General features: G+C 41.4%; 6 protein-coding genes and 2 pseudogenes across 6 annotated transcripts; 2 read left to right on the forward strand and 6 right to left on the reverse strand.

The window, feature by feature from the left end:
• Positions 1–4,709: 4,709 nt before the first annotated feature.
• On the reverse strand, positions 4,710–9,801 carry LOC4333394 (uncharacterized). Its single transcript, XM_015773119.3, has 3 exons — positions 9,474–9,801; positions 8,998–9,261; positions 4,710–5,130 (listed from the first exon to the last, which is right to left on the reverse strand). The coding sequence occupies exons 1-3, from the start codon at positions 9,508–9,510 to the stop codon at positions 4,916–4,918; spliced, it is 516 nt and encodes a 171-aa protein (XP_015628605.1). The 5' UTR covers positions 9,511–9,801; the 3' UTR covers positions 4,710–4,915.
• A 3,111-nt stretch (positions 9,802–12,912) lies between these two features.
• On the reverse strand, positions 12,913–16,050 carry LOC107278253 (glucan endo-1,3-beta-glucosidase GI-like; annotated as a pseudogene).
• A 9,288-nt stretch (positions 16,051–25,338) lies between these two features.
• LOC107276521 (putative F-box protein At4g17565) lies at positions 25,339–32,676 on the reverse strand. Its single transcript, XM_015774094.2, has 5 exons — positions 32,155–32,676; positions 31,937–31,997; positions 31,063–31,209; positions 30,109–30,295; positions 25,339–27,194 (listed from the first exon to the last, which is right to left on the reverse strand). Exons 2-5 carry the CDS (start codon positions 31,937–31,939, stop codon positions 25,972–25,974), a joined length of 1,560 nt encoding a protein of 519 aa, XP_015629580.2. The 5' UTR covers positions 31,940–31,997; positions 32,155–32,676; the 3' UTR covers positions 25,339–25,971.
• Positions 32,677–35,679: 3,003 nt separating this feature from the next.
• Positions 35,680–39,111, forward strand: LOC107280230 (eIF-2-alpha kinase GCN2-like). The gene is made up of 10 exons (XM_015773289.3): positions 35,680–35,878; positions 36,793–36,929; positions 37,062–37,118; positions 37,197–37,269; positions 37,346–37,448; positions 37,527–37,581; positions 37,663–37,757; positions 38,128–38,419; positions 38,507–38,710; positions 38,798–39,111. The coding sequence occupies exons 2-10, from the start codon at positions 36,927–36,929 to the stop codon at positions 38,828–38,830; spliced, it is 915 nt and encodes a 304-aa protein (XP_015628775.1). The 5' UTR covers positions 35,680–35,878; positions 36,793–36,926; the 3' UTR covers positions 38,831–39,111.
• Positions 39,112–42,708: 3,597 nt separating this feature from the next.
• Positions 42,709–44,163, reverse strand: LOC4333397 (putative F-box protein At4g17565). The gene is given in 2 exon segments (XM_015772324.3): positions 42,709–44,094; positions 44,096–44,163. Coding segments are annotated over 2 exon segments (1,242 nt in total). The 5' UTR covers positions 44,149–44,163; the 3' UTR covers positions 42,709–42,905.
• Positions 44,164–53,403: 9,240 nt separating this feature from the next.
• LOC107280321 (uncharacterized) lies at positions 53,404–53,856 on the reverse strand. The gene has a single exon (XM_015774095.1). It carries the CDS (start codon positions 53,854–53,856, stop codon positions 53,404–53,406), a length of 453 nt encoding a protein of 150 aa, XP_015629581.1.
• A 1,706-nt stretch (positions 53,857–55,562) lies between these two features.
• On the forward strand, positions 55,563–61,103 carry LOC4333398 (uncharacterized). The gene is made up of 3 exons (XM_015773824.3): positions 55,563–55,718; positions 60,312–60,400; positions 60,765–61,103. Exons 1-3 carry the CDS (start codon positions 55,695–55,697, stop codon positions 60,940–60,942), a joined length of 291 nt encoding a protein of 96 aa, XP_015629310.1. The 5' UTR covers positions 55,563–55,694; the 3' UTR covers positions 60,943–61,103.
• Positions 61,104–92,475: 31,372 nt separating this feature from the next.
• On the reverse strand, positions 92,476–95,839 carry LOC136355858 (uncharacterized; annotated as a pseudogene).
• Positions 95,840–125,710: the final 29,871 nt, after the last annotated feature.

A 125,710-nucleotide genomic window follows, 5' to 3' on the forward strand; every position in this document is an offset into this window, starting at 1 on the left:
TGGTTATGTTATTTGTTGTTGCTCTGGCAAGATATGCAACATACTTATCATGCTACAGGACGAGAACAGGTAATACGAAATGGATATATAATATCATATATGGACTCACAAAATTCTTAATTGAGTTAAACCGTTTAGGATGCCAGATTTTTGTGGGGATCTAGTCTCTACTCCACATTTTCAAATTTGTTTGGTGATCTAGTCTCTACTACACATTTTCACATGTCAACATCAGTAGCGACTTGAATATTCTTTGATCTTGTACTCGCTCTCGATGTAATTAGGAGTCTAAGGCCGATCTTCTACCCGCTAAATGTAACTAGGAGGCTAAGGCCCCTATCCCGATAGGTGTAAATTGACGGGGGGCCAAGGCCCCCTAGTCCCAATCAAAATTAATGTTCAGTGACTCACGGTAATTGTATTTAAATTGATTATACACTGTAGCATAAATATTAAGTCTATTCAGAATTACTGGTGAGTTGTATCTTGTTACATATATAAAAGGGAAAATTGTAAAAACCACCCTAAATGTCACTATGAGTTTGAGATGCCTCCCCAAAAGAAGATTTGTTGCAAATCCCCACCTCCTAATTCATCTTGTTGGTTTGATTTAGGCACCTTCTCTCCACACGTGTGTGATTCCTGAAGAATCTCATGGCGAAATCAATCAAGCCCCACTCGACGGGAGCAAGAGATTGTGTTGTTTGTTCTGTATAAGACGATCATTTCGTTGGGTTCTCATGGCCATTTCATAGTGTTTTTCATGGTATACTAGCTATATATTTCAAACTGATTCATGTGTACTGAACAATATATTCGTTTTTTTTTTCAGGGACGTAATGAGTATATAGAAACATTTGAACATGAAGCAGTAATCATATAGCCAGATTATAACTGTATAACTTCATCTGTTGCAATTGGTCAGATGGCCCAAAATAGCAGATTTCAGTACAGTTTAATCAAAAATTAAGGCCACACAATCTAATGCAAAAGGAACTTGTTGACAAATCATCACGATGAGCGGGACTTAGCTAATTTCACCACGAGATGCTCTAGGAATCACGCAGTGCAGAGGGAAGGTGCCTAAATCAAACCAAAGTGAATTAGGAGGTGGGGATTTGCAACAAATCTTCTTATAGGGGGGCATCCCAAACTTGAAGTGATATTTGGGGTGGTTTTTATAATTTTCCCTATATAAAAAGGCGCAACATATTTGGCCTATACAATGCTTGGAACATGACAACTAAACAATATGAAAGTGCATTAAGGACTTGTTGATTTCACTGAGTTGAGATAATAAAATTGATATAAAATTAAATTCAAGAAAAATTATTTTCCCAAGATACGATTTCCTTCCAACAAAACGGTGTTTAGGTTAAATGCACAGGTAGCCAGTGGACAATTATAAAAATTTAAAAATATATTTTAAGAGTTCGAGAATTTAGGTGATATATATAACAAGTAAATTTAGAAACTGTCCATTCACTTAACTAAAAAGAGTACCTTCCCACAATCGACAGAAAGAATAAACCATTGCGAAATATTTTACCTTACGATAGCTTGTCGGTCGAACAATTTCAGTTTTTCTCGTTAATTATTTGCTCTACTCGTACCGATAATTGCCAGACACGTTTTCCTATTTTCTGTGATTGGTTTCGGTCTCGACGTATCACTACAGTGTAATTAGGTATATGCATTAGATGTGTCCTCCTCCATCGTGTACGTCCATGATCCACTATGGTGTGGTCTTGACAATTTGATTAGTTATTAAGCGTGTGCACATGTGCATGCTGAAACTGAAGAGCTTTGCACTGTTCACTTCGATCGTACATTTCTTTTTCGTGCCAAGACAAGCATGCTAGTTAAGCTGGACAATCCACAACACGCATTATATGTGCATATATGTCTGTACAAAAACGGAATTAATTAAGAGCAATCTTGATTCTTGAAACACAAATCATATGAGATCTACCTAAGCTCTCAATGATTAACCACACCTCCCCCTTGCGATGGACAGATATGATGGTTTTGGTCTCTCACACTCACAGGTCATAGCACGTGCCTGCATGACCCTTTCCGTCGAGGCCACGAGCTAAATTACACTGACATGTTACTTCCATTAATCAACCAGCTGTTAGTTAATCAGTGACTAGCTTAGGTAGGTGCTTTGCTACTTTCTCTTTTTTCTCTTTCTTTCGCTTTTCCAGCCATGAGATGTAAAATTAATCCAGCTAGATAGTTAATTAATCTAAGCTGCGTGGATCGATGCATGGATGGATGGATCGATTCATCATCCATGGGAATAATCGCAGCTGCAGCTAGCTAGCTAGTTTAGCAGTTGCCATCACATATCGGGATCTGATGCCCAGCTGCCTGAGCTGATGAATCTTTTTGCAGCGGTGTAGCAGCTGAACATGATTGATGGGTAGGTTGCTCGATGCCCACCGACACTGACGACCATCTCGTTTTATATTAACCGACAGCTTGATTAACTCAGCTGATGGGGAGGCTGCATGGAGCCTGTGTAAAGCATAGATCCCCAAATTGTTGTGGCCTGCCTGCTTCACTAGATAGTGCCTGCATAAATATCTAATTAAATATCCCATTTTCTTTTGTTTCCTGCATAAAAGAGTCTCTTGGCATGAGTTTTCTGGAGATTATAATTGATTAGAAGGTACAAATAAATTGTTTCTAAAACAAAGAAGGTACAACAAATAAATTCTACAGGGAAAATTTGATCTCCCATGCATGTGAGTGTGTAGCACCGGCACAATTTTGGTCTGCTTAATCAATTTGATCTGCATCAAGTTGTAGTTGACTCGGAGGATATATAAACCTGCTTACTAGGAGGTTGCTCTAAATGTGCACACGCTTTGTTGGTTCTGAATCTCTCTGTTACAGGATGCCTTGGACCATTGGGTTAATGTCTCACTATGCAAACCTATTGAAGCATTAGTCAACAGGGTTCGGCTATGAATTATTAATTAGTTAGAATTAAATAATATCTGAATGACAATAATAAAGAAGAAAAAAAATAGAAATGACAACACAACAAAATCAGTGATCACAGCTAAAAAGCTTTAGAAAAAATACTTTAATTTTACACTAGTTAGATATTAAGTATTCTATGAAAAGGTGAAGCAAGTTGAAATATGGTTCCCAATTGTACTGTTTTAGAAAATGTCCTGGCGAAAATTTCATAGAAAATAAATCGTTTTCTTTTAATGTACTTATTTGTTGCATTCAATTGTATTTTTATCATTAGTTTTTGCCATTGAAAATACTTTTATGGTATTATAATTGTATTTGTCAGGGTTATGGATACCACATACCTAATAGTAGTTGACTAAATCTCGGCAGGACCCACTACATACCATGTCCTATACGGAAGCAACCTTCGGATATAAGAGGAGTTCCGGATAAGGAAAGACAACCAGAGTTCTACGTGGAAACGACAAAGACTACTCGGATTGTATTCATATTGGTTTCCCTAGTTCTACTTGGACAAGAGGACACCTATGGGTATAAATACAAGCCCCCCTAGGAGGAGAGGGAAGGGGATCAACACCCAACACAATCGATATAGAAGCCACAACATAGAATCCTACATACGCCAAGACACGCCGCCGGATATCGACTTCAGGGATAAGCACGGCTAGTACCCTACGGTGTCTCCGGATACTGTCAGGAGAGACGAAAGCGCTATCTCTGATCTCGCCGGGCACGGATTCGAGGAGGAAGGCTACCCTGTTGTCGACTACGAGTCAGATCGTCAGACCGCCATGTCGACAACAGTTAGATAGGCTACCCCAAATATTGTACTGGTGTGATTATCATGAATAAGAGCTATACCGGCTTCGGCCAACAGGATGTAGGATTATTACCTGACAATTTAGGGGCCCGAACCTGTATAAAAATCCATGTCTCCGTCTCTTTTACCTCAATTTCGCGTATACTCTAGTACCAACGATCCCCATACTATGCAAATACCGGAATCGCGACATCAAACATCGACAGTATTATTATAAAAAAAATAGAAATGCAATGATGATCAAAGCTGAGTATCAATAACCATAAATCGCGTTTTTAGGGTAAATCTTCAAGTAGTAAAAATAAAAACAGAGTCACTACTAGTTTATACCTTAACGGTTCATTAAATATCTTTGTGTGAATTATTGTTCTGAACGAAGAAGCACCTACCAGTAGTGCTGCTAGTAGTTGAATCCAATGTCCCTTTTTTTTTTTTGAAAAAATTAATGTTCCATGATGCGAGCGTGCAGGAAGATGGGATCTATGTTGGCCGAGCATCAAACGACTACTGGTCCTCCAATCTGATGAGGTCCAGACTACTACTCTTGTTTTTGAGATGTCATGATAACAAGTGTACTACCGATCAATACATATTTTTCACTTAAATGGTAATAAGATGGTATGCGGCCCTTTATGCAACTGGTACTGTGGTAGAAATGAATCTACACTTGCCCAGTTTTTTCTTTTCTTTTCTTTTTTCTGAATGGGTGTATGGGTAATCTAATTTTATGATAATCTTTGAAGGTACAGACGGATGAATTAACTAGTATTTGATTTAGCGACAGGTATAAGGCGACGGTGGAAGTTTCGGTGACTTGTAAAGTTGCAAGAGAAACTATCAAATACATGTACAGAGAATAAGACGACATGCAAATCACCTGTGAATGTGACAGTACAGCTAAACACAAATCAATTTTTCATAGCCCCAAAATCCATGTTACTAGTGGTACACAGGCAGTATGAACAGAAAGCTCCAACTTAACAACTAGCTTAGCAAGTCCGCAGAGAATAGCATGTTAGTTGCACCGACGGATTTAGAATAGCATGCATTTGACAAATGGACATGCCTGCAGTACTACCTGTTCTAACATTAATACACAAGGATTTAAGAGCTCTGTTTCAAGGCCTGAGCTTCTGCTGCAGCCATGGGGTCTGCATTGGTATCAGTCTCCTCTTCTTTCTCCCCTTCTTTTTCTGCAGCCAATTTCTCCCTGTGCAGCTTCTCTGCTGCCTGCATCGCTGCACGCTGCTCTGCCTGAAGGCGTTGCATTTCTTCTTCCTGCTGCTGCCTCTCGAACCAAGTATCTGCATCAGCCCAAACTGAAAAGAGACAAACAAACTTGTCAGCATTTTACCATTAATCAATGTTTAGAAGCAGTACTAACAAAAGCACAAGCAACAAAGGGATGCTCGACATACAGTACGAATCAATCACATTATCAAATTCGTAATTTGTTCAGATGTATCTAGTGTCCTGATGGCTCATATATAGTAGAGTTTATATAGATGATATTGCGACAAAATGCTATCTTTGATTTCAGCTAAGGCGAATCGTGCTGCAGGCATAGAGGGTTTACTAGTATATAAGCAAACAGTTATACTTAAAACATGTATAAAATACCTTGACATCATTTTTACCCTCTGATCCAGATCAGAAAGTATACCTGGTAGAATCATCTATGAAAACATAGTAATATGGTAGAAGTTCTTAGCAGTTAGCAGTGTTCCACAATACATAATTTATCAGCTGCTTTCTGCTACAATCATTTTAAGCCTTAGAAAAAACAAATGGTATAGGCATAATGCTTTCAGGGACTTAAGGGTTTCAGTGGCAAAACCAGGCACACCATTATATGGTAAGAAAATAATTTTCCCAACTTTTGGCAAAGTAAGTGTTTTCACCCCTCTATTAGTGAGGACTAACGTGGTAAAAACTAAAAAGCTTGTATGCTACCATGAATATAGGTGGTAGGAGCTGAATAATTCCACACAACCATTGGTATTTCAATTTCCAAAAATAATGTCTTGATTTGAAAAAAATACAAAAAGCTTGAACAAGAAATTATGGAAGGCACAAGCATTGGAAGTACACCAGAAGATCTATCAGAGTCTGTGCAGTAGTTCCCTAAATATGAGCTGAGCACTTGTAATGTGCATGGTAGGGATAAGGGGCTACTAAGCCTAATTAAGGTGTTGCTTGACCAGGCAACCCAGGTGCACCGTCTGGGCAGCCCCACTACAAGGGCAAGGAAGAGGAGGGAGATACCAAAGACTTTTATTTACTTCTTGGTTAATGAAAAGAGATACAAACCTCATCCTTACATCAAGGAATTTGACCTATAAGAAAATTCTCTCTAAAATTAAGGAAATACCTGACAGCTCAACATTATCTTATCTCTAAACAACTATGATGCACAAACACTTCAGAAAAGTTGAGCATTGGTGTCTAATGACATGTGCAGCTCTGATACGCTTAGGATGCTTATCGACCAAATGTCGGATGATTATACAGAAAAAATAACTTCTTTTATTCTCCGAGACAAGGTCGACTCATCCCCGAATCATATGTGACAACCCAACCCACTTGGCCAGGACACTAAACCCTAACCCCATCTCAATCCTTCAGCTCCCCTCATCTCTGGTTAATAGAATTCTAGAACATATAGACATCTACTGAAATTGAATTCTAGGAGTTAAGGATCCTATTTGAGGTACATTTTCCTTGCTTAAAGCTCGCAATACATTATTTCAGTGGCAAACGATTGAGGATGTGAAAATAATGCATATATACTACTTTTTTATTAGAACGTGTAGTGGTGTCACCATATCAGTGTCATGCACGTGGAACAGAAAAAGGGCCCTAGAGTGTAGTGATTCCTTCTACTATATGAGTCTATTGGGTGATACATGACAGCAATTATGCAATAACGAAAATCAAGATGAAATGAATATATTGCAAAAAAAAATGAAATAAACAAAAAAGATTTCAGTGCAGGTAAGTGGTATGTACAGCTAGGACTCAAGGAAAACATCATTGAGAAAGATATAGAAGACCTACAAGATTGCAACACAACATTAGACTTGATGGTTGCTCAGATTATTTAGCTAAATATTTAAAATGATGTAAGTGTTTGTGGAACAAAGAATTTCTCTTGAACATTCAAATACACAAAGGACAGTTCCGCACAAGTGATGCTTTGATCATTAAGTAACTATGGCTGGATTAAATCATTAGATGCATGGCAATACTACTCTGTGGCAAGATAATACTACTTTTTTTGTGAACGCCGATGCAGTGATTCAGGAACACCGCTAATACAAATTGTAGTATGTACAATAAATTATATAGTGTGGTCATTCTTGTTCTTTTCATTCTCATAAAAAAATTTCTAAGTTCATTTCTATTCTTGAAATATAGCAGTCTTGTAATAAACTGATGGTTAAGGAAGTCTTCACTCTCATCGGATGTTGGCGCTTCCTAAAACATTATCCTTCATTTTAAAAGGGGCCTAAAATTGAATGATATTTTCAGACGATGAGAAATGGAGAATCACCAAAATGATTACCATGACCTAAAAAGGACTTCATTAACATTGCATTATTTGTTTGTTCATATTATCAATACAAGTCTCTAAGAATAGCAGTCTCCAGTGCATTGTGAAGGGTTGCAAGTCCTGGAGGAAGAACATCAAGTTCTATATTATGGGAATAGTTCATTACTAATAGTATCGACGTGCTTTCACTACACAGGGATCACAAAGTTTAGCCTTCTACATTCCTGTATAATCTGCTAATCATGTATTCACTTTCCTCAAAGTATACATCAACTTATGAAATAATTTAAATGCCCAGTAAAACAAATCGAGCACATTACCAGGCTAATTAATGAAATTATAATACTGACATAGTTAGCAGACTGCATTGGACAGAGAACAGTTAATAACCTAATATAGGTTATCGAATAGAGTGATGAAACAGTAGCCAGGGCTAAGTAGCCATTCTTGACTGGCATTTCAAACTTCCAGATTTTAGGAACAGCAAGTGCATGCAAATGCAGTACGCACCTTTGGTGCTACTAGTGTTACACGTTTTTCTCAGAAGAATCCCAAGCTAGCATGTCAATAGAGTCCGTCAAAGATTGTTAGAAAACACTTACGGCATCCAATATTAATAGGAATAATTTCGCATCATTGGCTCCATCTATTAGCACAAGGCTCATGATCTACTACGATATACAGTTTTGTAATTTGTACAGACTGAAGACACAAGGGTCATGATCTTATATAAGTTAAGCTTGCTCTTTCCTACAGCAGTTGCTTATTGCCACCATTACAACTGAATCAAATTGAAACATTTGGAGTGCTACAGATTATAATTGGGACTTTTAGCACTGTGATTTCGACCTAACCTAGCAAACGCTGATGTTTAAATATCCAAATGCCCTATTAGAAAAATATAAGGCTCCAGAATTTCAAGAAGCACCTAAAACACACTCATTCATCAACTACTACCAATTGTAAAGTAATCATTGCAAGCCTCAATAGAGGTCTAAATTCTGCAAATTCAAATAATGTTAAGAACTAAAATTTTCTGTGGACTACAAGAGCTGAATTTTATCACATGAGATAGTTCTACTTCCATAACAGAAAATCAAATTTTGTAGGGCATGCTACTCATTGAGTTCAATGATACGCCACTCTCATGTCTCACTGACTAATGGCCCCAGGACCCAAATGCTAAAGATAATGTTGAAGAAACAAGGATCTTCAACATTTTAAACTTTTCATTGTTCACATTGATAACCCCAATTTGTTACAAGCAAATAAAAATGAATGGAAGAAAATTCATGGCAGTGAAAACCTAAAGACAAATCATGATAAAATACAAGTCATGACAAAAGACAAATCATGATAAACTTTTGCCATTGTTTACTCTTACTAGATCAGGCAAAACACAAGTCCTACAATCAAAATTCTTTGCGACTCCTCACCCTCTACGATCTGGGGTCTGGACCACGCATTTGGCATTTGCACCACATTGCAAATAAAAATTTAAGCCAAAACGAGGTAGTCAAAACCAGCAGTTCTAGAGTTCTAGCCCTAAGTCAGGAAACTAAGCAGGTATAAGCGATGAGCAATGGAGACGATTGGACAAGCAATAAGAAGGAAGGAAGGAAGCTGGACATACTTGGCTGTGCTGCCCACCCCTGCTCTCCTCCCTTGATGCGCTCAGGGAAGGCGTAGTTGACGGTGAGGACGCGGCCGAAGAGCTCGGCGCCGTCCATGTTGTCCATGGCGGCGGCGGCGTCCTCCCGCTCGAGGAAGGTGACGAAGCCGAAGGAGCGGTGCTTCTGCGTGGCCTGGTCGAGCGGCGTCTTGACGTCCTTGATCTCCCCGAAGGGCACGAACGCCGCGTGCAGGATCTTCTCGTCCACCTCCTCCGCCAGCCCACCTGCGGCACCACAAAAACCAAGAAACGAGGCACGGGTTCAGCTCAGCTCACTACCACACTGCTACTCCGCCGGCGGCCAGGAAAAAAGATAACCCCGTGAAGGAGGAATTTCGTCGAGCAGGTGGCAGGCGTGGAAAAGAAAAACAGAAGAGAAAGAAGAAGACGGGTGAGGAGAGCTCTAGCTTGGAGCTCGTGGCACGACTGGCACGTACCTACATAGAGCGTGTTCTTCTGCACCGGCTGGTTCATATCTCCGTCAGCGGCGGCGGCGGCGGCGGCGGCGACGGCGGGATGGAGATCAGCGCAGGCGGCTGGCGGACTCTCGTGGAGACGGGAGCCGAAGCCCGGGGGGAGGGGGGGACAAGGAGTCAGAGAGGAGAGTGTGCGGCGGAAGCAGCAGAGGAGGCCGGCAGCGGTGCTCGCCGGGATGGAGATCGGCGCAGGCGGCGCGGCGCGGGCGAAGGAGACAGGACAGGAGAAGGGGAAGGAGAAGGCGAGCCCGTTCCGCCGCGATGTTGTTCGCGATATGGGCTTTTCCGTACCCCCAGTCTCGTTTCGGCTTACGCTTTGGGCTTCTCTGGACCAAAAACAGCATTACTCCCCGGAGTAGTACTCCGTATCAGAACTTCCTTTTTTAAAGACTGACAGAATGTTACTTTGAACTTTTGTTTTTTTTTTACTTTGTTACAGAATTAAAAGAAACATCAAATGCTGAAAAAATTGTATTTCTTATCATTGTAATTTTTAGGTTTTATTTAAATATATATTATATAAGTATCCTATCTTACTATAAAGTTATAACCCACTAACTCCTTAAACTTAACATGCAAAAATACCACATCATCATCCATTAACAAGATGTCACATCATCATCCACTAACAATAATCACATTTAAACATTATGCAAACATGCTATATTATCTACTCCCTCCGTTTCTAAATAATTAACGCCGTTGACTTTTTTAAATATGTTTCACCGTTCGTCTTATTAAAAAAGAATTAAATATGTGAATTAATTCTTTTTCTATCATTTGATTCATTGTTAAATATACTTATATGCATACATATAGTTTTACATATTTCACAAAAGTTTTTGAATAAGACGAACGGTCAAACATGTGCTAAAAAGTCAACGGCGTCAAATATTTAGAAACATAGTGAGTATAATTTTATAGTTTTTATAATTTAAGAGCTTTTAAAATATAAGCATTTTAAATTATCATCCTAGATAATTCACATAATATTTCAATGTATATTTTTATTATGTTTTATGATATCCTATATACTTATATAGTTTATCCTCACTTAGTTAGTGCTTAAATGATTAATCTATGGTCCAAATTATCTTTCTCTTTTTTTCTCTAATTAAGTCATATCACCTCAATTGTTTTTAGCCTTTAGATGATTAATCTACGGTCCAAACTATCTCCCAACTTTTCTTCTTCCATAAAGTCATACCACCTTACTTTTTACGTTTGAATCACCATTCTACATACTATTTAAATTTAAATTATCATAAACCACATTAACTTACTTAATCTGATGTTATCTAGTTATCTTACACGTTATTTTTTTATTGTTATCATACTAAATTCCCGCAGCAATGCGCTGGGTTTCACCTAGTTAATTAGATGTGCATGCTGTAAAAGATAATCACTGTGACTTCATCGTGGGTTGCGACCACTTTTTATTTCAGAGTAAATTTTATAAAACCACAACTATTATGGTTAAATTTGCACAAAACAACAGAAATTTTGGCAAGCGACATATAACCCAGATATTATGGTTATGAAGTTTCACAAAACCACATTGTTAGCCATTTTGACATACTCCTATATCAAAATTTTGAAAAGTAACATCTATATTATGGATAAAATCCTCGTAAAATCTGAGATATGATTGTAAAACTCAAAGTATGATAGATCAAAGTTAAAATGATCAATAGTGTGGTTTAGTGAAACTTTAGAACCATAATACCTGTGGTTATATGTTACATGCAAAAATCTTCATGGTCTCGTGAATTTGTACATAATAGGTAGTGTTTTACGGAATTTACTCTTTTATTTTATCATACTCATCCACTCCAAAGGCCCAAGTCCATCTTTGCTACCATTGAATAAAAAAAAGATCAGTCTATCAACTATAGTTGAAAAGTAACTCTCTAACAAGGGGGATTTATAATTATGACACTGCAAACATAAACCTTTGCTATAATGACCCTGGACCCACATTTCATAGACATAGATGGGCCCATTTGTCATCCACTCGAAGTGTCAAAACAATGAAGCCCCAATGTTTGCAGTCCCAATATTGCAAAATTAGCTTAAGGGTGTGTTCAGATGCCCCTCTTCCCAACCCCTCTCCCTCGTTTTCCACGCGCACGCTTTTCAAACTACTAAATGATGTGTTTTTTTAAAAGTTTATATACAAAAGTTGCTTAAAAAATTCAAATTAATCCTTTTTGAAAAAAAATTAGCAAATATTTAATTAATCACGTGCTAATGGACCGCTCCGTTTGCCGTGCGCAACTGTGCACGTTCCCATCCCATCTACTCTCTATTTCTCAGCTACCGTGAGGCAAGAAATAAAGTTTGATGACTTTGCTATGTTTAATTTAGATTATAAAGCAGACCATTGTTATAGATTATCTATTGGATTATAGATATAAATTAAACATTTCAAAAATTCGATGAATAACTTGAAAAAATCAGAGCCTTTTTAATGCATTACTACAATATATCATATTAGCCACTTCCTGATCAAACCATTATACTTCCTCCGTTTTATATTAAAAGACTTTTTAGTATTGTACATATTCATATATATGTTAATAAATCTAGACACGGCAATGCTATAAAGTCTTTTAACCTATAACGGAGGAAGTATTATTTACTTCAATCCAAGATCAGTCTAACCTGATCTCGCTCCGTCAACAGTGCCACCCTTGCACCCACACTCAATGGCCAGGTGCCCATAGTTTCTTCATTATGTGTTTGATTGATCTGATCCTACCGCTTCCGCTGTGCGGTTTCGATCTCACGAGTTGCTGGTAGAAGAACTTGTTCTGGGAGGAGGTTGGGGGGGAAAGGGGGGGGGGGGGGGGGATCGATAGATGCAGAGTCGGGAGGAGTGGGGGGCTCAAGTCGTGCGGCCGAAGGCGCGTCCTTGTGAAGATGGATGAATTTTTAGAACAGAAGCGATGTCATGCAAGGCAAGCGCGTGCAGGGAAACAAAGTCGAACGAAAAGCTAGCTCAGAGTAGAAGTTTTCTTCCAGAGCAACAGATGTAATAACAGACGATGAGTACAAAGTTATCTTTAATTTTTATAATATAGGTAATGATAATAAAATTATTTTTGGTGGCCTTTTGTTTCGAAAGAATTACAATCAATCTTCCGGATATTGCAGGTCGAATTACTGCGAATTGAATAAAAACGACTTAGATTACTAGTCTAAAAGCAAAGATACAACCTCCATTTATATATAATTGGCAAAAAAAAACTGCTAAATATTTCATCTGCTTGAATGTTGGATGTAGTCCTTGCCTTGCTTAAATGAGGATACAAAATATCCAAAAACAATATCCGATTATTATGCCGATTAAATTTTGCTCAGATCACCACTAATGAGAGTACATATGCGCTGGATTGTTTCACTTGCCACCGCCCCTAACAACTAAACCGGCCAAGTTAGTAAGTTTCAAACTAAGGCCCACGATCATTAGAGCGTAGAAGGCCGGACGGTTAGCCCAACCCATACTTGGTTGGGGTTGGAGGCCGGAGTCCGAAGTGCCGGAGAAATTAATGGAGTAAACCGGTGACTTGTCCGGGTTGAAGAGCCCGAAGTGCTTCTCGATGGGGAATAAGTTCACTTTGAGACCCTCAAAAGTGATCGAAATCTAATCCGTAACCCTAAACCACAAAACCGGATATCTTGACCCCTTAACTCTTAAAAGCGGTGCAATTTAACTCCTTCGGTGGTTTTGGAGGACGGTTTCGCTGATGTGGCGCATACGTGGCTTTCTACTCATCAAATAAGTTAAAAAAAATAAAGTGAGGCCCACCTGTCAGTGAGTCCTCTCCTACGTTCTCTCTTTCTTCATTGCCAGCAGCGGCGGGAGGACGGGGTGAGCAGCGGCGGCTGGTGGCATCGGGGCGCAGCGCAGTCGGCGGCTAGGACGGCGGCGGCTCGGCCGCGGAGGCTCGCGATAGTGGGAGGACGAGGGAAACGGCGGCGGCGGCGGCCCAATATGCTGCTCGTCATCCTCGCCCTTGCGGTTACCGGCGCGGTCTCCGACGGCTCGCGAGTCGCTGGACCACATCTCCATCAACTGCATCGGTGTCGGGGGACATGTCCGGCTGCCGCTCCATCCACTCGCGCCCGTTCAGCACCGACGAGGAGGGCGAGGCTCCTCGTCCCCGCTCAGCCGCGGCTCTTCTTGGATAGTCCCGACTGGAGGCAGTCGGCGGCGGGGAGGGAGTGGGAACGGGAGCGGGACGATGGCGACGACAGAAGAGGAAGCTGGCTCGCGTCGGGATCTTGGTGGTTCGTCGGCGATGATGCCGTGTGCGCTGATGGATATTTTGCAATCTTGAGCTTTTTAATTTCTGTTTTGCATGCATATAGTGGCTGGCTGAAGTCTGGCTTGTTCTTTCCAGTTATGCATGTAACGAACTGCTGATGGAGATGAATAAATAGAGAAGAAAACAGAGAAGCTGCGGTGACTGGTGAGACTTAAGCAGCACAAAAACCACTCTGATCTTCGGTTTTTCAGTTTACTGTTCACAGTCTTACAATCTTCAGAGTTTCAAAGATTCAGTGAGGTTGAGCGTGTGAGTTGTGAGCGAATTGCAAGTTTCCTGACGATGGTGGTGGTCTCCCCCTCTCCCCCGCCGTAGGCGACGACGCGATGGTGGAGAGCGCGTCCAGCGCGCCGTTCCCGAGCGACAGGAGCGTCACGCTGGTGATCGTCGGGAGAGGCGGAGCAGCCACGAGAGGCCCTTGAGGCTAGAGCAGAAGTACACCGCCGCCGTGTCACCGAGCAGGTAGAACAGCACGGCGAGCCAAGCCGCCATCACGCCGTAGCCAAGAACCCGCCGCTCCACACCGAACACGCAGTCGAACAGGTACAGGTAGTCGACGTAGTCACGCGGGAATCGCCGGCGATCATGGCCATCCTCCTCGGCGACGTGCTCGCACCTCTCCCCATAGCTCTCAACCTGGAATACACCGCCGCCATCGCGACGCCCCCGGATCCCGCCCTCCTTGGACGACGATACCACCTCCGGCGGTGTGCCGCCGCGCGGCAAGATGATGAAGAAGAAGACGAGCAGGAGCAAGAAGGCCACGGTGACGCTGGCACCGATCAGCACCCTTGTCGCCGGCTAGTGCGAAGAACAGACGCCGACCCCATCTCGCCGAGAGCTGGCCTCGCCATCGTCGACTCCTCCACTGTGGGGACCGCTTCAGCTCCCGCCGGGCGGCGCCACACCGCAGCCCATGCCCTGCCGCCGGCCAAAGGGGAAGAAGGGGAGAGAAAAAGAGAGAGAAGGGAGAGAGGGAGGAGGACTGACATGTGGGTCCCACAGTTAGTGGGCCCCACATTTTTCTGTGTGTGAATGACAAACGGGTCCCACGTAAATTTTTTAATTTTAATGCCACGTAAGTGCCACGTCAAACGCCACGTGGATCAAAGGCTCGGTCAATATTGCCACGTAGGTGCCACGTGGCGTCACGTCAGCAAAACCGCTCTCTAAAACCACCAAGGGAGTCAAATTGCACTGGTTTTAAGAGTTTGGGGGGTCGAGATATCTGGTTTTGTGGTTTATGGTCACGGATTAGATTTCGATCACTCTTAACGGTCATGAAGTGAACTTATTCCTCTCGATGGCATCTCCCTTCTTCTGGTTCTCGTCAAACATGGCGAATATGTAAGTCTCCAATGCCACGGGCCTCTTGGGCGTGCCCTTTCCGACATGGTTGATCAAGTTCTGGTTGTACACCCTGGCGTTGTCCTTGCTCGCGCCACGACCGTCAGCCGATGGCCACCCGGTCTCGGAAATGACGACGGGCACATCTGACCCTCCCTCCTTCTCCATTGCCGAGTATATGCTGTCAACCATGGCATCGAAGAGGTTGGTGTAGGTGTGTCCGTTGTCATCTATCGTCGTCGAGCTTGGCCGGAAGAGCGCGAAGTTGAGGTCGACGCCGTTGTCGTTCTTGTAGGCGTAGTAGGGGTATACGTTGGCCAGCAGCGGCGATCCGTTTGCTCGCCAAGAACTTGACGATGGGACCCATGATGGAGGGGGGGTCGGCGAACGCGCTTCCGGAAGGCAGCGGCGAGCCGGCGACCAAGCTCATTTCAACGGCAGTGGACACCTTGATGTGGCCGCCGAGGCCGGCCGCGGAGAGCGCGTCTCTGATGTTGTTCATGGCCGGGAGGATCTTGGGCTTGTCGGCGCCGTCTTTCACCTCGTTGCCGACGGCGATGTACTTGATGTTGACGTCCGGGTAGTACGGCCGGACGTTGGCCTGGACCCAGGCTTGCGCGGCGGAGGACGACGCGTTGGTGGCGTCGTTGGAGGCGAGAGAGCGGACGTCGGGGGCGTCGAGGACGACGGCGATTCTGGTGCCGCGGAGGGCGTGCAGGATGGTGTCGTTGGGGAGGTAGATGCGCATGGCGTCGATGTGGTTGGACTGGTAAAGCTGCACCACGTCGCCCGGCCGGCGCCGGCAGGTTGTCTCCGTTGGTGCCGTAGCACACGCCGATGGCCAAATCTCCTTCGACCATGTACGACCTCCGACGTAGTTTGAGAGAGCCAAATGCAAATGTGTGTCGGCGTGGAGCGTCACATAGGAGGTCGTGCACGGTTAAAAGAGGTTTAGACCTGTGATACATTAAGCCACTACTAAAAACTGATTTTCCTGTGCAATGAGCTCTTTAGATTGCAGACGAACCATAATTGGTCGCGTCTGCAAAAATCGTCCCATCATTTTTGCGTGCGGATGCTTAAGAGGACCGACACGTGAAAATCAAATTTCGCAGGCGGACCTCTCCGTACGCGAAAATCGATTTCCGCGTGCGGTCCTCTTAAAGGCCCGCCTACAAGTTTATTCTCCCTCACTCTCTTCCCTCTCATCAATTTCAAAAATCTAAAGTCCCATCTCCCCACAGCTTTATCTCCTTTCTCTCTCTCCCCACAGCCTTATCTCCTCCTCTCTCACCTCCTCCCGACGGCGACGGTGACAGGGACGGCTCAGGAGATGGAGAGACGCGGTGGGGGGGCGTGGGACACCACAGAGACGGGAGCGGCAGCGAGCGGCTCGGCAGCTGGCAGAGACCGGCGGGTGCGTGGCGGCTCGCAACGATGACGACCGCGCGTGGAAGGCGGTAAGAGGCAACAGTGACCGGCCCCCGCCTGGATCTTGGCGGCGGTGGCTTCGGGCTTGCAGGCGCGGCGGGCTGGCTCCACGGCGACGAGGAGGTGGCCGGATCCGCACACACGCCCCTACCGACGAGGAGGAGGAGGAGCGGTGGTGGCTTCAGGCAGGTGGGCTCGGCGGCGAGGAAGAGGTGGCCGGATCCGCCCGCACGCCCCCACCGACGACGAGGAGGAGGAAGAGGCGGCCGGTGTGGCGGTGGCTTCGGGCGGACGGGTTTGGCGGCGAGGAGGAGGTGGCTGGATCAGCGTGCACGCCCCCACCGAGGACGAAGAGGCAGCTGGCGCCGGTGGCTTCGCATGGGCGGGCCCAACGGACGGCATGGATTTGGCCTCCCCTCGCTCGATCTCCTCCGTGCACGGTGGCCCCCTCCAGCGACAGATCCGGCAGTGAGGAGGCATGGGGGTGGCGGATCAGGCGACGGCGCTGGCGACGACGAGGACAACGGCGACCACGAGGGCGGCGTATAGGGTTAGGGTTTCGGATTTTATTTTATTTTTCGGTTTTTAATTTTTGTGTGCGGACAACATAAGCACCCGCACGCGAAAATCATATTTTGGCGAGCGCCACTCGCACGCAAAAATTCCATTTTTGCAGACCCTTTCGCCCGTGCGGTTAGCTCTACCACATGTGAAAACCCCTCTAGAACCGCACGGAAAAACCTGTTTTGTAGTAGTGAGCCAAAATTATAAATTTAAATATGTATCTTACAAGATTTTGAACATAAATGACACCACCTTACAACTTTAAACACATGGCATGTATTTGACTGATGAGGAAACTACTTCGTTCGGTGTTTCTGATAGCCACCAAAGCTTTGAGATTTGTGTGAGGGGATAGAGATACAGGTCCATTGGTTCAATCGCTGTTTTTTAAATTTTAAGAATTCATTTATAAACAACAAACATGTTCCAGCAGCATCATTAATCGAGCTTCAGTGTTATACTCCCTTTGTTTCTTTTTAGTGATGTCGGTTATTTGTTTTGAACTAATCAACATCATACATTTTAACATGAGGGGATCATCGTTTATGTTGTCATATGGACTTGCCATTATGTATACTTTCTTCGTTTTCAAATATGGTTCATTTTAGGATCTTGTATCTGATACGACCATGGATACTGTTGATACAACCGTCGCTCACATCAATATTAAGTTGACCAAGTTTTAGAATCCAATTCGGCCACCTGCTATAGTACTGACTTCAAACGGCCGCCAAATATACGTACGGGCTCCATTTTGGGTCCATGAGTACTTCATGGAAAGCCCTCGAAGTACTCTTTCCAACGAAACCAGCCTCATCTCCAAATTCCTTCTTAGTTGGTTGCAATCGCAAAAACACCTATATTGGACCGATGGGCTTGTAACTTTGTTTGGGACCATGACCCAAGTGAGGCCAATGTAGGGTGCACCCCAACCAGGCGGAGCATGAGCCTAGGGACCCCTTGGTCGTCCTCTCACCTTCATAAATAGCTAGATACCCGTTCAGGGTTTTGTTTAGATTAAGGCAAATTTTGCTATAAGACATCGTGGCTTCGTGGTTTTAGCTATAGGACACCACGCGAAGTGACTTTTGGGGAAAGACACTCGCAAAAGTTGGATATTTGCTGGTGGACACCACACCATTAAAATAATCATGTGAAAGAGAAGAGAGAAATCACGTGAAAGTTCTAAAATGCCCTTGGGCCCACATGTCAGATCTGCAACTCTCTATATATATCTCTTTCTCAAGCACATGGGGCCCGCATGCAAACCTCTAGCATCGTTTTCCCTTTCTTCTTCTTCTTCTTCTTCTTCTTCTTCTTCTTCTTCTTCTTCCTCCTCCTCCTCCTCCTCCTCTTCCTCCTCCTCTGCTCACAGGAGGAACAGGTAACGTGAGGCGTGGCAAGCTTGATGGCGGCTTTCCATGGGCGGTGGCGACAGAGGAAGGAGATGCATAGGCCGGCAGTGGGCGAGCAGCGTAGTCGCAGGAAAGACAGCCGGCGGTGAAGCCGGTGTCGACGAGGTCCGCGGGGAAGGAGGTGGATCCAAGAGGAGACAGCCGGAAGAGGCGAGTGACGCCGCACAGAGGTGGTGGCCGGCGCCGATGCGGGCCATGCGGCTGGAGGAGTCCAGACGGGGTTGAGGACGATAGGGCTAGTGGCGCAGTGACAGAGGGGAGGGCACCCGGTGTTCCAGGCAAAGAAGCTGGCGGGGAGCTTGGGGACACGGAGGACGACGACGGTAGCGAAGGAGATTCGGTGGTCAGCGGTGGAGGTCCCTAGGCGGTCGAGGGCAGGAGGTGAGGTGACCATCCTCTAGGTGTGATGAGGACACAACTAGCTCAGATATAACCATGACTACCTTATGTATTAATCAACTAAAGGTGCAGATGTTTTACATTAGATTTACATGTTATATATTTGAACAAACGTTGCTACACAATGAGTTTCCTATGTTTTTGTTTGCATAGGTACTTGCTTGGGCGAAGGAAAAGAGACCAAGCGTAACAAATTCATGGATGATCAAAGAAGTTGATTGGGGACCATATCAAGACCTTCTCCAAGTACACTTCCATCTCATCACGTCACTTTTGGTCCATAGAAGATAAGAGATAAAGTTCTACACGTTTTGGATTCGAATTCGGCCCTCCTGACAGCATCAACTTCAAACGGACCTAGGCACTGATCTAGAAGGAATTTCGGGGCCCATGAGTACTTGTTGGAAAGCTTATGGAGTCTGCTTTCAGATGGTTTTGGTCCCATATCAAAACTCCTACCGAGCTGCCGAGAATCTGCAAAACAAGCCACGCACCTTATCCAGTCCGAATCTGATTTTGAGTTTTGGCCTTGTAATTGTGTCGTGGGCTTAGCCCAAGGGGGTGTGCGCCCTAGGGCAACCCTAGGACGTCCCTAATCATATTAATTCAGTAGCCGTCATCGTTTAGAGTTAGGTTTTGCTTAGATTACTCTGTCAAGAATAGTTTTGCCGCTAGATCGGTTTGTGGAACCCCAAATTCGTGTGCTTAATCATTCATATGCAATTTGGTTGCAATCTATCTTGTTCTTGCTTGTGTTCTTCGATTCGCATGCAGGGATTAGCCTTCTCGGCGAGGTCAACCGGGTTTCAGCACGGTTGATAACCAGAGAAGACGTGGTGCTGCGATTGCGGGGCTCGGTAGCGTGTTTGTTCAGAAGCCGGATCGAGTTGTGTCGCGACTCCGCTCAAATCGATTGTTTATCAATACCTATCGGAAGATCGGGACCTAACACCCCTTATCAGTTGGTATCAGAGCGCGGTTGCCCGTTAGGTAATTTATCTTCCCATAACCAGAAAATTGCAACACAAAAATATTTACTCTTTACCTAGACAATTTGAGCCGTTGCATTGTTCTATTAGATTTTGCTTTGTTAAATTCTAGATTGTATCATCGTGTCGAGTGCTGGTTTAGTTTTAGATTTAACTTTTAGTTTTGAGTATTGCATCTGTTCATCACCTAGATCTAGGGTTCATCACTCAAGTGTGAGAGTTGTACGTCAGTTTTGGGTTCAGTTTTTCATCTCGTCGATTGTTGCAGGGACCTTGAAAAATTGAATCGTCTCGTCGTCGGGTTTCCGTTTTTGTGATTTGGAGAAATTTTTATCGAGTGGTTAGAGAGTTGCTTGATTTCTAGGGTTCCTGTGTTGCCGTGTGTTCCCGAGCTTATGTGTGCCATGAGAAATAAATTAAAAAAAACGCACGAGGTTGGTTGATATGGGTTGGATCTGTTAGATATAAAAAAAATATTAGTGGGGCCACCCTTATCCTGTGGAGGCCGGGGCCGAAACCCCCACCCCCACGTCCGCAACTACCACCTCCCCTCACGGCCGACCACCTCCACCTCACGGCAATTTCTCCCGTGCCGCTTCCTCGATTATCACATTGTTTGGTATTTTGGTGGTTGTAGATTTGAGATATTTTTATAAAAACGGAACCTACATGATGTGAGCATTCCATTTTTGAGGTGATCTAATTTTAGTTTTACACTTTGTATTTGAGTCCCTGTAATATTCATATTTACATTTGAGTCTTTCTTTGAGGTCAGTGGTTCAGTTCTTGTTGAAAAAAAAAGTAAAAAAATAAAAAAGAAAGAAAAGGCAGAAAGGTGCAAAGAAAAAGAAAGAAAAAAAAAGCCGCACCTAAAAAAAGGAAAAAAAAGGCAGAAATGTGCTTAAAAAAGCCGCATTAAGAAAGAAAAAAAAACCATTCATCCTTGGAGTATGTTTTCAGAGTGCAGAGTTGTGCATTGATTCATATCTAGTCCTTAGTGTTGTCGGGTGCTTGCTTGAGCTAGAGTTGAGTCTAGACTAGGCCAGCACATTGACTAGTAATTTGAACTATTATTCAACTTTGCATTTTCTGATTAGTACAATTGTGTTCCTTTGCTACTATATATTGTGCCTCCCAAGTTCCACATATATTCTTCTGGTCAGCACTGCTTTGATCCTTGCAATCGCCACATCACGTCCTTCAAGGTGTCACGAACCAGCCACTGGTTGTACCGTCCTTAGCATTGCTGGTAAGACACTTGTAAGAGCTTAGTAGGACGCTTCCATTTGCTTGTCTCCACTACAATCCATGTTCTATAGTTAATAGTTCTCTCTTTTCTATTGACAATGGCATGTGCACGTGATGAAAGTACTCTGGTGCAACAAGTGCTAAGTTCTCAAATGGAGAAAGCGGAGCAATGGCAGTACCACGAATTATTTGAAACAAAGTTTGTGGTTAAGGATAGAGCATGTCATGCTATAATTGATAGTGAAAGTTGCAACAACTCTGTGAGTTCAGATTTGGTTGACAAACTTGAGTTGCCTACACAACCGCATCCTCATCCATATTACATCGAATGGTTCAACTCTTGTGGTAAGTTCAAGGTAAATAGAATTGTGAGAATAAACTTTTCGATTGGAAATTACCATGACACTGCCAATTTTGATCTTGTCCCTATGCAAGCATGTTCTTTGTTGTTTGGTCAACCATAGGTATGTGATAATAATGGATCGCATGATTTTGTTGCTAATACATACACATTTAGACATAATGGTCGGGAAATGAAATTGGTACCCATGAGTTTTACTGAAATTTTCGAAGATAATCTTGAAAGGATGAAGAATGGAATCGAGGAAATTTTCAAAGATAGTATTGAAAGGACGAAAAATAGAATCGATGAGATTTTCAGACATACCAGGAAAGATACTAATATTGCGATGCCTTCAACTAAGTCTGAGTTATTACAAAACGAACGTATTGTTGTGCCTATTGCTTTGGATATTAATATGTTGCAGGCATCTGAGAACAACCAAGGTAATGAGGAGGAAGAGAAGAAAGACGAAGAGCAAAAAGATCTATCCATAGCTCCATGCATGCTTGAGGAATGTTTAATTGATCAAGCGCCTACAATTTCAGAAGATGAGAAAAAAGGTAAAGATAATGGTGCTACAACTGCTCAAGGTATGCATAGTTATGATGTGCCAATTATGTCCACTACTTATACTACGTTAGAGAAACCCATAGTGGAAACAATTGTTGAAATACCTTTGTCACAAGACAAATTGCTTGATGTCTCTTGTGATAAAGAAGAGTTGTGCGATGCTTCACTTATATCCATGCCACAACTAGTGAATGAACATGTTAGTTCTGTAGTAGAGCCACCCAGCATTGAGTTTAAACATGTTATTCACATTGATAGCGAGAATGAAGAGCTTAAATTGCTATATTCTTTAAATACTTGGGGTTATATTCAATTTAATGATTTTTGTCCACTCAACTGTTTAGAGAAAAAAATTATTTGCTAGATTTGAATTGCCATGCCGTTCTGATGTGATTTTTCATATTATTGGCAATTATGATAGTAAAGGAGAATATAATGTGCATCGAGTATATATTTGTTCTAATTTGACTATCATAAAATGTATTGTCTAGAGTACCGCATGCATATAAGTAATTCTCTATCTATGGCCATCAAGAAATGTTCCTCACCGGATGTTGTGATACATAAAGATAAGTTCAATACGCTCTATGACAAGGTGAAACCGAGGACGGTTTCTAATCAAGAAGGGGAGGATGATGAGGACACAACTAGCTCGGATATAACCATGACTACCTTATGTATTAATCAACCAAAGGTGCAGATGTTTTACATTAGATTTACATGTTATAAATTTGAACAAACGTTGCTACACAATGAGTTTCTTGTGTTTTTGTTTGCATAGGTACTTGCTTGGGCGAAAGAAAAGAGACCGAGCGTAATGAATTCATGAATGATCAAAGAAGTTGATTGGGACCATATCAAGACCTTCTCCAAGTACACTTCCATCTCATCACGTCACTTTTGGTCTATAGAAGACAAGAGATAAAGTTCTACACGTTTTGGATTCGGATTCGGGCCTCCTGACAGCATCAACTTCAAACAGACCTAGCCACTGATCTAGAAGGAATTTCGGGGCCCATGAGTACTTGTTGGAAAGCTTATGTAGTCTACTTTCAGATGGTTTTGGTCCCACATCAAAACTCCTACCGAGCTGCCGAGAATCTGCAAAACAAGCCACGCACCTCATCCAGTCCGAATCTGATTTTGAGTTTTGGCATTGTAATTGTGTCATGGGCTTAGCCCAAGGGGGTGTGCGCCCTAGGGCAACCCTAGGATGTCACTAATCATATTAATTCGGTAGCCGTCATCGTTTAGAGTTGTGTTTTGCTTAGATTATTCTGTCAAGAACAGTTTCGCCGCTAGATCGGTTTGTGGAACCCCAAATTCGTGTGCTTAATCATTCATATGCAATTTGATTGCAATCTATCTTGTTCTTGCCTGTATTCTTCGATTCGCATGCAGGGATTAGCCTTCTCGGCGAGGTCAACTGGGTTTCAGCACGGTTGATAACCAGAGGAGACGTGGTGCTGCGATTGCGGGGCTCAGTAGCGTGTTTGTTCAGAAGCCGAATCGAGTTGTGTCGCGACTCCGCCCAAATCGATTGTTTATCAATACCTATCGGAAGATCGGGACCTAACACCCTCATCAAGGTGGGTCAACCGAGGCGGCGGCGATGAGCCGAAGGGCGTTGACCATGGCAATGTGGAAGGGAGATTGTAGATCTGACATGTGATCTGACATGTGGGCCCAAGGGCATTTTAGAACTGTCACGCGATTTCTCTCTCATCTTTAACCAGAAATTATTATTTTAATAGATGCAATGTTTACTAGCAAATATCCAACTTTTGAGAGTTTCTTCCCGAAAAGTTACTTCACGCGGTGTCCTACAACTAAAATTTTGAAGTCACGATGTCCTTTTGCCGTGTAATCCCGTGATCGGTTAGATCACCGGTTTGCTCGTTATGGAACCCCAACATATCAATTGTATTCAATTCCTATTTGCAATTCAGATTGATTTTATCTTATTCTTGCTTCTTTCTTCGATTTGCTTGTAGGAATAAGGTTGATCTGCACCGACAAGATTAACTACCCACAGAGAGGTGTATCGATCGCTAAGACACAACACAACAACGTCTCGTACGATTGTAGTCGGGTCGGCAACGTTTCTCCCAAATCGTAGTTATCTTCAACTCACCGAAAAAGCAGGCCAATAATAGTCGTGGGTGCATTGAGTGGAGCTCAGGGTTCATCATAGTCGGTCAAACCTTTTTAACTAACTTAGCATATGAAGTATTAACTAATATATAAATGCTATGTAGCTACATTGATGACTTTATGTGCAGTTATTAGATTATCATGGAGAATACTTTCATCATATAACTTTATCTACTTATATAATACTTTCTTTTAAGAAACTGCAAGTAAAAATTATCATATTGGAGACCGATGTCAATGCTTGGAATCATAGTGAATATGTGATGGCATGAAAATGTATGCATGCTATGTACTACTTCCCTTTTATATTATAAAACAATTTGATTTTTTTCCTAATTAAACCTTTTTAAGTGTGACGAAGTTTATAAAAAATGTTAGCAATATCTAAAACGTAAATTTAGTTTATCAAATCTAATATTGAATATATTTTCATAATATGTTAATATTATGTTAGAAATATTGCTATGTTTTTTATAAAGTTACTAAAGCTTAAAAGTTTGATTAAAAAAATCAAAGCGTTTTATAGTATGAAAAAGAGTGTAACCGACTCTATAGTTCATGGCTCATGAAATCATCTCCAGCCTTACAGGTCTAGATTTTGATCGTCGCAACAATGTGGCTTAGGAAATGATTTCTGGCATCCTACAATCGATACTGGCTTAGAACTATGAATTTGGTGATTTGGCACGATTTTGAACTATGAACTGTGAATCGATACCGGCATTTCTGGCAGTTTCTCTCCCCAAGGTCGATAGCAGATCATGAATTTGGTGATTGTTTCCCATTGCGACACGTTTTGTGCCGTCCTTATAAGTTAACACCAGTAAGCCAAACTATGAAAATCCCCAATGCCACACTCCCAAATGCCATATTCCCAAAAAAACTTGAATAAATTGCCATTGGTACACCTACATTAGTTGATTTCCTGCCATTTTGGTCCATTCTTAACGCCACATCAACAGCCACCTCATGACACCATCAAGAAAATGACATTGATACCCCTGCCCTTTCAGTCCAATTTTTTTTTCGGGGACTTTCAGTCCAAATTTAACACAGCCCACATCAAATAAAACACAACCGACAGATGCACAATAATTTCACAAGCAAACACAGCTTGGAACATACAAATAGAATTTGCAAACGCTAGACAGATCAATCTACCAAAAAAAGAATATCAGGGAAAAATCCGATGCCAAACCAAAAGGAGGGAAAAACGAATGATCTATTGCTCTTTTACCTGGGCCACCGCCGGCAGAGTCGCTGGAGAACGGAGCGACGCGAAGTCGGACGAGGAGTAGGGACGCAAAGCCTAGAGCAGGGGGCAATGCAAATATCAGAGTTTTTCTCCTACTCCCAGTGTGCAAGGGCAAAACAGGGATTTCACCCCATCCAAAGCTGATGTGGCATAAAAGAAAAGAAATAAAATGGCTGGGAATCAACTAATATATGGATCTAGTGACAATTTATCTAAACATTTTGGGATGATGGCATTTGGGAGTGTGGCATTGGGGAAGATAGCAAATAGTAAAAAAAAATCCTGTCTTACCTTAGGTTCATACGAGCATAGAACTGATTGTGATACCCACCTTTCAAAAGTATCCTTCATACCTACCGTTAAAAATGTCTATGAACAAGCTTCTAAACTGATGGACACTTTTTTGCACACCATTACAAATTCTGAGTGATCCAGACCTCAGACGGGAATAACCCGTAGATCTGTTCTTTAACATCACAAAAGGGAACAGTACGCTCAAATTTTCCTGTTTTCACGTCGTACGTCCTTACACCTCCCCAAACACGCAGTCCAAGAAGCCAATCGAATGCATGTATGATCACGGGGGCAGAGAAATATATACAGTGAGGCCGTATCCCGGGCAAATTCTGGGTGGGTAAGCATGCGGAGTGATTCAATCTGAGGAATAGCGCATGATCCATCAAAACATTCCCCTGCACCACCCCCTTGCATCCATCCGGATCAACCTTGCAGATTTGGAACGCGATGCCATCCGGGTAGTGACGCGCGAGAATCACACGAACCTGCAGGAGATCACCCCATGGCGTCGACACTAGATGCCGAGTGAGGATACATCCTAATCCTCCGTAGGGCCTTGCGGCATAAATCACCTCCCTTGTTGGTCCGTTGCTCGCTCCATCAAGATCCCACTTCTCCACCATCCTGTGCAATGTCACGGCGTGGAACCTCCCCTTGTGGTACGCACAGTCGAGATATCTGTCTCCCCCGCTTAGAGTTGAAGCCACCTGCCACCTGCTCTGGCCTGCCTTGGCAAAAGAAAGCCGCTCGCCGTTGTTGTGGATGATCATCACGACGTAGTCGCCGCCTCTGGATGGACTGCAAGACAGCACTGCCTTTTGGTAGAACCATATCCCTAACCGATACGCTTCGAACCTGCTGTTTGTTTCCAAAAGGTAGTTCTCCAAGTTCCCTCCTTCGCTGCCATAGACCGCCTCCACGCAGGCGAAATCGGTAATCGGTGGGAGGGGGATCATGGCCAGTGTGACAGGGTTGTGGAGCACGAGATTGGAGAGGTCATTTGCCAAAACCAGCCAGCCGTGAGAGGCCCCGTAGCACGCAACAAAGGAGCCCTTTGGAAAACTGACTCTGTAGATCTTGTCAACTGCATCACCAGGGTGGTAGAGGTTGCAGGTCACCGCCGAGCGGCGCCTTTCGTCCAGCCTTTTGTCAACGTGGTTGCCCCATGACATGATCCATGGAGTGCGAGAACGCGGGACACCGGCAGCCGTGGCGGCGGAACTCCATGTGGTGCAGACTGCGGCGAAGGCAAGTGCATGAGGAAGCTCCAGTCGTTCCAGGATGATTAGGAGGAGATCAATAGGGAGGTCGGACAAGCTGGGGCTTGCACAAGGTCCTGCTGCAGCAAACATTGGTATATTGCGAATTAATATTCAGCACAAATAAAACACTCTGCATGCAAACATATTTGTTACTAGTAAGAGCGAACAAATAAATTCCATCTATAGTTCGGACAACAGCCCCTCCTGGTAAGCAGGGCTTATCGAATTGGAAAGGAACATTGAATCCAATTCGGACACGAAGAAACCAATACAAAAGAATCGAACACAACGATTTTGCAATTGGGGCTATCAGAATTAGAACCGGACTCCCACTCTTCTGGAAAACGATCTACGTACGCAACTCATGATAGGAACGAATTGGACGCCTAATATATAGCAAAAAAGAATTTAAAAGGAAAGCTACCCGTGAGATTGTAAAATTAATAACAATTTAATAAGAAGCAGATATAAAATTAATAGTTTTTCCATGTATAACAAGATAACAAGTGTTTGTCATCTCGCTAACGTTCTCTTTCAAGATTTACATGACCCGAATACTAAAAGGATATCTGTACTGAAATTTGTTGATGGCAAAAGTACATGTTTAGAAAGACGACAAAAGTACATGTTTAGAAAGACGTGTTAACATATAGCCATGTTATCAACCTGGTGTAAACTGAAGCATGTATCACGGTATGGTATGGAGAACATAATTACACGAATGGTGACGTCGTGTTGTACAAAGTAAGTGGACATTGGTGAGTAACATTCGGATCATCAATTTACTATCTTCTAGATTATGTTTTCGAATTAATTTTGATCATGAGAACCTACCTTTGCTCACCAGTCGGGAACGTCTTTATACACGATATTTTATTGCCAGGTCCCATAACCAACACTACAATCTTTAAGCAAAACTAATTCCGACACACTGGGAGAGATGAGAAATTGAGGAATTTTATGGACTGATGCATTTGTTGCTATTAATTATTATACTTGCCCATGATTTTTTTCATTAAAGTATGCGTCTGTTTTTCATTAGTATCATAAGGTCATTACATCACAACTGTTATATTACGTGTCGACTGTACCATGTAATAAATAGTGTTCCCATAGACCCTTTGTCTCATAAGATCTACACTCCCCTAAATATGTTAGCTATAGCATGTGACAATCCAATTATTGTGGACTGTGTAAGTTTATTTTGGTCATAGATTCAGAAAATAAAATGAGTTTGAATGAATATTATTTACTTAAATTGCTCCTAAGTTGGTTCAACAGTCTCCAAAAAGATGTGAGGCAATGACTGCAGTTAGTTAGTTCTGTATACAGAGTGTATTTGCCAGTTGCCACCCTTGCAATTATTTGAGGGGCAATACTTTTATGAAGCTTAAAAAATGAATTTCAATACATCTGCCCTGGCTTGAAAGTAAACATGATTTTATTTTTAAGATTGCATTTTAGTTTACAGGAGATGTACAGTGTAGCTAGGTCTGTCATTTTTATTTGTAAAACTCAATAGGTGTAACCGCTGCTATTTTAATGCATATTTCAAAACCATGTATACCACAACTGGTACTGTTAAGCAGTTCTGCATCAACACTGGTTATTATTTGGTTTTTATACAATACCACTATGTTAATTAGTGTGGAATCACTTACCCATGTCCTCTTAATAATTTATCCTCTGATTGCACTAATAAAATTAGGGTGCTATATGGCATAAGTTATGCACGCAATACACTACACTAAAATTCTGAATGTCTTGTAATAAAATTGTTATGCACGCAATACTTCTTATCAAGATATTCTAAAGTAAAACGTCTCAAATGCATTTACAAACAAGTTGACAAGCGGGCATATTACATCCACACAACATTGTATTGTTTCAGGTCCCTAGAAATATACCTAATGCTACGAGAGCTATTCATTCCCAATTTAGATGGTGAAACTTTCTTGAAAACAAGAATTAATCATTCCATATGTGCTTACCTTTTACTTTGGAGCAATTAGGCACGGGCAAGGTGATTCTTTCTGTTCCCTCAAGGCATTCTGTTTATACCCCTTGGAATTGGTTGGGCTTGAATCCAAAAATCCAGAGCATAAAACAATATATAAATAAACTCCCAATGAAATGTTTCAAAACTCCCGATCACAATAGATTCATTGGTCTACTTTACAATATCTTCCTCCTTGCCCTCTACTACATGCAAATGTAGTAGGACCAGCCCAGTTGAAACAAAAACGAAATTAGGAACTACATGAACCATCTATTTAAATCCATGGTTGTGGAAGTACCGTAGGTTAGGCTCGTATAAAAGGGTTAACTCAAATACATCACTCTTCAGTTATTCGCCATATGGGTGGCATGCTAACGCTACATACACCACAATTTAGTAAAGCAGTATCCTTTTAAAAATTGACAGCATCTTTTTAGAGTAAATGTGACACACATGCAGAAATAGATCATGTGTGAAACATAGATGTATACAATTGAGTAACCGGAGTATCTCTAGAGTAACTTTGATAGCTTGAATAACTGGAGTGTGGAGTGAAGTAGTCAACAGCAGAGCAGATTTTTCCTGATTCATGCAAAACTGTAAACGTCGGATACAAGGAAGTGGACATAAACTATTTTCATAAGATAAGATGCATAGATTATTTTCAGTTTTATTGGCTTGATCTCTTGCAGTTAAGTGCCATATATATATTAGTATTTGACATGTGGAACTATAGCCACGAATCCGTTTACTGACAGATCAAATCCTCCAAGCATAATTGACTATAATAAAGAACACATTGGATTTGAATCCAAGGAAACATATCACACATGCACGCCATCAATCACGGGTGCATGTACTCCAAATATACAAGGGTCTAAATATACATTTCACTGATATAGTACACAATAAATTATATTTGTAAATATACATGTGTCAATCAATTGGACAATATCAAATATGTTTATTTTTTGGGAGCATGTATATTGTACCTGATTGGAGCCGGCCTATGTAACCTGACGAATGAGTTTGAACCGGCAACGGCGCTTCCAATGGAAGGGGAGGTTGGCCACGACGAGGCTGTGTCCCTGACCGGACGGCGATAAGGCTTTGCTTGATACCGTGACAGGAATCAGGGAATGCGGCGGCGGCTGAAAGGCCGGATGAGAGTGATGGCACCTATAGAACCATCTTCTCAATAGAGTAACATAACAATGCATAGTAGTCAATAAAATCAGTTTAGGCCATACATCAGTGCTTGCACATAACCAATGCAGCACATTTTACATATTCAGGTGTCATTATTTGAAAAGCAATATTATGGCGTAACTCATCGAATCCACTGCCACACGGATAATAGACCCACCCTGGATATTTCTTTAAACAAATAGACAAAAGCATTATGGAATTTTCAGAAAGTACATAGTTTAGCTCATGTAAATTTTATATGTGGCTGGAATTAGCTCAAGGAAAGAACGAATCCCATCATCATGACATCATACCATCTCATTGTCATGTTACATTTTCAAGGGAAAAAATTATCACTGCAGAAAGCAGAACTTGGATATAACCTAAAAGTACCAGAAGCCACTTTGAAACTTGGATTAATTCCATTGTTGCAGCAGTTGAACGATATAATACTTGAAGGTTGTATATGCACGCTACTAATTAAAGCACTTCATCTGAATTTACAGACATAAACATCCTGATCATAAGAGAAATTAAATCATTTGCATTATATAAAAAGTTGCAGATGCTAATCAAATTGTTTAAAACAGGACGTCGTCATTGATAATTTAGTGTGATATGTGCACACACATCAGAAACATAGCACTGTCAATCCGCAAGTAAATGAATTGCCATTGCTTATTAAATTTTGGACCAATCGAGGAAAAATCAAGAAGAGGAAAGAGCAAATGAAATAAGAGAAAAGGATCTCCATGTACCAGGCAGAGAGGGCCATTGACACTGATCAGGTAGACCACTGGTGAATCGGGTAGATGATGGACACGACCTGGCGGCAGTGAATCGGCGACGGGGCTACGGCCGAGTCGGCGCTTTGTGTGGTGGCGGCGGTGACAGCGTGAGTCAATCTGGAGGCAGGAATCGAATGAGAAACACATGCAGATAATAACTTTTTGTGTCACACATGCACATAATAATTTGATTTCAATTATCTCACTGGTGTATTCTATAGTGGGAGGGAGGAAAATTAAACAGCAAGTACAAATTCATTTGTATTCACTATTTTATCTCTATTTCAGTAACTTTGAACAGATGCATAATAGCCATTGATAATTTAATATTAGGATGATTCATAGTAGAACGGAGCCGCTCCCTAATGATGAAGCTCACCACGTTGATCCAATGCAAAAAAAAAAAAGAACTAAACAATCAGGCCTGAAATGTTCAGACTGTTCATGCTTATGCTCTACCAATTGCTATACAATTAAAGAAGAAGATCCAAGAATACATATGCGTAAAATATGAGTTTCCACCTCACAGCAAGTTTCTTCTCTGACAAATAAAATGATCTAAACTCACATCACAGTAATAAAAATACCACAACCAATATCAAAACTTAAATACTACAGGACCTAAACCTAACTTATATCTGGATTGGATCGTAACTGCTGAAGGCAATACTACTCAACACAACGGTAGAAAATGTGCATTATCGTTAAAATACCTGCTCATGATAGTGTAACCTATAAAGAGATGGGGATTTCAGTGCATTCGCGTTTGGGAGGGGAGGAACCGGAATATAGATTTGGATTTTGCAGTGAATAAAGATGTACTAATTATCTGACGGGGAATTACCATCGATCCATCCAATCTGCAAGGTGCTCTCTACTATTGTGACCTTCTCGCTCCCGCTGTCCTGCACACACACGCAAATAACAAAGAAAAAAAATCAGAGAAGGGGGATTGGAGTCAAGGAATGGAGATAAAAAAAAAGGAAGGACCAGGAAGTCTGGGCCTCTCCGTTAAAATTCAAAGAGTTAGGGATAGGAATTTAGGAGATCGGGGATGGAGACCTTCAAGTGTACGATGCAGGCAAGGAGGCGGTCTTCGTGGTGGGACGGGCGTAGAGGAGGCGGCCGACAGCGACAGGGTTGGCGCGACGGAGTCTTGGCGGCATGGACCTCGGTGACTCATGTGTAGGGTATGGCGACGGGGACGGAGATCCTGACCAGCGAAGGAGAACGTGCGGAGCGGATGAGGGTTGCAGCGACGGCGGCGTCGGCGTGGATCGTGGGTGGCTGGGTGCGGCGGCGGTTGAGGGGGAGCGGCTGAGAAAGAGGCGTTGGACGATCGGCGGAGGCGGCGGTGGCAGAACGGCTGAGGCGCGATGGGAGAGAGGGGAGCGATCCCGCAAAGAGATGGGAGTGAGGGGAAATTGCGAAATCACGGATGAGGAGATCACGCGAGGGGAGAGGGGGGAGGTGGGAGCCACGGGATGGTGAGGGGATCGCGATTGGCGTGAGGCAGCGTAGTGGTTGGCGTGGTGGCAGGGCGGCGTCCGTTTTTTGCGCGGCGGTGTGGCGGCGGCGGCGTCGTGCAGTGTGCGAGAGAGAAGGGAGAGGGTTGCGCGCAGGTTGGGGGCGGCGAATCAGAGAGGGGCTGCGCAATCACGCGATTGATGGAGGGTGATTGATGGAGGTGGGAGGCGGGGATAGATCTATACCGTTCAATTTTACACAGAGATGATCCGGACCGTTCTATGAGGAATGAAAAAAATGAGTGATGAATGAATGAGTGAAACCATTTGTTGAACTATAGGGTAGACTATAGGGTAGATACACAGAACCCATAAATTTATGCACCGAAAATGCAGATTGTTTTTTTTCGCAAAATCTAAACCGAGTGCGCTCTCGATTTTGTGTTAAAGAGCGATGCACTCATTCGTGAGAGAAGGTCCAGTGCTTCTAGCACGTGAGAGAAGGTCCTGTGCTGCTAGTACAGCTACGTGAGAAAAGGTACAGTTGTTATTAGTGCACACAATGCATGCCTATTTTTTCTTTTTATAGAATTTTCTCTCAAATTACTTATCCGATCTACAATCTGATTACACCATTACGTTCGTTGCAATTAAATCTTTACAACAAGATCTTACATGATTATATTACGATGAAAAAATATTTCTATTTATAAATTACTTTTATTATATACGTAAGTTACTTTTATCATATATATAAGTTACTTTTAGATTTGACTAAATTACTTCTATACATTCATAATGCTCTAAGTTGATTATTTTTATTATTGTTTTTAGTTAATTCTTTATTTTGTGGACTTTATAAATCTTATCTACACTTTACTTGTGAATTTACTTTACATAGTTTTTTATTTCAGCTCACTCACAATATAATTATTTCTACTACAGAGAGTTACTCCCCCCGTTTCATAATGTAAGTCATTTTAGCATTGCCCATATTAATATAGATGTTAATGAATCTAGATATAATTTTAAATTAAAGTTACTTTCTTTTCTTTTCGTTATAAGTTACTTCTATAATATATGTAAATTACTTTTAAGCTTTACTGAATTTACTTTTATATGTCTAAAAAAATAACTTAGTGAAATCTAGAAGTAATTTAGACATATCATAAAAGTAATTTATGGTTTTTCATCAAAATATAATCATGTGAGATCTTGTTGTAAAGATTTAATTGTTACAAACACAACAGTGTAATCGGATTATAAATCAGATGAGTAATTTAAGAGAAACTTCTCTAAGAAGAAAAAAATACATAGATATTGAGTGTACTAGTAGCTTTTTTTTTTTGGAAAGAAGGGTGTCTCTCTTTAGTACTATCCAGCTAGCACTCTCGGTATAGTTGTGTTCTTCTTCTTCTTCTTCTTTTTTTCGTCCAAGGCCACTTGTGAGTTGTGGCTACCTGCAAGCACAAACCATCTGTGGGCAAGTGGAGCCGAGAGGACCTGAGAGCAAGTTTAATAGTATAGCTAACTGCTAGCTCCAATTTATTTATAGCCAATGTAATAGCCAATTCATATAATAACTGCTTACTATACTATTAATACTTGTTCCTACCTATCATACACATATTACGTCTTAGAGTCCGTGCTACAGCTGGCTACAGATCTGTAGCCCGCTGCTCTTCTCTCTCTTTTTTTATCTCTTTAAAATATGTTTATAGCTGACTTATCCTGCAACTGTACCTGCTCTGACACGACCATTCCAAACATATCGAAATAGCAAAACCCTTGTGTCGCCTTCCCTCCCCGGCAAACCCCTCCCGCCGACCCCCTCGTCTCGCAAGTCTCGCAATCCACCTAACCTAACCTAGGGTTTGGATTTCCTCTCGCCTCCGCCGCTCCCGAATTCCCCACCGCGCCACCGCCTCGGCCCCATCACCTCGTCGCCGGCCGGCTTCAACGCCACGATCCACCTCCCCTGCTCCCGGATCCCCCGCCGTCACGCCCGGGGTCTCTCCTCCTGATTCGGCACCACGATCCACCTCCGGGATTGCCGCCGCGCCACCTCCTCCGGCTCCATCAGCTCGTCACGACCGGCGTCTCTCCCTCCTGCTTGCTTCGACGACGCCACGATCCGCATCCCCATCCGCGATCGCCGCCTCCTGGACCCGGGTCTTCACCGCCTCTCGACTTCGTCTCCCAGTACGCATATGCAGCTGCCATGCCGACTGCTACAGGTGGGGAAGCGCCGGCTTCGGCGCAGGAGTGCACTTCCGTGGGTTTGGGGGCTAGATTGGTCCGCCTTGATGGCAACGCCATTACCACAGTGGCCGACCTTCAGTTGTCCGGTCCAATTCCTTCTCCACCTCCCCAAGACATTGATACAGCCACCATCATCTATGGAGAGGATATCAGGCCGGGTACCTACCTGGTTATTCATGCAGGAGTTGATATCCTTGACATTGCCAGACTCACTTTCCTTGAGGAACTACCGGTGGCTGCCAGGAAAGGGTATCCCACGGAAGCGGAAGAGGAGAAGGACGCCAAAGCTGTGGCACTGGCAGGCAGGAAGGGGACTCCCACTGAAATGGGAGAGGAGGAGAAAGGGGTGGTGGCAACGCCCCATCAAGAGAAAAACATGGAGAAACTGGAAGAAAAGAATAAAGAAGCTGAGAGGTTGGGAATGGAGGAAAGAGAGGAAGAAGAGGGGAACGAAAGATTGCGGGAGGAAAAACCATGGCACAACCAACTGTGGGGCGAAACAGTGCGGGAAGAAAAGAATTGGCACAATCAATTGTGGGGTGAATCAGTTGAGGAGGAAGACCATTGGCACAATCAATTGTGGGGCAAAACAGTGCGGGAAGGAAAGCATTGGCACAATCAATTGTGGGGCAAATCACTGCAGGAGGAAGAGCATTGGCACAGTCAATTGCGGGGCAAATCACTGCGGGAGGAAGAGCATTGGCACAGTCAATTGCGGGGCTGATCACTGCAGGAGGAAGAGCATTGGCACAGTCAATTGCGGGGCAGATCACTGCGGGAGGAAGAGCATTGGCACAGTCAATTGCGGGGCAAATCACTGCGGGAGGAAGAGCATTGGCACAGTCAATTGCGGGGCTGATCACTGCAGGAGGAAGAGCATTGGCACAGTCAATTGCGGGGCAGATCACTGCGGGAGGAAGAGCATTGGCACAGTCAATTGCGGGGCAAATCACTGCGGGAGGAAGAGCATTGGCACAATCAATTGTGGGGTGAAAGATTGCCAAAGAAAAAACATTGCCACCACCAATTGTCTTTGAGACTGTGGCCTGGATTTTCTCGTGCGGTTCTTGTTTTACACTGTTAAGTTTACCCCCTATAAGTTTTTCTTAAGGAAAGCTGTAGAAGTTTCTGCCGTTAATATATTAGGAAGAAGATAGCAAAGGGACCAGGCAGTTAGAAAAACAATTAAGTTCTTGTTTCTTGTCTGAGAAGATACTGCAATACATGTAGGTGTGTGTAGGAGTTGGATGTAGGTCTTTCTTCTTTGGGTGCTTTTGCTTTGAGGTGAAAGGACTTAAGAGTTTTCATCTGTATGCTTAATCCAGGTTATCCTAGAACGTTGCCCAATTGTTATCTTATTGAGGACGGTTAGTGTCCAAACACTTTTGATTTTTTTTAAAGAACTGCTGAATCTTCTTCTTCAGTTGTTAAGAACTTACGACTATCTTCCTGGGCTGCATCAAGTTGGAAAATGATCTCATCATGACTGTTGCCAACTGTAAACGAATGTTGCCCACATTGTCTGTTCCATCTTATCAGATCTTTTGCCAGCTGACCTAACTTTAGATGCAGCTTTAGGTAGGGATTGCATGTTACGACTGGTTTTTCCCAAGATCTCTTCACATCATATAAAACATGTGCCCACCTCTTACATTACTTCCCACCAAGAGAAGTGGGGAATGGTCTGAACAATTTGTCGAGAAGGTGTGCCATGGACGCTGTTGAGAACATTAAATCCCATTCAGTTGAACAGACTGCTCTATCATTTTTTTTTTGTCTGAGTTGTGTTGTTAGTTTCGTTTGTCCAAGTTAAGCGACGCCCATTAAGTGGAAATTCCTTTATGTGTAATCATGCCCTTAAAATGGTTATCATTCCCAAATTCAAGCGATTGTTATTTTTGTCTGTGGCCCTCCTGTAAGTTTTACTCCTGTGCAATTTATCTCATAATAGTAACTTGCTTTTCCTTCGTAGGCCAAGGTTCATGGAAAGCAACAAAATCATATAGCTTACAGTGGCTGAGATATGACAACAAAGAAGCACTTTTCGGATTCATAAATAAGGAACAAAACAGAAATATCAAAGATGCTGAGATTTTGTTAAGCACCATGGTAACAGTCATCTTTTATACTTGTCATTGTAGGGAAAAATTCCATTTGATTCTCGCAAACTATTTTGTGTCGCTTAAAATGAACATTTCTTCATTATTCTTTATTGTCTTATAACATTTAATTCTGTTGCAGACCTTCAATCACTGGAAAACAGGTTTGATGTGCAAGCTAGAATTTGAAGGACACCTGGTACATAAATAACAACTTTCTGATATAAGATGTTTGATACCTTTTCTGTTATTTATCGCATTTCATCTTACTCTATAGCCCAATCTCTGTGACAGTATGGGTATGGGATTAAATCCCAGCATGGATAACTTCAAAATCAATAAACTGTTAGGTAAGAAACCTATATATATTTGCATGCATTAAAGTGTTGCAATGACAATCAATCTTGTCAATGAAATCTTTAACAGGTAAAGGTCGATATGGGGAAGTGTATGAATGCACTTATTCTAATGGTCAATATGCAGTAAAAACGATTGATGTAACCAATTATTTTGACCACACTGAACCAAGGTTTGTGAGTGTTATCCTTCTCTAAGGTTTATATTCTTAAATATGCCATTTTCTAAGTTGTAAATTTCTTTATTTCAGAGAAGTCAGCATTATGTCTTGCCTTCAAGACGCAAACATTGTTACCTTTTACCAGGTACTCTTAAGTCCCTAACAAAAAGGTCTTTACACTTCTAACTGCAACTGTTAATTATGTTTCTGAATTTGAATTTATTAGGCGTGGTGTGAAAACAAGAAAGAGGAAAACAAATTTCATGGTTTTGGTGTACATGAGCCGAAATATATTTATATTCATATGGAGGCCTGTGCCAGGTACAAACACATTTTCTGTATGCTTGTTATCAATTACACTTCCCTTCAGGCCACATGAGAAACTACAGGCAGCTAAAAAAAATCCTTTTAAAACAAGCCGATTCTCTTGTTGTGGTTGACATGATTATATCTATAGAATAATGTTAAGGATGCTTCCAGAAACATGCAAAACTGTAGAAACGAATTTGAGAAGTAGCGAATTGGTTGAAGCATTATAATTCAATAGGAGCTTGTATTGAATAAGAGTCGATATATTCTTGGAATAAGAGGCCACTACGCCATTGCACTGTCCCAAGCGATTAGAATGACGGCTGTTAATCAACTTTTACAGCTTATAGACTTCTCCTGAAATTTTATATATCACATGCAGGACCCTTTATGATTTTCTGTGTGGAAATAATGAAGGAACAATTCAGGACAGGTGGTCTCTTTTTGAGAGAATCGTAAAAGGTGTAAGATGCATCCATGCTACTGGGATAATCCACCGTGACCTCAAGCCATGGAATATTTTCCTTGGACCTTGTGGCGCTGTTAGAATTGGTGATTTAGGACATGGTTGCTGGTCTAAATCTTACTGTGATGGTCGACGTGGTTCACCTGATTGTGGAACCATGTTGTATTCGGCACCAGAGCTCAGGAATGGGCTGTTGGTTACTGATAAGGTATTCCTTATCACAGTTTCACTTTTCAAACGTTTTCAACTATCAGTTAATAGTTTCACATATAATTTATTCTTGCTGTTATCGTAGGTTGATGTGTACAGTTTAGGAGTGATATATCTTGAGATCTTCATGCCTGCTGCTGTTAGTGTTAACAACAGAGTTGATGCATTGATCGATTTGATGGAAAGACGATACAAACCAGAATGGACAGCTTGGTCCATCGATATGGAATTCTTGAAGGACCTAACTGCTTTAAACCCATGTGACCGTCCATCTGTGGGTACAATTTTGGTACGTACTTACGACTAGCAATAAACATTAAACTGCTTGCATATAGCATTAATTTGATCATTTTTTCTGTTTTTATTTTTATTACAGGAATATATCGCCGAACACGCAAGTGACTGTTGAGTGCTAATGTCAGATGTGCAAAGATGATGATAATATCGTTAGTACGTTGTTCCAAAGAATAATCAGACCAAGCATTTAGTACTTAGTATTTTGCATCAGCAGACGTATTATTGATTGTATGATCAATCATTGTAGCTATGTAGTACCTAGCTTTGGTACTCGATGTAGATTTCCATTGAGATGAACTCTCATAATCTGAACTAGAAATTTCTGTCAATCCTCAATGTGTATTGTCCTATGATGAACTCTCACATCAGAAATACTCTCTCTGTTGTCCCAAATTAGATGTTTTAACTTTTTACTTGCAATGTTTGATCATTCGTCTTATTTAAAATATAGTGTAAAAATAAAAGAATGATAAGTCGTAGCAGTGATACACCCGCAGCGCTCGAAATAGTAAGTCAAGCGCCACACGCCGATCTCCCTTTTTTTTCCCTTTTTTCTCAACCTCCCTCCCTTCGATTTTTCCTCCCACTCTGTTTCCTGATTTTCCGTTTCTCTCAACCTCTCCCTTCTGAATTTTCCTCTCACTCCGTCCGATCAAAATAAATAGAGTAGGTCTGGCTCGTAACAGCGAGAGTAACAAAATTACTGCTTACGAGAAAACACCGAGAGTAATAAAAATAGAATCATGCTATACGTACGACCCATCCATCCAACCAGCTTACGACCCAAACGGTGTAGCAACACATTGCGAGACGGTGTGAGGATTCGTGCTGCATGCTGCTGACGGCGCGTACATCGACGTTGTAGTCGTCTGACAGAGTCGGATGTGTGGGTCGTGTGTGTAGCATTTTCCATAAAAATACTAATCTCGGTTTCTCTGTTCCACACATCCCTCCTATTCCTTCCTGGTTGTAATATAAGATAAGTGAGACCATGTAAATGAATAAATGATTTTGGTTTTCGCACATCCCTCTCGTTCCTTGCCGGTCCTAATACCAATCCTATTTTACTATAAAGTTATAACCCACTAACTCCTAAAGCTTAACATATAAAGATGTCACATCATCATCATCCACTGACAATCAATACATTTAATATCATGCAAACATGTTATATTATCTATAATTTAAAATTTATTACATTTTAGAGCTTTTAAAATAAAAAGCATGTTAAATCATCATCCCGCATAATTCACATAATATTTTAATATTGTTGATATAAAAACACGAGGCCTGAGAGATCTGCTTAACTCCAGTGCAGGTCAAAAACTTGCCTTTGGGTGTGTGAGCATGCCAGTTGATTTGATCCTGCAATTAACAAGAAATAAAGACAAAGAAACCATGATTAAATCCATAAACGATAGCCAATCGGCTAGGTGCCGATGACATATAATTTATTTTTGAGCCGATGTCATATATGCATCGATCGGCAGTCATTAATAAGTAAGAAAGAACTAAATCTACTCGATCGGCTGTAGATATTAGCAATATATAATCCTTATGTTGATATATACTTAAATCAAGTGATTGAGATAGATCAGTCGCCATGCCGAGACAGTATAAATCACTTAGATCGAAATAAATATTAACATCGAGAATATATATGTTCATAGCATAGCCGATCAGATAGATCTAGCATGAATCGGCTAATACTCCGATACCACTCTATATTAAAATATTAAAGCAAATAGAATATACCAAACAGAAGCCTAATATACTTAAATGCAACAAGATCTTAACATAAAGGGCAGATTTAACATGTCAACTAAGCACATAAGATAAATATCGTCAAAGGGCAGATTTAACATGTCAACTAAGCACATAAGATAAATATCATCAAATCAGGTAGGATCGGCTGAAACCCTGATGCTACCCTAATCGGCAACCAAAGGCAGGCTAGAGATTGAGATTCTAATCACGACTCATAAGATCAAACTCAACTGATGCAGCTATAAGTATGAAAAGAAGGACAATATCTAGATAATCAAACCGTTGGATGTGTCATAGAGTGGTGGATATCCTATATAATCTAAGTCAACATCGGTATTTAACCTAATCGGCTGCCTTCTACTGACAGATGTTAGCCGATTATAGGTTAGATAGCGATATTGCCGAAGATTATATAAGATATATGATAACTCGACGAATTAAATAAATAAGATTAGAGTGTCATGAAGATGGAAGCACTAATCCCGAGAACACAAGCCGCCATAACAAGTTTTACCTCTTGTTGAAGATCAGAACAGATGCAGCTCAACCCGAAAGCAAGAACTCGTCGAGACAAAACGAAAGTAAAAAAGGGTGGTGATGCGCCGAGATTGTATTGAACGTGTGTTAGTTTGATTATATGGGGCTCGGGGTCTATTTATACCCAAGATTACAAAATATGTCCATATCGGACACGACTCTTATCTCTAACAAACTCTAAGATACCATAAGTCTTTGCGGCAGACTTTTGTCCAAGCAAATCTCTAAGGAAATTACATAAAATATCCTAATTAAAAGATATAATTGCCTTCTCAGGACTCTATATCCATGCGTGGCAATCCTCATGAAGCACATCAACCCAACCCGACCACGTACGCCTTGTCATATTGTCGGATTCGGCTTAGTCGATTAACCCTGTCCAACTCAAACTCTATCGATCCTGGTCGCAGCCGATTCGGACTCCAGCTGATCTTTACTCTGTTTCCGGGACGATCTCCATCTCGAACTCCGTCCCGATTCCTTCTTCATCTCCGATCCTTGGATTACCAAATTTGGTCGTTAACAAATATATATATCTTCATTATTGTTTATAATATCTTATGTACCTATGTAAGTTCATCATCACTTGGTTAATGTTATTTCTCTCTTATCTAATTAAGCCATATCGATATCGCATCAATTGATTTTAGTGCTTATGTAAATTTATGTTGTTTAGCTATCTTACACATTATTTTTACTTATTGTTATCATACTGAAGTCTCGCAGCAACACGTGGAGTTTGACCTGGTTACTAAAATGATTATTACCAGCCTCTCCCATGTTGATACTACCTAGGCGTAACCGCCTAAGTAAAAAAAATAATATACAAGGTAAAAAATATAAACACTTTAGACGGTGCCCACAGTTTAAAAACATTACCAGCCCCGTTGATAAAAAAGGGATTTGCTATACCACAGCTTGCTGGTCCATTTATCCATTGAACCCATTCACAAGTATACTCCAATGGATCCAAAATTCTAAAGGGGCTAAATGGTTCGAACCCTAGAAAACTGAGAACATACTAATCGATCCAGACTCCTCTCGTTGCTAGACACCAAAAATCAATGGCCTATAACAATCTCAAGATATCGTCTCCATTAAGCATTCTCACGGACTGCGAGATCCATCATGTATTTATAAACATTCATTTTGATGAAATCATGATTAATAGGGTTTCCTATTTCCGTGTGTACATTGTTTTGTTTTCATCAAATACATGGTTTTGATCTTCAGTATATTTAACATCATTTATATTGTATGATCACAGCCTCCGTTATGTCCTTACGTTAGACGCCACTGACTTTTCGGTATATGTTTGCGTATTCTTCTTGTAAAAAAATATATATAACCATTATTTAATTTTTATGATTTATTTTATGTAAGTATAGCTTAAATTTTAAATAAACCAATGTTCAAACATACGCAGAAAAAATCAACGGCATTAAAAAAAAAGAAAAAACTGAAGGTAGGACAAATTTTTTTCTACCGTTGCAAACGCATTGGCGCTAACTGGTAGAAGGGAAAATCGCTCCAACAGTTCATCTACAAGCACCAGAAGTTTGCGGCCAGTACATTTTGAGTTCCCACAAGAGAATGCATTTGCAAACCTATAAAAATTCCAGCCATTAGAGTACATCCTGCCATCACAAAAGCAATCACCAGCAATCTCCCACCACAAAACAAATCTGACATCACTGCCACAACAAATACAATCAGAAACAGATTTGTACACCGCCATCAACACATGAATATCGATCTCAATGTTCCGAATCTTGAAGTAGGGTACCATAAAAATGATCGATACAAGCTTAAAACTGATAGTGAGTACCTAACTATAATGTCCATAGACATGCTTCTAAACAGATAACAATCTTGTTTTCTAATTATTGCAAATTCTGAGTGATCCAAACCTCAGATGGAAATAACCCGTAGATCTGTTCTTTAACATCACAAAAGGGAACTGCACGCTCGAATTTTCCTGTTTCCAGGTCGTACGTCCTTACACCTCCCCAAACACGTAGTCCAAGAAGCCAATCGAATGCATGTATTATCACGGGAGAAGAGAAATATATACAGTGAGGTCGTATCCCGGGCAAATTCTGGGTGGGTAAGCATGCGGAGTGATTCAATCCAAGGAATAGTGCATGATCCATCAAAACATTCTCCTGCACCACCCCCTTGCATCCATCCGGATCAACTTTGCAGATTTGGAATGCTATACCATCTGGGTAGTGATGCGCGAGAATCGCACGAACTTGCAGGAGATCACCCCATGGCGTCGACACTAGATGCCGAGTGAGGATTAATCCTAATCCTCCGTAGGGCCTTGCGGCATAAAAAACCTCCCTTGTTGGTCCATTGCTCGCTCCATCAAGATCCCACTTCTCCACCATCCCGTGCAATGTCACGGCGTGGAACCTCCCTTTGTGGTACGCGCAGTCGAGATATCTGTCTCCCCCACTTAGAGTTGAAGCCACCTGCCACTTGCTCTGTCCTGCCTTGACGAAAGAAAGCCACTCGCCGTTGTTGTGGATGATCATCACGACGTAGTCACCGCCTCTGGATGGACTGCAAGACAGCACTGCCTTTTGGTAGAACCATATCCCTAACCGATATGCTTCAAACCTGCTGTTTGTTTCCAAAAGGTAGTGTTCCAAGTTCCCTTCTTCGCTGCCATAGACCGCCTCCACGCAAGCGAAATCGGTGATCGGTGGGAGGGGGATCATGGCCAGTGTGACAGGGTTGTGAAGCACGAGATTGGAGAGATCATTCGCCAAAACCAGCCAGCCGTGAGAGGCCCCGTAGCACGCAACAAAGGAGCCCTTTGGAAAACTGACACTATAGATCTTGTCGACTGCATCATCAGGGTGGTAGAGGTTGCAGGTCACCGCCGAGCGGCGCCTTTCGTCCAGCCTTTTATCAACGTGGTTACCCCAAGACATGATCCATGGAGTGCGAGAACGTGGGACACCGGCAGCCGTGGCGGCGGAACTCCATGTAGTGCAGACTGCGGCGAAGGCAAGTGCATGAGGAAGCTCCAGTCGTTCCAGGATGATTAGGAGGAGATCAATAGAGGTCGGACCAGCTGGGGCTTGCACAAGGTCCTGCTGCAGCAAACATTTGCATATTGTGAATTATATTCAATACAAATAAGATAATCTACATGCGAACTGTATTTGTTACTAGTTCATATATAAGAACGAACAAATCAAATTCATCCATAGTTCGGACAAGGAATCCCTTCTGGTAAGCAGGGTCTCCCAAATTGGAAAGGGACATCGGATCCAATTCGGACACGAAGAACACAACGATTTTGCACAAAGATTGGGGCAGTCAGAATTAGAATCAGACTACCAGTCTTCTGGAAAACGATCCGCATCACACAACTCATGATTTGGACGGATTAAACGCCTAAAGATAGCAGTTTTTTTTTCTACCCGTGAGATTGTACAAAATTTGTTGCATTCTTGAGAAGGTACATGCGAAATTTACGAAACAAAATTGCTTTTTTTTAGAAGCTATATGTGAGATTTTAGGGGGAAAAATTGCATCTTTATCACAGAAAGGAGACAACAAACACTCATTTTGGAAGGATTGAGAAATCCGATATAGTCGCTGTGTATCGTAGTGTGATTTGATTGCAAGGTTAAATAAAAGCAGGCTTATTATTACTCACCCAAGGGCGACATGGCAGGGAGAAATCGGATCCGTTTGGAGGGATTCCTCCAATTATTTTACTGAATGAATCGGATCCAGTCACCGGGAATCCACGTTGGCCCAAGAGGGGAGGGCGACGAGCTCACCCTTGGCCTGAAGATGCGCCGGATCTGGCCGGTGGATCCCCGTCCAAGCAGAGGGGATGAAGGGGGAAGCACGGCCACCGATGAAGTTGATGCCGACCTCGTCTAGACTAGACCTCGCCGCGAAGCTTGTGGAGGTCGATCTGCCCACGGATGAAGTCGCCGCCGACGATACACCTCTCGGACGGGTCGTGGCTCGTTCAATTTGGAGCTAGGACGAGATTAGGGGTCTGTTTGGTTACTACCTGAACCTGAAGCAGTATTTATTTAGGTCTCAACTAACGCATAATAAGCCTGAAACTTTTGCTACTTTGTTTGGTTCAAGCCTGAGAAGGCGCTGGACGCAGGGCAAGTCGACTCAGGCTCAGGCGTAGTCTGTATCGAATATATATATATATATATATATATATATATATATATATATATATATATATATATATGTATAGTCGGTTACAATTTATAATTTAGAGTTGTAATAGGTATTAGAACTAGAGTATGAGTCAAACTTGTCACCTAGCAACTATGGCATCCCTGTTGGATTCGAGACACGTGGCCACGCACAAATCTTGGAACAACTTCATCTTCTACCTTCCCTTCCTCTAATCACCCGGCAAAGAATCAGGTTTCGAACGCTTCTCCTAATTACCCCGCATGGAACCGCTCATCCATCTCTTCTTCTTATCTAATTAATGATCTAATCCACCGGCACAAAATCGAGGGAACGCGTTGCTCTCGTCCTACAACTACAACACAGGCGATACTAGTAGTCCATCGCCGCAGATCATGAACCTGTTACCTGTCCAGCCGGCCTCATTCATCAAAAACAGATTGTTTCTCCATTACTTCCAATGAACTACGAAAATACATGTGACCAAAACGCTAGGTAATTAGTTTAATCACCCGAACTTAATATACTATTCAAAGCTAGTCATTTAATCTCCGATTAATCAAGTAACGGTGTAAATATGAACTCTATTGTTGATCTGCAAAAGAAAGTTCTGATAATTCACTTCGTATATGTGTAAGGTGATTTAATTTGGTGCAAATGAAAGTTCTGATAATTCTTCGTGCAAGAAGAGACAAGGTATAACTCACTTCATCGTTGTATGGTAGATTAATAGATTTCACGGTAGGGGATGAAGATGAAGATGAGATGGTTTCGAGATTCGTATAGCCACGTGTCTTAAATCCAACAGGGGTGCCATAGTTGCTAGGTGGCACCCGGTGCCATATAACTTTTTTTCCCAGACGCTATCCTAGGATCTCTCATAAATAGATAGACGTGTCTATTGTAACTGTATGGCGACTTAGCATAGCGAGAGGGAGTGGCTGCCGGCGGCGACTGACCATGAGTCGTTGTAACTCTGATATGCTGTAATATGCTGGATCGAGGAGGAGCGCCCGTAATCAGTGCCCCGGAGATGTAGGCTACAGGTGAACTCCGTTACCAAATATCGTGCCTCGGTGTCGTCATCGTGTTTGGATCTCCTATGGCGTTTTCTTCCGCGGTTTGGTTTCCGATGTGATTTCGGGGCTGGTTTTATAACACAGATTTGGTGGCCTCTCACTCAAGCAGCTATGTTAAAAAAAATTGATTACGTTGGGTTATGATATTCTGACTATTCCCTTCCTCCAGAGAAAACCTAATCTAGCTAGGAATGAAACACTATTCTCACTACTTAAAAAATACGTAGTGGTGATGGTGAAGCCAGCGCAGACACGCGATCCAACATAGAAACGTACATCAACACGTTCAGAGCGAAAAAATAGTGCACACTCCTCCTCCGAAACGAAAAAAAAAATAATCCGACCCACGCCCCGTGCAGCCCTCAACCGCCGACACGGGAGCAGGAGGTCGACGCGTGATAGACTCCAAGGGGACGCCACGGCATTCTCCCTCTCCCGCGTGGTCCTTCTCATCACCGCTGAGGTGCTGCCTCCTCGCCGCCATCGCTGCGACCCGCGCCGCCCTCGACCGCCGACGCGGGAGCAGGAGGTCACGCCGCGCCATCACCGCCGAGGCGCCGCCTCCTTGCTGCCATCGTTGCGACCCGCGCCGCCCTCGACCGCCGACATGGGAGCAGGAGTCACGCTGTGGCCTTCTCCCTCTCCCACGTGGTCCTTCCCATCATCGCCAAGGCGCTGTAGTCGCTGCCACGGGACCAAGGAGGTCTCCGCGCGACGGACTCCGGGGACACCGCGGCCTTCTCCCTCTCCCGCGCAGTCCTTCCCGTCACCGCCGAATCACCGCCTCCACGCCGCTCGTACACTGATCTCGATCTCCGCCATCCAGGCCGCCACCACCTCCACCGGTCACGATTGCCACGGAGGTCGATCCGTCGCCTCCGCCTCCGCCTCCCTCCTCGACGCCACCGTCTCCCTCTATAGGTACAGGTCCCCTCCTGCCTCACCCCAACCCTCCCCCTTCTTACTCTACCCTATCTATTGGCTTCACCATCACCCTATCTGTTGATGCAATTTTCGATTGGATGATATTGAATATGCCCCATGATTTCTTAGCTGCTGGGCTGTACTCCTGCTCACTAACTCAGCTGAGTATTTCTTCGCAGTTATAATGGCATTGCTCACTATATGGTTTGTCATGTCATGCTACTGCACAAGTAGCTTTAACTATAAGTGGGCATAGGGCCTCATACATCAGGAAAAGAGCAACTTTCATATACAAACAAATGGAATCATTTTTTTTTGCCCCATCAGGAAATGGAAAACACAAGTTGCTTTGATTTGTGATTGTTCAATGACTATGATTCTGAACGTTTAATCAAATGGTACGTTTTATTTTTCCTAAAGGGTTTCAGTAATCCATATTATTATCCATTTACTGTCAGTGCCACTAATCATGGTTGCTGCTCTTTCAAATATGACGTTGTGCAGCATGGAAATAAAAATGGTTTCTCTTTCATGTTAAAATAAGCTATGAACCATCCTGATATTAAATTGTCAATGGCTATTATGCATATGTTCAATAGTGACTGGATCAGTTATCTGATCTACATCAGTGATATAATTAAAATCAAATTATTTATGTGCATGTGTGACAAAAAGAAGTTATTATCTGCATTTGTTTCTCAAATTTAGATAGCAGGCCTAATCTTTTATCGAGCTAGGAGAAACCCTGAGTTCCCTGGTTAGGAACAACCTGGAGCTATGGATGATGAATCATGAATAAAGAGTTTTTCAGTGTTATGTTGTAGCGGCCAGAATGGAAAATGCCTGACCATAGCTCTGAAGATGAGTACATCTTTTGCAAATCTTGATCTGTGCACCTCTTCAGCTGACTGTCAGCATGAAAAAAATATGATTATGATCAGGCTTTTTGCAAGTCTTGGATTTGTGCACCTTTTTAGGGATGGATAGCAATATGCCAATATGATTGCCGTAGCTTGAGGCTTTGAGGTAGATGAAGAGTTAACTAGTTTCAGTGCTTCTTCCTAACTTTTTTTTTTCTAAATAGTTTGCGCAAAAGTGACTCATGCACCATCTGTGGTGAATAGGTCGGTGCCCTAGTATCTCCTTCTTGATGGAATTCAATATGCCAGTGTGCCTATTAGATATTATGCACACTTCTCTATTCAGCCCAATCAGACGTTGTCTCACTATGTCAATGAACCACTCCTAGTTGGACGTGTTCTCACTCTCTACCAGGGCAAACGCCAAAAGAACAAGGTGTAACCATGTATCAATCCCTATTACTGTGAGCAATGTGCCTCTGAATTTACCGGTCAAGAAGGTCCCATCAATTGCTAACACTGGCCTCAAATGCTTGAATGCCTCCACTGACTGCCAAAATATCCATGAAGCACGACCAAATACATGCCTAGGGACTCCATCCACCATTCTTGATTTCTCCCCTTGAGGTTGATGAGAACACAACTAGTTCGGATATAACCATGACTTCCATTTGTATTAATCAACCAAAGGTGCATATGTTCTATATTAGATTTACTTATTATATATTTAAACAAACGTTGCTACATAATGAGTTTGGTGTGTTTTCGTTTGCAGATGTACTTGCTTGGGCGAAAGAAAAGAGACCGAGCGCAAGGAATGCATGGATGATTAAAGAAGTTGATTGGGGACCAAACCAAGACCTTCTTCAAGTCCACTTCTACCTCACCACGTCATGTTTGGTCCATAGAAGACAAGAAATAAAGTTCTACATGTTTTGGATTCGGATTCGGGCCTCCTGATAGCATCAACTTCAAACCGATCTAGTGGCGAAACTGTTCTGTCATTCAACAAGGAAATGCATACTTGGGTTCTTACTTTTGATAGCATTCGGTAGCATAGGCAAGCGAAGGTATGCCTCGTCCCAATCTCCCCATATGACCTTCATAGCAACTCGCTTAGCATGCCAAGCTTTGTCGTACGTAGGCCAATAGTGCCATATGTGCTCAACTGCCTCTACAATAGCTACAGGAGACAATGTAGGTTCAGCACTAACAAATGTCTGTAATCTATTACCTATAAACCTCGAAGTTAGCTGCAAATGTTTGCCAGATGCTTCCGCATTAGAGCATGTGTGGTGTTTGCCTACACTAGTTATCCTCCACCTATCACCCGCCCTCTTTCTTGTACGAATCTGCCATTCACAATAACAATCAAGGCATGCCACCATGTACTTAACAGATGCATTGAACTCGTTACCATGGAATGGGCGGTGCACCCAGATAGAGTAGCTCTGCAACCATATTTTTAGCTCATCCATGGATCGAAACTCCAATCCCTTCCTCGGTTCCTCCCCCATTGCATCGAAGGCTCTATCGTATTGTGGATCACCGTCTGCAACAGCAAGCCTGCCATTGCTAAGGCCCTCGAATTGAGTTATTTTTGGATTTCAACCAATGATTTTCTCAAACACGGTCCTCTCCTCCTCCGACATCCTGCTGTCACATCCTGATTTTCATCTTAGGATTTATAAATTATTTAATAAATTATTATTAGAATTTATATGAAATGTTCATTAATTTACAAGTGAAGCTAAATGTGGGAAATAAAATTTCCTAAACATAAAGCATGGCTGGATTTAATTTTATTAAATTATCCATGGTTAATTATACTCTCTGAAATTTTCTCGGATTTTTCGGAGCTCAATTCTTAATTTTAATAATACAAAGAGCAGTTCAGCAATTATTTAAATAATAAATTAATCATTAAATGGTCTGATTATAACCTTGTTAAGTACTTTGAGTGTCCAATTATTTTCAGGATTGTTCTTGAAATTATTTGAGAATTGGAAGTATTTTTAACAATTCAAAGATCATTTCAGTGATTAATTTAATTGGAAAAGTAAATTGAATCCTCTTTTCCTTTTCGGGCCGAAACAGGAAATGTCCTCTCTCCTTCTCGGCCCATTCTCCCTTCCTTTCAGCTGGCTTTATTCCTCCTCTGAAGTCCATTTCTTGTCCCTCCAATCGGGCTGGAGAAAAAGAAGCCCAGTCAAGTCTAATTCGCTTCCCTGCTACAGTGTCGTCTTCAAGCTTGGACAGAGCCCGTTTGGAGGGTTATGTCCAAGTTTGAAGATGAATTTGTAGGTGAAACTTTTATAAATGTGTTCTTGGTGACTTAAAAGCCAATGTTGAAAAAGAAACTATATTGAAAATATCTCAAAAGCAATCTCAAAATTAAGCTTGAAAATTCAAATTTTGACTTTTTCTTTAACTGATTAGGCCATCCGATGGGAGCCTGAATTTGTAACCACGCACAGAATTCGACGCGAATTTGGATTCGTTTTCGAGTTTATCTCTTCACCAAACCCTAGGTTTTCCCGGCGCGATTCCTCGCGTTCTAAGCCCGATCTCTCTCTCCCATGGCTATAAATAGAGTCCCCTCCCTCTCCTCTTTCGGCCGCCACCTCTCCCTCTCTCTGCCGTCGCTTGTAGCGCCGTCGCCACGTTCGTCTTCTCTGTCCACCGCCGGCAGCCGCTCCAGCTGCCCCTAGCAGCCGCCTCGGCCATCGACGACCTGCGCCATCGCCTCTCTCGGCCCTGCAAGGTCAAGCTCCACCCCGTCCACCCCTTACCCGAGGCCGAATCCCGCCGGAAGCTTGCCGTCACCATGAACCAGTGGGTTGTTGCCACGGTTTGGTCTCCAGCCGCGTCGTTCGTCATCGTCCGTCGTCGCCTTCGGTCACTGTCACTTCCTTTGGATTCGCAGCTGTGAGGAGAAGCCCATCCATCCCTCTGTTGCCGCCGAAGATCACCGGAACATCGCTGTCGTTGTCGATCAGTACCTTGCCGCCCTTTGGAACTCGTCACCGGCCATCTCCTTTGCTGTCCGTCGTCGTGTAAGTGTTGGTAAGGATCGTCGCGTTCTCCTCTTCCTCCCTGTGCTCATGGTTTCCGCTGTCGTGCTGCCGTCCACCGGTGTAGGTTTTTCCCTAGGGTCTTAATCCAATCTAACCTAATCCGTTGTTTGTCTAGTGTTGTTGTCGTCTCTGTGTGTTGCCGCTGGATCGTCATCGTTGTCTCTCCCTCTCCGATCGTTTTGGTTCGGTGAGACTTCTATCCGTGTTCCCTCGGTTAGGTTTTAATCTCTAGTTTGTGTTGTCGAGTAGCCGCCGTCGTGTCGCGCTTAGCTGCTGCCCTAGCGTCACCGCTGCGCTAGTCGCCTAGCCGCCGTTGTGCTGCTCTCTGCTATAGCCATGCTGATGCTGCTGTGCGAGGCCGCTTGCCGGATCAATCCAAGCCATCCGGTCTTGGTCGACCCGGTCAAGGTTAATCTCAGCCATCCAAAATCAATATAAATCTTGTTATCCCTTTTCAATGGCATATTAGTTCTTTTTACTGTATATCGTCTACTAAATTCGTTCCAATAATTTCCGGAGGATGTTTTAGTCTTATATCTCAGTCATAAATTATTTATAAATTGTTTAATTAAATTGGAATAGTCTTTTCTTTAATAGTCTTTAATTGGAATTAATCTTGTAAAACATAACTAATTCATATGAAGTTGGAATTAAGTGGTTCAAGTCTCTAAATTCATCTAAAATCTTGATCTACATATTTGTTTATTTTTATGTACTATTTATTTGGTTTTTATTAGTCTTTTTATTCGTTTTGCGTGTTAGCTTGTCGTTTCTGTCGTTGCGAAGATTTGTGAATGCGTCGGAAGTGTTCAAAAAGATTAATTGAAGACCGATTATTGCAAGGCAAGTCACACAGATCCCAAACACAATCCTTTGAGCATGTTGATCCTATATTTAAATTCTCTATTTATTTCAACTGTGCATTTATTTTCGAATGTCACCGGGTCGTGTGAACCTATTCCTTTGTTTATGGCCAATTTGCATTGATTACCCTATTCCTTGATACCTTGGGTAATAAATTGATTAGCTTGAACCTTATATATTGGTTTGGTTCAGCTAAATGCCATATATATATAATTGCTTAGCCATGCTTAGAAACATTAGTTCATTAATGGGATGAATCATACTACATTATTATTTATGATTATGTTTAATGGTAGCTCACGATGGTTAATCGTATTATGATAATTAATTGATAATTAAAAATTGACAATGGTGGGTTGTGAGCACATGGTTTTGAAGGCCGTGCTCATGACAATTAAGGATCGGTTCACGAGCTACTGTTGTGAGACATTAACCGTGCCAACCACAAGCCAGCGTGGGCAACGGCTTTACCTTTTGTATAACATGGTTCATTACGGGGCACCAGACTGAGAAGCGGTGAGAAGTCCGTGGGGGTCGCTGGGGAGTCCATGCCTCTTGTTATATTTATAGAGGGGGTGATTATGATCCAGGATTGATGCACTGTGGTGAGTTGTGTTGTGTGAGGGGTACTGTCACAGTTCCTTTCCGAGGTACCGTGGTGGTATTGAGGTGCATGGTGACATGTCGTGGAGCTGTATCTTGTGGGTATAGTGGTACACCTCTGGCCAGAGTAAAACTATTCGAATAGCTGTGCCCGCGGTCATGGGCGGGTTGAGCAGTGTTTTTCGTGATTAGTCTCACACCTCTCACAATAATTATGGATGCTATAACTGGTAATAATTTGCTTAGCTCCTGGTTTGGAGTTAGATCTGTACAGCCGGGTATGGTTGTTCAGTATGGTTGGGCCTGAGCAGCATGGGTGTGCTGTTCAGTGTTGATTAAAATTGATGATTAAATTACTCTATTGTTTTACTGTTCTTAAATGTTTGCTATATGCTGCTTTTGCAAATGAGCCTATATTATGCCATCCTTTGGTATCCTTGTGCACTTGCATATTTGCTGTGTGGCTTGTTGAGTATGTTATATACTCACCTTGCAATAATCAATCAACCTCAATTGAAGAAAAAGGATCCAGAAGGAGAAGAAGTTGCTTATACCCCAGTTGAGCTGCCTGTGGGAGTGGAGCTGAAGCCATCGCTAGACCGTTAATTCCGCTGCTGTTTTTTTTTTCTTTTGTAGTATGTAACGATGTTATTATGATGGATTTGTATATTAAATTGTCAGTTTGTGTACCTCGGCTGATTCCTGGACGAGGATTTTATGCACAAATTAGTTCGGAAATTATTAGTGAATTTCCGGGCGTGACACCTGCCCATTAGATGATCGTCATCAGAAAGAATCAGATGCAGACTCATCCACTTCATTGTCCAAATCAGCATACAACAAATTCGAGTTTAATCCATTAAATATCATGTTTTCCTCACACTCCTCGCGAGTGTAAATTTCTTCATCAAGCAAGTCTCTGATGAATAAAATCAACCGCCTCTCGTCAAGTTCAACTGTATTCTCATTATCTGATTGATTCACATCCATACCATCATCTGACATTTCCTGCTCTACCTCCCCATCCTCCACATCCCGGTGCCTCTCCTCACCTATATCCACATCCTCCTCAACTTGTTTTTCATCCCCTACCTGCACATCTCCCTCAATTAATTCTTCCTTCCAATCCACCACGAACACATCTTTATGTATTTCGTCCCCTACCTCCACATCTTTCTCAATTAATTCTTCCTTCCGATTCACCACAAACACATCATTCTTTAATTCATGACAATACATGGGGGATTCTATGTGCGGACTTTCATTGAGGTCTAAAAATTCTTTCGTCGATTCCCTACGCTCTTTCTTCCAAGCAAACACCTCAAGCGATTTGAACTGTAAACCCAAGACTATATCTACATATGTTTCCCATTCCACCTCACCATTCAAATTTAACATGAACATATGCGACATTGCACCAGCACCTATATCATATATCCCCTTGCATACCAACAGACTCATCACTCCAATCCAATTTATCCTTCGTACGTGAAATTAACTCATCAAATATGAGTTTGGCACGAAACACTGACTGCCTGACTAACATCCCCTCAAATTGGCTACCATCGGTACTTTCATCTACCACACTGCCACCAAAATGGAGTCATACCAATCTATCTATCTACATCAAATAACCGATAAATAAGAGTGCATTATTCTACTATGATACGTCGCTATAAAGATAGAAACTTGACATGGGTACCCCAGACCTAATGAAAAGATTTTTGAATTTCGAACGACTAACCACCAGTCTCGATGTTCCTAGGATCTATGCCAATCAACATCAACATTAATCAATATGAATCCCCAAAATATTTACAATACAACGGCTCTACACATCCATCTCAACTTCACCATTAGCAAAATAGTGCATAACTTACAAAAAAAAACTATATGAATCCTCTATACTAACATCAATATACAACTATAACGTCGCATCGTTAGCCACATTCACTAATCCACACCACAACCCGAGCAACATTTAACAACCCATGATTTCAACCAAAATACTCTATAAAAATGAGGGAAACATTGAGGAAATTAGGCTTTTGGAGGGGATTTACCTTGCAAACCAATATCCAAAGCAATGCTCACTAAATAACCTTCGATTTGAGGTGGATTTGAGAGGATTTTTGGAGGGGAGGAAAGAGGGAGTTGCGCCTGCGGAAGAACCCTAGCCGAGTGCGGGGAAAAGAGGACCAGTGACGGGCCGGGGCGGCTCAGCCACGAGGTAAAGGCTGCTACCTCAGCGCCAACATGCCTGGCGCTGAGGTTAGCCGCATCAGCGCCAAGGCGGTTGGTGCTGAGGTCCCTGCCACGTCGACGTGGGGGAAAGGCTGGGCCGCCACGCTGGCAGGGCTCAATGCCGATGCGGCTGGCACTGGTATGGCCAACCACAGCACCAAGCACCCTGGCGCTGAGCCCGCGGCCTATTTTTGGATGAAGTTTTTTCGCGGGCGAGTTTCGAAATAAGTTTTTCAAAAGGGCCAATTTGTCAAAAAAAAAAAGACGGGCTGGTGTTATAGTATAGTATGTATAGTACCATAAAAATCAGAACATATGGAGTAACACGATTTGTACTCATACCCATCTACCCAACAGGTATGAATTTTTATCTATTAACAGATCCGTGGGTAAAAAAATTAGACCGTAGAGTAAAACAATTTCGGCTCATGGGTTATTGGACCCTGTTGCCTTTTCTAAACACGAGGAATGGAAGATGTGATCGAACAGAAAGCGCTTGAAGACAGCCAGTTTTTTGCTACACTTGGATGGTAAAGGCACATTAGGCATCTATAAACAGCAGGCTAAGCCAGTGGATTTGAAGTTCAAACCCATAGTTTAAGGGAGGCTTTATGCTAACTTCCACGGAAGGAAAGAAGCAAACAAGGGCATATGGCCCATGCACGGCAAACCCAAAACTGAAAACTCACACGACACACTATATCAGAACTCTCATGTGATGCTATGTATATATATATAGAATTATAGCTAGACATCTCCGAGAGAAAAAAAAAAACTAGCAAACCATTGTGACAGTCTCAATTTTGCATTTTTGCTATACTGCTTGCAGATCCATGGGGCGTTGGGTTAGGCCTGAGGTCAGTATACAGTCTCCTCTTAATATATTATTCTGCACGATTATTTTGTTGAGATATTGTACTAGTCAAGAGAGGATTCATCATTTTCCCCAAAATTGGTTATCCACTTGGCTTTTGTCCCAACTTGGATAATTTTGGTAGATCTAATCCACAATAGATCGATGAACTACTTAACTTAGGGTCTGTTTGGTACAGCTCCCACTCTGAGACTCTAATCTCTTGAAGCTAGAGTTGTATCAAATACTTTCGAGAACTTGAATAATAAAGAATGGAGCTTTTATGCCGTTTCTGAAAATTAATTATACTATGAGGGTGAAGCGACATTTCTACCGCTCCTCAATTCCGCTCCACCCTTGGAGTAACAGCTGTGCCAAACGGGCTTAGTTTTGCTCCACTCTATGTATTTACAAGAAAAAAACCCAATTTTGCACGCGCCAATCTCCTGCCACACCCGTCTACTCTTACCAAGGTTGACAATTTTTACACAAACTGATCGAAACCACGAACTTTTGAGGTTTCGACATGGGATGAAAGCATATCCCGAATGAAATTTCAAATGGTTTTCAAGGATTCAATTTTGGAACGGCAAATTCAACCAAAATTTGATCGAAATGTGGTGAAATTGGATCATTAGTGGTCAGTATCTGGCGCTCAATTGGAAATGTGAACCCGGACTATTACTCATGCTCATGAATTTGTTCTTTGTATTCCCGCAACTCAGTCCTGCTACACCAGCTCTGCCCACCTAGCTAGTTCCCTTGTAATGGCATCCTGCCGCATAAGATTGAAAGTGGCTTACTCGTGAAACCCACTAATTTTCTGATGTAAAACTTACTAATAGATGACAAAAAGCTACGAAACTGTTTATTTTGATCAACCAGTGGGTTCGTGGGTTAGCCACTTAAACCCCTACCCTCGCATAGTAAGAGAGTGAATAGTGATAGCGCATGCATTTGGTGGCTTGTTTACTGTTAGACCTGAAATAGACCGCTCAGATCAAAGCACATTACAGTAATCAATAGAGTAAATTTTCCCGACAGGTAAATCAGGCAGTGGATCGCAGCTGCATTAAACTGCCATTAATTGTTTCATGCGTTGAATCACCGTAGAGCAATTTCAGTTTACTGTTGCGGGATGACTCCGTATTACAGCAGAATGAACTGGATCCGCATCGGCCATGAGCTGAGTAGCGTCAGAGATGGATAAAGTTGACAGAATTAAAGGCTAGGATGTAACTGCAGAATAGTCCGTCGTCTATTCATTGGAAGAATGGGAGGAGGGGAATATTGGTAGGAAGGATGGAGGATGGGAAAAATAATGGGATAGAGGGCTGGTAGGTTTGGGCCGGGGACAAGAGCTACCACGACTGCACGAGCAGCTGGTTGGTTTGGGCTGCGGCCCATTTCCAGCAAGCGGTAGCAGTAGTTTGTCGACAAAAACTCCTTGTATACCTCAAAATTTTCTCTAATCCTTTTTATATCTTCAAGTTTTAATCATCTCTCTTAGGGCTTGCAGCACAGTACCTACATTTAGTTCCATGTCTACATTTTACTTTCCGTGGATGTAGATTTTTTTCATTATTATACGAAAGACGCATACACGCATACAAACATATATACACCACTCACTTAAATACTATTAAGATCGTAACCGTGTATACATAATATATACCACTCCCTCCGTTTCAGGTTATAAGACGTTTTGACTTTTGTTAAAGTCAAACTGCTTTAAGTTTGACTAAGTTATTATGAAAATATATTCAATTATTAATTTTATGAAACTAATTTAGTATTATAAATATTACTATATTTGTTTATAAACTTAGTCAAACTTGAAACAGTTTAACTTTGACCAAAGTCAAAACGTCTTATAACCTGAAACGGAGGGAGTAGATAAAACCCGGTACATTGCTACAAGATAATTGTGGGACAGTAGTAGATATGACCTGAAAAATCTACTTCCATACTTACTATACATTTTTCTTTCATATGCTTTTTATATCGATCTAAAGGTTATAAATGATTGTGATATATGGTGGGGCTTTTGAAAAAAGAGAGACAATTTACATCTTAGGCTTCATAGTTAAAAATATATAAAGTGATGTGTCTCTATATGAGAGAGAATTAATATTAACTTACAGTTTTACATATATATTCACTAGTACAGATCCTTATATCTGTAACGGGCTTTACATGCCTGGAAATAGCGGGCCGTCACAAGAAAGTCATCTCAATCGGGCTAAAAAAGTGCCCGATTGAGATATGGTCGCACGGACATATTAGATAGACATAAAACTTAAGCCCGTCACGGATGACACTTATCAGTGACGGGCCGTAATTTAGGCCCGATTGAGATAACATTCCATATCTCAAACGGGCTTGAAGTTGGGGCCCGTCACAGATGACCATCATCCGTGACGTGCAACAACTTAAGGCCCGTCACAGATGACTCATCAGTGACGGGCTATATACTAATCCCCGGTTGACATGACTTAATCACTTAATCTCTATCGGGCATTAATTAAAACTCGTCACCGATGAGTATTTTTCTATTTTTCATATGAAATATTTATATTTGTAAGTTGAACTATAGCAAAATAATTAACTTGCAGTATAATAATTCATTTTACGAGTCAAAATAATTTTATGGGTAGTAAATAATATCAAATAGAAAAGTCATCAACAACAAAGTTGTATAACTCATCAATATCTATAACTTTAATTTTGGTCATTTTTCTATATAACATTTTTTGAACAGTTTGAATTTGAATTTGAAAATATGACAACTTTAAACAACATTTTCAAATACTAAATGATTTCAACTGAAAAAGTTATCAACAACAAAGTTGAATAACTCATCAAGATCTATAACTTTTATTTTGGTCATTTTTCTATATAACCTTTTTTTGAACCGTTTGAATTTGAATTTAAAAATATGATAACTTCAAACAATATTTTTAAATACTAAATGATTTCAACTGAAAAAGTTATCAACAACAAAGTTGAATAACTCATCAAGATCTATAACTTTTATTTTGGTCATTTCTTCATCTGATAAAATGTTAGTAACATTGTTCATAAATTTTACATATATGTGTATAGTTTATAAAACCAGATAAGAGATATGTCAATTTTATGAACAATGTTACTGTCACTTTATCAGATGAATAAATGACCAAAATAAAAGTTATAGATCTTGATGAGTTATTCAACTTTGTTGTTGATAAATTTTTCAATTGAAATCATTTAGTATTTGAAAATGTTGTTTGAAGTTGTCATATTTTTAAATTCAAATTCAAACGGTTAAAAAAATGTTATATAGAAAAATGACCAAAATAAAAGTTATAGATCTTGATGAGTTATTCAACTTTGTTGTTGATTGACTTTTTCAGTTGAAGTCGTTCACTAATAAAAAATTCTATTTGAATTTCTCAAACTTTGAATTTCAAATTTCAAATTGTTTAAATAGAGTGAGATGGAGAAATGACCAAAATAAAAATTTTGCACCTCGATGAGCTCTACAACTTTGGTTTTGGTGACTTTTCCATTTAAAATCATTTATTAACCCTAATTTTTCTTCGAAGTTGTCAAATTTTGAAAATTCAAAATTTGAATTGTTCAAATAAACTTATTTGTACAAAGGACCGATACAATAGTTGTAGATCTCGATGAGTTATACAATTTTGTTGTTTATGATTTTTGATGGTTGTGTATGTGAATGAATGTATATGAATGGGGGATGTTGGGGTGTGATATATCACGGCCTAGGGCTTAATAGGATTAATAGAATACTCATACCAACAAACTACAACTATTCTTCCGGAAGCCGATCTTCAAATAACTTTGATATTAAGCGTGTTTAGCCTGGAGCAATTTCCTGATGGGTGACCGATTGGGAAGTGAACTTTGTGCAAAGTATTGGCCTGAGAAGGGCGGGACGGCATGGAAAGGCTCCGATTGGGAAGTGAACTTTGTGCAAAGTATTGGCCTGAGAAGGGCGGGACGGCATGGAAAGGCTAGCCAAAAATAAAAATTTATTTTTTTTAGGATTATACTCATCAGTGACGGGCATTAACTTAGGCCCAATTGAGATGACTCATCTGTGACGGGCATTAACTTAGGCCCGATTGAGATGACTCATCTGTGACGGGCTATAGTTAATGCCCGTCACAGATAAGGGTCATCTGTGACGGGCTATAGTTTAGGCCCGATTGAGATAGGTCATCCGTGACGGGCTATAGTTTGACATGTCGTCTGGGTTAAAGCTATCAGTGACGGGCTTTAATTAGGGCCCGATTAAGATAGGTTCATCCGTGACGGCCGTTTGCCCGATTGAGATAATTTTTCACATCAGTGACTTCTAGCCTGTTACGGACGCCGTACCCGATTGAGATGGGGGTTACCGCCCGATTGAGATGATGTTATCCGTTCTAGTGATTCAAAATATTCCATTGTGTGGCAAAAGGAAAACTTATGGGGCAAATAATACATTAATTTTGCCTAGTTAATTACATGCGTGCCATTCACATAGATGTAATAATATATATACAAAATGTATTCCCCTGGACGCTGCATCTATTACCTACATATGCAGGTTTATCCTCTGATGGCCGCGATGATGTTGGCATCGGGCATGGTTGTGTTCCAGCTTGGGCGCAACGTGTGCACCAACCCTGAAGTCAAGTATGTCAATGCAAAACCTCTTCCAACCTAACTAGCCTAGATTACAGAATGTCAATATACTGCCTCTAGGTTAAGAATATTTATCATTTGAGATAAGAGCTAATATCAAACTTTTAAAATCTTTGAATATAAATTATTTCTAAAATATTTTTAGACCATATATATAGATTAGCAAAAAAGTTCTTTAATTAAATTAAATTATATATCTATTAATATTTCTATTATATATATTATAATATAAAATAGTGGTTATAGTTAATCTTTTAGCGTTCTAGTCAAAACCACCAGTATTATCAATCTGCACTAATTAAGTTATGGAAATTTAACTTCTAACATGTATTTTTTTCGGCTATGCTCTAAATAGGATCAGCAAGCGCAACCGCCGCAACGCAGTGCCAGACAGCGCGGCGGAAGCGGAGAGGTACAGCATGCATGGTTTCCGCCGCTTCTTCGGCCGGCGTCGCCCAGAGGTGATGCCCTCCATCAACCGCTTCTTCTCCAACTCCGATCGACCCAATCATGATGAGAACAATGATGATTGATGAGTAATTCGCATTATGTGGTGTATTTGTTCGCTATAAGGACCAGCGTTATGTGACGTAATATGGTTAGATGTGAACTGGTTTATTATTTTAAGAACTCGGCCTGTGTGCATGCAAAAAAGAAAAAGCAAGATTGGTAAATGTAATGTACTTTTACTTTATTTGTTGGTTCAGCACTTGATTTTTTTCTTTTATCAACAAACTTACCTATGTGAGTGTTGACAGAGCCTAAGATATAAATCATTTCTATTATAAAAATAAACAGAATTGCTAACTGTCTACTGACAGAAATTTGATGGTTAAATCTTTCACTTTCTAAACCGTTAGATGTGTTTGAGATTTGTGCTAGTCGTTCGATATGCATCAAGATCCGTGCTTTCTAATAAAAATACGAAAAGAATCATGTCACCTGATGGGATGCAGGCGCATGACACATCTACCAAGCTATTATGGTTTTTATGACTTGATGTCAACTTACATCCTATTTATCATATAATTGCATGCTAGTTACATATGTAATTATAGTACAAATATAATGTAATTATTAAAATTACATTGTTCTTTATTGTACTCCGTAGTTACATTTGATAGATTTTAATGATAATTTTCAGTCGAATGTCATATAGATTGTTTCAAAAGTAAAATAAATTTCAGGTATTTTGGTTCTGTAAAGGGAAACGATAAGGGAAAATCAATGGTTTTTCTCTCAAATTAACTGTTGGTGGCCTTTCGATTGTCAAGTCGCTTCTAACTTTTCTCATTGTTGAGGATATGCGTAATGGCTACGTACACGGCATACATATCCGACTACAAATAGAAGATGGATTGAACCCATGTATTATGTAATAAAGTAGGATTCGGTCGTTATGTTGCCTTATATGTTAAAGTATGGTATAGAGCCCCGAACGGATACTAACATGTAATAGAATAGGAAATTGATGTCGTTTCCGGCTAGGTTTTCCTCATTGGAACCCTTCACCCCACCCTATATAAGATGCGCAGAGAGCTCCTTAAGGGCAACCACACAATCATATCATCAAATCAATACAACATGAGAGAGGGGGGAGGCTCGGCACATGAGATGGGCCGCGCGACACGTTGGCCTGTGGAGGAAGTGAAGGAGAGGGGAGGACGAGGCTAGCGGGCTAGGAAGAGTAAGGGGAGGAGGGTGCCCGGTTGAACAAGAACATTTATAAATATTCCAGGAGTTTGGAAGGGGGAAATTGATGAGTTGAAATTTGAAATCAAACTTGATATTTGAACTCAGGGAATTTTGGGGAATTTTTGTAAGCGATGGTTTAGAAAGAATTTGAGATGCACACCTTGGCACATACTTGAAAAATACAAAATATCCAATTTTTTGGCTCCAAGCCGGTCTTCATTTCCAATGCCTCGGGAAATAGGTCGAGATAGATGACAACACATTTTTATCCTCTTCCTTACGGGGAGGCGCACTTCTCTTCTTCTCCTGGCCTTCACCTCCTGCCCGGCCTGGAAATAGAACCCCTTTCTGATCCATTCATTAAGTTTTTATTCAAATAGATTTTCTCAGGCACAAAAACACAGTCATTACAAAGATCGATGCCACCACACCGTGCAGTCGCGCCAGCGCTCCTCTTGTGCACGCCCATGCCATCTGAGAGAAATGGATGGAGGAAGAAGAGAGAAAACGCCTCTTGTGCACGCCCATTACAAAGAGTTGTTTTAGTTAAATTCTCTCTCCAACTCTAATAAAAATAATATTTCAATCGTCTTTATGTCCTGCAGCAAATTATCACAATTTTGAAGTGTCCTCGGGCATTCATGTTTTTTTTGTCTACAAGCAAATACCACACTTTTTCAGTGTCGTGTAGCAATTTTTACCAATAGATTTTTCTTTGGGATCAGAATAAGTTTTATAAATATTATGTTTTTCTTTTAATAAGCCCGCCAGCCACCATAGGCTAGAGAAAATACATAATCTTTATAGGCAGGCTTTCAACCGCTAACAAAAATTGATTTTCGTTAGTGCCTATCTTAAGCCACCAGTCAACGAAAATCGATTTTCACAGGTAGAGCTAGGTTAAGACGACCACTAGCAAAAAATCATTTTCGTCAAAGAAAAATGAAGAATACCCACATGCAGCTCCCCTCTGATCGGCTGCAAAGATTATTTTTGGCAAACAAGGAATGAAAATGCCCACATGCAGCTGCATTCTATTTCCAGATATCAAACCACAAATCAAGCAAATATAGGAAGAACAATCATCACAATACTCTATAATCAATAAGAAACATAGAGAATCCATTCACAATTTCATCTCAGATGTACAAGAAAGATTAGAGAGAAGAGAAGGCAGCCTAGCTTGTCTTGGAGCCGTTGCCAAGCCACGGTCATCGACACCAATGAGCCATAGGGACACTAGCGCTGAAGTGTCCTGAGCTTGGTGGATTTGAGATAGGAAGGTCGGCGCCGCTATATCTAGAGCCAGAGGCCTTGCCCTCCCCCTCATCCACTGGCATTGCTCCCTTCCTTTTTTTTGCCGTGGAGAAGCTCGTCTAGATCTAGGACTGTGAGGGAGGTAGGGCACGTGGGGGCGGAATGCACTCGTCAGACACTTCCGAGCCGATAGGAGGCTGTGCTCGCCGGTCAGTGATACCTCTATGACCAACTCCCAATTCTACGTCTCCGCAACTCTCGAACACTGTCAGCCCTTCCCATTACGGCAACCAAGGCTTACGCGGCGGATCCCCTTCTCCTGATTTTGTTGCAACTCGCTGTCGCCATCGCCGCCGCGGTCATAGTCGCCATCACCGTCGCTGAGAGCACCGCGCGGTGTGGAGGTAGGAAGGATACAGGGAGTATGGAGGGAGAGGGAGGGAGGAGAGGTAAGGGAGAGGAGGGAGAAGAGGGACTTAGCTAGTGTGCTGGCCGGGGAGACTCTGCCTTTTAATACCGTAGTTTTTTTCCCTAAAGGCGGCAATTAGCGAAAACTAATTTTTTGTTAGCAGTGACTTAACAGGTCCCTTGTAAAAACATCCTCGATCTTGTTTGGCACAAGTTTAAGGAGAGACAAATGAAAATATTCCTTGGACTCCAAGATTATTTCTTTGATCTCTTAGAAGGGAGAGAAAGAAATCCCTTGTAAAAACATCCTCGATCTTGTTTGACACAAGTTTAAGGAGAGACAAATGAAAATATTCCTTGGACTCCAAGATTATTTCTTTGATCTCTTAGAAGGGAGAGAAAGAAACCCAGCCATACGAGTAATCATATATATGCTCCCTCTCTTAAGGCTAGATGATCAGGCAATCTCTGACCCATCCTATAGATTCCTGGTTCTCAAAGCTGAGATAAATCTTCAAAGATTCCGGAACCTACCCACATACAACCATGAAGAAATATCTCTCCAAACCATTATAGATCATGGTCTTGTGAATTCCATATATGCAACCCTCGATCAGATCCTTCAATCTGATTTAGGAAACGCTGTGAAAGATGTCTGCAGGAGACTTGGACATGGAAGATACAGGATTATCTTCTCCTCAATACCACCAAAATTCACACCACCTGTTCGTCCAGCAATTCATTATATATATATCATGAATGGACAATTTAATTTTCAAGAAGACGGTCCTAGCAAACTATCGGACGAAGAGGAAGAAATATATACAACAATTGCTAATCATGAAAATTGGAGATTATTTTCTGAAGCTGCAGAAATTGAAGAAGCTATCACCACAGATTATGAATATCAGCTGGTTTTCCAAAACAAAATCACAAGGATTTTTATCAGCAAATTCTACAACCAAAGTTCTGAATACTTTAAGGGAGCAGGACGCATAATTAAACCGGATTTTGGAAATGAATGCTCCAAGAAAAGTTACTACAGAAGCCTGGCTCAGTGGTTTCAGAAAACAGAGCCATCAGAGATCGACACGGTGCAATCAGCACCCATGATAATCAACGAAGATAATGAATAAAGATCTTGTCATCCCCGACAAAGATCACTATTCAAGATAAGGAATCTACACTATTCCAGATAAGATAAGTCTATGGTCAAAAGGCGATATTATGACATCTTTATTGAAGGTCAAAAGCGTCATCATCAAAGATTCTCTCCATGAAGTCTAAAGGGATATCATGAACTCTTTGAAGTCAAGAAGAGATATCATGAAGATTCTCTACCGAGCGCTATATAAGGGGCTCACTATCACATTTCAGAGGCATCGCATTCCACACACAACACATCTCGCTCAACCGTTCCTCTCACCGCTCCACCAGCCATCACACTCCACTCCACTCCATCTAAGTGTTAGTACTATAGTATAACCTAAATAAAAGACTCATGAGAGTCTAAGTGTGAGAGTCTATGTAAGAGTCTTTGTGAGAGTCATGTACCTGTATAATTACGAACGTGTTGTACCAAGTCCTTGGTGTAATCTTCAGAAGGAACTACCTTCAACCTATCAAGGTATATGAATGAACACCTGGACCGTTCTATATAAACCTATTATGTTCTAAATATCTAATTTTATATCTTGTACATAATTTGTATTTACATCTTTATTTCCTGTACTGCATTTATGTTTGCATAATAATATAAAAAAAAATTTAACAACCTGGATTGCCATCCAATTGTCACATACTAATCTCACATCCAAGATTGCATATAGATAAGCATTCCTATCCTCATATCTGGTGACTAGACCCCTAGTCACTGCCCTGGGCAAGAGCTGGTATCAGAGCCAAGTGCTCGTAACCTTCCCAAGCCATCTTCTCCGAAAGTGGGGGAGAGGGGTCGGGTGGCGTGCTGAAGTCGCGGTGATCCCGAACGGTGTGGTTGTGTTCTGAAGTTGTGATTAAATCGTTCTCCATGGCCTCTGGGCAGTTGGGGCAGTCTCCATGAACTCATATTCGTGAGCCATTCAGACTTCTGTGAAGCCATTTCCCTGCATATATATTCAAAATCTCTAGTAGCTTTTAATAAATATTTATCTTCCCATGACGTCTTACCTGGCAAGTCCATAGATTTTGGAAGATATGATGGGAAAGAATCGTCATGTAAATATATTGTATTCACAACTTGTTCTCTCTTGGTCTGAACAAGCTGGTCAAGAATCTCATCTGTGTTAGACGAAAATCTTAGGCTCACCTGTTTGCCCATTATCTTAAATTGAATATCTTCGTTTGTGACTAGGAAAGGACGAATAAGTGATAAAAATGGTGTTCCTAAAATAACATCTTGCTTAAGATTTTTAACGAGTAGGAAAGATGTTTTAATGCAAACTTCCGAGATGCAAATATAGATTTCAGGGATTTGATATTCTACTGTTAAAAGTCCTCCATCTGCCCCACGAATTCTGTGGGCGGCTTTATAGAAATATTTATGAGGGATAATACCTTCTCGAATGCAATTGACATCAGCACCAGAATCAATTAAAGTAATATGCTGGAAGTAGGATCCGTCTATAAAACGATACATAACTTCTGTGTACCATTTTTGCTTCATATATTTTTGAATGGTTCCAACAACATGATCATCTTCTTGAATTGGTTCGTCCTTTTCTTCCATATGGAATCCTTCTTTTGATTCTAACATGTATAGACGCTTTCTTATTTCTTCTAAATCTTGTTTCATAATTTTTTGGTCTTCGAATAGGCTGATCAAATCTGGTTGCTCATTCTTCTTTTTCTATTCATCTAACCTTTTAAACACTTCATCAATAGAGAGGAATTTGCTCTTTTGAATATCCTTTTTTAGTTTATCCTTATCAGTTTTGACTCTTGAAAGGAATTTTTCGAGGACTCTTCTTTTTTCTTCTGGATCTTGAATGGTTTCAAAAGTATCGAGAACAAATTCTTCTAAACTGGTTAAAACGAGTATATTTTCATCAGACTCTTCTTCTGAATTATCTGGCTCACAACAAGAGCAACCACTGTCTTGGCAACAGTTAATTTCTGTATTTTTTTCTTCATCTGAACTTGAGTCATTGTCTATATTATTTAGTATTGCTTCAAGTTTTTCTTTAACGTCTTCTGATTCTGAATCTAACAAGGCTTGGATCTATTTTTTAACTTTGGATTTGAAACATCTGTTAGCTATGTGTCCTTTCAAGCCACATTTGTAACAAATGGTTTCTTTGCTTTCAGTGTCTTGTGTTCTTATATTCTTATTGTAAATTCTTTTTGGTTTCCTTTTGGTAGCTTGAAAGCTCATCTTGCTTTTATCATTTGGTTTTGTCATGGGTTTGGAATGGGTTTTTCTTTTTCTATAGACATAAGGATCTTGAAAACCAAACTGATAGCAAAAATCTCCCATTTCTCTTTTACCAAGAATCCTTTGTTTTTTGAGTTGATCTTTGATTTTTAGGTCATTGCAAAGCTCAGCCCCTACTAATTGTATCTTTTGTGTGATTTTTCCAATATCTAGATAGTGATAATTTATACTCCCTCCCCCTTCTTTTCTTAGGGAATTTCTAACCTTTTCAGCAAATAAAGGAGGTAAACTAGAAATATATTTTTCTTTCCAAAAGTCTTGATTAGGTTCTGGTAGGGTATATAGTTTTGACAAGAAAGTATCTTTATACCATCTAAAATCTGACATTGTTTTACATTTTAAATTTATCAATTGTTCTCTATTTTTTTCATAGATATCATGATAGTTTCCGGCAAAGTGATAAATTATGTTATAGATTAGAGTGGCTAAGGCATCAGAAATGTTACCGGTTGGATTCCCATTACCATCTCTATCAGGTAATGGCCTTCCTTGATCATCCCTCTTAACTGCGCAAAGAATCTCCTGTCTTTGAGTTTCATTTAAATAATTATTCCACCATCCTTTTAATTGACCAGAAAACCCAATGACAATCATATTGGCAGCTTCTCTTTCTTTGTTTCCATTAGCTATGCAGGCATTAGCATACATAATCATTTGATGACATAAAGTAAAGATTTGATATTCAGTAAAGCCATCTAGGTTCCATTCTACAATTTCTTTGCCATTGTAATAAGTCATATTTTGAATCTGAGGCATTTCCTCAAACTGTAGGTCTGCATAAGTTGGTCGAGGGTAATAATTCCTAGTTGTGGAAGTAAGAGTAGAAGGTTTAAAAATCTTGTTGACCATATCATATTTCTCATTATCAGAAATCTCATTGATGTTTTTATTTACTTTTAAATTATTTAGTTTTAAGGCTAGCTTATTGACTAGTTCTTCAGAGATTGCGGGTCCAAAAGCCTTTTGTTTTCCAAGTTTGATGTTAGGATCAATTGTTGGGACAAACATAGGACTAACAGACTGAGAACTAGAAGACTGAGAATTAGAAGGAATATTTATTTTTACCTCAGGTCTTCCTGTTTTGTAGCCTTCCATAAGGATTGTCTCTATTCGATCTGTTTGTTGACCAAGAGAACGTAGAGATATATTTGCATAATTTTGTTGTTCTACCAAATGTCCTATGTGTTCAACCTTTGCTATTTCTCCAAATGTATTTTTAGAAATACTTTTTAGTGGACAAGCTTTTCCTCCATTATGAGATAATTGAATGGATTCAAATGGAGGATGAACAGAGTCTACCTTGTCTCCACTGGCTGTCTCCCATTCTGTAGAAACCTTCTTGATAACAGTTAAATCTTCTGCTTCGGATTTTTGCTCTTTTTTTATCATGTTTTTTCTTTTGAAGAATTCTTCGAAGTGTCTGACTTGGCTACTTTCATACCAATCAAAGAAAAAGATGTTCTTCCTTTGTTCTCTCATTTCTTTATGCCAAAGTTCTCTTATCTTTAGTCTAAATGGTTCATCGACCCTTTCAAAGTATCTTTTCATCTTGGGTCGGTTCTTTTGAAGCCTGAGTTCTCTTTTAAGCAAATATTTATCAATTTCAAACTCATCTTCTTCTATAGCAATAACAAAGCCAACATCAAGCTCGATAACATTGATATCGAAGTCTGAGATTGAAGGTTCGTCGGAGTTGTCTTCATAGGTAGCATAGACAACATTTTGAGGTTTTGTCCTAGGCCTAGAATCTAGACTGACAGAAGGTCTAGACTGGAGAAAGGCTTTTTGTTTTGAAGCAAATGTTATCTCAACATCTCCGTCTGGTGTTTCAATCAAGGATTCGACTTCCGACTGATCCATAGACTTAGGTTCAACAGCTTGAGATAAAACCCATTTCTCAGGCAGGGTGATCTCATCCCATTTCAGGGTTTTGGGGATAGTATGTCTGTTATTAGGATTGGTTTGAAGGAGAGTGGTTAGGCCTTTTGGTGTATAATGTTTGGCACAAGGTGCTAAAGTTGTCATGGCTTTGTAGTAAACTCTGTAGGTAACGGAGATGTTTTCACTCCCTGGTTCTAGATCATAACCAGATGTTTGTAAGTTGAGAGTGATAACTTTATGGATATTTTTGTCTGAGAGGGATACAGAAAAATCGGGAAAGGTATTAAAATAAACAGGACCATTACTAAGGCTGGCTTCCACCATGCCAAGTAAGGAATCTTTGAACCTTTTATTTCTGCAATCTCTTAGACAAGCCAGAACAGAGACGTTCAAACCCTTTCTAGTCAAGGATCTGATAGCAACTTGTATAAGACCAAAGTGAAGGTAGTGATATTGATGTTTAGTTCTTATAGAATCGATTTCTCTTTCTGAAAGAAGATGCAGGGTTTCATGCAAAGAACTGATTGGAATAGTTTTTTCAATTGTTTTTTGTCTGCCACAAGAGGTTTATATATATATATATATATATATATATATATATATTGTTATATTCTTTTTCTATAGCATTTTTTAGAAAACTTTTTTATATGAATTATTTTCATGAAAACTTTCTACAAATATACTTTTTATATACAAACTGTCTATATAGAATTTATGTATATAAACTTTCATATGTATAGATTTATGTATATAAACTTTATATATATAGACTTTATGTGTATGAATTTTCTATATATAGACTAGGCTCAGTCACGCAGCGATGCTCCGTTTTTCTTTTTTCTGTGATTTCCTTTTTTTTTCTTTTTATACATGATTTCTATTACGCGTCAAGTCTTTCTGTTTTTCCCACTCCTCTCCTTTTTCAAATATATATTTTTTGTTATATTCTTTTTCTATAGCATTTTTTAGAAAACTTTTTTATATGAATTATTTTCATGGAAACTTTCTACAAATATAATATAATATATATATATATATATATATATATATATATATATATATATATATATATATATATATATATATATATATATATATATACAAACTGTCTATATAGAATTTATGTATATAAACTTTCTATATTTAGACTTTACGTGTATTAATTTTCTATATATAGACTTTATGTATATAGACTTTAAATATATAGGCTTTTTATTTATAAGCTTTATAGTATGAATTATATTTGCGGTTAGAAAGTATAGTGTATAAATTTAGTAAAAAATCATCAGATTCCGGATTTTTCTTTAGAAAATAGAATCCAATCAAACAACTTGATAATAGAAAAAAATAAGCATGCAACGATCTGATCTTGTAACTGAAAAGACAGAATACTAGTATGTACTAGGAAGTAGGAGCTGAAGCACGTTATTGAGACGAACTGTTCGCGAGATGCGAATGTTCGTGGGCTAGACCCACCCATGAGTGGATAACCCCTTCCGTTTCTTCTATGGTGGACTTGCTGACCCAAACTATCACCAGGTCGTCGTCATGATCCTATGGGCTTCACCAATAGTGAATTAGCTAGGCCGGCCCAGGATAGGAATTGCTAGTCATGTACTCCGTAGTTCTGGTGGGCCATATAGAGCTTCCGGCCCAGCCAAAAAAATGACCTTGGATTATTACTAATAGATACATGTCTGTTGATTATAGTATTTATTAATTAGGGATGAAAATTTCGTGTAATTGATAGTTCAGGTGGTCGTACGGACTATATATAGAGAATGCATGTGTCAACTCGCTCAGAGAAAAAATAAGAAGAAGAAGGAAGACAATGTGCCAACGAGCGGTGAGCAGTGACTTTGCTATAGATGTATGATGAACAAGTATCACAAATTGTGCAAGTGTGTTGCACTTGCACGCTGGCTGGAGCAGTAGGGGCCCAAAGCACACATGGGACTGGAGTGGATAGTGGCAGTTGGTGGGCGGTTAATTGGAACCAATTGAAACTGCCTCCGGGTAGGGATCTCGTGGCCACTTGCACAAATGCTCCTTTCATTTAAAAATCTTCTGCATATTTTATTTTCTATTTTTTTCAAATGAGATATTATATTTAAAGTTTTCACACATTCAAACTTAAATAAATGGATTTATCTTTTCCTTTTTACAGTGTTGGATTAAATTATTGACTGGAAGCAGTCATGATGTTAATACTCGTTGGTTGCATGCATGCTTATAGTTTTTGTCTTTTGGAATAAGTTAATTTCTTTTTAATCTTAGTGATAAAATAAATATACCCGAAATTTTTGCATATAGGGAGTATAGTGCTATGCCTCCGAGTGTTCTGGAAGCTAGCTAATGTACTCTACTATACTGTACTAGAGTAATAATGTTAGGGGTAAATCTTAATGAAAACACCTTATGACCATCCCATATACAAATTAATTAAGCTTCTAAAATAATAAATAAATTAAGAGTTAGTATACATTACAACCGATGCAATTATCATTTTTTACATGAAAAGAGACTTTAAACATTGTCATCGATCGGTCTAAGACAGACGCATCTAGAAATTAAGAAAATCAAAACCACGGCCATCATATATTATATATTCTGCCATTCTGGATCACTCTAGCTAGCTCGACCGATCAATGATCCGTATAATTGCGGGCGATCAAATAATACCGGTTTGAGCTGGACGAGAGATGGGGGATCAATAATTTAGGAAGCGATCGATGATCGATGTTGGTTAGGTGGATGCATGCATGCGCACGAGCGCATGATCAGATTTGTTAATCTCGATCGCGAGTGGTACTAGTACTAGTAGCTATAGCAGCATGCATGTTGGGGGCGCAATGATCAGTGGCCACTGGCCAGTGGCCAGCGCCAACCTGACGAAATCCAGCGGTGGGGCCCACATGTATGTCGCAGCTACTAGCTAGCATCCTATGCAAAGCATGCATCATCGCCGTTGCATTGCATATGCTGCAAGAACAAATTGCTGCTTCACAGCAAAGCAGAGAGAGAGAGAGATTTGGATTTTGGAACGACAACCGCAATGCACGGGTGCGGGCATGCAGCAGATCAAGCTCAGACGATGCAGATGCATGGTCATGGATGGACTAAATATCGATCATGCTGTGTTGCAGTACGCACGGGAGCGAGAGGGCCACTGCAGGGCAGAGGTGTCGGGCAGCGATGAAGACGATATATGTTGTCAACTTGTCATACTAGGATCAAATAATGGATCGGTGTGCATGGTGATAGGCCAGGGGTCACCAACCTGATCCAGTGATAGATTTGATCGGAGATGTATGTGTTGCAGCATGATCTTGGATTGTGGATATACATTGCATCGTGGGGATTAATCAATGATAGGGGGACTGGATAACAAGTTAGCTCGGCTCGTTAAAACTCATCTTATTTAAACTTATTGTCTCAACAATCTAGCTCGATTCATATCGTTAAGCTTAACGAGCTAAAAGCCTAATTCGGTTCAGTAGCGAGATAGCTTGGTAAACTTGTTAGGCTTGATGATGTATTTAAACTATCTTTGTGATTTCAAATTTATCATTTTATATTATGTGAATACAATAATAAACACTAACTGATAAATAGCTCACTAAATATAAATAATTTAGATGTAATTAAAAAATAAAACACTAAGTTAAGAAGCAGTAAATTCATCTCTTGTACTAACGAGCTAAAGCTCGTGTATTGGCTGGTTAAGATACGAGTTAAAAGACTAATTTGGTTCAACTGATTAAAACTATGAGTTCAACCGATCCGAATCAAGCTCGCTACGAGCCGATTCGACCCACGAGGCGATCCCACAATATAATTAATGTATGTCCTGCCACCACTATTGTGTACTTGAAACTTCTAAAAAAACAAGTAATGAGTTCAGCCTTTGATAATTAAAAAACAAGAATTATCTGCTCCCTTTGTTCTAAAATATAATAGCTTTTAGGATCTATTTGGAGAGCTTAAGATTCTGACAAGCAGCTGATGAGAATCTGGAGAAGCTGAGAAACCTAGCTTTTGGTTTCTAATTCATTTTCCAGATTCTACAATTACAGATTCTCAGAATCTGGGTAAAAAGCTAGACTGTTTAGGGTAGCTTCTTACAACTGGAGATTCTAAGAGAAGCTGCAACTGCTAGAAGCTCCCCAAAATAGGGCCTTCAAAATTTGTCCTAAAATATAACTTCACCATCTACTTTCTTAACCAATTACAACCTTCCTTCATTTAATTCCACATATTTCCTTAATACTTGTATCCAACTCTTAAACTTTTTATATTTTGAGATGAATGTAGTAGCTCTAGCTACTTTAGCTAATATTTACTCCCTCCGTCTTAAAATAAATTCATTTTTCACTCACCTTACACATACAAATGCAATAGCAAAAAGACTAAAATACCACTACTTTATTAAATACCAATACAATTATTTTCATTTTATCTGCTCCCAATACAAACTCCGATGCAACGATTCCTTAGAAATAATCTTATTTTGAGACCAATAAATATTGTCCAATGTCAATCGAAAAAGATCTACACATATCCCGGCAAATTATCGATGGGCATAACTTTTCAACCAACTACTAGGGAACCGAAGACCCAAAAACCAGTTATGAAATACGGCCCGGTATAGTTCACAAATTTTTTTTTCCAAAAACATTACATTGAATCTTTAGACACATGTATGGAGCATCAAATATAGATAAAAACATAATCTAATTGCACAGTTTGGATGGAAATCGCGAGACAAATCTTTTGAGCCTAATTAGTTCATGATTAGCCATAAGTGCTACAGTAACCCACATGTGCGAATGATGGATTAATTAGTCTCAAAGATTCGTTTCGCGGTTTCCAGGCGAGTTATGAAATTAGTTTTTTTCATTCGTATCTGAAAACCTCTTTCGATATTCGATCAAACGTCCGATATTAAAAAAAAAATTCCTTTTCGGGTACTCCATGCTACAAGCCACCTCATCGAATACTTTGGACCGGGGGAGGCAGGTTGTGGGCCGCCTCCGCCTGCAGCATCTGCACGTACGCACACACGGCCGTGGTGGCCGGCGCTGCCTGCACGCGGCTGACACTTGACACAGGCACCGCAGGCAGAGGCGCACGTACTCATGACGCACGCGCGCACGGATGGGCACTGCGCCCTCGCTGCCCCGGCGCGCGCACCGAGACAAAGCAGAGCAGCAGAGCAAGCGTGCGGACAGCCGCACGTGTGGGCACGAGCGCAGAGCGGTTGGACGGACCGCGGATCGATCTCGGCGGGGCCGCATATCGATCGTCGTCACCGCGTCGCTGACGATCCCTGCTCTGCCACCGCCGATGGCCGGCCTTTTAGGCCATGCACAGTGCACCACTCCGGCGAGTATCCCACTCGATCCACGTGGGATAATTGATGATGTGGAGGAGAGAAGAGGATGGACCCCGTCTTCTCCGCAATATCAATGTGTCTTGCAGAAGAGTTTGTTTCCTCCCGCCAGAAAAGGAAATAGCGAGAGCGGTCTCCTCTGCTTGTGTGTATGATTCTTCCCAACTCCGCACAAAGACCACAAGAGTGATCTCTCTCTAATCCCTTCCAACCTCCGCCGGGCTCCGCTTCGTGCCACCAAGTCCGTCGTCAGGAGAAGAGGGGATAGGCAGCCGGCGCAGACACTGGCCCGTCACCCGACGCCACGTTGGATCTAGCGATAGCTACGTCATTGTTGTCCTCCTGCCGTCGAAGAAGACGGTCATCCTGGTAATAAAGCTACCTCTCCCTGCTCTTTCTTCCCATTCTTCCCCTCTCTTGCTTATCCCCCTAAGGAGATGGCTAAATTTTCTAGAAATCTGAGTCACCTTAAAACTAGCAATGCCTATGGATTAGTGATGGATGAATGTAGTGTGGTAGTGTTAAGCAAAACTGTCTTTCACAACGTCACCCCTTAAGCGAGCTCCCAGCTTGCAGAGAGGCATGAACAGTACAAGCCCCTCTTTGAAGGAGCCTCAGGTGTCGGACTTACTAAAGCCACACCTTATCTCTCCCAATACAAAGTGGCTCCAGTGGTGGTTTTAACTTTTCGTCTCAACCCCTGGTATTTTCTATTTTAGTCCTCCTAGTTTTTAATTTACATACAAATCCAATATTTAGACTGAGTACCCTTGAAACCGAAAAATAATAAAAATACCCCTTCCTCTCTACTTTCCCCTCACTCTCTCTAGCACGCCGCTCCATCGACCTGTCGCAGGTGTGCCGTTGGCGTGGTGCCCCTTGACCGGCGCGTGATGAGCTTGGGTCGAGGTAAGAAAGAAGCTGACATGGCAGTGAAGCTAGGGATCCTTGTGGCTATGGCAACACTGGATGGCGGTTTCCTCAGGTAGTGTCGAGGACGTCGAGTCTCTCCACCATCACCGTCGGGGCCTTTCCCTCTCAAGAAGAACAAAGGGCGCCGATATACGGAAGGGGAGCGGATGCCAATAGGGGCGGAGCTAGAGAAAAGATGAGGGGGTTCCTACCTTTCTTTGTGTAATACCGACATCTACAGATCTAGGGCGACATTATACTAAATAGTTGCATAACTAATAAATATAAGCATTATTTCTTTAATTGAAGGGAATATACCACAATAAATACATAGAGAAGAGTAAAAAATGCATACCGTAATGAAGAAATCAACTAGTAATATTTGTGAAGTTGATAATGGTTCAACCATAGACAAAGACTTCCATCAACAAAACATATGAATATATCATGCGAAATGTGACGTCACCATCTTCATTCCTCCATAGGACAACGACCTTGAAAAGAGATAGATATAATTTAATTTTCAACAAAGAATAAGTCATGAAATGATTTGATACAAATTAAAACATTTTTTTTTTCATATTGGTACTATCCAGTGCTTTTCTTTTGAGATATTTCTACATAGCAATATATTCAGACCAAATAAAAATTCAAGCTTTTATATTGGTGTAACAAGTGTTGAGGGAAAACACTCACTTGCTCTGAGTGTTGGCTAACTGTTGTTTGATAGAATCACAATTCACAAACTCCGGTACTGCCCTCCGTGGCTCCGTTGACTACAAGCAACAAAAAATAACATAATCATGGGTAGACTAGCATATATTAAAAGAGAGGAACAGCAGGGACGCAACTGCGCAAGATTTAGTGACTTACCGATTGGATTTGGAGGCGATTCCGGCCGGCGTTGGGGCCACTGGGCAGCACGGGCAGTCAGCCGCACGGCCTACACTGGCGGGCGGCCAGCCGGCTAGGGCTGGCGACCTAGCGTCAGTTAGGCTCAGGGCAGGGTGGCAGGCAGGGCGCACGGGCACGACAGTGGGCACTGGGCAGGTAGGAGGCAGCCAGGCAGACCACTGAGAGGCAAGAGCGACAGAGACGCAGACGGGAGAGTGATAGACAGAGGAAGCGACATGCGTTTGATTTTTGGAAGAGGAAGCGCCAAAACGGTGCCGCCCGCGCGCTAATTCCAGGTCGCCGCCCTTCCCCCTTCTGTCGCGCACGCTCGACTCGAAATCAGAAGCGACTTCTCGTATCCTCCTATCTGTTGGGCTACCTGTTGGGCTGTAGTTTTGGGCCAAAGACTTGGAGGGGGTTCCTCAGTTTGGGCTGAGGGGGTGCCTATGTGGTGGAGATATGGGGGTAAGAAGGTATTTAGAATTTTGGGCAGGTTTCCTAGGCACCCTGCCTGGCCCATTGAGCTCCACCCATGGATGCCGAGGAGGCTGAAGAACGGCAAGGGATCGAGATTGACGGGCCCCACTGCCAGATCAGGCTAGCCCATTCCTCTCGGTGATGGTGGCCCTCGATCGTGTGACGATGACCACAAGCTCCTTCTCTTCTCCGGTGATAGCGACACCCAAACTCTGATGTAGGATCGGGGTTGCGTCAGGATGGAAGCGGGGACTAGTGGGACTAGGGATTTCCCCCGGCTTAGAGCCTTAACTGCCTAAGAGGACTGCCATCTGTTGTCACTATGGTGTGCTTGTCTTCATCCGTATCGTTGAGCTTGGCAAATAGCTGGAACTGATTCTCTAGGGCTGGAAAGGAGGGATGGAGTAGCAACTCGACAACCCGCGAGCAAAGGAGGAGGCACCCTAGTAACGTGCAATGATGATGGTGGTAGCAACAATGCCAAATCCCTTCTTTCTCCACTCTTGATGGAGCCGCTTGGGCCCCTAGCTATGCCCAGATCTAGAGTTGGCGCATGAATGCATGGTTGATTGGAGTGGCGGGGTTGTATGGTGGAGCGGTTGGCAAGTGTTGATGTGTTGTTGACGATAGGGGCATGGCATGGAGCCCTTAGGCTGGTAACGGAGGATAGGAGGAGTATATCTATAGCGTACCTCCGATGCCACCATTTGGCCCCTCACATTGTTTGCATGGTCTTCACTATTGATATTTTTTATGTTGACAGATAAATCCGCAAGCGTACGGATACCGTTGTAGCATTTCATATATGAGTATCCTAACGGTATCGTATTTATAATTCCTTAGGGAAGACGGCGACATAAACATATGATTTGTATATCTTTAATCAGCATATAATTAATTCACCATAGTCTAAAAGGGGTTAAGATAATAATGGATAAGGTAGTGGACAACCAGAAGATTTACCTCTGTAATAATGTCTAGTAGAAAATAGTATTAGTGAACTACAGTACACATGTATTTCTGTACTAATCATGTTTAATATACACTTAACATATACATATTTACAACATAGAAATTAGTTCCAGGCACCCAAGTACTCTCGAGAGACCACTCTCTGTTGGTCTGCTAGTGTGGTTATGGCATTTACGCTTTTACGTCATACCCAAATGTGGAGGAATACAAAGGACGGATATAGCTGTCACCACCTACCGCTTACCTCACTTTCCGTTGGAACACCCGCATGCAACGACATTTATCTAACTTAAGCACTATGCTTGTGCTAGTAAATAATATCACTAACTCCCGCAGAACTCTCACCCTCGGATGAACAAGTTGGAGCTAGAGCACCTATAAAGGTCATTAGACAATTATCGTAGCATGGATCGACTTGCTTAGGATGAAACAGATATACGAAGTATATACTACTCATAGAACATATACTCAATAAAGAAATATATAAACTATGAGCATAAATAAATAAAGAAGATAATTATATTAATCAAACTATAGCCTTACAAGAAGAGTAAAATACTAAAGACATACCCAAAACTTCGAGAAGACTACAGGACAGAAGCTCATAAGCCTTATTCCTACTAGAACTATAGATAGTACTATATGGAAGAGATTGAGGTGTAAGTTGTGAAGTGAGAAGCTCCTCTCCTTTTATAGCCTCCCAATGACGGTTTTATGCGGTTACTAGTCCGGGAAACCAGCATACCGCCATCAGGACTGCAGGATGAGGCACCACGTGGAGGCCGCCGCCGTCGCCCGCCGCCTCCCCTCCCGCCGGATCCGGTGGAGGGGAGGGCCGCCCTCACCGTCGCCCGCCGCCTCCCTTCCCGTCGGATCCGACGGAGGGGAGGGCACCGCCGTCACCGCCTATCACCCGCTGCCTCCCCTCGTGCCGCCGCCCGCTCCCTCCCTTCCCGCCGGATCCGGCGGAGGGGAGGGCGCAACGGCCACCCATCGGCGAGCTGCGCCGCCACTGATGCCTCTTCCGGGCCGCCGCCTGGCCGCCGCCGCGCGCAAGAGAGAGAGAGAGAGAGAGAGAACGAGAAAGATCGAGAGAGGATCGATAAGGCCGACTCCACGCTTATGTATAGGGAGGCCGATGCTATCGGCTCGGTGGCTCGGCGGCTCGTCTTGGTTTGGATAGGTGTTGGGTGTCGGTTTTTAATTAACTGACACCTATAATATGTTAAAGGTGCTGGTTTTTGTTTTAGAATCGGCAGCTATAGTATAGGTGTCGGTTTTTGTTTAGAACCGGCACCTATAGCGCCGATCTCTATGAGTTTTTTTTTTAAGTAGTGCACTCAACTGAAAATCTTAGAATGTATAAGAAGAATCATGCTCTTATCCGATCATACCACTACATAAATCATCGTCGCTAACGTACAGGTGATAACCCTCGTCTGTATTAATGGATCGATATATGGTTGCCATTACAGATAAATCGTCAGTTAAAAGGCTATATGTATCGTCGGTTGAACACCCCTTAGCAATCAACTCATCTGTAATAGCAACCATAAGCTGCAGATGTTAATAGCCCCTAACATTTGACATGTTGTGAACCATTACAGATATGGAATTCAGACTAAAAAAGAAAAAAAAATTAATGCAGCTCCGGTCCCACCATCAAGATGTCCTCATTGCCAATGTCGATGTAGCCGATAAGAGCACCCGCAATGGTAAAGTAAGGTGCTACTATAAAACATGTATATCTCGATAATAGACTAGATTAATAGTAAACCACTTCAATGGTATGTCTACATGGATATCTATAGCTCTCTAATCCATTGTCTCGTTTTTCTCTATAGACTATCTACAGGTTAGTAGATAGCTTTGCTCTCTCTCTTCATTTAATCTCTTTCAAGTAGAAAAATATGCTAACATGGATTTTTTATAAAGAGCCTATAAATAACCATTGTGGGTGCCCTAAGCCGCTCAAATGCTCAATGCCATAGGGTCACCATGTCCATTAATTGTTGCCAAAGACGTGCGTAGTTTGCTCATCCATGCATGTTGTCGAATCCACTTGACAGTAGATATATATATAGAAAGCACACGGTAGGAAAACAAATAATGGGACGATGAACAACTAGTAAGCAAAGAACAGAAAAAAGTGTACTCCATCCGTCCAAAAAAAAAAGACAAACCCTGGTTTCCGTGTCCAACATTTGACCGTCCGTCTTATTTAAAAAATTATGAAAAAAATTAAAAAGACAAGTCACGCATAAAATATTAATCATGTTTTATCATCTAACAACAATGAAAATACGAATTATAAAAAAATTTCATATAAGACGGACATTTAAAGTTAGATACGGAAATCCATGGTTTATCTTTTTTTTTAGACGGAGGGTGTAGTAGATAAGTACCACACAATTTGTAGAACGGGAAGAGAGAAGTGGCGTACGTCAGGGTGGTGATTAGTGACCTAGAGATCGACTGTTCCAAGCTACTGGTGGCCTCAGCTACAACTATAGTTTCACCTTGTCGTTGGCTGTTATTGTGTATGCATGCTCATCCGCATGCCCATCGTACGTCATGCTCATCGATATGCTAGCTCCATCACCTCGTTGAGGACAAGGCAGAGCTCAGGGAGGGGAGGCACTAGCTCGAATTTGACCTCTCTAGCTTGCCACCGATGTTTCGGAGCTTCCTTGTGATGCTAGGTACACCTTTTGATGCTAGAGAGCCACTATATCTGGATGCTCACATACTATTTTCTCCAGATTAAAAATACTTATCGTTTTGAATAAGGACACGGTCTTAAAAATAATTTTGGCCACTATATATATATAAGTAAAATCAACAAATATATTTCTATTGTAGCATTTTTAAGATTAATTTACATATTATCTTAATATTTCTAAGATAAATATTTTAAAAATTATTTATAATCAAAGATTTTAATGTTTGACAACAGACTTATACAAAATAAGTACTTCCTCTGTCCTATAATATAAGGGATTTTGACTTTTTGCTTATATTGTTTAATCAGTCGTCTTATTCAAAAAATATGTGCAAATATTAAAAACGAAAAGTTATGCTTAAAATACTTTGGATAATAAAGTAAGTCACAAATAAAATAAATAATAATACCAAATTTTTTTTAATAAGACGAATAGTCAAACAGTGCAAGCAAAAAGTAAAAAAAAATTTATATTATGAGACGGGGAGTATTATCAACATGCACAGACATAGTTTGCTTAACTCGACACGTGGTAATACGTTTTGCTACCTTTAATTTTTTTTTTACCTCGGTAAAGAATGAATCGCAATGTCGTTGTCACCCTGCGCCCACATGCCTTTCACATTGGCAACCCACAGCCGCGTCGGCAGGCCGGATTAAAGAATGGCAGCAGGATCGTGTTAATCCAGTGGAGTGAAAAGGTAAAATAAAAGGACAAACAAATGGTCAGACTCACATCGATCACTTCCCCTTTTTCTCCGCAGCTCCAACAGGGGAAAAGATAAAATCACTTGTCCGTTTCTCGTCTAACCGGATCATATCATCATGTCATTCAAAAGCTGAGATCTACTAGAGCTTGCTCCATCGATAGAATCGTGTCACGCGACAATTAACAATCACTTTGCCGATTTGATTAGTCAAGTCCCTAGCTACATATCCATCGAGGCGACCTAATCTAATGGCTGTCGGTTTTGAAGAGATCCTCCCATAGTTTAAATTACTTAGCACCTATTCCCTCCGTCAAAAAAAAAACTCAACTACTTCAATGAGACATATCCAAATTCATTGTAGTAGATTATGTCTTGTCGAATTATTAGATTATTTTAGACGAAGGGCGTATAGCTAGCTAGTTAGTGGGAAACAAGGAAATTACTGGTAAAGACTCCGAAACTTCTGCCCTAAATCCAATCTCTCTTTCTTTCCCACCTTTTTTCTTTCTTTCAAAAGATCCAAGCTTTTGAAGAAAGTCATCATACACACGACGAAATTAAAAAGAAGTTGTTTTGCATGCATGTACTCTGGACTACCTAGTGCATCTAACACAAAAGACAGATTAGTCATGTAATTGGATTCTTCTTTTGAGCTGAAATCAGGGGGGCCTTTCAAATGTCGGGTTCATGCACACCTGTAGTCCACTTTGAGATAAATAATCAGTACTGCCACGCAAAATTAAATTCAGACAACACACCTGACAAAGTCAAAATTTTGGCGAGTAGAAATTAAATATTGGATATATATATATATATATATATATATATATATATATATATATATATATATATATATATATATATATATATATATATATATATATATATATATATATATATATATATATATATATATATATATATATATATATATATATATATATATATATATATATATATATATATATATATGCACCGCATATAGCTTGTGATCATGAGATTTACACGATGAAAATCGACCGGCTAGAGTTACGTTTATGCTTGTATCACCTATGGTTTCATGGACAGTTACGTCCACATAACAATTCTATAATTCAAATCTGTCCCTTTTACTTCTTTAAAAAGTGCATGCGTATAGGCGAATTAATCATTCTCGCGCATCACTCTCTCACGAGTGCGAGCCGAATTAATAGTGTATATTGCTCACGCATTAAAGGCCTTGACCTAAATTTTCATGCTTGGAAAGGCAATGCTGACCAAACCTGAGCTTGGTACCTGTATGGTACTAAAATAGAGCAATCTTAGATTGTTCCATCCATAATGTCCCTATTACCACTTGTTTTTCTCTCGTTCATGAATCGGTGCCCCCAAGTTCAAACGCCATGAATGTGCCACGTAGGCACCTCGTAAGTTCCTTAAAATATGGGCAAATACTTTTTTTTTCTCGATGAAATTCTAGCTAGTTCTTGGTACCACACGGATGAAGTATCTTTCCCACACATGAATTTTTAAAGTAAGTAGACATATAACAAATAAACCTATGTTTCTATTTGGCAAGGCTATCTTCTCTGGGAGCTGAAGCTACACACACACACACACACACACACATATATATATATATATATATATATATATATATATATATATATATATATATATATATATATATATATATATATATATATATATATATATATATATATATATATATATATATATATATATTCCAATCAAATAGTTTCGGCTCTCCACACCTAAAATGTGAACATGAACGATTTAGAGTGATATGAAGAATGAATTAGATGGATGGAGTGAGGTTAGGGTCACTCCGCTCTTAGAGTTATGTTTAGAAAAGACAAACATGCGATAATCAAATAGGATGACACATATATGTGTAGTTTCATTAAAAAAAAGTTACACTGCTACGCCAGTGATTTTTATTGGCGACTAAAATCGATTTGAATAGGCGGTTGAGGCAACTGCCTCGAATTAAATGTGGAAATTATGTGGTATTTTGACAGGTTCTTTTGAAGAAGGGAGTATAACGATGATATAGATGTAACCGTACACACACTTTTTTGAACTGTGATTGAATAGGACAAATGCGAATATATACACATGTAGTACTCCTGTTTGAGCTAGTGTTCATGTATGGAGGGCACGTAGACCACGTAGGCAACTCCAAATGGAGGGTCCCACCAGAATAGGTGGCCATGACTTGTACACATGGATAAATCAAACTATTAATGATGGAGCGATGGAGGCATATAAATACTACGCTCCAACAACGTTGTTGATTTTTTATCATTCATCTTATTTTAAAAATTTACGTAATTATAATTTATTTTACTGTGAGTTGTTTTATCACTTAAAATACTTTAAACATAATATATATATATATATATATATATATATATATATATATATATATATATATATATATATATATATATATATTATATTTACATAAAAAATTTAATAAGACGAATGGTTAAACATATATTTAAAAGTCAACCGTGTTATTTATTAAAAATGAAGGCAGTAATAATTATCTACAATTTTATCTATATATCTCCAGTGATCTTTAATTTCTTTTTCCAATGACAATAGCTAGTAGTACTAGCTCCGGTCAATGGAAGAAAACATGAAAAGCCAAGCCAGGCGCACGTGTGATGGGGAGACCGACACGACTCGGCCCGATCCGGTTCCTTGAACCAATAATCCATTCTATTACTACATCCACCCCGTCACATCTCTGCTCGGCCTAAGGGGGCATCCGGTCGTTGCCGCGCGTGATTTGTGCTTCTACTGTCACTACCAGTAAATGATTTTTCCATACGAGGACCAATCTTAACTAAATCTGTATTTTCATATACGGTTTCTTAAAAAGTCAGCAAGAAAAATTAATTTTTACAGATAATGCTCTTGACATACCCGTATAAAAAATAAATATATTTTTGTTATACGGATCTCTTAAAGAGCCGTATACAAAAATAAATTTTTACATGAGAGATACATAAAAAGCACGTGGGTCCCCGCCTTTTTTTACCGCATAAATTTTTTTATCCCCTCTCTCTCTCCAGCACACCTTTTTAACTTTCTCTTCTCCTCTCCCAATCCTTATCTCTTCCCCACTCTCACCTCTACTCTCCTAGTCTCCTCTCCCCCTTCACTCCAATCACCTCTCTCCCGATCACCTCTACTCTTCTCCCCTCCCTCTCTCTAACCTTCCTCGACAATGGCGACGGTGGGAACGAGCGGCCAACAGATGGATCCGCTACACCTGCTCTTGGGATCGATGATGGTGTGTAGATCTGCTGCCCCTGCCTCGCGAATGTCGGCAAGAGCGAGCGGTTGGCGGGTAGATCAACTGCCCCAGCCTTTGGTATAGCAACGGCGCGTACGTGCGGATCTGCTGCCCCCGCCTCTGGGAGCGGTGGCGGCGGGCTCAGGCGGTAGGAGCGGGCAGCCACGGCGACCGGCGCACAGATCTATTGCCCCTACTCTCGAGGATGGCGATGATGATAGTGGTAGTGGCTAAAACGACAATGACAGCAGTGACGGTTGCAATGACGACGGCGGTAACAGCTACGGTTTTGGGTGATTTTGTTTTTCGGATTTTTTTCACCGAAACTATTTTCATGTGCGATTAGCATAGGTGACCGCATGCGAAAATTTCATTTCGTATGCAATTGCGCTACCCGTATAGAAAAATGGTGATCTTCATAGACAGCTGGGTGTGGGCTGGTCAGCCGGATGCAAAATTTTGTTTTGTGCTTTTGGCCGTCTGGAAAAAAAATTATAGTGGGTACATGTGGCATTTTGTAGATCGTGCTCCTTTAATTAACGAGAAGACATCTACCCACGTCACAGTAATATTTATAAACAACGGGATGAAAGCTTACGATTCTACCACCAAATCACGCACCTTTTTAAAAGATTGGGCATGAATTATGTCCTAAGTATATGGAGTACTCCCTATTAAAAATTAGAGCAAGTATACAGAAGTATTTTTTTTAAGTCAGCTAACAATATCACTGTTTTGTCTGGTTAATTAATTAGTATGTATTATGGTGATTGTTATTTGACAATGCCCATGCGTATTTCTAAAGGCAAAACAGTATCACTAGTGAGCAAATCCTTATTGGTACCAGTTGGGAACCGGCTATTGGTGTCGGTTACCCAGCCAGAACCAATTTGACGGCTCCAATACCCAAACACATATGTACCGGTACCTATAGAGATTATATGTATCGGTTCTTACCCCAACACCGGTAACTCTAGTTTTCAACGAATGAAAAAAAAATCTTGGCCACCAACGCCGCCGCCACCAACGCCGCTGCCGCTGGTAGGAGAAGGCAGTGGAGAGGAGAGGTCATTGCGGGGAGGAGGCGGATGCATAGGAGAAGGGCTGCCACCGCTGCTGGTGACCACCGTGGTCCTCTCCGCTGTCACTGCCAGATCTGGGTGGCCCTGCGGTCCTCTCCGTTGTCGCCATCGGATCTGGGCGGCCGCTGCGGTCCTCCTCCACCGGGAGAGAGGGGCCGGAGGGGAGGATGGCGGAGGAGTAGGCGACGCTGCAACCACCTCCACCTCCGCCGGGAGAGAGGGGGCTGGAGGGTAGGGTGGAGGAGGAGGAGGAGGCGACGCCAGCCACCATGTTGCAACAAGGAGGCGGATATAGAGGAAGAGGAGTGGAGTATGGAGAGGAGAGAGAGAGATAGAGGAGACCGCCCAGATGGATAAGGACTAGGAGGAGGAGGCCGCCTGGACGAAGTGAGAATGGGTGCTCGGTTCAACTTGGCTCTGGTGCCGGGCACCTATAGCTTATTATAGGTACCGGTTTTTATGCAAATCTGACACACCTATAATATAAGTATAGGTCCTTTTTTTAAAAAAAAAAATCGGCACATATACAATAGGTTCTAGTTTTTATGGTTGGATTTTAGCATGATAACAATAAATAAAAAAATGTGTAAGATAGCTAAATAATATAAACTTACGTAAGTGATATGGTGTATGATAATTTAAATTTAAATAGTATATAGATAATTCAAATGTAAAAGTAAGATAATGGAGTTTTATGAGAAAAAAAGGGAGTGAGATAGTTTGGACCATAGATTAATCATCTAAGTCTAAAAATAATTGATGTGATATGATTTAATGGGAGAAGAGAGAAATAACACTAACTAAGTGAGGATGAACCAAATAGGTATATATATATATATATCATAAATGATGAAGATATATATTGAAATATTATTTAACATTCTTAGATTTTAAAACTCTAAAATTTAATAAATTATAAAATTATAGATAATATAACATGCTTGCATGATGTTTAAATGCAATAATTGTTAGTGGGTGATGATGTTGTTTCTTGTTAATGCATGATAATGTGACATCTTTGTATGTTGAGTTTTAGGATTTAGTAGGTTATAACTTTACAATAAGATAGGATAGGTGCCAGTTTAAAAAAATAAAAACCGACACCTATGAACCGGTACGTATTATATGTTTTGTAGTAGTGTATCTCATAGTACTGCATGCAGCATAGCATCGTCACAAATGGGCCAAGAGCCTATCATAACGGTTCTGTGAACCATCATATTTTTTATGTTTGTGATAATATGAGGTCGTCATTGAATGTTTTTCTGCCATAGGAAAATTTCTATTGGAAAGGAGGGTTGAAATACGTGTACAATGAAACTCCCAATTTAGATGAAAACTTGTGTAAAACAAAAAAAAATCATCTAAATTCACAAAAAGGAAGATCTCGCATATAGATGAAATGATGGTGGACAATAGTGAAAAAAATCTTGTCTGAATTCGACTTCATTATAAACTGATTGCGTTGGGCCATTTGTGGTGTATGGTAGAGACATTAGAAAAATAGGCTTGGGATTAGGGGATGTTTGGCTGCTGAGCATAGTTTGCCTTGTTTTTTGTATGCCAAACTTTTCTTTAACTTTATCCCATACTTCATAAATACAATAAGTTGTGGTACTTGATAAGAAGGCTAAGAGCAAGTATAATAAATAAGTGATGCAAGTGAGCTTCAGAAATTGCTACATTAGATTTGTGTTTAAGTGAAAAAGAGAGAAGAGGGGAGAAAATAAAAGCAGGCTACATATTTGTAGCAAGCTGTAGCACAGGCTCTAGCTCTTAAGATGTTGCGTGCGTATGAGAAGTCGCCTAGGTATTAGTAGTATAGTATACATTTATATGTATATGTATAGGCAGGCTATTAGATTGACTGTAAATAATGTATCAATTTTAGACTATACAATTAAACTTTCTTTAAGGTGTGTGGCTTCAACTTTCTAAACCGCAACTTTGGCAACTTAGCCATAAATCTATGGCAACCCTAGTCATCTTTAGACACAACCAACCAAGACTGTGTTTAGTTCCAAAATTTTTCTTCAAACTTCCAACATTTTCATCACATCAAAACTTTCCTATACACATAAACTTCTAACTTTTCCGTCACACCGTTCCAATTTCAACCAAACTTCCAATTTTAGCGTGAACTAAACACACCCCAAATATCTTGTAGATTTTGAAACCAAGTTAAAAGTTATTGCTAGGGATGGAGCTAGAACAAAATGAAGGAGTTCGCCTCTGCTTGCTTTACTCTGGTTTGGAATGAATTTAGCTTGATACGGGTGTCTAAGTTTGGACTAATGGAGTATATATATGGTGAAAATAGCTGAGTTACTGGGCTCCACCCTAAATATATGGGGCTCCGCCCGTGATTATTGTTGTAGTAGTTGTTTAGAACGGTGTGCTGTGTAGTATGTGTCTGCATGTGCAGTGTCCACTGGTGGAGAAACCCTTTGTAGTCCCGGTTCGTAACCCCCCTTTAGTCCCGGTTTCCAAACCGGGAGTACCAATCCGGGACTAAAGATCGCTATCGTTAGTCCCGGGTGAAATAACCGGGAGTAAAGATCGATCTTTAGTCCCGGTTGGTAACACCAACCAGGACTAAAGATCGAGCTGACCTTTTTTTTTTGCATGCCCCTGTTGCTGCATGGTTTATATATATATATATATATATATATATATATATATATATATATATATATATATATATATATATATATATATATATATATATATATATATATATATATATATATATATATATATATATATATATATATATATATATATATATATATATATATATATATATATATATATATATATATATATATATATATATATATATATATATATATATATATATATATATATAAACCATGCATATATATGTTTCAATACATATATATGCATACATATATATATATGTATATATATATATATATATATATATTATATTATATTATATGTATATACATGCATAATATATATGTATTTATACATATATATGTTATGCAAATGCATATGTATATAGATATATATATGAACAAAATATATTTACATTATAGAAAATGTGTACACATGCATATAGAAACATATGTAGTCATGTATTAATTACAGTCCATTATATGTCCTAGCTAGCTACAATTTCGATGTAGTAGTACTCGCTGCTAGCTCAGAAGCTAAGGACCGGTGAATTGTGTTTCCGTCGTAGTAGAATTCACCCTTGGGATCAAGGATTTCTTCGTTGATGAATCCCATGAGTTGTTCTTGAACCGCCGCGATAAATTCCTTGTGTGTGGTCAGGTTATCCCTCATGCGAATAAACTATATGAATGTATGAAATTGATTAGTAATTAAACAAGAAATCGCTACGTAATGAAATTTTGAATTTATTTGTACGTACATCGAGCTCTCTTGTGGTGATGATTTGATCTGCAAGGCAGTGGCAATACTCGCACACGTAATAGCCGCACAAGTTAGTTCCCTGCTTTTGCTTTGCGCACTACAAATAAATGACAAACAACGAGAGATCTAATTAATATACACTTGTATGTATTTGAATCGGAGAAATATAAATGTAGAGCATGTGTACTCACAGGAAATTTGAACTTCCGCCTAAGTCTTTCTCTCCATTTGCCGCGGACCAAATGACGGAACCGATACCAAGCCCTACATGGAGTTTAAAGCTATGATTCGTAGTAGCAATTAACATAACAAGATTTTCTTAATTAACAAAGGAACTTATGACGGTACCTGTCTATAAGTTCGAAAACCTTGTCAAACGTAGACTCTTTTTTATCCATTGAGTCATATACGTTGACGGTGCAGGCCTCCAGGTCGATGAGTAAAAGCACCCAGTGGAATCTGCAATGTGCGTGGGATGCATTACATATGAAACACTTAGCAAGTTCGTACGGGAATGAAATTTGGTATGTAGGAAGACAGTAAAATTAAACTAACTCTGTGTTGTATGGCAACAGTATGAACGTCTTGTAATGCTGCGCCTTCAGGAGATGGACGAGATTGTCCTCTGTTTCTTGTGGATATTGGTCGAGCATTGCGGCGTTTACTTTCCGAGGGTCGATGAATCCAGTATCGAAAACCCTCCGCCGTCGGGCCCTTTGAATCTCCATTCTACAACGATAAAAGGGAGTATATTATTTTCTATGGTCTACTTATATACAAGGACCTAATTAATTAAAGGAGACGTATAGTAAGAAATCTAACTGAACGATATACTTACAAAATCCAGCAACTCATAATAGAGACGTCGAGGGCGTCCAGCTGGTATAGTTCGTAGATTCCCCTGAAATTGATCCAGAGAATGTCATCTCCTTGCAAGAAGTCCGTGTCCCTGATCCTCGCTCCGATCATCTCTCTACCGGTGGCGCTCATCTCCATGTACAGCTGATGGAACTTGTACATTTGTGTGGGTAGGGACTGCAGCAGCTCAGGCTTGACAAGCGGTTTACCGAGTTCGTACATGTATTTCACTTCCGCCTTTTCGATTGGTGCGACTCCTAGCAATTGATCCGTAGTTAGACCGGTGTCAGTAATAAATTGTTCTATCGTCATTTCTTTACCGGTCACCAACGGCTCGATCTCCAGGTTTGGTTGCTCTCCAAGCTGAGGGACTGGTTTGGACTTTCCAGAAGATGCTTTCTTCAGCGTTCGCTCATAGTCCGATAGCTTGATGGCCTCCTTGACAGATGCAGACATACCCCTGAAGAAGTTCCTGACACTGGGGTATATAGGAATCTTCTTTTCTAGACTTCGAGGCTTGAATTGTCTCTTGACTTCTGATGCAACGTAAGCGTCAAGCTCCTCTTGCGTGCAATCGTATCCCGGGTCCTTGTTCTTGGCGGCGTCAACTTTCGCCTTCTTCGTTGCCCTTGTGTGGGCAGGCGGTGGAGCTGGGGGGGCCCTTGACTTTGAAGGTGCCGGAAGAGGAGCTTGTGGGGGAGTAGGTGTAGGAGCACGAGGAGGAGTCGGTGCAGGATCCTGAGGAGGAGTCGATGCTGGAGCCTGAGGTGGAGACGGTGCTGGCGGAGCATGAGGAGGAGACGGTGCAGGATCCTGAGGAGGAGATGGCGGAGCCGGAGGAGACGGTGCACGAGACGCCGCTTGTCGCCCAGGGAGGATGATGTACCGCCTGCGCCATAGAATAATGGCATGGCATGTGTCTCGTAGATGCGTCTCACCGTCTCCTCCAGGGTAATCCAGCTCGAGGTCCTCGTACATGCCTTCGACCAACTCAACATCGACCTTCGAGTATCCTGCTGGAATCGGCCTGCAGTGGTAAGTACCTGAAGGGTCCGTTGGGATGGCCATGCCCGACGCCACCTTCATGTTGTGAGAGATTATTTATTAGTAATCAACATATATAAGCAGCAACTAGCGGAATGGCTAAATCTTACCTTTATTGATAAGTTCTTGAAAGGAATATGCAGCTCACATGGTGTCCGCTGAGTGATGTCATCAACGGGACAGGTCGATTCGTCCTGTGTTTGCATGGCGTCCATGCTCTGTGATCCTACCTGCCCCGTTGAGGCGCAGCTGCTACGGTTTCCTGACGGGCTCACCATTGCAGGAGGAATGGTCGGCTGGGGATCATGGGACCGATGTGCGGCCATGCGTTCATCAACCTTCCTTGCCACCTCCTCTTGCATGTTGAGTTCGTAGCTCGATACCCGGAACTCTAGGTCTGCAATCTTCGCCTCGGTATCTCTCTTGCTCCTCATCCGACTCCTGTACGTGTGGATGTCCTCCTTGAAACCAATCTTCCAAGGAATCACCCCTTTCCCTCGAGTTCGTCCTGGATGCTCTGGAGTCTGCAGGGCGAGTGTCACCTCGTCCCTATCTCTGTCTGGTCGGAACGTGCCCTGAGAGGAGGCTTCCACTGCATCTGTTAGTCATCGCGCAGCCTCTCGTATCTGATAGCCGAAGACCAGTGAGCCATCAGCTGGGTTGAGCGTTCCACCGTGAGCATAGTACCAGAACTTCGATCGTTCCGGCCAATTAGCTGTTGCCGGTTCGATACCCCATCTTTAGTCCCGGTTGTTCTCAACAACCGGGAGTAAATATCTTTTCCTGCTATTTCGAAATTCTTTTTAAACCCGGTTAGGGTTAAGAACCGGGACTAAAGATTATAGCACTGCATATGATTTTCGCTTACATATGTGTTTATAAAATAGAAGTTAATGCATTAACATTATTTAAAGTACAAAGATTAATGACAATTACTTCGAAAAATTATTTTTGTCTGTAATAAATTAAGTGGATAAATCGTAATAAGCAAATATAATTAATAAAAATTCCAATAATCATATATACTTAGCATATATATGAATGATATTATTATATTGGTAAAAACTCTAATTAAGATATGTATGTACATACTGCATGATTTAAAATTAATAAAAATTGTAATCATCATATGTACTTAGCGTAGGAATTATATTAAATTAAATGCTAAAAACTCTAATTAACATATGTAAATGCCACATGCATGATTTAAACCTTTTAAAAATTCGAATAGTCATATATAAGTAGCATATGAAAGATAGTAAATTAAATTGTGAAAAACTCTAATATATGAATGATAGTTTTAAAAATATATTAAATTTAATACTTTTAAAAATTCTCCAGTCAATTATAATTAGCATATGAATGATAGTAAAGTAAATGTTAAAAACTCTAATTAACATATGAAATTGCCACTTGCGTGATTTAAAACTTTTAAAAATCCTCTAGTCAATTATAATTAGCATATGAATGCTAGTAAATTAAATGTTAAAAACTCTAATTAACATACATATGAAATTGCCACCTGTGTGATTTAAAACTTTTAAAAATTGTAAGTATCACATATAACTAGCATATACATGATTTAAACTTGTTGAAACCTCTAATAATCATACGTAATTAACATATGCCATACATCAATTGATTTATATGGATAATCAATACATCCAAAATAGTTTACATCGTGTACACAATAATTACGGCACGTACTTTCTCCTCACTATTGTTCCCTCCTTGTGATCGTTGCGTGAGTAAGGGGTGTCTTCATTTGATAGGAGGATGCTAGGGTCAATCGTCACCGTGAAAGGGGGTTGCCCATCCAACTGATCGTAATCCTCGTCAGTCTTGTCCTCAACTCCGACGATTTTTCTTTTGCCTGGGAGAACCACTTGACACTTAGGCTCATCAGGCCCTCTGCCCTTCTTTCCTTTGCTAGACATGTCCTTCACGAAAAAGACTTGCGTTACATCATTGGCAAGGACAAAAGGTTCGTCCGAGTATCCAACCTTGTTAAGGTCAACAGTTGTCATCCCACTGTCATCAATCATTACGCCTCCACCAGTCAACCTAACCCATTGGCACCAGAACAGAGGAACCTTGAGAGGACCATAGTCAAGTTCCCATATGTCCTCGATGGCACCGTAATACGTGGCAGTTGTTCCATCGTATCCCATGGCATCGACACGAACAGCGCTGTTTTGGTTCGTGCTCTTCATGTCTTGGGCTCTCGTGTAGAATGTGTACCCATTGATCTCATATCCCTGGAATGTCGCGATCGACCCAGACGGTCCCCTCGCCAGGAAGGCAAGTTGTTGGTTGATCGACTCGTTATCCATGAGATGTTGTCGTAGCCACGCGGGGAAAGTATCAATGTGATGCCGTGTAATCCATGCATCGGACTTACCGATGTTCCTGGCGCGAACTAGAGCCAAGTGCTCCTCGATGTAAGGAGCTACCAATGAAGAGTGTTGCAGAACAGTGAAATGGGCTTTACGGAATAAATTGTTGTCTACCGTCGTTATTGCTTTCCTTCCGAGAGTTCCCTTTCCCCGTAGTCTCCCTTCATGGCGTGATTCAGGTACCCCGATTGGGCGAAGGTCTTCGATAAATTCTACGCAAAATTCGATGACCTCCTCTGTTCCATAACCCTTGGCGATGCATGCCTCTGGACGAGCACGGTTACGAACATACTTCTTCAGAACGCCCATGTACCTCTCGAAAGGAAACATGTTGTGTAGGTACATAGGCCCGAGAATACGGATCTCTTTCACAAGGTGACAAAGCAGATGCGTCATTATATTGAAAAATGAAGGTGGAAATATCAAATCAAAACTGACGAGACATTGCACCACTTCATTCTGAAGGGCTTCTAATCTATCCGGATCGATGACCTTCTGCGAAATTGCGTTCATGAATGCACATAGCTTTTTTATTGTTGCCCGGACATTGTCTGGAAGGATACCCCTTATTACAACTGGTAGCAGTTGTGTCATCAACACGTGACAGTCATGAGACTTTAGGTTTGTGAACTTCTTCTCCTTCGTGCTTATTATTCGCTTGATATTCGTGGAGTATCCGGACGGTACCTTTATGCTCTCCAAGCATTCAAACATACTTTCCTTCTATGCCTTGCTAAGAGTGTAGCTAGCTGGACTCAAGTAATGGCTTCCTTTCTCCTTTGGTTCCGGGTGAAGGTCGCCGCGTTGTTCCATATGCTTCAGATCATTACGTGCTTCCAATGTATCTTTCGACTTTCCGTATACACCTAGGAAGCCAAGAAGGTTTACGCAAAGGTTCTTAGTGAGGTGCATCACGTCGATTGCGTGGCGTACGTCCAAGAATTCCCAATATGGTAACTCCCAAAATATAGAGTTCTTTTTCCACATCGCCGCGTGACTATCTTCGCTCTCTATATGCTGGCTTCCAGGCCCCTTTCCGAACACTACTTTAACATCTTTAACCATAGCAAACACTGTTTTCCCGCTGCGATATTTAGGCTTCGTACGGTGGTCGGCCTTATGTTCGAAGTGCTTGCCTTTCTTCCGTACCGGGTGGTTTGCTGCAAGAAATCGACGATGACCCATGTATACAACCTTCCTACAGTGCTTAAGATACGTATTTTTTGTTTCATCCATACAGTGAGTGCAAGCCTTGTACCCCTTGTTGGACTGTCCGGATAGGTTGCTAAGTGCAGGCCAATCGTTGATGGTTACGAACAGCAGCGCTCGTAGGTTAAACTCCTCCTGTTTGTCCTCGTCCCACACGGGGACACCTTCCTTCTTCCACAACTGTTTAAGATCTTCGACCAGTGGTCTTAGGTACACGTCGATGTCGTTACCAGGTTGCTTGGGGCCTTGAATAATAATCGGCATCATTATGTACTTCCTCTTCATGCATAGCCAGGGGGGAGGTTGTAGATACACATCGTAACGGGCCAAGTGCTATGGCCGCTGCTCATCTCTCCAAAAGGATTCATGCCATCCGTACTCAAACCAAACCGTATGTTTCGTGCGTCCTTTCCAAATTCTTTAAATTTTCTGTCGATGTTTCGCCACTGCGAACCATCGGCGGGGTGTCTCAGCATCCCGTCCTGTTGACGCTCTTCAGCGTGCCATCGCAACATTCTAGCATTCCCCTTGTTCCTGAACAAACGCCTTAGCCGTGGTATTATAGGGAAATACCACATCACCTTAGCAGGAATTCTCTTCTTTGTTAGCTGCCCGTCAACTTCTCCTGGATCGTCCCGTCTAATCTTGTATCGTAGTGCTTTGCAAACAGGGCATGCTTCTAGGTTCTCATACTCCTCACCGCGATATAGGATACAATCGTTCGGACATGCGTGAATCTTATGAACTTCCAGTCCTAACGGGCAGACTATCTTCTTAGCCTCGTACGTTGTCTCGGGCAATTTGTTTCCCCCCGGAAGAATGTTCTTGACGAGTTTCAATAAATCGCCAAATGCCTTGTCACTAACCCCATTTTTTGCCTTCCATTGCAACAACTCCAGAGTGGTATCCAACTTTTTGTGCCCCTGCTCGCAACCTGGGTACAACGAAGTTCTGTGGTCCTCCAACATCTTGTCCAATTTATGGGCCTCCTTTTCACTTTCGCAGTCCTCCCTGGCGTCCTGCAACATCTGACCAAGATCATCCGCAACGTCGTTACCATCAGCAACTATTTCCTCCTCGCCCGTTTGATTTCCTTCAAATCCAACATACTGAGCAAAGTCCGGAATATTGTCGTCTTCCACTTCATCTTCTTCCATTTCAACACCTTGCTCTCCGTGGGATGTCCAACAATTATAGCTTGGCATGAACCCCGACTCAAACAAGTGGAAATGAATAGTCCTGGATGCAGAATACTCCTTCTGATTCTTACACTTATTGCATGGACAACAAATAAAACCCCTTTGCCTGTTAGCTTCGGCCACTCTCAAAAAATAGTGCACGCCGTTAATAAACTCTTTGGACCGCCGGTCAGCGTACATCCATTGCCGATCCATCTACATGAGTCAAAAAAACCGCACACAAATAATTATTCTTACAATAATGACAGTCATACAATAATTATAAGATATCTTTATTCATACAAAAATCATAAAATATTACACCAAATAATTCTTAAAAACTATTTGTAAAGTTTTAAACTAATTTTAATGTGTTTTACTTCTTTTAATTTTCATTTTAGTTTGTTTTCTATTATTTAAGATTAACTTTCACTAGAGTTTTCCTTCTCAACTATTTTATAAAACCTTGTTTAGCAAATGAACTAAATTTCTATATATTCTTTCTTCCCCACACACATTTTCTCTCTCATCAACTTACAACTAAATTTTGGAGACAAAAAAAGTGTGCAAAACATAGGTGCAAATGTAGTATGACAAAAAAAACATTGGAGGATGAAGTTGCAAACCTTTTAGCCACCTCCGATTTGTATGTAATCACCAAAATAAATTCAATAGAAATTTTGGCATGACCTCCCCTCTTTTTTGAAGTAATTTTGAAGCTTGCTCGGGCAGCTGGAGGAGGAAGAAGACATATATATAGGGGTGGGACTTTAGTCCCGGTTGGTAGCACCAACCGGGGCTAAAGATCACCGGGATCATAGACTAAAGTTAAGATCTTTAGTCCCGGTTGGTAGCACCAACCGGGGCTAAAGATCACCGGGATCTTTAGTCCCAGTTAGTATTACCAACCGGGACTAAAGTTACCAACCGGGACTAAAGATCCCGGGGGGGCCTGACAGGTCCTGACAGCATTCGAACCGGGACTAAAGATGATCTTTAGTCCCGGTTGGTAACACAAACCGGGACTAAAGATCAAATATGCCCGTTACCCTTTTGAACCGGGACTAAAGATCATCTTTAGCCCCGGTTTTTATTGCATCCGGGACTATTGTGGAAATCGGCCGACCGACGAAAGATGGTTTCTCCACCAGTGGTCTTTTTTTAATTCATAATAAAATTAAAGAAAGTAATGAGATGTTAGTATGAATCACTGTTAAAAGAAAAAGAAAGGAAATTTAGTTTGTTTTTTTAAGCTCCTGTCCTTTTGAAGGCCGGGCCTTTTTGGGCCCGTCTAAGGTCTATTAATTCCTCATTGTATATATATAGGATACCTAAATACTCCTAGTATATACTACTGAGAATATATTGCAGTCCAGATAAGGCAAGAGCACAACAAATTGCCTTCACCATTCAGTTTTGCCGTCTACACATGTAATATATATCATTATCTAAAAAAAACACACATGTAATATATATCTCCAAAACCCAGTAGTAGTAATCTTGAACGAATCATCATCATCATCATCATCGGTCTGCATCACTGAGGTGTCCCAAAGTCCAACTTTCATCCATCTGCGCGTACGTGTGATGGAGGAATTAACACGAGTATGGTAGTAAGCCCATACGAAAATCTTCCTCCTCTTTGGCAAAAGAAGTCTTGCTAAATTCTCTAATTTTAGGCTCTTGTCAATTTAAGAATCTTAACTTTTTCCGCAGAGGATGAAAAAACGAGTTAAATGCTGGCACTAATCCAAAAACTCTGCACCTAGATCTCCCTCAGTCTCTTCAATGTATTCTGTTCAGATTGCATATATTGGATCAAGATCGACCCACAGGACCCATCAATACTTATAATAGTACATGAAACAAACCAAACCGTGGGTAACAATTCAAGTCCTAAACTTGACATGGTTGCTCGTACTTACTGTTATTTTTTTATTCAATGGTATAAGTAACGTACCTGTCGACAGCAAGGCATCCATAGTAACTTCATCAATCTCAAGATATATCGAACCTATCTTTGAAAGGTCATGGTAATTTCATTCAACTTAAGATATGCCCGTTCTAGCTATCTTTCGAAGTTGTGTATGTATACGTTTATAGGGGTAAGTGTGGGCACGTTGTGAGCGACGGTGTGTTTGTAGTGTGTTTAAAAAAATCAATGAAGTATTTAACTAATTAATTACTACGTGCTTCTTTCTTAACCAGTCCAAAATTAGGCAGTATATATATCAAACGAAACTGATGAATTTTTCTTTTTCCTTCTTTTTTCTTTGCAAAAATTAACTTTGATGTATTGTCATGTTGGACGATGTCCATGATAGGAGCTCTGTTATATATAGGGTTGGCCGGATATGTGATAGTGAATCAACCAGCGTCCCTATCACACGGGGGGAGAGCCCCAATCATGTGATTTTGGTCCTATATATGGAGAGTAGTACGCCAACAGCAATTTGATGATTGGAAGATGAGCTTAATTAATCGCCATCTCTTCCATTAATTCGATGATCGATTGGTATAGTACGTACGTACTCCTCTGAATCCGATAGGTCACTCATCGATCGTTAATTAAAATTAACACGATTTTATTAATTATTTCTTGATGCTTATATATTAGTACTAGCTAGCTGTGTTACGTTGGTGTTTTAAGGATATAGGGCCTGGATTCTCCGATAGGAACGGCACCCCTACCTTGACCATGATATGTACTCCCAAAGGTATAGTCGTGGCGAGGTAAGAGACGACAAACACACAAACACACACACACTGCTCTCTCCCAGGACCCTCAATGATTAGATGAGGCTAGTCTAGTGACAAATTTGCATCCATCTGTCCCTTTTTCTCAACATTGGGGAGCTTGTTCTCTTTCCCTTGTCATCTGATCGTGGAGCAACTTTGTTTTTGTTTTGCCAGTACATGCAGCACTATTTGGTGAGTGGGATGTCCATTTTTCATTTAATTTTCACTGTGCTGCCTAGCTATACTAGCTAGAGTATTTAATTGATTATTCTTTTGTTGTTTTTTTCTCTTCTTCTAGTTAGCCCTAGTGCTTTATTCATGTGCTCAAATTTTGTTGCTAACATCAAGGATGGATTTCTTTTTCCCTCATTTCAAGAAAGCTCACTCCTACCTTTTGACAATGGAAAAGTTCACAAGTCCACAAGCTGCAAATGCACTGCTGCCTTTTGGAGCAAAGATAAATTTATAAAACATTTTTAAAGCTAATTAAATCACACAACCAAGATCCATTTAGACAAGAAGAGAAACGCAAAGAGTAACGCTTAGTATTTCTGTGTTTGTGCAGTTCATGCGTTCCAAAAGGAAAAGAAAAAAGGCTGTTAATTTGATGATAACCAAAGTTCCTGTTAATCTGACCAGTGATTCGTACACACAAAAGGAAAACGTCCGGTCTCTCTCACGCTCTCATCTCATGACGCTACACACATCAATGAGCATTAAGCATGGGGAAAAGGAGAGGTATCAAACCGGGGGGGTGAGGGCCCCAGGAGTAGGAGGAGGAGATGGAGAGAGGCAGAAGAGGACAAGTTAGAGGCCCTCGTGCAACTCTGATTTGATTGATAAGCCCCATGTACTACCTTGACGGCACATCCCAAAAGCCAAAAACAAAAAACCAACACGTACGCACACGACCGAATAGTAAATGGAAGAAAAAAGAAAAGAGAGGGAGAGAAAAAAGTATAGCAACTGGCACTGACATGGCCGCGCACACAGGACCGGCGGAAAAGACGCATGAAAAGCGCAGGATTTCCTGGGAATCTCTCGTTTCTGTCCTTTAGACCCCAAGGTTTGGACCAAAACAGCTCCAACAACAACCGACTCATCAATCTTACCAAACACTTGAGACTACTGGCTTGTAGTAGGATTTAACCATTTAATTAGGTTTGTAAAATTTCTTTGGAATTCATTTCTATGCTCTAGTTTTAAAGAATTTTAAATATGAGCTCCAATCTCAAGTTAATTTTTCCTATAAGAATTCCAAAGCAATATCTCTCTTTCTCTTACTCTGTGCAAGTAATACATACCTCAAAAATCTTATATTTTTCCCATGAGCCATCTAAAAACATGTGTTTGAGCAATCTTGTGATTCTATTTTCCACCAGTAGGATTGATCGTGCCACAACATTCCAATCATGTTTTTTTTCTATTATGGTTTTTTTTTAAATATTACGTTCCAAAATAGCCTTATAGAACTCCTTTAAATCCATATAAATTTTAGAGTATTTCCTTCATTAATAATTAAATCCTTTCAAGACTCTTTTCAAACCTAGGAATTGCATCAGAATTCCATCATTTTAAAGAGTGGTGTGCGGTTTTTTTATTCACATCAAAATTCCATCTGTGTGATTTCAGTGAAAAAAAACATGTTCTGATATATGTGTGGTAGTATATAAAGGGTTAATTTGATACATTCAAGTAGAACATTGCAAATTTGCCAATTTGAAAAAAATGTCATTACCATTCACGGTATCGACTGGGTGCTACTGAAATTTTGTAAAATTAGAACTATATCAATATTGTCACGTTTTCTATATTCTTCCTTATTTTCTTTCTTCTTATTACCATCGAGGGGTCGGCTACGACTACGAGAAGTCTGGTCGACAAGCTCCCCCAATCCATGTTAATATAAAGGAGGTGGTCGGCGAGCATCCATCGCTGCCTTGAACTACCGTGCCTGGAAGGCCTCAGAGCGGTCGAGGATGCGGGTGCAAGAAGCGTTGACAAAGAGGAGGTCGGGGATGATGGGGTCGAAGCCAGGATGGCGAGTAGGCGTAGGTTGACCCTGAGGAACCGGCACGTCGGCTTCCTCCTTGCAGTCGACCCCTCGACTGTGTCACCCGCAAGTTTGTGGGCTAGAGCTCGTGGTAGGGTCAAATGACTATGGCATGACTAGCCTCAACGCCGCCGACAACAATAGCTGGTAGCCGCGAAGACTACGACACGGCGAGGAAGAGGGAGCTCGCGGTGATGGGAAAGGCCCCGACCTATATCTAGCGAAGCCCCGTCCTCTTCGGTATCAGGAGTAGGCAGGGCAGTTGGGAGGAGCTCGGGGCATGTGGCGACAACGCGACGTGCTTGAGCGAGTGGTGGCAGTGCAAGAGTGGGTGGGGGCCATCGGGAGGAGCTCGTCATCGACCCCTCCAAGCCGAGTGCAAAGCTAACGATGCCCTTATCCACAGACACCACCACCGCACCGTTCGAGCGTTGCCACGTCCTCGGATCCAACGCTAGGCTGACACTATGGACCTCGTTGGCCGGCCTCCTCGGAGCTCACTAACGATGAGAAGAAGAAAAGGAAAGAAAAGAAGGAAGATGGAAAACATGATGATGATGGCACGATTTCAATTTTGCAAAATTTCAATGACATTCAGTCGATATCGCGAAAATAGTAATGATATTTTTTAAAAACAAATTGGTACACTTGTAATGGTATGGATCCAATTAATCCTATTATAAATGTACATTATACTTGTTTATGTATTCCAAACAGCTCAGCTTGTTAATAATTATCCTCAGTGCTAGTATATTAGTATATACAAATAAGACATCGATCTCCATCTCCCTGATCTAAGGCTGTGAAAGATGAGGTATAGAGGATAGGATGGATTGATGGGCAACGGATGCATGTGAGGTCGCATGTGGCGCTAATGAGAGGGCACATGGTGGAGCTAGCAGCAGAGCAAGAGAGGGACATTCCCCACTCGTGTGGGTGGTTGGTTGGCGGCTTAAATTACTCTCACTTTTTGCATGACAGAGTTGGGTGAGTGAGTGAATGACACTCCACTATACTACTCCACTCCAGTACCACCAGTCGACGATGCATGTGTGCATGGATTGATGGATATGTAGAGATAGATGCTCTGTCCAGTGTTGTGCATGCGTGCGTGCGTCTGTGTACCTACTCGTTGGAAGTACTCGCGGCCCCCTTCTTTTTATTTTCTGCATGTTTGTTTGTGGCTTTTCATGGATCATATGGATCTCCAAACCGGGCGGGCGCCCCATATATCTCTGCTGCTTCTCCGAAGGTTCCTTGATCGATAATAAAAACAGCTGCTTAACTAATTGCAGGACCATTTTGTTGGTGTCCCGTTTTGCAAAAGAGAAAAAAAAAACCGCTGTTGAATTTCCCTTTTCCCAAATCCACTTCCGAGACAAACAAAATGAACAAGAGGCCGGGGACAAGTGAGTTAAGAGGAATGAATATTGTACACCTATCCAATCTTGGAGGTCGAGAAAGCAGAGACGAGAGGTAAACCGGGAAATGGTAACAGGCGTTGAACACTGTTCCATCGGATCGATCGATGGGCACATGAATGATAGAGTATAGTAGTACTAGTCGTGTGCGCCCATGGGAAGCAGACATACATACGGCCTAACTAGCGCACAGTACGTACGCACTGTATGTGTGTAGGCGGAGCCCCCCCAACTCCCAAGGAAGGCGGCCGATCAGATCGATGAGCAGCTAGCATAGCAAAATGCAGGACGATCCATGCAATTGATGCGTGCCTAGCTGTGAGTCGATCGCCGGCCATAAATACACGCACGCGTGCACGTACATTACATTACACCCATCCATCCACGATGGATCGATCCATGGCCGTCTCCATCGATATATACTCCCTCCGTCTTCTTAAATGTTTAACGTCGTTGATTTTTTTAAATATTTTTAGCCGTTCATTTTATTTAAAAAAAATTAAGTAATTATTAATTATTTTCCTATCATTTGATTAATTGTTAAATATATATAGTTTTATATATTTCATAAAATTTTTTAAATAAATCGAACAGTTAAATATATTTAAAAAAATTAATAGCGTCAAATATTTAAGGTACGGACGGAGTATATATCTGTCGTATACTCGAATCAGTGGTTGGAATGATAAATGAAGAGAGGCGAAGGTTTGGGGCGGGCGCGTATATCATGCATCTATGGGCAATTGGCATCGGCGCCTCTAGTAGGAGTACGTACACTCCTGGAGTAGTACGAGTAGCTAGCAGCAATAAATGCACACGGCAAAGATGATATACAACGTACTGTAGGCATCGGTGTATGCATGGACCGACCTCCCATCCGTGCGTGCGGTAGCCCCCTCGCTCCTCCCCTGCAACTGCAAGCTGCCAACGCGGGCACACAGCCACCGCACGCCCATCTATCGCCATCCCCTCTCCTCTCCTATCCTGCGACCTGCGCGCGCGTGCGGACGTACGTACGTACGCGCGGCCGCTCGCGATCGATCTCTCCTCTCCGCGCGCGCGTCAATTCATTGCTCCCAACCAACCAAGCGCAGGGAGCAACACTGCGCTGCTGACTCCACCGCCCGGCGGCCGCACGCGTGCCTGCAGCCTAGATAGGCTACCGTAGTAGCGCTAGCGCGGGCGTGGGCGCGGCGCAAAAAAGCCGCAGAGCCCGCCCGCCCGCCCCGAAGACGGCAGACGGCGCAGGAGGCAGTAATTGCGATCGTGCGGGCGTGCGGGGGCACTACCCACACACCGCCTACTGCCGTCCTCTTTCTTTACCATTAACGTCCAGCCCATGCAGGCTGTGTTTAGTTTACACTTAGAAGTTTGGTTAAAACTAGTATGATATGATAGGAAAGTTATGCGTGTATGAAATGTTTGATGTGATAGAAAGTTAGAAGTTTAGAAAAAAAACTTTGGAACTAAACAGGGCCGCAGTCCCCTGTCTCAGTTCCTGTTTTCTTACTATCCTCTCCAATGCATTTATTTATTATCTAGAAAATCAGTAATTTATCCTTCGTTCTAATATAAGAGCAGGTGCAATACTGGACGGTATAAGGTCCACGTAGGATTTTTTGATGAGCTAGAGGAGAGACAGCAGCAGCAGCCCAACTGCATGCTCGTCCCGAGGCAGCGGGGCCCACTAGCGCGTCCGCATCGCCAACTCGCCATCCGCTCCGCCCGCGTTCCCCGTTGTCGCCGTCGCGCTACACCGAACGCCGCCTCGTCCACCATCGCCGGCGTCTCCGTCGCTCTCGTCTGCCGTCGTTGAGCTCCACCGGGCCGCCGCCTCGTCCACCATGACCGGCGTCTCCATTGCCCTTGTCTGCCGTCGTCGCCACCCTCATCCACCATGGCCGCCGTCTCCGTCGCCTACGTCGGCCTTGGCAGCGGCCCTCGCCCACCGCGACCGCCTCGGTTGCGGACCTCGTCCACGGCAGCCACTACCGCCGCCACTGTGGTTCTCGTCCAGCCCGACCGCCTGCGTCGTCCTCACCCGCATACGCCGAGCCGTGGCCACCATCCTCGCCTCGTCGCCCGTATCCCTTTCGCCATTGTCGCCAGCGTCCATCTCATCGTCCTCGCCCACATCCGCCGCGCCGCGACCGTTGTCCTCATCCTCGTCCATCCCGCCGTCCCCGCCCACATCCGTCGTGCCCCACCGTCCTCGTCCTCATCCATCCCGCCGTCCTCGCACGCGCCTGTCCCACCACCCTTGTCCACGTCTGCAGCGGCCGCCGTCCCCTTCCACCACAGCCGTCGTGTGCTGGCCTCGCTGGACCCGATGAACACGGTGGCCACCGCGGCTGTGCCGGCGAGCGCCCCACGCCACGCGAGGCCCTTGTTGAGGCTGAGGACCATCTTGCTGACCGTGATGTACTGGTGTTCGTCCTTGGACTTGAGCACGTGAAGGATCCCGTGCATCTCCTCCTCCAGCAAGAAAGAGAGTAGAGGGATGATGGGCCCATAAAAATTAAAAAAATATTTGTGTTGCAGTAAGTATACGATATCTCTATTGTATCAATTGGCTATAATGATTACTCCAGATGAGGTGTCCCTCTATTGCAGCCGATAGTTGGCTCTGTTATTGACCTCGCTCTAAGCTTAAATTTTTCACGCATCCCAAGTATACCAATAAAAAACATAATACTTTATTCTTCTTTTTATATTTTGCCAATGCATTTATCTCCTACTTTCTCAAATTCGGATGCAATGGTTACTCAAAAATGAACTTAAAAAAGAGAGATGAGTCAAAAACGAACTTATTCTGAAACAGATGTAGAATCGAAACAAAAGAGGCTCCTTGGGCAAACCCTAACCACCGCTACAACCCCATCATTCCTCTATCCTCACAGTCGTCCAAGCGAGCCACTGGAGATCTGTACATCCATTAGGAAGGTGGTGGCGGGGCCAAATCACTAGCTAGATCCAAGCCAGCGAGAACAACCTTATGGTGATTTTTTGGTTGTGGATGGCAACATCCTTATCACAACATGCAGTACACTGGTGGAGAAAGCGTTTCTAGTCCCGGTTTGTAACCCCCCTTAGTCTCGGTTTTCAAACCGGGACTAAAGATCGAGCTGACCTTTTTTTTTTGCATGGCCCTGTTGCTGCATATATATATATATATATATATATATGACCAAAATATATATTTACATTAAAGAAAATGTGTACATGCATATAGAAAAATAGACATGTATTAATTACAATCCATTATGATGTCCTAGCTAGCTACGATTTCGACGTAGTAGTAGTTGTTATCTCAGAAGCTAAGGACCTATGAATTGTATTTCCGTCATAGTAGAATTCACCCTTGTGATCAAGGATTTGTTCGTTGATGAATCCCATGAGTTGTTCTTGAACCGCCACGATAAATTCCTTGTGTGTGATCAGGTTATCCCTCATGCGAATAAGCTATATGAATGTATGAAATTAATTAGTAATTAAACAACAAATCGATACGTACGCAATGAAATTTTGAATTTATTTGCACGTACATCGAGCTCTCTTGTGGTGATGATTTGGTCTGCAAGGCAGTGGCAATACTCGCACATGTAGTAGCCGCACAAGTTAGTTCCCTGCTTTTGCTTTGCGCACTATAAATAAATGACAAACGGCGAGAGATCTAATTAATATATACTTGTATGTATTTGAATTGGAGATGAATATAAATGTAGAGCATGTGTACTCATAGGAAATTTGAACTTCCGCCTAAGTCTTTCTCTCCATTTGCCGCGGACCAAATGACGGACCAAATCTTCACCGGTCACCAACGGCTCGATCTCTTGGTTTGGTTGCTCTCTAAGCTGAGGGACTGGTTTGGACTTTCCAAAAGATGCTTTCTTAAGTGTTCGCTCATAGTCCGATAGCTTTATGGCCTCTTTGGCAGGTGCAGACATACCCCTGAAGAAGTTCCTGGTACTCGGGTCTATAGGAATCTTCTTTTCTGGACTTCGAGGCTTCAATTGTCTCCTGACTTCTGATGCCACAAAAGCGTCAAGATCCTCTTGCGTGCAATCGTACCCCGGGTCCTTATTTTTTGCAGCGTCAACTTTCGCCTTCTTTGTTGCCCTTGTGGGGGCAGGCGGTGGAGCTTGGGGGGCCCTTGACTTGGAAGGTGCCAGACGAGGAGCTTGCGAAGGAGTCGGTGTAGGAGCCTGAGGAGGAGTCGGTGAAGGAGCCTGAGGAGGAGTCGGTGCAGGAGCCTGAGGTGGAGACGGTGCTGGAGCATGAGGAGGAGACGGTGCAGGAGCCTGAGGAGGAGATGGCAGAGCCGGAGGAGATGGTGCACGAGACGCCGCTTGTCGCCCAGGGAGGATGATGTACCGCTTGCGCCATAGTATAATGGCGTGGCTTGTGTCTCGTAGATGCGTCTCACCGTCTCCTCTATGGTAATCCAACTCGAGGTCCTCGTACGTGCCTTCCACCAACTCAACTTCGACCTTGGAGTATCCTGCTGGAATCGGCCTGCAGTGGTAAGTACCTGAAGGGTCCGTTGGTATGGCCATGCCCGACGCCACCTTCACGTGGTGAGACGTTATTTATTAGTAATCAACATATATAAGCAGCAACTTGCGGAATGGACAAATCTAAAATCTATAAACTACAAACTTACCTTTATTGATAAATTCTTGAAGGAAATATGCAGCTTACATGGTGTCCGCTGAGTGATGTCATCAACAGGGCAGGTGGTTTCGTCCTGGGTTTGCATGGCGTCCATGCTCTGTGATCCTACCTGCCCCGTTGAGGCGCAGCTGCTACGATTGCCTGAAGGGCTCACCATTGCAGGAGGAATGGTCAGCTGGGGATCATGGGACCGATGTGCGGCTATGCGTTCATCAACCTTCCTTGCCACCTCCTCTTGCATGCTGAGCTCGAGCTCGATACCCTGTACTCAAGATCTGCAATCTTCGCATCGGTATCTCTCTTGCTCCTCATCCGACTCCTGTACGTGTGGATGTCCTCCTTGAATCCAATCTTCCAAGGAATCACCCCTTTCCCTCGTATTCGTCCTGGATGCTCTGGAGTCTGCAGGGCGAGTGACAGCTCGTCCTTCTCTCTCTCAGGTCGGAACGTGCCCTGAGAAGAGGCTTCCACTACGTCCGTTAGTCGACGCGCAGCCTTGCATATCTGATCGCTGAAGACCAGGGAGCCATCAATTGGGTTGAGCATTCCACCGTGAGCATAGTACCAGAACTTCGATCGATCCGGCCATTTAGCGGTGGCCGGTTCGATACCCCTCTCAAGCAAGCTTGCCTCCATCTCCTCCCACTTCGGCATCGCGACGCTATAGCCGCCTGACCCCAAGTGGTGATGGTACTTCTTCTTGGCGGCATTTTCTTTGTTTCTTTCCATCATCGCCTGCCCTTGTTGACCTGTCTTATATGCAATGAACTCGTCCCAGTGATCCCTTAGCTTTGGGAATGTGTCGAAGTTCGGTGTCTGCCCCTTCAGGATATATTTCTGGTACAGATCTCCCTTGAAGCTCTGAAACTGTTCTGCCATTTTCTTTAGAGTCCACCTTTTCACTTTGTCCTCTGTACCCGCGGGAAGGGTGAATGTCTCGAGCATTGTGGTCCACAACATCTCTTTCTTCGAATCTGGGACAATGCTCTCATGATCTCCGCGTGCCCTTGTTTTGCCAGTACACCGTACTGACAGGCATGTTATCCCGCACAACCCAACCGATGTGTCGTACGTAGTTCTTGGCTGCTTCCGCCGGGGCACTAGGTCGGCCGTCTTCGTCCACTTCCGTTATGATGTGCCAACCCTCTAGCTTCTTCGCGGCACCTCGTTGCCCGCGTGCCCTCTTCTATCCAGCGGAGGGTTGACTTCCACTAGCCTCCTCCTCCTGGTTCCCCTCCACATCCCTCTCCACGTTCCCCTCCTGGTTCCCCTCCGCATCCCTCTCCACGTTCCCTTCCTCGTTCAAGTATTGGTTTGGATCCTCGTTCCCCTCTTCTTCGTTCCAGTACTGGCTGCTTTCCTCCGCGATTGTATCGTACAGTATCTATTCCTCATCACGATCAGCCATCTGTTCATACGAGAAATAGTTGCTAAGTCTATAGGTCATTTTTGCTTTAACAATCTTATATGCTAACAATCATATATGCTAAGTCAAATATGCTAAGTCTAACTGTCGTATATTATAACCCTACACAATCTTATATGCTAAGTCTTATTACAAATCTAATAATCTTATATTAAAACTCTAATAATCTTATATTAAAACTCAAATAATATTGTATTAAAACTCTAATAGTCAACTATGCTAAGTCTAAGTGTCGTATATTAGGACCCTAGACAATAATTATATACTAAGTCTTATTACACAAATCTAATAATCTTATATTAAAACTCTAATAATCTTATATTAAAACTCAAATAATATTGTATTAAAACTCTAATAGTCAACTATGCTAAGTCTAAGTGTCGTATATTAGGACCCTAGACAATAATTATATACCAAGTCTAATTACAAATCTGATAATCTTATATTAAAACTCAAATAATCTTGTATTAGAACTATGCTAACTCAAACAATCTTATATGCTAAGTCTTATTACAAATCTAATAATCTTATACTATGCTAAGTCTAAGTGTCGTATATTAGGACCCTAGATAATCATATATGCTAAGTCGTTTAAGTGTCGTACATTACAAACCTAGATAATCATATATGCTAAGTCTAAGTTTCGTATATTAAATCTAATAGTTTTAATTGCATTAAAAAAAATCTAACAATCATATATTTACATCACTTGCCTGTGCGAATTCCTTCGAGGGCTAGCTACCACTCCGGCTTGAGGGACGACGACGACAACGTCTTTTCTGCAACATACAAAAAGATGTATTAGGATAAACGCAAAGTAACATATATTGTATTTCACATTCGCGTTCTCGTTAAGTTCACGTTTCGTTCACGATCGTTCACATTCACATTCTCGTTAAGTTCACGTTTCGTTCACCTACGTGCGTTCACGTTAACGTATGTTAAGTTCATGTTTGCGTTCTTGTTAACTTCACTTTTCGTTCACGCACGTTCATTCATTTACGTACGTTCATATACAACGTTAAGTTCATGTTCGTTCACGTTCACGTTAGGTTCACATTCGTTCACGTTCACGTACGTTTCGTTCGTTCACGTTCGTTCGTTCGTTCGTTCACGTTCACATACGTTTCGTTCGTTCACGATCGTTCTTCGTTCGTTCACGTGGCGGCAGCGGAGCGGCGGCGTGGCGGCGCGGCATCGGCGTGGCGCGGCCTGGCGTCGTGGCGCGGCTTCGTCGGCACTGCCGGCGCGACGTCGTCGCCGGTGGCGGCCGCATCGAGGTCGGGGTTGGCATCGTCGGTGCGGCGGAGTCGTGTTCGGCCGCGACGACGCCGGCGGCAGCGTCGGCAACGAGGCGGCTGATGGCGGTTTGGGGAGAGAGAGAGAGAGAGGGAGGCGGCGGCGGCTCTCACCCCAGAGATGCGGCGGCGGCGGAGGCGGCGACGATGACGCGCGCGAGACGACGGCGAGATACAACGGCGACGGCGGCGCGGGGATGCCCTAGGCAGTGGCGGCGAAGGAGAAGCCGAGAGAGATCGATCCGGGAAAAAACTTCTAAGTGTTGGTGGAGAAGACGAGGGCGCGCATCGGGAATATATATACCCCTAGATCTTTAGTCCCGGTTGATGAGAACAACCGGGAGTAAAGATATCTTTACTCCCGGTTGATGAGAACAACCGGGAGTATCTTTACACCCTGTTGTTCTCATCAAACGGGAATAAAGATATTTTCCAGCTATTTCCAAATTCTTTTTAAACCCGGTTAGTGTTAAGAACCGGGACTACTGATAAGCGCACTGAATATTAATTTCCATTACATATGTGTTTCTAAAATAGAAAATAATGCATTAAAATTATTTGAAGTCGAAAAATCAATGACAATTACTTCGAAACATTATTGTTGTCTGTAGTAAATTAAGTGGATAAAACGTAATAAGCAAATATATGATTTAAAATTAATAAAAATTCTAATAATCATATATACTTAGCATATGAATGATATTAAATTGTTAAAAATTGTAATTAACATATGTATATACATACGACATGCATGATTTAAAATTAATAAAAATTATAATAATCATATATAATTAGCATATGAATGATATTAAATTGTTAAAAATTGTAATTAACATATGTATATGCATACGACATGCATGATTTAAAATTAATAAAAATTATAATAATCATATATAATTAGCATATGAATGATATTAAGTTAATTGTTAAAAACTCTAATTAACATATGTAAATGCCACATGCATGATTTAAAACTTTTAAAAAATTTAATTATCGCATATAACTAGCATATGCATGATTTCAAATTGTTAAAAACTCTAAGTATCATATGTAAATGCCACATGCATGATTTAAAACTTTTAAAAATTATAATTATCGCATATAACTAACATATGCATGATTTAAAATTGTTAAAAACTCTAAGTAACATATGTAAATGCCACATGCATGATTTAAAACTTTTAAAAATTCTAATTATCGCATATAACTAGCAATTACATGATTTAAAATTGTTAAAACCTCTAATAATCATACGTAATTAACATATGCCATACAACAATTGATTTATATGGATAACCAATACATCCAAAATAGTTTACATCGTGTACACAATAATTACGGCAATACATCGGCGGTGACGGTTGACTGCACGTACTTTCTCCTCACTATTGTTCCCTCCTTGTGATCGCTACGTGAGTAAGGGGTGTCTTCATTTGATAGGAGGATGCTAGGGTCAATCGTCACTGTGAAAGGGGGTTGCCCATCCAACTGATCGTAATCCTCGTTAGTCTTGTCCTCAACTCCGACGATTTTTCTTTTGCCTGGGAGAACCACGGGACGCTTCGGCTCATCAGGTCCTCTGCCCTTCTTTCCTTTGCTAGATATGTCCTTCACGTAAAAGACTTGCGTTACATCATTGGCAAGGACAAAAGGTTCGTCTGAGTATCCAACCTTATTAAGGTCAACCGTTGTTATCCCACTATCATCAACCATTACGCCTCCACCAGTCAACCTAACCCATTGGCACCGGAACAGAGGGACCTTGAGAGAACCATAGTCAAGTTCCCATATGTCCTCGATGGCACCGTAATACGTGCCAGTTGTTCCATCGTGTCCCATGGCATCGATACGAACAGCGCTGTTTTGGTTCGTGCTCTTTATGTCTTGGGCTCTCGTGTAGAATGTGTACCCATTGATCTCATATCCCTGGAATGTCGCGATCGACCCAAATGGTCCCCTCGCTAGGAAGGCCAGTTGTTGGTTGATCGTCTCGTTACCCATGAGATGTTGTCGTAGCCACGCGGGGAAAGTATCGATGTGATGCCGTGTAATCCATGCATCGGACTTACCGATGTTTCTGGCGCGAACTAGAGCCAAGTGCTCCTCGATATAAGGAGCTACTAATGAAGATTGTTGCAGAACCGTGAAATGGGCTTTACGGAATAAATTGTTGTCTACCGTCATTATTGCTTTCCTTCCGAGAGTTCCCTTTCCCTGTAGTCTCCCTTCATGGCGTGATTCAAGTACCCCGATTGGGCGAAGGTCTTCAATAAATTCTACGCAAAATTCGATGACCTCCTCTGTTCCATATCCCTTGGCGATGCTTGCCTCTGGACGAGCACGGTTACGAACGTACTTCTTCAGAACGCCCATGTACCTCTCGAAAGGAAACATATTGTGTAGGTACATAGGCCCGAGAATACTGATCTCTTTGACAAGGTGACAAAGCATATGCGTCATAATATTGAAAAATGAAGGTGGAAATATCAACTCAAAACTGACAAGACATTGCACCACATCATTCTGAAGGGCTTCTAATCTATCCGGATCGATGACCTTCTGCGAAATTGCGTTCATGAAAGCACATAGATTTGTTATTGTTGCCCGGACATTGTCTGGAAGGATACCCCTTATTACAACTGGTAGCAGTTGTGTCATCAACACGTGACAGTCATGAGACTTTAGGTTTGTGAACTTCTTCTCCTTCGTGCTTATTATTCGCTTGATATTCGTGGAGTATCCAGACGGTACCTTTATGCTCTCCAAGCATTCAAACATACTTTCCTTCTCTGCCTTGCTAAGAGTGTAGCTGGTTGGAATCAAGTAATAGCTTCCTTTCTCTTTTGTTTCCGGGTGAAGGTCGCCGCGTTGTTCCATATGCTTCAGATCATTACGTGCTTCCAGTGTATCTTTCGACTTTCCATATACACCTAGGAAGCCAAGAAGGTTTACGCAAAGGTTCTTAGTGAGGTGTATCACGTCGATTGCATAGCGGACGTCCAAGAATTCCCAATAGGGTAACTCCCAAAATATAGAGTTCTTTTTCCACATAGCCGCGTGACCATCTTCGCTCTCTATAGGCTGGCTTCCAGGCTCCTTTCCGAACACTACTTTAAGATCATTAACCATAGCAAACATTGTTTTCCCGCTGCGATGTTTAGGCTTCATACGGTGGTCCGCCTTATGTTCAAAGTGCTTGCCTTTCTTCCATACCGGGTGGTTTGCAGCAAGGAATCGACGATGACCCATGTACACAACCTTCCAACAATGCTTAAGATACGTACTTTCTGTTTCATCCATATAGTGAGTGCAAGCCTTGTACCCCTTGTTGGACTGACCGGAAAGGTTGCTAAGTGCAGGCCAATCGTTGATGGTTACGAACAGCAGCACTCGTAGGTTAAACTCCTCCTGTTTGTCCTCGTCCCACATGGGAACACCTTCCTTTTTCCACAACAATTTAAGATCTTCGACAAGTGGTCTTAGGTACACATCGATGTCGTTACCAAGTTGCTTGGGGCCTTGAATAATAATCGGCATCATTATGTACTTCCTCTTCATGCATAGACAGGGGGGGAGGTTGTAGATACACATCGTAACGGGCCAAGTGCTATGGCCACTGCTCATCTCTCCAAAAGGATTCATGTCATCTGTACTTAAACCAAACCGTATGTTTCGTGCATCCTTTCCAAAGTCTTTAAATTTTCTGTCGATGTTTTGCCACTGCGAACCATCGGCGGGGTGTCTCAGCATCCCGTCATGTTGACGCTCTTCAGCATGCCATCGCATCATTCTAGCATTCCCCTTGTTCCTGAACAAACACCTTAGCCGTGGTATTATAGGGAAATACCACATCACCTTAGCAGGAATTCTCTTCTTTGTTAGCTGCCCGTCAACTTCTCCTGGATCGTCTCGTCTAATCTTATATCGTAGTGCTTTGCAAATAGGGCATGCTTCTAGGTTCTCGTACTACTCACCGCGATATAGGATACAATCATTCGAACATGCGTGAATCTTCTGAACATCCAGTCCTAGAGGGCAGACTATATTCTTAGCCTCGTACGTTGTCTCGGGCAATTTGTTTCCCTCCGGAAGAATGTTCTTGACGAGTTTCAATAAATCGCCAAATGCGTTGTCACTAACACCATTTTTTGCCTTCCATTGCAAGAACTCCAGAGTGGTATCCAACTTTTTGTGCCCCTGCTTGCAACCTGGGTACAACGACGTTCTGTGGTCCTCTAACATCTTGTCCAATTTATGGGCCCCCTTTTAACTTTCGCAGTCCTCCTTGGCGTCCTGTAACATCTGACCAAGATCATCCGCAACGTCGTTACCATCAGCATCCCTTTCCTCCTCGCCCGTTTGATTTCCTTCAAATCCAGCGTACTGACCAAAGTCCAGAATATTGTCGTCTTCCACTTCATCTTCTTCCATTTCAACCCCTTGCTCTCCGTGGGATGTCCAACAGTTATAGCTTGGCATGAACCCCGACTCAAACAAGTGGAAATGAATAGTCCTGGATGCAGAATACTCCTTCTGATTCTTACACTTATTGCATGGACAACAAATAAAACCCTTATGCCTGTTAGCTTCGGCCACTCTCAAAAAATAATACACGCCGTCAATAAACTCTTTGGACCGCGGTCAGCGTACATCCATTGCCGATCCATCTACATGAGATGAAATAAAATCGTACACAAATAATTATTCTTACAATAATGACAGTCATACAATAATTATAAAATAATTACAAACTCTTTCAACAGCCATACAATAATGACATATCATTATTCATACAAAAATTATAAAATATTACACCAAATAATTCTTATTTACTATTTCTAAAGTTTTAAACTAATATTAATGTGTTGTACTTGTTTTAATTTTCATTTTAGTTTGTTTTCTATTATTTAAGTTTAACTTTCACTATATTTTCCTTCTCAACTATTTTATAAAACCTTCTTTAGCAAATAAACTAAATTTATATATATTCTTTCTTCCCCCACACAAATTTTCTCTCTCATCAACTTACAACTAAATTTTGGAGACAAAATAGTGTGCAAAACATAGCTCCAAATGTAATATGACAAAAAAAAAACATTGGAGGATGAAGTTGCTAACCTTTTAGACACCTCCGATTTGTATATAATCACCAAAATAAATTCACTAGAAATTTTGGCATGACCTCCCATCTTTTTTGAAGAAATTTTGAAGCTTGCTCGGGCAGCTGGAGGAGGAAGAAGACATATATATATATATATATATATATATATATATATATATATATATATATATATATATATATATATATATATATATGGGTGTGACTTTAATCTCGGTTGGTGTTCCCGGGAGGGCCTGACAGGCCCTGACAGCATTTGAACCGGGACTAAAGATCATCTTTAGCTCTAGTTTTTATTGTAACTGTGACTATTGTGAAATTCGGCCGACCGACGAAAGATGGTTCTTCAACAGTGATAGTACGGGCGACGATAGTTGTTTGTATAAATTGTTAGCCGAGACAATGTAGCGGTTTGGCAGCGACAGTCGACATCTACCTCTCATGATTGGCTGCCGGTAGAAGGGAGTCTAGCAGAGTGGTGGGCCAGATCCATCACCGTGTCACCTCCCTGCCTTTATCACCACTCGATCAAAACGTCGGATTGTGTGTGGCTGCAGGATCAGCATTAGTAGGACTCATGCGTGCGAGGAGGCACAGGTGATCCGGATCCATTTGTGAGATGATGCAAGTAGCAATGGTTTCTCAGTTGCTTGCCATGTCTCTCTCTCTCCCTCCTCTATGGAGGTCCTATTTTTTCCTCTAACGATGTCTTTATTACTAGTTAAGAGTTTTTATACTAATCTGTGAACCGGTGCTATTTTGATTTCGAACCGTAGGATTGTCTACATCAACAACCCATCCCATATGGAACCTATGGACTTTTGGCGTATGCAGTTGACTTGTGTTGATTGAAAGAGGCCATGAACGCAAATTATTTTCACTATTAACAAAATTCAAAAGGACATAGGGATTGTAAATCAGTTATACAACTTAAAAACCATAGCAAAACTTATCCAGCTAGCAAGCAAGAGTACTCCCTCGGTAAAAAAATTTTTTAAGATGAATCCAAATAAATACTTTATCTGAATTTATCTTTAAAAATTAATATATTTTTTTAGATAGAGGGTGTAAATGTACCTCCCTCTCCACTCGGATTATCCCCCTCCTTTCTCTATCTAAGCTTCGGATGTCGCCATCCCTGAACCGTGTATCCGCACACCAATGCATGGTACCCGTACATACTAGTGTACCACGTACGGTACACAGGATTAGCGAGCATAGTTGATACTCCATCTCTGCTCATCACGACAAGAATTTGTGTCGCTATCCGCGATCCATGGTATCCCAAGCCAAAACGATTGGCTTTGTTTTTCTGATGGATGGATGGCTGACTGACACGATAAGCATGCATATCTAGTTATCTTCTACTACTGCTATTCCCTCTATAAAAAAAACAAACCGGGTTTATCTTTTTTTAACAAACCGGATTTATCTTTTTTTTTCAGATAGGGGAAGTACAATACAAGTATGAAGGAGGATCGGAAGGCATAAAAGATTTTGGTCAAATTGATCCAACACAGCACTGTGCTAAGATTGGGCACCGCCATGTCGTACGAATCTATCAAAATAGTGCAAACAGTATAGGGAACAAAATCCACACAGTTTTCTCTGCAAATAAATTGTTCTGTCCGGAAAATATATACTCCCTCCATCCTAAAATGTTTGACGCCGTTGACTTTTTTAAAAATATTTAACCGTTTGTCTTATTCAAAAAATTTAATTAATTATTAATTATTTTCCTATCATTTGATTTATTGTTAAAAATATTTTTATGTATACATATAGTTTTACACATTTTACATAAGTTTTTGAATAAGACGAACGGTTAAAGATGTTTAAAAAAGTCAACGGCGTCAAATATTTAGGGAAGGAAGGAGCATATAGAAGCAAAACTAGCAATGCTTCATTTAAAGGAGTGTTTTTTTAAAGAAAAAGACGCACAGTTTTCCGCTGACTTTTCCATGCATATGGTTCTTTCAAAAACAGAATCAAAGGACTCGCTAAACTACATTCGCATAATTTTTAGGGGCAAAATCTTCCGAAATTGCATGCTACCTTATGCTTGGATGTGCTTCTTCTCCATCTCTACAGGTGATCTCGCCTAATGGATTTAGGGTACCGATGAGAGTGGGGGGGTGGAGGTTCTCCGGTTTAGAGGAAGACTGAGGCAACAGCGGCCTCACGGTGGGTGGTGGCAGCGTGCCACCAAAGTCACTGGGTTGGCAATGGGCGGTTGGAGGGTCTCATGGGTAGTGGCAAACAATGATGCTAGATTAGGATGCGGCGGGTGGTGGCAGTGTATCTGGTGATGAGAGTAAAGAGAAGTTGAAGACAGGAAAGACAGCGGCGTGAGATCACAGGAAACAAAGGAGTGTGGTGTACTGGTGTGTAAAAAATGCCACTAGAGAAGGGTAGGAAAATGATGGGGTAGAGCTTCTCACTGAAGGGCATGGTCATTGTGAAGGCGATGCCAACAAGGCCGAACAGTCATGTTGTGTGGTGTGAAGTTAGGGAGTAATTGTGGCGGTTGCCTAGGGCCAATTGAATGGGTTCTCTATATAGGGCCTGTTTAGTAAAGCTCCAACTCCCAAATTTAGCACCAGGAGTTGAGTCTGAAGTGGAGTTGTGGAGCTTCCTAAACCCAGCTCCACCTCTCTAGTTCATTTCGGAGAGAGCTCCACCCAGCTCCGCTCCTATTTTAGGTGGAGCTGAAACTGTTTGGCTGAACTCCAGCTCCAGGAGAGGTGGAGCTGGAGCTGGATCTGTGCCAAACAGGCCCATAGTAAGGTGGGGTTATTTAAGGGCCTGTTTGGTACAGCTCCAACTCCTAAATTTAGCTCCAGAAGTTAGGTCTGGACTGGAGTTGTGGAGCTGCCTAAACCCAGCTCCACAACTCTAGTTCATTTTGTGAGAGAGCTCCACCCAGCTCCACTATTAGTTTTGGTGGAGCTGAAACTGTTTGGTTGAGCTCTAGCTCCAGGAGGAGTGGAGCTGGAGCTGGAGCTGTGTCAAACATGCCCTAAGTAAGCTTTCTTTGGTACAGCTCCGAATCCAAGTTTTTTTTGAAGCTGGATATTCCTAACTCCATAAATCTATGAATCTAGATCCACAATTACATTGATAACGTTTAAATAAATCATTTTATTTCCGTTTTGGATGAAATTTAAAATTTTGAACCATTATAATTCAACGTACAAACTTCAAATATACTATAGATCTAAAATCTACAGAGCCTAACTATAGGAGAGTTGTCGTTTCTATTAGTAATTAAGGAAAAACAAGACTTATATATATAGTGAACAAAGAAAAAGGGATTGTCAGTCCAGAATTCACGTGACTAAAACTATAATCAGTCTCTTTTTATGTCTTTTGGACGAAGATCTAACACATCTATCTAGTTTATGAGACCCCTCTTTCATGTTTAAACATGATTTCTTCTTATTAATAGGCTGAATTAATTTTACTCTAACCTGGAGGTGAAATAAAGCTACATTTAAGACAAAAAAAATACAAAACTAAATGTAAAAAATATTCAACTTAAAATATAAAGTAGAATTATATAGTAACAATACTGCAACTCAATATGAGCTAACATTTGCATATTATATATCATTGGAATTTTCAGCTTATCATGCAATTTTGAGTAACTATAAATTTCTATGTGACTAATATAGTAAAATCCAAAAAAAGAGACATCCATAAATGTGTGGACCTAAGAATAAGCAATACACTGGGAATTACTCAAATTGTGAATTGATCTAATTGACCATTTCAAGCTCGCATTTGGTCTTTATGTTATAAAGGACAATAGTTGGAAATATTTCTATCAATACAAAGAGTCCCTGGTGGTTGCGTTAGTGTTTATATAAAGTTTTCTACCTCTAAACTAGGAAGCCATACGAGTAACCGAGCATAGATTGTTACCACTACCACTCAATGCTCTGAATAGCAAAAGAAAAGTTAGAACAATCCGATCTGATGATATTCGCATCGGTGTAGAGGAAGCAACCAATCGTTTCCGGCCTCCTTGTGCGATTATATTTTCACTTCGCTGCATCACGATTATGGGCTTGTTCACTTTACTACCATTTTTAACCTTACCAAGTTTTGGCATTGCCAAATTTTAGTAAGGTTGTCAAAATTTTGGTAAAGTTGCCAAATTTTAGCAAGATTCCATATGTACTTACTTAAATTTGGCAACAAACTAAACGCAACCACTTTTTTTTAACTTTGTTAAAACTTGCAGGTAAGGTTGAAAATGGTAACAAAGTGAACAAGCCCTATATTCTCGCTTCACCGCACCATGATTATGTTCTCGCTTCACCGCACCATGATTATGTTCTCGCTTCGTGGCACCAATTAGTACTCTAGTATCAATATGGCAGTGCCTCTAGTATCAACACTTTGAGGGGTGGAACACCAAGTGTAGTTCTGCTAGCATCTGCATTGGTAGGGTTTCCCTTGAGGGCAGAGTTGCATCGATGTTTCACCCGAGGTGAGTTGACGACTATATCTCGTGTTTAATCTCTCGGCCATTTGTCCTCAGAATTTAGAGAGCTATCGAATTGGGTCTTGCTTATAAGTCATATTTTGTTTTTGAGTAAAATTTTCTGTATACCCCTGAAAACTCACTCAATCCCTTCTATACCCTTAAAATTTACACGATTCCTTCTATACCCCTGAAATTTTAACTTGATCCCTTTCATGCCCCTGCCGTCACATTTTCCTTCATTTCACCATTAAGTTGGTGGCAAATATCTTTAATGCCCTTGATGATTTAGGTTTGAATATAAGCTTGAAAAATGATTGAAAATTTTGCTTGAGTGCAAATATGTGCATTTTATGTAGAAAATGATACTAAATAATTAGTGCGGAAAATTTTTACATAAATTTTAAAATAAAAAATTTTATCTGAAATTTAATAGAACAATAGATTTTTTTATCGGGAGCATTTATAAAAAAAATATGGTGAGCATTCACAGTCCTATCTTTATATGAATGCTCCTCATTTTTATAACTTTTTAAAAAATAAAATACATATATATTTTTTATTTCATTATCTAAAAATATTTTGTATCACACATCGAACTCATAACTATAATAGTCTCATGCGACAAACTTTTACATTTCCAATAATGTAATTCGTAAATTTGTATGTTCATCCAAAGGGTAAGTCATTTTTATAGAAATTATACGGTCAACTAACGGTCAACTGACGGAAGGGTTATGGAAGGGATAAAAATCAAATTTAGGGGGGTATACAAGGAAGTAAGCAAAATTCACGGGTATAGAAGGGATTAGCTAAACTTTTAGGGGTATACAAGGGATTTTCTCTTTATTTTTATAGGATAAGACGTTGACCAACAATTGCTTTACTAATATATGGGTATCATTATATGAAGAAAAAATAATGATAAGAAAGTACTTTCGAAAACAAAGCCATATTCAGATCACATCTAAATAAGTCGTTCTAGCCTACTAAGTATGATTTTTAAATACGCAAGAGAACCGTGTATTATTTTATTTCGATCCTATAAGAAGAAGGGGAGGTTAAACATTTACAAACCACCCACTAACATGGTGACGGAAAAGCAAAGGAGAAAAACACAAAATTCTTCCAAAACTAAGAGGATGCGACCACAAACACCAAAACTACCCTAGCCACCCCTACTACACAAATAATTTTCCCGAACAAGCACCTTAGTAGGTTGTAGACGGATTATAAGTGTCCGCGTTTGGAAAAATTGACCCTCATTTTCGCATCTGGCTCCTTAAGAGACCCTCGTGCGGCCCTCTTGAGAAGCTGTATGCAAAAATAGAGCCTTTTTTTTCCAGACGGATCTCTTAAGTGACCACACGAAGAAACATATTTTCACAGACGGGCCTCTTAAAGTTTCGTACTGAAATTTAAGTTATCTCCTCTTTTCCCTCTTAGCGCATCAATTTTTTTTTCAAGTTATCCTCTCTCTACCCTTATCTCCTCCTTATCTCCTCTCCTCCTCTCCTCCTCTCTCTCTCAAACTCCTCTCTCCCGGAAACTCTCTCCTCTCTTTCTCCCAGGCGCATGGCGGCAGAGGCCGGTGAGCGTCCTGTGCGTTGAAGGCGGCGGCTCCCCCGTAGTGGCAGGAGGAGCACGACAGTAGAGGCGGGCGCGTGATGTGTGGCCGGGCCCTGCCTGGATCCGTATGGATCCGGCAACAGTAGCGGGAGGAGCCTGGTGGTGGTAGGCGTTTTGCGATTTTTTATTTTTGCGTGTGGACGACATAAACACCCGCACGCGAAAATCGGATTTTCATGTGCAGGTGCGCCACCCGCATGAAAAAATAGCGTTTTTTTGTAGACCCTTCCGGGCTGACTGGCCGGAGGTCCGCACGCGATAATCACTTTTGACTTGTCTGGAAAAATCTATTAACTTATTAAAGGAATAGAAAAAGGAGCCTCCACGTTCGCTCTCACGGCCTAGAAATTCTCATATTAATTGGAGAAAAAGAAAAACATAGTCCATATAGAAATACAATTTAGAAATAGTTAAAATTCGAAATTAAAAAAATAAGGAATATTGAAAGAGGAGACTAGAGTCCATATAGAAATACAATTTATAAATAACTGAAATTCGGAATTAAAAAATTAAGAATATTAGAAGAAGAGTATAGAGTCCATATAGAAATACAATTAAGAAATAATAGAAAATCGGAATTAAAAATAAGGAATATTAGAAGTAGAGTATAGAGTCCATATAGAAATACAATTAAGAAATTATAGAAATTCGAAATTAAAAATAAGGAATATTAAAGGTAGAGTATAGAGTCCATATAGGAATTTAAAACTAACTAAAATTCAGAATAAACATAATAGAATTAAAATTAGAGTTTAGAGTTCATATAAAAATATAATTTACAAATAACTAAAATTTAAAATTTAACAAACATGGGAAGAAGAATATGAAGTCAATATATGAATATAATTTAGAAGTAACTAAAATTCAAAATTAAAAATTAAAGAATATTGAAAGATGAGTTTAGAGTCCAAGTCCGTATAGGAATATAATGTACAAATTACTAAAATTTGATATTAAAAATAATTAATAACTAACACGTATATAAAATACAATATGAATATTACATATTAGTAGTTTTGTAAAGTTAGTACAAAATTTAAAATTATGTTGTCATTTTAATATATTAGAATAATACATTGAGAAAACATATATGTTATTATATGGGAGAAAATATAATGATGCTAGCCGCGCAATCTGCGCAGGCCACCATGCTTGCTGTTTTCATACTAGTGCTCCACCTAGGCCAAGCCACTAGCTCTTGATAAACATCACAAAAACCATTTCTCCAAAATCTTCTTAAGAACCAATTACACACTCAGAGACTATGTTAAACATGCAACCATAATCCGAATACATAATTTTGGTACACGAATCAATAGTGGTTCTTAACATGGTATATTTCACTCTCAAGTATACATCATATCGATTGGCTGAATTTGAAGTGTATCCAGCTGAGCCGCATGCTTTTTTGGCAAAGACCGAAGATACACCTTTTGCTACAATAAGATTTCAGTTTTTTTTAATAGATTAATATTCCGATCTTTACTCAATGAAGTTACAACCAATTTTTACATAAGATTTTTTTTGGTTAAAATGAAATTTCATTGGCTGATAGCTAGAGACCCAGATTCCACAATATTCCGTACTACCGATCAGGTAATTCGAGAGAAGGGAGGTGAAAGCAGAGGATGGGCCGGAACGGTGCCATGAATAAGGTTCGGATCTGCCGACCATTTGCATGGCATCAAGATTTACTTTTTGTAGATCATTACGTTTGTGCTGCTACTCCATTTGCATGGAGTATGAAACATCGGATTGGAATCGATCTCAGCTGGTCAATAATTAGAGAGAGAGAGAGAGAGAGGCAGAGGCAGAGAAGAGGCATGAGTAAAAAAAAGTGAAGGCAGGAGCAGAGAGGGAGCAGAGGAGGGGCAGAGGGTGCACGAGTGGGCAGCAGAGAGGAGAGGGAGGGAGATCTAGGCGGTGTTTGGGAGAGAGGGGATTTATATTTTTATGAGAGAGACTAAAGTTTAATACCTCTCTTAAAACTATAAGTCTTTAGGGAAGGGATTTATACTTTTGTGAGAGGGCCTAAAGTTTAGTCCCTTCCCAAACACCCCCTGGTGAAATCAGCAGCGTAGGGCCAAGTTTTTATTTATGTGCTGCCACCCACGCTCACATGCACCTTCAGTAGGGCTCACACACACATACACATACACACGCTCTCTCTCTCTCTCTCTCTCTGCAAATGACATCTCTCATTGCCCAATCCATCCAATGAAAACATCTCATCTTAATCTAATCAAGCGCCGGGCATAGTGTATAGTAGTAGTACTTTCGTTAGTTAAATCACAGATCCAACTAACCCTGCAGCTGCGTACATATTTCCATGTGAGGGGGTGAAGGGCCATCTATCCCTGATTGCAGAACTCATCAGCTTGCTATGCCCCCATCTTGATCTTGTAATTGCTCAATATTGTTGCTTTGAGTGCTGCCATTCTAGGTCTATTCATCTAAGGTTTTTTTGTGGCTAAGTTAAAATGCGTCGTAAAATCTAAGTAACATAAAAGCTTATATTGACCGTCAACAATATATTATTTTAAAATTATTTTGTCAATATTGTATGGCAATATATTTTTATCAGTAGTGATAGTGTTGCTTGGCACGAGTTTCACCATGTTGCGGAGGTATGCTGAATAAGGTCTGTTCGAAACCATGCAAAAATCAATTGTATTCATTTTATGGCATAAAATGCCCAACCCATACCATTGCTAATCAATAACTAACCAAGCTAGGTTTAATGTTTAACGGTTTATTCAAATTTCACTCTTAAGTATACATAACAGTTTAATCGTAGATGGCGCCCCGGATGATGTATACACTCCTGTATGTGCAGATGCAAGCACGCCCCATCCTGGTCCTCCAATGGGAACCACCCCATGTGCCACCTCAATGGCAATGCAACCTTCTCTTTCCATGTTTTGTTTACTTATCCTTTGATAAATTTACCTCATCCATTATTTTTTTCTAATATAATGTGCTGTTTGATTTGGCATAGTTTTGTTTGATTTAAAAAGATGCATATGTAAATATAATATTTTGATCTTTCAAAATGTCTGTGGTGCCTTTTCTACAATATAATCTTACATACATTTTATAAATCTGTAAAAAATGTCTTGAGCCTTATAGTTAAATGGGGGAAAGTAATAACTAGTGGTACCATGTAGACATTGATAGGTTTACTCCACTTATAATGAAATCAACCCATCCACCTATAAAATCTCATTGAGCACTGTGCATGATCAATCAGTAGCTAGACACTACCATGTATCGCGCACATGGCGCCGGTCATCGACACCAATGCACTCATGCAATTCCTCTTTTCAGTTTCTTTATTTTACATCCCGGACCTCATGATTGATTGGATCGACCCACTCACAAACAAATCAACATTCAAGATCAAGGACACAACAACATCTTTCGTTGAGGAAAAGAAAAACGAGCTAGAGAAAGCCAAGAGCAAATTAAATGTGATCTCTTCCAATAAAATTTGTGATGTTCCAATGGTGGAGTACGCAAATTAACTAGAACCAAAAGCCTTAACTTTTTTTTAGACTACTAAGCGGCTTGATTTGTACTTGTTGCTAGATTTTTCCTACCAAACTTTGTGCAAATGTGGTACGTCAAAGTTTAGAAACGCAACATCCATCAATGATTGGAGGAAAAAATTGGCAAGAAGATGAACCTAATAGGCCCTAGCCAATGGCAAATTAAGAGAATCTTGTCACATATAGTAGCCATCCAATACTTGCTAAATCTTCTAGTGATTGCCTCTGCTAGAAGTTCAAAATATAGTTAGTGATCGATCAGAGAGACAGCTCCTGGATAGGTCGATCACTATAAAATATTATTAGTTGAGTCCACCGTAGAATATATTATAATAACTATAAATATTAGCAGAAATTAATACGACAGATCATTCTCTAAAATTCAAGTTCTATAGTGCTGGTTGAAACTGAAGATATGCCTTATATTAGTATATATTTTAATAAACCACGAACACACATTAATATGTGCAAATTAATGTCGTGCCTTTTGTTATAAACGAAGGCCATTATAAATTGCAGGGTGCACGTGCAAGTCTGCAAGGTTGGCCATCCCCAGACGACCCCAGTCCTCCCAGCCGGCGTCCATGATTTGCTCCCACTGGTCTGAAGCCGTGTGCAGTGTTGTGCTCGTGTGTGTGCTCCTCGATCCGTCGTCCCATCCCCATGCACCACCACACCACCGTGCCGTGCGTCGCAGCGCAGGAGTAGTACAGTACAGTAGAGTACAGAAGAAATTTCAGCAGAAGGAGGCTGCACGCCTGCACGCCCATACGCACGCACGCGGCGGCTGGGTGGGTGGGTGTGTGTGGTGTGCGTGGACGGGGATGCGTCCAAGCGAGCGTGCGCGCGGCGCAGGGCGGCACACATGGCCATGCCAGACGCGCCACCTGTAGGCAGCTATTCTACGCACGCACGGTGGTGGTGGTGGTGGCATCTCTGTCTCTCTTGCGCGCGTTTTATTCCTTTTGACCGGTGCGCGCGGTGCCATCCCACCACCACGCAGTCGCGGTCGCAGTCGCAGCGGCGCGGCTCCCGAGGCCAAGCATGCGCCGCGCCGCGCCGCGCCGCGCCGACTACTACTCCAGTGGATAGGCCAGTGCTACCCCTGCTGCCTATGTAGGTGGTGTACGAAATACCAACGATTCTCTACCATAAGAGCAAGTTTAATAGTATAGCCTACTATTAGCTCCAATTTATTTATAGCCAATTCATTTAATAGTTGCTTACTATACTATTAATATATGGTCCTACATGTCAAACAGACATCGCTTCTTGGAGTCAACACTGTAGCTAGTTGCAGATCTATAGCCCGTTGTTCTTCTCTCTCATCTTTTATCTCATTAAAATATGTTTACAGCTGGCTAATAGCCTGCTATTGTACCTGCTATTGTAACTTCTCTAATGTCATAACCATTATTGGCTCTAAATCATCTATAGTCAACTTAATAGTCAACTCATACAATAGTTACCTATAAACATATACTACATAATTAATATCTGGTCCCACCTATCATACATTCATGCACCCTAGAGTCCATGCTGCAGCTGGCTATAAATCTATAGCCCGCTGTCCTTCTCTCTTCTCTTTTATCTTCTCGAAATGTGTTTATAGTTGGTTTATAGCCTGCTATTGTACCTGCTCTTAGAGCAAGTTTAATACTTCCTTCGTCCCACAA

This window comes from Oryza sativa, chromosome 3, assembly GCF_034140825.1.
Source record: "Oryza sativa Japonica Group chromosome 3, ASM3414082v1".
Classification (NCBI taxonomy): Eukaryota; Viridiplantae; Streptophyta; class Magnoliopsida; order Poales; family Poaceae; genus Oryza; species Oryza sativa.

Coding starts and splice junctions, on each gene's coding strand:
- LOC107280321 (XM_015774095.1), bottom strand. CDS start 53,856: ATGTATTGTCATGAATTAAAGAATGATGTGTTTGTGGTGAATCGGAAG.
- LOC107280230 (XM_015773289.3), top strand. Junction 37,270..37,345: donor CAAAATCAATAAACTGTTAG/GTAAGAAACCTA, acceptor AATCTTTAACAG/GTAAAGGTCGATATGGGGAA. Junction 38,420..38,506: donor GGCTGTTGGTTACTGATAAG/GTATTCCTTATC, acceptor CTGTTATCGTAG/GTTGATGTGTACAGTTTAGG.
- LOC4333398 (XM_015773824.3), top strand. CDS start 55,695: ATGGGGCGTTGGGTTAGGCCTGAG. Junction 55,719..60,311: donor GGCGTTGGGTTAGGCCTGAG/GTCAGTATACAG, acceptor CTACATATGCAG/GTTTATCCTCTGATGGCCGC. Junction 60,401..60,764: donor TGCACCAACCCTGAAGTCAA/GTATGTCAATGC, acceptor TGCTCTAAATAG/GATCAGCAAGCGCAACCGCC.
- LOC4333394 (XM_015773119.3), bottom strand. CDS start 9,510: ATGAACCAGCCGGTGCAGAAGAACACGCTCTATGTAG. Junction 9,262..9,473: donor GAAGAACACGCTCTATGTAG/GTACGTGCCAGT, acceptor GTGGTGCCGCAG/GTGGGCTGGCGGAGGAGGTG. Junction 5,131..8,997: donor GGGGTGGGCAGCACAGCCAA/GTATGTCCAGCT, acceptor GTCTCTTTTCAG/TTTGGGCTGATGCAGATACT.
- LOC107276521 (XM_015774094.2), bottom strand. Junction 30,296..31,062: donor TCAATGGCCCTCTCTGCCTG/GTACATGGAGAT, acceptor ATGGTTCTATAG/GTGCCATCACTCTCATCCGG. Junction 27,195..30,108: donor CATAGGCCGGCTCCAATCAG/GTACAATATACA, acceptor TGTTTGCTGCAG/CAGGACCTTGTGCAAGCCCC.